Below are 140181 nucleotides of genomic sequence, written 5' to 3'. Positions count from 1 at the left end.
CCAGCTGGCGCACCCACTTGGACAGCCCTGTGGAGACGGAGCGTGGAGAGCTACTGCCATCTAGTGTCGGCGGAGGGGGGGCCGCAAGCCCTACCTGTGATGTACTTGTTGGGATTGTTCCGGTAGCGGTCGTCCACCAGAACCAGAGCTCCCCAGTCGTTCCGGTGGCGGATGCACCTGGAAAAGCAGCAGCTGGCTATGGAGGGCTGAAGCAGACGCGTTCAGGGAGGACAGGAGAGTCGTTCACCTTCCCAGCGCCTGGTTCAGAGCTCTGTAGGCCTGGATCTCGTACCAGCGGTGGCCGGAGAGGAGGCCTCTGGAGCTGCAGTGCTGGTCGTTGTACTTCATCTTTAATTCCACCTGGGAATGCAGACACAGCGCTCAGCAACATTTAGATTCTCTCATGGCTACAAACAGCTCAGCTCTGGCTTTCTCCCCATTTCTCCCAACCCAGCTGTGGTGTGCTGACGACACAACACATGCTGCTCCTGCTGGATCTGTAGACATCAAAGAAGAAAAGAGCGATACTTCCGCTTTGACCGTCCCAGAGAAGCACAAACACCACACTGAGAACCAGCGAGGACAGCCTCATCAGCCACACTGTGGAGGGTCGTCGTGTCCGAGGACCAGGTCAAGACTGTGGCAACATGTCTTACCCAGGAAATTTAGGAATGTATCTCATGAGCAGGTCTGTTGATGCCACAAATAGTGAAAAGTGTGATGAATGTCAGCTTGTCTTGGTTTCCTTAGTTTCCAATAACATTTTTGGGGACAATTTAGGTTTTACCTTTTTGTTAGAGTCGCTACAGAGGAGATATACAGACCTCCTCCTCCTCCACCTCTCTGCTCCTCCTGCCAGTCTCAGCACCACGGAGAGCAGCTCTGGAACGCTTTACAGTCTGACTTTGGAGTCAGGAACATATTTCTTCAAACTGTCAAATCATTATTTAAAGCATTACTATAACCCTGCCAGCCCATACACCAGGTTAATCCAGACGAGTGATCAGACAGACGACATCTTTGTGCGCTGCAGACTTCGTCAATGGGCTCACAATATAACTCTTCTCACGATTTCATCAACTACAAACAAAAATCAGCTGTAAAAACCAATAACCACAAGAGAGAGAGCGAGCGAGCGAGGGCGTCGTGTCTGTCACCGGACAACAAGCATTAGCCTGAGCGCTCAGGGGGGAAATCAGTGCAAAGCAGCCAGATGTGTGAGCCGCTACCTGACCAGACGGATGTGATGTGAAAAGGAAACGGAGGGGCTAAAGAGAGGTTGTGACAGAGCTGAGCGAGGAGCGAGGTGGTGAGGGGGCGGGGACAAGGTGGTCAAGGTGACGTGGAGCAGCCCTGCTCAGAAATGCCAGGGAGGCATCCATCCGTCTGCATCTGTCGCCGCCGATTCCGGCGCTAACCTTTCAGCATTGACAAGTGAAAAGTTCAGTTGGCGTCTGACGGGATGCGCCGTGCCGGGCAGGGCCGCCGGACGGGGCTCTAACCGCTTCTGACAGGTACCGTGTGCTCGCCCAGAGCCACCAGCACGGGGGGCCGCGGCAGGTACAGCCTGCTCCCTCCACGCAACGCGGCGGCGGCCCCGCCCGCGCCCGTAAACAAACCAGCACACACACGAGGATTCTTTAAATGTCGCCCCGAAAAGTTAGGCGATGACTAATCACACCTCAGCGAGGAGGCAGCAGACCGGCATGTGACATCTGCCACGGCGAGACGCCTCCGCGCCGAGGGACACGGCGCCGGGACGGGGCGGATCACCGGCAGTCTGGGAACGCCGCCGGCTTCACGGAGACAGGCTTGCCAAGGCATGAGACACCGGAGCAGTTGAAGAATCCAGTGGGAGAGCGGCGGCGGGCCGGGCGGCCCCGAGCCGGCCGTGTCATCTACATCCAATCACAGTCCATTTCAGTGTTCGAGCCCCGGCGCGCCCGCTCCGCGCCATGTCGGCGCCCGATCCGACATGACAGGTTGCATATGTGAAAAAGCCAATCCTGGCTGCTAGCAAATATCGCAAATGTGCAAGAAACCACAAGCTAGAAGGGATTAGCTAAAATGTCAAGAGATCACTCGCTCTGCTGTGGCCTCCGACTCCACGGCAACCTGTTCATCCCGAAAAACATATATTTGACTACTAGGCATGGTTCGCAGCTGAGCGCATCTGGCTGAGCTACATTTTCTGTGTGTGTGTGTGTGTGTGTGTGGCGCAGTGTCAGTGTGCACGCCCCTGGCAGTGCAGGACATCTTGTGCCTGTCACTGAGATTGCTGAGCGCCTCATCTGCCATATGTGGCGAGACTGACAGCTGAGTGACTCGTCTTCAAGACCGCGTGCGTGTGTGTGTGTGTGTGTGTGTGTGTGTGTGTGTGTGTAAGGGCAGCAGACTATCACTGCCTCCTGATGTGGTCATGGGTCAGCTCACACACTTCCACACCGTGTGGTGTGTGTGTGTCGAGCCCCACACAGGGAAACGCCGGTAATTAAAGCAGGAATGCTTCCTGGATGGACACACCTGCCAGGTGAGCCACGGGTTGAACATCGTTTCTGCTCTGTGGAGCCAGGAAAGCAGGTAGGTGCTCTTCAAACTTAGGTATGATCAGCCGAACAGCTCTGAGTGAGCTCCACCAGGGGGCGCCACTCCAGCGATGAGTAGAAGGCCTGTCACCCCTTTACCTGTCCCGACTCCACACTGCCCCCAGTGGCAGCAGGTGGCAGTGGGGTCCTGGAGCCCACACCCCAATTTCAAGTGAAAATGCAAAACTTTGGTTGTGTTTTGGGTTTCTGTTTACACTACAACACTGTTCAGAGCGTCTCAGAAGAACTTTCTGAAAACACCTCTGTCATATAGACTACAGAAGTAACGAGATATTTTATATAATCTTCACAGTAAAGTGAAATCTTTCATTCTGTTGACCGAGGCGTTTTAAGGTGCATCTGTTTAAGAAGTGTTCTGATCCTCCGTCTGCTCCATGGACAGTTAAAAGTAGAAAAGCATCCCTTCAGTAGCTGACAGGCTCCATGAGAGACGTCCTACATGTGGTGTTTCCATCATTTCCAAGCTCTCGAATTCCTCCTCCATCCCTTTTATTCCCCCTTTTACGTGCTGGCAGGCCTGAGAATTAAAACGCTGGTTGTCTTTAATAGAGAGCAGCCAGAAAGGTTGACTGAACCCGTCATTAAACTAAGAGGTGCCTTATCAGTCGAGAGCGTCTCTTTACTGCTTGTTAAAATGACTTATTGTTTGGCTTCCTCACGCAGGACGTGGCTGCTCGCCGCACAAACGAGCTGATGGAAAAAGTCGAACGTAACGCCACCTGAGGCGGGCTCTTCGCTGCAGGGCTGCACTTCCCAGGTTCAACCTTTGATGTCTGTCACAATAACACAACAGGCCAGTAAAATGCCATGCTCCGTGCTTCAGGTTGGAGCGTCTGAGTTGCCTGTCTGGGAATGCAGGTCTGCTTCAAACGGGGCGGCTCTGGGCCCGGACCTCTTACCCTATCCGTGGGGCGCTGCCGTGTGAGAGTGGCACACCGTGAAGCACTTCATATGTCTGAGTCCACATGTGGTCTCCGGGGACGGAGCACGCTCTGCCGCCAGCGGGGGGGAGCGGCGACGCAGCGACCCGTCACACGGAGCCATGTGGCGGGAATGCGATAACGTGCTGTCGCAAACCTGAAACTGGGTCAAACCTGAACAGAGAGGGTCTTTCAACTACAACGATTACTGGTCAGACTTAAAAAAATACCTGTCAAATTCATTTGGAGCTTTGTAATCAATTAATGGTATTTTGGTTACAATGGTATTAGCTGGTGGCTTCATGTTTAGCGTTAGCTGGCAACTGCATGTTCAGTAGCTAGCAGCTAGATGCTTAGCGTTAGCTGGTGGCTACATGTTTAATGTTAGCTGGTGGCTACATGTTTAATGTTTGCCGGTGGCTACATGTTTAGCATTAGCTGGCGCTATATGTTTAGCATTAGCTGGCAGCTACATGTTTAGCATTAGCTGGCAGCTACATGTTTAGCATTAGCTGGCAGCTACATGTTTAGCATTAGCTGGCAGCTACATGTTTAGTGTTAGCTGGTGGCTACATGCTTAGCGTTAGCTGGCGGCTATATGTTTAACATTAGCTGGCTGTTACATGTTTAGCGTTGGCTGGCGGCTACATGTTTAGCGTTAGGTGATTACGGCTCACTTCTTGTAACGAAAGAGTCCACCTGGAATATTCTCATTTTGTGGTATCAGGTTACTCTCTTTGGGTTCATCTACACTGGGGACCTAAATTAGATCATTTTTCATTAACAATGATGAAAACGAGGAAATTCTGAAGGTTCCACATACTTTTACCCCCACCACAGTTTATTTTAAATCTGACCCTCTCCTCACACAGTGAGATTCATCAATTAACCACATTTAAAAACTCGCTCCAACTTTGCCAGATGTGTGCTGACCTTTAGGAGAGACACCGACTGAACCACTCAGTCACCCACCAGACCCAACACACTGAACTGAACGCCAGTTCACCAGAACCAGCAGCAGTGCTGTCGGACCCGGCTCAGTCCTGCTGGCCTCATGTGGTTCCGTCAGACCCCATCAGACCCGGCTCAGTCCTTCAGAGCCTCTTATCTCTTTAGCACAGTGCCGCTGCAGCAGTCTGTGGGTTTGGCGAGCCGGGCGGCGTCACGGCCATTAGTGTCAGTGTCCTCGCCCTCTCAGAGGTGTAACGGGGTTAGCTCACAGTCCTTCACGGTCCCTCAGGGCTCTCTGGGGGCCTCGGCGCGAGGACGCCGAGCTGAAGGCGAGGACAAACTACATGAAAGGACAGAAGCTGGATATGAAGACGTGCCTGGTTTAGAAGCATAAACGAAGACACACCGCTTCCTTGAGACGGGATGGCGGGTGGAGTTCCCCTCTCCGCCACAGCTCTGACAGGAGATGCGAGCTCTCGGTGGACCTCAGCACAAACAAAGGCTGTTGATGTGGAGCGTGGAATATGTCATTAGCAATGCACAGCCTCTTCACGCTCGGTCAGCTCCGGCGAGCTGTGGCTTCCTCGGTCCTCCCCGTGGCGCTCCGACCGCTCAGCTCCTGTTTTCTCCCTCCGACGCCGCCTCATTTCTCTGGCTCCACGCAGGAAGCTCCCATGAAAACACCGCTCCACAGCGCCCGCTCCATTACCGTGAGAATGCAATCTGACAGGAAGACACGGTGAGGAAAAGATGTCTTTCCAACTCTACACAACACCTTTCAGGCAAAAAAAGTCTTTGGAAGGCCAATCCCTAACGTCTACCTCCACCTTCTGAAACATACCGGCACCAACCGGGACACGGAGAGACCTGAAGACCTTCACACCTAGCAAACGACAAACCTCAACACCTCAGGAGAAAACACAACCACCAACATCCATAATGGATGTTCCAGTTCCAAACATTTACCTTCATGCCAAAAGGACATATCTACATAATATATGTCTTCGTCTCAACCTGAGAGGAAACCAAGCTAACAGACATGAACCCGTCTGTACTCAGGACGCCGTACCACGTTCCTAAACCACCAGTATGAGCACGAAGCTTTCGCTATGTGCCGATGCTGAGTAGCAATACCTGAACTTATTAAATAATAAATGCCGTAAAGCCTGATTCGCACTGCTCACACAAACAAGAGGCGAAAACTGTGCAGCGCCGTGACCCAGTCTCCACATCGACGCTACTTCACCCCCAGCCTGACAGCCTGCAGTACACACCGCGCAGTGCACAGCATCTGGAGAAACAACTCTGTTCATATCTACCCAACTGTCTTAATATCTACTGGACTGTGTTCATATCTAGATAACTATGTCCAGGTTTTGACCAAACTAGCTGCTAATATGTAAACACTTTAACCAAGAACACATGAACCTTCTAACTACCTGTAGGTACAAATCCATACTAACATTAACCCCTCTGCTCTGGAAAATACAGTACGATGACCTTCAGGGGTGTTCTCTTCAGGAGGACCCTCTGCAAGTCAGTACCTGACTAACAACACGCAGATCAACCTTCACCCGTTAGAACATTAACCACCGTACGGAGAGTGTTCCCCGCTACAGTAAACCCTGCTGACTGATCCATCGACCTTCCCATCATTTAAGTTAAAACGCACCAATCTAACTCCCATCAACCTGTTCCTTCATCCTACCTTCAGATCTGCCAACGACCTGAACCGCTTCTTAACAAGCTAACCAGTTCATAACCAATTAACCAGTTCAGCTACCGATCAATCATAATGATCTGAGTCCAACAGAACCAATCCACCTGCCGATCAATCAGACCTTTAAAGACTTTCCCGTCACGCTGGAGCTTAAATCGAATAAAATAATAGAATAAAATAAAATAAATTTTGTGGATTTGAACCAGCAAATAAGAAACGGAGACATAAATTCTTTATGCTGACAAAATGTGTTAAAAACTAAAATCCACAACTTTCTCTTCTCTGATCTCCTTTGCTTCGCAGCGTTTTGAAGTGCTTCATTCTCAGACCTGGCTGCCATACAGGAAGAAAAGAGGAAGTCTGGCTTCACGCGGAACGGAAAGGGAAAACGGTGGTGGTGTTTTCTGTTTACACGACAACGGAAACAGAAAAGCAGAGATGTGTGGTGGGAACGGGGCCGAACCCTCCGGATCCCTCAGACGCCGTACAGCGTTTGGGTTCAGGGGTGGAGGTCGGCCTCCACCCACGGACTCTAGCAGCTGGAGGACGGCTGATGGGCTCAGCAGAAACTTCCTACGATGAAAAAAAAATATTCAGCTTAATGATGTTGTGGCACTCTTCAGTTCCTCCACCTGCTGACACAAAGACCGAGAAGGTAAAGAAAAGGCGGAGCGGCGGGCTGACGGAGGTGAAGCTGACAGCTGTGGCTGAGGTGAACGGCTCTGGGAAGCTTCAATCAGCCACACGTCCTGCTGCTCTGACAGAACAGGTTAGTGAAAGCTTCATCGTGCTCTGACAGGAGGAGGAGGAGGAGGAGGAGGAGGGGGGGAGGGGTGGGGGGGGGACTCAAACTTAAAGGTCAACTTTATTTGCTGAGGACGGGGGCACGCGCGGCAACATCGCTCTGGGATTTCTTTTCACGGATCACCAAAAAAGGGATGTTTGGCGTGTCCGTGCACGAGCGTGCACGTCTGCGAGGTCTGATTCCCTCTATTTATCTTTGAGCCTTCCAGACTGCCGCAGAAAACAGGGGCGAGGCGCCGTGAGGACATGGACGGCCGTCTCCGAGCATCGCCGCCCGGACCGAGGCGAGCAGCGAGACGGCACAGAAGCAGGCAAATGGCAGTGGGCTTCAGGTGGAGGAGGGTGGAGGAGGGCGGAGGAGGCCGGAGGGGGTCGCTCCACCTCAGAGCAAGGCTGAAACACAGGCCTCCTTCACACGGTGGAAGCACGACATCAGTGGTGGATGCTGGGGTCTGTTCACAGGACAACGCTGCTCACTGACGAGAGCTGGAGCGAAGACGCCCGCCACGTGCCGTCTCTGATCGGTTCAGACGCCTTCAGTCCTCCGCCTCCGGGTGAGGACAGAGCCGAGGAGAACCGCAGTGGCAGAACAAAACCCAGACAACCTCAATCCAGCCCGACAGCAGCTTTTCACTGAAGCACAGCTCTGCTCCTTCAGCATTACACCACCTGCTCGCTGTAAATAAAACTCATCTGCAGCCACAAACCTTGGGAGGTGATGCAGCTCAATACAAAAACTACACCTTATTTTCAGTTTATGAAAATCAACAAATCTAATTAGTTGGAGACTGTGAACCCATTTTCAGGTTTTATCTGTTTTAATAGTTTCCCGTTTCAGGCATCTTCAGGTGTTTCACCATATTCATACACTCCAATTCACATGTTTTGAACAATTTCATCTTTTGTGCTTTCCATTCCATTTTAGCTGGGTTTTTTTATGATTTTTTTTTTTTGTGATTTCAGACAGTTATAACGCGTTTGGTTCAGATGTGAGCTGCTCTAACTCCGGTTTCAGGAACAGGGTAGGAGGACTTGCCTGGAGATCCTTGATGTTGGGGAAGGGAATTCCAATGGTGACCACGGCTCTGGCATTGTCGTCAGTGAAGTCCAACCCTTCACTCACTTTACCCCTGCAGACGGCGATCAGCAGCGCCCCGTCTGCCACCAGCCAATCAGAGAGGAGAGGAGAGAGGACGCCACAGCAGAGAGACGCCATCATGTTGCAGTGATCAGCTCTGAGCCACAGTGACGGTCCATCCCGCTGTCTTCTCACCTCTGTCCTCGCAGTACTTGATGGCGTCGTAGTACACCTGGAGCAGGCCTTCGAAGTCGGCCTTGGGACCCCCGCGGGGTTCAGTGACCACCGCTTTGCAATGCTCCAGCTTCTCCCACAGCCCGGTGTTGGTCCAGCGGTCTCTCAGCTTGTCCAGCATCTGAAGGGATCACAGCAGGTTCAGTCAGTGAGCCGGATCAACGGCGGGACGGCAGGAACTCCGGGGTTCTGCAAGAGAACACACTGCTGGTGCACAAACTGGGAACAGCAGCCACTTTCACCGAGCTGTGCTCGTCACTTTCTGCCTCTCTGCAGCGTCACTGGATCCACAATAGGCCGGTGCTGACATTTCTGGAAACCTCTGTCCTAATAGTGGCTGTGAAGCTAAGCTAACACAAAGCTAAGCCATCAGGAAGCCACGTTAATGATAAGCTAAGCTATTAGGATGCTACATTAACAATAGGCTAAGCCATCAGGAAGCTAAGTTAACGATAAGTTAAGCTATCAAGAAGCTAAGTTAACAATCAGCTACCAGGAAGCTAAGCCATCAGGAGGCTAAGTTAACGATAAGCTATCAGGAAGATAAGTTAACAATAAGTGAAGCTTTTAGGAAGCTAACTTAACAATAAGCTAAGCTATCAAGAGGCCAAGCTACCAGGAAGTGAAAGCGTCTCTCCCATGGCCGCGGGAACGTATTGTCAACAGGGGGTGCTGCGCCTGAGACGCGCTTTCATCCAATGGGGGGCGGGACGGGGGGGCGGGGGGGCGGGACGGGGGGGCGTGGCACAGGCGCCCTCATCCAACGGGGATACCAGCGGCGCACCAGACAACTTTACCGGGATTTTTTTTTTTCATCGTGAGAAATACAATATGTGGCGTGACTGCGTGACAAAAGACCGGGTGCTGCAGCCCCACCAGCACCCCCACTTCCCGCAGTAATGGTCTCTCCTGAAGACAGTCCATGGTGCTAACGGTGAGGAGCTCATCTGCACCAAACACACAGTGTTAAATAACCAACCGTGACAGTAAATGATCATTCTGACTTTATATCTGCTTCTTTATTCAAATGTGAACTTTTACGGGATGATCTCAGGTGGATCCTCAGGGAAACGGGGACTTGAGCAGACTCCCCTGAAGCCTGTTCTTCAGATTGACAGAAAGTCCCCAGATGGAGAACATGCTTGGAAACATCGCCCGTCTTTTGTGCACACTGCTCATGAGAACCTTCCACGTCAGGAAGAGAGCAGCACTCATCTTCTCACGTTGAAGCGGTGGTGCTTTCCTTCACTTGCTGCCGTATTTAAACCCTCTGCAATGAAATCACTGTTGGTGTACTACTGGCAGTGCAAAAAGTCAGCGGCTCTCCGGGGAGGCACATTGATCTAAAAGCCCTCATCCTAGCATGGCCCCGCTCATGTCTGTGCTCTGCAGATTACATACTTGAATAAGCATGGCTTCACAATCAAAAAGAGGCTCCAGTGGCTCGGAAACGTGTCGGGAGGGTCAAACAGAAGTTCTTCTAGCAGTCAGCGGAAAACTTCCTAACAGGCTCATCGTGTCAAGCTGGAAGGCTTCAGTCCGATCGAGACAGGAGGAGGAGGAGCAGGAGCTGCAAACATCTCCTCTGTTTACCTGCATCAACAACCGGCTCGTGTGTTCCTCAAAAACTCTCACAAGGCTCTGCAGCGTTTGACTGGCTGGGCTCAGTGCAGCGTGGAGCCGAGGACGGGAAACAAGAGCAGAGTGCCGACGGTGTGCCGCATGCCAGGGAGCCTCGCTGTGGTGAAGTCAAGCATGGCTAAGATTTCATCAGGTTACTGCCTCCTAAAGCAAGTGAGGTCGGGACGTTAGCATCAATAAAACATGACACATTGGCTAAATATGCAGTGTTACATCGACGAGGACCCCCCCTAACGTGCATCTTCAACTCAACCGGCGCTCTGCCCTGCAATTGCTTTCCAGTGCAATCCTGAGCGAGGGCTGAATAATTCATGTTATGTACTTTAGGACGATCCACCACTAAACAAAACAGCCATTATCTGCCAGGCTGCACTCGGAAAGGAGGTGATTCCAGAAGGAGGCGAGCACGGAGGCAGGGAGTGACGTGACGGGCCGGGTCAGACACAACTTCACACAAAGAGCTGCACTTTCAGCACAGAATGACACACACTCTGAATGACACACACTCTGAAGCTGCAGTCCGGATCTATCAAGTCAACATGATCAGGATTATTCCAGCCACAGAAAACCGAAACACCACAGACGTCCTGAGGGGACGGCAGTCTGACAGAACTTCATCTAAACAAGACGGCAGCGATAAACTCCTCCTGTTTGACGGAAGGTGGCGTGAAGCTTCCTGTTAAGTCAGACAGGACCGATCAGCGCCGAGGCTTTCCTCATGATCACACACCGCTCCGCCACCTTTCACTGATCTGTCCATCAGTCCTCTTATTCAGGCTAGCAGGAGGCATCTGAATCCAACCTGAACCACCACGACATCATTAAACAGTCAATCAACATATCAAGACTCAAACTGAGTGTTAACGTGAAAGAGCACGTGGTCGACAAGCTCCTGGATCCAGTGGAACAAGAACAGTACAGATGACTATAATGCCAACATGTCTTTATTCTGGAAATGTCCTGTTTCCAGGATCTCTAGAGCGAAAATGGCTTTGTATCATTTAATGGACTGTGTGAGGACCATAATTTGTCAAAGTCTCATATTTTAGGTACCTTCCGGGTCAGAGTTTGGTCTCCAGACACTTCCCCTGGTACCACCTCCACCGTCTGAAGACTTACTGTATTCAGTCCTCCATGTATAATGTATGTCCTCAATCTGAATAGCTGTCCCCAAACATGGGATCAAACCAAGGAGACATGGCAGAAATGACACCTGGGTCAAGTCTGGGTATTAGACACAGCTGGAGCCCATTTAAACCAGTAATGAACAACTGCCCAGATTGCATCCAGACGTTACACCAACCCGTCCTCGGTGTCAGCAGACCCTTGTCTCCTTGGGACATATGTTTTGGTCCAACCTTGCATCATTTCTGGTCTTCAATCTTTCAATCACTTCGGCCATGCCCGACAAAGCACTGTATCCCGACCCGACCATGGCTAGCATACTTGAACCTGATTGGTTTGAGTCTTCATTGTGTGTAAAGAAATGGTATTGTTTTTTTGTGCATATTCATTTTCCTGTTTTTACACTTATATGCTGGGAAAGAGATGAACGGGGTGCGTATGCCTTTAGATAGACAGATACATACAAGTGCCTATTTGTTGTGTTTTAATATGTGTTTAGTTGAGTAGTTTATTATATTTGTAACAGAAGATTCTCTCCAGCAGTCTGGGGATTCACATCTCTGTGCTGGAGGTCACTGGTTCGGGGGGGTGGGGGTGGGGGGGGCTGCTTCTGGCCCGGCTCGGCCGGCCACGGGCCTGCACCTCACAGTCGGATGAACCCGGCTGCATGGCTGCAGGTGTGAAACGGAGCATTTTACCGAGCACTCAAACGCATCTCCAGCGCCTCCAGCAAAGCCTTTCAGCCACGAGGGTGTGAGACACTCCACACAGAGAATTACAGACGCAGAAATTACAGACATGAGCGGCTTCATGAATTATTCAGCAGCAGCATCTGACAAAGAGCTGGTGTGAAGCCTTCAGACGGGGCTGGAAGACGGCCATCCACTGCACCTGCAGCCGCTCCAGCCCGGACCCGGCAGAGCCCCGCTGAGGCCGACAGGGCGCGCGGGGGGGGGGGGGAGGTCACGCAAAACACCTGAAACCGGTGAAATGGTGAGGGGGAGCAGGTCTGTGAGGACTTTCAGCATCTGGAGGCGTCTCACAGCTTCATTCCTAAAGCGTCCACCATTCCCGCTCACTCCGCACTGCCCCCAGTGTCCCCCAGCGGCACTGCAGCAGCCCATCGCTCTGATGCTCCACACTGAGCCGAGACTCGGAACAGAGTTTCACCTACAGCTTTTCATTAGCTTCACTTCAAAGCTTTAACGCGTTTGCAGCTCTGAACTCATTTTATTTGGTGGAGAAAAGTCTCTTTTTGTCAGAAAGGTCGCACATCGCTAGTATTTACCGTACATCTTTCACCAGGAGTTTTCCAGTAGTTATGTTCTATCTATCATATCATAGACATTTTTTGTTTTAATATTATTTTTGTGAATGACGGCTCTCATCATGAAAATCAAATATGGACCTGCCACTTTTTAACCTTTAAACTGCAGTATGTTGAGCATCATAATAATACTGCGGATGGATAATCCACAACATGTTTTTCATTTTTTCACAATACTACATGAAATCTGATCATTGCCGATTATGTTCATTTACGGTAACATCGGTCATTGGCATGATTATTATAATCGTTGTGATAATTTCCCTCCCTGAAATGATGTGAAACACTCTCTTCTTACCCTGTGGGAATAAAACGCACATCTCTGAATCTGAAGAACTCTATCAGTTAATGTAAGGAGAACAAATGACGGCCCTTCTGTTTCCAGGTGGGCTCAGTCGGACCTTTAAACTGGAAGCATTTTAACTGAAGTGGAGAGTGTGAAGCCTCCCTGGCCTGACCTGCTTTATGTGCCCCGGCGGCTCAGGTTCTGGCTCCCCGGGGCTCCACGGGAGATCAGTGTGTGTCTGAAACGTAAGCCTGAAGAGAAACGACCGACGTGTCATTTTGAGGAGAATTCATTTGACTTGCAAAGAGGAGGCGATGTTCCAGCGGCGCAGGTATGACGGCCATGCAACATGGATGGGAATGAGAGCATTTAGCACATCAGAGGCCACAACAAGGACTGAATAATTGATGGCGCTTCCCCGGCACGGAGCGGGCCGGATCCTCCAGAGCCGGTCCACCCAACGCCTCCTCGCACTTCCACACTTCCTCGCACTACCTGGCCATCTTTCACCTCCTGAGCGTCGGGCGGCGCTCCGGGCCTCGCCGGCCGTGTCCCCGGTGTCACCGAGCCGTGTGGCGACACATCGCGGCTCCTCTGGCGCCTGCTGAATTATAGAGGCGGCGGCATTAATGAAACATGCGGCCGGGAGCCGCATTTCGCCGCGGCGAGGGAAGACGTGTTGTTGCCGTGTGAATTATTCAGCTCCAAAATATCACAGCGACCATCACGCCACCACCGGTGGCGAGAAGCCACCTGCCACCTCCCCCTGGTGTGTACACGCCCCGGATGCACGGCCGGTGACAACGCCACGCTGTAAAAATACCACGGCCGCCGCGACTTCACCCCCGACTGGAAACATCCGCCGCGCGCCGCCGCCGCAGGAAACTGGGACAGCGACAGCCCGGCCTGCCAGCGCTCGGACAACAGAGCGCTTTTGTGAGAGCGATGTGTGAGGGTCAGGCGCCACGGCGGAGCGCCTGGAGGGAGACGTCTTCCCCGCCCGTACAGGTGATGCTGCAGTAGATGGCAGGACGTCGTCTGAGGGCAGAGCGGCGGCGTTCAGAGGAGTTGGACTGAGTTCACGTTCAGAGACTCACAACGCTGTCGCCGTGTTTAAAAAAAGAAAAACCGCCCAGAAGTGTGTTGTCTTCACTTGAAAACACTTCCTGAGCAGGGCCTCCGTCTCCGGGCGGAGCCGCTGTTGGTTCCACTGAGCGAACATGTCGCTCGGCCGGAAAACAAACTCTGCACGTCTGCATCCACGCCGCCGCCGCGCTGCCGTCTCACGCCGGAGGAGACCGGCCGGGCGGGATTACTGGGCAGATTCCAGACTACAAGTCACACTTCCACAGCTCTGTAGCTGGCTGTGCGAGTTATAACATGAACCATGTGTGGCCACTAGATGTCCCCGTCTGCCCTCAGAGGGCTGCTACAGCACCACAGAACCGAAGGGAAGAACGGTCACAGCACAACATGAAACAGAAAGAGTTCAGAGAGTGTGAGAAACTTTAGGAGAGAAACTGTTACCGTCAGAGCTGCCGGCTACCAGCTCGCCTTAAAAATCAATGAGGAGTTCAGTAAAAGGGAAGGCTGCAGCGTCCCTGAGCTGTGGGAACGCGGGGTGAACATTATTAGTGAGAGCAGTGTTAACTGGGACGTTTGCAGCCTGACATTATGACGTCTATAATGCGAACAGTTTCCACTCAGGCACCGCTTCACTCCCGCTTTCAAGTCTGAAAATGTCAGCCTTGCTGAAAACACCCCGGCTTAGTCGAAGAGCAATAACCCCGAAGTTTCCACTGTAAAAACTCAAATAAAACATCGGCACTGATGCGCTGCGGCGGGCAGACGTTCCCCCGGACAGACAGAGAGGCTGATGGGAGCCGGGGACGCCGCCGCCGCCGCCCGCTCTGACTTTGATTTGACACGAGGCGGCCGAGCCCGGCGCCAGCCGGGAGCGTCCTCACACACAGACAGCCCGGCGACATCACCTAATGGCCCTTATCTTAGTCTGCTTTAAAAGCATCTTGTATTCCTCGCCATCTTTTCACCTCTGCACAGCCGCCTCTCTCTCTCTCTTTTTTTTTGTTTTTAATAAACCATCAGCGGCCCTCTCCTGCGGAGCGGCGGTCCCTCGCTCAGAGCAGCCGGCTGCCGCTTTAATGGGCTCTAACGGAGGGCCGGCAGGCTGAAGTGCTACGAAACCACAGCCTCTGTGTGTGTGTGTGTGTGTGTGTGTGTGTGTGTGTGTGTGTCACTACAGGCAGACTTCATGTCGCTCCGTGCTGCTGTCCAGGAACACACCTCCACCTGTTCGCTGCTGAGGACGGGCGCCTGGAGCCGCCTCCAGCTGGACGCTCCACAGTCGACCTGAGGACGGCGACCGCTTCAGGACCGCGGAGGACCGTCTTCAGCTCACAGAGATCATGGACCGTGGAGTGATTTTTCAGGGTTGTGGAGCAGAAACTTTGCTGAGATGAAAACGCTAACGGGACGAGTTTTCACCTGACACTCCGTCACGCTCGCAGGGCCTCAAACAGACACATCAAGGGGCAACAGCAGGAAACAGCCACATCCGTTCAAAATGCTGGGAAAAAACAGCAGCTAAAGCAGCTCAACGGTTGCTCCAACGGCTAAAACCAATCAAATCACTTAAAAACTGCTTGGATATAAATACTACACTAGCTGAGAAGTGTAGTGAAATACCGGTGACTCTCCTGTGTCGCTCTCACATTAAATAAATGCAACATGAACACACGCCTCTACGCTAAAGTTAACGGATCATCATTTTAAAGCTTTCCAGTGGATTATTTGGCGTAAAATGTTTAAAGTGTCTCTGATCTGATCTAGACCCTGGAAGAGCTACGCAGTGTACACACACACACACACACACACACACACACTGCAGGCGGGACTCAGTGGCACCAGCGATGCCTCCACGGGCTCCAATTAATACCCCGACCCTTCATATCCCCTCATCTGCTGGTCTTTAAGAGCTGCCTGCAGATTAAATATTAATGTCTGAGCTCAGAGTGAGAGAGAAGACTCCTGCCAGGCCATCAATAATAAAGAAACATCCCACGGCTCACCGTCGCTCCTCGGCTGCTCCTCGGCTGACCGAAGGGAGGCCAAACCCAGAAAACAAGGCCCGGGAATCAAACCAGGCGTCGCTGCACGGGGCGGGCCGCAGTGCGTCCCACATGAGCCCCGCACACACACCACGGGCAGAAAGGTGCTAAACCTGGCTGAGTGCAGAGTGTGTGAGGGGAGGCGGCGGAGACCACCGGGGCATCAGGACGGCTTCGCACTGCACCACATGTTGAGCACCGCTGGATGACAGACGTCTGTCTCGTGGGTGACACCGGCACCGTTTTCTAGGTGGTACAGCATGAGCGCCGCCACTGCCCAGCCGCTGGGTGTGGTCCTGGGCTCCGCAGGGGGTTCTCAGTGAGGGTGGTCTCTGGGATCCCTCCTGACTGAAGGCCTCAGTATGCTCCCCCGTCGCCGCCACGGCGTTCCTACGCCGCCACTGAACATATCTTGCTTCTGCGTCAAGGGAACACCCTCCTCTGCAATTTCACCGCCAAGCCGCTAGCAGTCTCAACAACAATGCGGCTTCCGTAGCTCCGGCTTTACCTAGACATAGATCTATACACATAGATTTCTGGACACGCTGCACTTACAGAACGTATATCTGCATATAAGACATATCTGGCGACACCAGGCTGTGGTGGAGGAGAGGCTGAGCGGACCGTGATGAAATATTGGTGAAACTTGTGAGCTTTTGGACGATTAAAGCCGTTTTAGGAGCGGCTCTACACATAGTCCTGTCTGCTAACAGTAACAGGGATGTGCGCCGCTCAATTTTGGATCTAAATTTCTCCCGAAGCACTGTTCGGATCAGAAAAGCATTCCGGATGAGTTCTACTTCATTCTATAAACAACGCGAAAGCGGACCAATCACAGCCCTCGACGTTCACGTTACCACGCGTCGCCTCGACGCGAAGTCACGATTTTTGGGAGGTGCACGTCAAGCCCTAGCGTAGCCCGACGTAGGGCTACGGCGTAGACGTCGTAGGAACGACGACGGGGAAACATCCTGAGGCCTTGAGTTGGGATCCGTCATTCAGTGCTTCCAGCACCGCCTTCTGGTGGTCAGTAGGGATGAACTACAACGAAAGTAATGTAACTATGGTTCAGTCCCGAATGAGGTTCTGGAACATTCCGTCACTCAGGGTCGTCGTGATCATGAGAGAAGATTCTGCAGGAACTGAACCTGGAGTTGTTCCTGGATCGCCAGTGACGCTGCTGGTACACATACCTGAACTGAGCATGTGTGAAGGGGAACATTCAGTGCTTCCAGCACCGCCTTGTGGCGGTCTGGCAGTTCATGGAGCTGTAGTTACAGTCGCAACCTTGGTTCAGATATATTTTTCTTCATGGGAAGATGAAGACACCACTGAACAGCTGGGTCATGTTCAGCGGTCACAAAGACGAAGTCATTTCCAGCAGCATGTGTGCTAACTGACCACGTGTGGTGTGTTTGTGTGTGAGATGAGTGGACGAACACACGCGTATCCACTCGGCCCTCCAAAACTTGATGTGACAACTGAGCTCCGGTCACGTGAATTATTCATGAGGCAAAACGCATCCCAAACAAAGAGGGACAAAGTGTGTATGAGTGCGCTCTCATTAGGTGAAAGAGGATCGGCCTGGTGAAGATGAACAACGACCTGACAAGCTGCTCTATTGATCAGCACTCCTCTATTGTGACATGTGACACCGCTGCTCTGCTCTGAGAGGACCAGCATGCAGAGTCAACCCTCAGAGTGCTGCTTCATCTGTGGTCTGCAGCTCCCCCCAGTGGCCAAACACGGAGACTGCAGCTCCTCCGCCCCCCTCCTGGGACTGCAGGGAGGCGGGGTGAGTCTGGGGGGGCAGATTACCTTGTATGAGGGCAGGAAGCAGAGCACTCCTTTGGACACGGCCTGGCAGACGTGGAGCAGCAGCGCCCCCACCTCGTCCTGGAAGGTGAAGGTCTCCGTGTGCTGGAAGGTGGCGCGCAGCTGCCGGCCCTGCGGCCCGCTGCCCACCGTGCCCACCCACACCTGCAGGGGGCAGGAGAGAGCGTCAGCATCAACACCACAGAGCGAAACCTCCCCCGGACCGGGGCTCATCACACGGTCACACGCTGACCCCTACTGGACAGGAGATGAACTGCAGGCCACTGTTTCTTTTTCTGCTTTAATGTCTGTTCTCTGAAAGAAGCATGACAACTTCAACCTGAATGCTTCAACTTACACATCAATTAAACATGCGAAGAGAAAATCGCCAAAACCCAACAATCCCCTCAACTTCCCCCATTACGATGTAATATAAATTTTAAAAAACTCTGGCTGTTTTACAGAGGCTTTCTGCTTTTAAACACTGCTTTCTAAATCAGCAGGTGTGGATCAGGCGAAGGCCCCGGTCCTCCTGCAGCCCCACATACCATGCCTCACTGTGCCTTTGTTTTCATGGTGTCTGGTATATTTAGGTTGTATTAGCATTTGTTTTGCAGCAGCCTTAATCTGGAGTTCATGGTTTGTTTGTGAGCTGTTGCACAGACCGGCTCACTCTTCCATCGACACATCCTTTCCTCAATCAATTCTCTTCACATTCAACCTCTCTGGGAACTTTCGGCTGATTTTAACAAAGAAATAATTTGTATATTTCTGAATACGAGGGTTGGGCGGTAATAAGGTAATAAGGTATACTGGCAGTGTCTTTCAAAAGCAACGGTATCAGTTTCAATACCGTCATTGAAAAAAATGCAATGCACAAGACAAGGATTAAATATAAAATATAATTTATTCAATGCCTAAAAGTGATTCTTTGTCCAGCAGCACTTATATGAATAATGCAATGTAAAGCGTCTTTGAGTGTCCTGAAAAGCGCTATATAAAACCAATGCATTATTATTAGTATTATTATTATTATTATTATTATATGTGGTTGAATTTTCAGTTTCACTTCCACAGTGGTTTAATTTTGGAGACTTTTGATGAAGTTTATGAACATGACGTCATCACGTGACGGCGAGAGAGCGAGAGACAGAGAGACAGAGCGAGAGACAGAGAAACAGAGAGAGAGACAGAGAGACAGAGAGAGAGACAGAGAGACAGAGAGAGAGACAGAGCGAGAGACAGAGAGACACAGAGAGAGAGACAGAGAGACACGGAGAGAGAAAGCGGGAGAAAGATGGCGAGTCACGCACTGAGTGACCTGGTCCCAAAGAAGACCAGGACTGCAGCGGACCGGCAGTATTTCGGGTTTGAGCTAACGAGAAGGGAGAGCGGTTTGACGAGGCAGTTTGTAAATTGTGCAGTACGAAGGTGATTGAGTTTAATTGACGTGTGCGCGGCGCATTCTGCGCAAAAACTGCTGTGGATGGTCAGGTTAGTTTAATTGTTTGACTGTTATATTTACACCTTTTTAAAAGCTGCTGTTTTTTGTTATTCAAAGTTGTTCAGGTTGTGATTTTAATTTAACTGATGTGTGCGCTGACCTGAGACCTCTTGATGACGTGGTTGGCCTCCAGCTGGATGGAGAACTTCACCCCCAGCTCAGAGGAGAAGGAGCCCATCGGAGAGAGAGTCCCCGAGGTCAGCACGATGCTGTGGACGGCCGTGCTCAGGTCAGAGAAGGCCTGAACACACACACGCACGCACACGCACACACACACACGTAACACCTTGTAACATTATTGACCACTTTGACATTTTGGATTTCATGTTTTTTAGAACCCAGGTTGTTTTCTCGTAGCCTGGCCCTCCAGACGGTCTGTCCATGCTCAGGGCTTCATGGGGAAACAGTCTGGTAAAGCGCCAATTGAATCTGACTTCTGCCCGGCAAACTTCTGCCGGGCCAATCACAGCCCACGAGAGGCGGAGTTAGCGATGCGTCATATTATCCCCCCTCGAAACAATCATGGTGGCGGCCGCAACACAGCGAGGCTTTATCACGGCTCTGTCTGAAGTTTTGAACGAACTGAATTTGGCGCTGAAACCACATCAAGTTTCTGGTCTGAAGGCTTTTCTTTAACCCCAAATTCCACCGGACGCCAAAGCGCCGCGCCGCGTCCCAGAAGCGCTGCTGTTACGACAGATCACCAGAACGGAGGCGCCACGGCGCTCGTGATTCGCTTCAGGTTGCCGCTTCTAAACGGCGCGGCGCGGCGCTCCCGGTGTGCGTTGAGTTCAGGAACAAGACGCGACGCGACGCTTCAGCGTCCGGTGGAATTTGGGGGTAAAACGGACGTAAAACTCCACGCCATGATCCCATGTTTTGGACTACAAAACTACTACAACGGAGCGCTGTGCACGTCGCATTGTCGTTGCGTCACAGCCTCGTTTCTTGGATTGGTTCTCTCCGCTCAATAGTCCCGCCTCTCGTCAGCCTGTTTGAAATGAAGCCCCAATGGCGCCGTACCAGACTGTCTCTGTGTGGAACACGTGAGGTCAGTCTGGCATGCCAGGCTAGTTTTTTCGGGATCGAACATGGCTCCACAGCAGGTGCCCCCCCCCCCCCCCGCCCCGTCCCGCCCTCTCACCACAGCAGGGTTGAGGCACCAGAAGCTCAGCGTCAGCACTTCCGTCTTGACCCGGACGCTCTGGCGCTGCCGGTGGCGCCGGACAGCCAGGAAGCCCTGCGCGTCCGGGACGTCCGGCGGGACCTGGGTGGTCCAGGTGTAGCTCCTCTGCAGCGCCACCCGGTAATCCTCAGCAAACCTACACACACACACACATCAGCACACACACTCTGACCGCTTGCGGAGCAGCGACGCGAGCGCACGACCTCTGACCTGCGGTTGTCCCTGTACAGGAAGTCCAGCACCATGAAGAGGTTCTTGAGGACGGTGGAGGTCAGAGAGGTGATGGTGGGGACCTGAACCATGTCCTCGGTGCCGTTCACCACGCCCACACGCTCCTCCTTCTCCAGCACCGCCGCCAGGTTTTCCTGACACACACACACACACACACACACACACAGTGAGAGGAGGTACTGACTCCACGGACAGAAGCTTCTGGAATGAGGATTCGAACCTTCAGCAGGTGGAACGTGTCCACAGTGATTCCCAGACCGTGGAAGATGTCCAGGATCTCCTTCCCGCTCCAGACTTTGCTGGCGCTCTCGAACCCGCGGTCCGACAGGAGGACCTGGCTCTCCTGGATCCAGCTGCGGAGGGAACAGGCGGTGAGAGTGTGGCGGGCGGAGCGCCGGTCTGAGCGCCGGGCGCAGCACTGACTTGATGAGGCTGTAGCAGAGGTTGCGGAGCGGCTCGTGCTGGGCGCGCCGGATGTTGCTGTGGACCATGCCGTCCAGCTCGTCCCGGGCCTGCAGCAGGCCGCCGTGGCTCAGCGAGCAGCTGGCGCTCTCCCGCGCGCAGTCCTCGATGTTGTGGGCCTCGTCCAGCACCAGGATCTGCTCCTTCAGGTCGATGTCCATCTAAACACGGACAGGGGGTTCCGTCAGCCCGCCGGGACCGGCGCTCCGGCGGGTCCTCGGCGGAACCGGACTCACGCTCTCCCGGATCATGGGGTCCAGCAGGTAGTTGTACGGGCAGAAGACGATGCAGGCCGAGGCCATCAGCTCCCGGGCGGCGAAGTAGGAGCAGGAGCGGATCCGCTTCCCCAGCGAGACCAGGTCCTCGATGTCCCAGGCCTGGTGCAGGCCGTGGACGTACTGCAGCGTGTGCTGCTCCCGCATCTTCTGCACGCCGTGGTAGTAGCGGCAGGAGAAGCCCTGCGGAGCACACGGCAGGGCGGCAAAACTAAGGATAGACTAATTATCGGCCTGGCCAATAACGGCCGATATTGGGCAGTTTTCTAATAATCAGCATCGGTCTTTTTTTCCACCAATAGCTGATAAAATAAACGTATTTAAAAACGTGCTCTTTGGATCATATATACAGCCGTCTCTCTCTCTCTGCCTGAAGTCAATACTCCGGGCTGTGTAACAATGTCCCACCCACAGCTACATTTTGACAGTAAAATGTTCATTTTTACTGCAAATGAAAATCGGTTCGACATATCGGTACGAATAATCGGCATCGGCCCTAAAAAAGCCATATCGGTCGATCCTTAGTCACACCCTGACAGGACGACTCGCTCGGCTGCAGCTGCTTCTGGACCGAACAGGTCCACCCAGCAGCAAGGACTGCAGGTCCCGACAGAGACAGAACCAGCAGGAACCAGCAGGAACCAGCAGGAACCAGCAGGAACCAGCAGGAACCAGCAGGAACCAGGTTCTTCTGAGAACTGACTGAACCCCACACATCATATGATTCACAACCATTTTCCTGATTGACCCTAATTTCTACCATTTAAGCCTCTGACACACTCAAAGACAGTGAGAACCATGAGGACACAGCCTCTCGTGGACTGAGATGTCCCACCCTGTCCCCCTCACAGGGACGATCTCGCTGGGTGGGGGGGTTCAGGAGCGCGCTATCATTGCCGTTAAAGCTGTTGTGACTGCAGACGGTGTGTGTACGGGTACAGGTGTGTGTGTTTGGGTACAGCGTGGCCACCTGACACCGAGAGGCCCGGACCCCGAGGCCGCGGGGTTACCGCTGGGACACTCATTTCAGGGGACAACGTGACACCAACACCTGCAGTGACAGCGTAATGGCGCTCATTACTGTAGGCGCCTCCACTTCAGAACAGTACAGGGAGTTACAAGTGTCTCATGTCTCGCTTCACGGTTCCTGACATTTCAGCGTCAGAAAGAATCAACTCCACCAATTATGGACATAGTAGCAGGATAATTACTGCTCGCATTGTGTGTTCCTGCGGCAGCTCGGTCTGGGTTTACAGTCCTCCAACGCCACAGCGGCAGCAGGACGGGCCGAGGCGTGAGATCAACCGGCTGGAGTTACACTCAGGACATCACCTCCTGTCACTGCGGCACCGACTCCAGCAGGGAGTCTGAAGTCCTCCAGGACAGAAGTGAAATCTCATGAGAGGAGATGGAACCAGCCCTGCTCCCTGAACATCTCCAGGTCCTGGAGGCCACCGGTCCTGGTTCTAACATCAGGGACCTGATGGCTGATGGACCTCCAGGACCTCCTCACCTCCTTGGCGTCCAGCAGCTCTTTGCAGCGCTCGTTGCGGTTGGGCTTGGACGTGACTTCGGGGTTGACGCAGCTGTGGTCCCTGCTGGATAAGATGGTCATGGGCACGCCGGAGTACATGGTGCGCTTCAGCTCGTGTGTGATCTGGGTGATCTGCTTGTGGGTGCGAGTGCCAAAGAAGATCTTTGGGATCCTGGGTCGGCCATCTTTGGCTTTGTCCTTCACGCCGTCTTTAGCTGTGGCGCACGGGCACAGGGAGCACAGTCCTGGAGCCTGCACACACACACACACACACACACACGCACACACACAGACGTTGAAACACAGGACACCCTGCAGGGTCAGTCCCACGTCTGTCACAGCAACTTTACTAGCAACTCTTCCAGAAAGTCCTCGCTCTGAAGCTGCATTTCCACCAAAACCACCACTGAGCTTCAGAGGCAGGTTCCAGTTCAAACGGGCCTGGAGCCTGGACTGCCACGTCCATCAGGCAACCAATGTCCATACACTGCACCTCCAGAGTGAAAGTCAGTGGTGCTGCTGGACCGGAGGAGACAGACTGAAAAGCCGCGTTCAGGCCGAACGCGTTTCTGCGTCAAAAAACGCGAAAACACGAGAAGTTCAACGCGTGTCAATTTTGAGGTCCGACACTGAACGCCCCCGAGGACACGGCGTTGACGCGTCGCGTCTGTGGCGGGAAGGCGGGGCTTCCGGCCTTATTTCCTGTGTTAGCTTAATATCATGGCTAACCCAGTTGAGCGAGGGGCTTGGCTTTATTTGCTTATTAAAGCCAGACAACGGCGCCGTCGGCGGACAGTACGCCGTGCCTGGGTGCATGACATTATCCAGAGACGGTCGGAGTTTGGCGAGTTTCACCGTTCGCTCCAGGAGCTGCGCTAGGATGAGTATCGCTTCCACCGGTGCCCGCTCCCTGACCTACGTCACCATCGAGACGCTCCCTGATTGGTTTGCCGCAAAAACGCGCCACCAACGCCAGAACAGCCCGACGCGCCGCAAAAACGCATGTGACGCGCCGTCTGGATTTTCGCCACCGGTGAGCGCGCGTTCCCCATTGTTTTTCAATCACGTTTGGACGCAAAAATGAGGAAATCATTTGCCGGTGTGAACGGGCCTTAAGCCCGGAGGAGGGTCAGCTGGTGTCTGATGGAGCTTCACTTTCAGGTTTACTGAGACAAACCTGGAAAGAGACCAGTCCTGGAAACAAGACGGATCCAAAACTGCAGAAGTTTTGGAGACAAATGAAGCTCAAGGACAAGGTCAGTATTCATCCAGATATCTTCAGTGGCCATGCACCGATACCAGCATAGGGTATCGCTCCGGTACTGCACAGAGGACGAGTGACAGTGCCATTTGGAGATTATTTAATATTAACGACAAGAAGACAAAGACAACGACAAAAGAAAGACAGACTGCAGATGAACTTCTGACAATATGAAGAGGAGAAAGAAAGAAACTCAATCAGTATCTTGACCAGCAGAGACATTTGGAGTTGGAGCTGCCCTGAGACATGCTACATGCTAAAGAGTTTCAGGGCTCACACTGCAGTGATGCTACATGCTACATGCTAATCATGGTTAAAGCGTGACTGATTCACTCATCACCAGCTCGGTCCCTCAGTCTAGTGTGTAGTTGGACGCTACACACTGCTCTGTGGACGGACAGTAAGGCTGATGGAGGCGACGCAGCATCGACACAGAATCACAGTGACACACACTTTACATTTACAGCATGAATTCAGCTTTAGGGAATTTAATAAGTACTCGTGCCAGTGCTCAGGATCAGGAAGTAGTTAAAGGTCAGTCCTCACACTCCTCTAAAGATTGGTGAATATACAAAAAAAATCATAAAGAGAAATCAACAACGACAAAAACGGCGTTAAAGAAGCCTTCATGATATGGGTGGTTTCTGTTACAGCTGTTGGTAAAAGGCAGGTCATGAAATCTGCTCTTCCAGTGTGGAGGATGTAATTAAGGACCCGGCCTCCCCCTCCACTATCAGGAGGACCCGGTGCTCCGGTGCTCCGGTGCAGCACTACCCAGCAGCCACTGGCGCCGTCATGTGTGGTGTGTGACGGACTCTGTAGCCTCTTTAGAACGAGCAGAAAGAATTAGTATCCATACACGAGGCGTCCTGTCACTCTGCACCGGCTGACCTTTCCCGGCTCTGAAAGATGAGAGCCACCATTGTGGAGGCTGAGAAAATCTAGCTGCTCCATAATTGGCTGTCCGCTGACGTGGTGGAGCCTTTCTTCTGCGGCGCTCGCAGGTGAAGTGTAGCCGGCGACGCGTATGAAACCGATCCTGCTTATGTGTTGAGCTCTTTTAAGTGGTGCACCCGGAGCCCATCCATCCTTTACTCCACGTAGACCCGTCCCCGGACCTGCTGTCACTCAGGAGACACTGCGGTCTCAAAGAGACGGGCGGAGGACAGCTCCTCTTCAGGAAATCAGAGCCTCGCTAAAAGCAGTCTCCTGATGGCGTTAACGGATTTCATCATGACAGAGGACGTGTTGGACGTCCTGGTCCTGGTCTATCACCAGAGGAGCTCTGCTGGGCTGAGATCTGACCCTGGAGTCCAGAGAGCTCATGGTCCAGGTCCTGTAGAGACCCCTCAGACCTCCTGCAGTTGAGCGCTGTTATCATGGAAACTGAGGTTTTTCACTCTGAGTTGTCAACAGGCCTGAAGACCAGTCAAGCCAGACTTCATGCCTTTGCTTTTTAAATTGTGCACATTTTGTTGTTGTGCAAACAGGGTTGACATATTCTCATTTCAATTAGTTTCTTCTTTGAAAAAAAAAAAAAACAGCAATTGAAAGAGAAAGGGGCAGAATAAAAAGTGACGAATGATCAAATCAAACGAGAAGACCTGTGGAGCCTCGTTTGCATTCGGGCATGTTGAAGAGCCGCCCGCCTCAGACAGGTTTAATTCCTGAATCATCCACCAATGGCTTGAATGATTCCCTGGAAGAATGAGCGGTATGCGATATGAGGCGGTGAAACTTATCGCGGGGATCAGAAGGTAGCACTTCTGCTGACAGACGGCCGGCTCCTCTTACCCGCCGGCTCAGATTTTCCAAGCATGTTCGCCCATCAAATATTACAATGTGCCGCGGAGCGCGGGCCGGGGAGCGCCTCGGAGGGCCGCCTCTCAGCGTTAAGAGGGATAACGAGCCCTGAGCCCCTGTGAAAAACAAACAGAGGTGCTGCGGGGCCCCAACACCGGCTCCGGTTACCTTTCTCCTCTGGAACAGTTACGCTCGGCGGCCCGGGCCCCGGGCCCGATCGCCTTACCTGCTGCTGCCACGCTAAAGAGAGCCGTCCAAATATCCTGCCCCGAGATGGCCGGTAATTACTTATTCATTGGCAGGTGGGAGGAGGTGGAGGGTGGAGGGTGGAGGGGGGCCGCGGCGGTGTAGAAGGGCTCGCTGATGAATAGGGGCCCTTGTCAGAAGCTGCAGCAGGAAACAGCTGACACAGGAGTATCCTTTTACGCGGCCGCCTCCCGAGATGCCAGGACAACACGGTCTGAAGCCTGGCCCCTCGGCCCGGACCAGACACCCCCGGACCGTCCGGACCCCAACGGACAGGAATGCAGGTGGCGGGAAGAAGGGGGGTCACCAGCCACAACACCACCACCCAACTCACAGCGTCACCCCCGCCACACAAACCAGGAAACAGCCCAGCATTCACAGCTCTGGACGGGGGACCCGGGAACCTCGGGTTCCTCCAGGTTCCTCCAGGCGGACCAGGTTTCCTGGCTTGTCCTGCTCTCCCAGGTGTAGGTGTGGATATATGTGTGGGTGTATATGGAGGTGTAGGTGTAGGTATGGGTGTAGCTCTAGGTGTAGAGGGAGGTGTAGCTATAGATGTAGGTATAAGTACAGCTGTAGGTTTTGTGTAGATATAGGTGTAGCTTTAGGTGTAGGAGCAGCTGTGGATGTAGGTGTAGGTGTAGCAGCAGGTGTAGCAGCAAGTGTAGCAGAAGGTGTAGCAGCGGCTGTAGTAGAAGGTGTAGCAGCAGGTGTAGCAGCGGGTGTAGTGCTCCAGCACGGACAGCACAGAGGTCAGCAGTGTTACTGAACACCTCCCAATATTCACAGGTAGGCTTCTGTTGCTACGCTCCCTGCCAACACCTGAGAGATGGAAATCTCACACCCCGGGGGCGGAGGGAGGGCGGAGGGAGGGGGGGTCGGAGGGCGCCCAGGGGCCGGGGCAGCGGATCACTTAGCTATCAGTGGCGCCTCTCACTGGACGCCAATTTGCTCCTCATTCCACAGCCTTCCAGAGCCTGGAATCCACTCCAATAAGGGGGGGGGGGGCTTCAATCGCTCATACCTGGGAAGACATGACACCCAACACCCCCCCACCCCCCACCCCCCGCGCTGCACAGGTAGGGGTGCTGGCACGGCGCTGCCCTCTGAAGCACCTGTTTATCCCCGGGGCGCAGTCACCAGCGGGTGAACCCCATCCAATATTTATCCCCGTGGCTTTCACAGATCAGCGGCCCGGCCCGGCCGCCCTCTTAATTAAAACTGGAGCTCGCTTCAAAGAGCGCCATTCAGGCCGTCCGTCAGCGCCGGCGGCACAAAGCGGCCCGGCTCGGGTGGCTGCGGGGGAAACCCGACCCCGGCTTCACTTTCCCTCCGCCCGTTTTTCCACCTCCCGCCGTCCGCCGCCCACCTGCAGCAGGCTGAGGCGCAGCTAGGACAGTTTGTGGGCCACGCCGCTCTCTGGACACACACACACGCACGCACGCACATGCACACACACTGCAGCATGTAGTCTGGTGAATAATCCGTGTGTGTGTGCGCTGGACTCCCACACACGGATCACTCGCCAGGCCGACTCACACACACCTCAACTAGTCCCCAACATCAGATCAAGAACAGGCCATGGCTGCAGCACCAGCTGCATTCTGGGAAAATTCAAGACGTGCCAACACTCCGCGCTGTGCAGAACTTTGCTAAACATCCTGAATCTGCGGTTGATAATGAAATCTCAGGAGTGAGAACATGAAATGAGAACCACTGGCAGCAGTCTCAGCTGGTTCATCCATTCCAAGAACAGGACTAGGGCCAAGACCAGGGCCAGGGCCAGCATCTCCACCGTCTACGAGGACATGGCGTTGGAGTGTCCTTTCCAGGGGCTCTGAGCTCCGTTGCCATGGTAACAGACACACTGAACTCTGGGAAAGTTGTGTGTTTTGACTTGACGTGGTTGTAAAGGGGTCTTCAGAGGAGCTCAGTCTCACAGCCTGCTGTGTGTGTGTGTGTGTGTGTGTGTGTGTGTGTGTGAGAGAGAGAGAGAGAGAGAGAGAGATGTGCACTCTGGACTCACACACACAAACTTCAGCAGGTGACACACCACTGTGTGTGTTTACAGAGAGGCCTCTGAAGGCGGTCAGGACACACACACCTCCATCAGTGAGTGTACACTGCCCCCCAGTGGTCTGACTCCACACCAACATGACCCCACAAATGATCTTTTCACCAATTAACACCAGCAGCTCCACTATTTTCCTCCACTTTAAGGCCAGAGGTATGTTTCACTCTGAAGGCTCCTCCATGATGTGGACCGCCACGTTTTCTCTCAAAGTCCAGAGGAAGAACAGAGACTGAAGGTTTCAGGACATTAGTCAGTCCTGATTGTTGGCGCTGAAAAAGCCTGATGGGACGCCGTCTTTAGGACATGCTCGTGTCTCTGCGTGGTACTCACACAGCTCGGGGGGGAATCGGTCCGGCCGCCCGTCCCGCCGCCGTGAGCCGGCGGCTGGTCGTCCACGTCGTCGATGAAGACCACTCCTCGCTCCAGCCGCTGCTTCTTCCGGCTCTGAGGGAAACAAGGCGGTTTAACCTCAACACATTTAAACTTTCTTTGTTGTGTGCAGAGTAGAAAACATCAATACTGTCACAAAACCAAACAAGTTCTACTGAACATGACGCCGATCCAAGCAGAAAACTACTTTTAATGAAACCTTCCGGTTTACAATCCTGTGAAAAGTTCCTCAGTGATGTGCCGTCTCGACTGTTATTAAGTAATTTGTTTAAAAAATCATCCGTTTTCTTTGAAATTTTTACCATTTGTTTGGTGGTTTAGCTGAACCGGACTGTCGCGCGGACCGGTTTTGGCCCATGGGCCTTATGTTTGTCACCCCTGAATAAAAGTTTGTCTGCTTGTCTTTTACTTTAGGAGTTTTTCAAATAATTTCAAACTGCAAGAATAAAAAATCTAAAGACTGGAATGATATCGACGTGACTCTTGTGAAACATGTTGTGGATGGCATCATCGATACCCTGACTTATCTCTCACAGCTGGCACATTTCCAAGTGAAATGAAGGTTGCTAAAGTTACCCCCTTGTACAAGACAGGAGACAAGCATCACTTCACCAATTACAGGCCAGTGTCTTTACTCTCCCAGTTTTCCAAAATTCTAGAAAAGCTTTTTGTTGCAAGACTGGACAATTTCATTGAAAAAAAAAAAGAACAAGTTGTTAATGGACAGTCAATATGGCTTCAGATCAAACAGATCAACAGCGATGGCATTAATGGACTTAACAGAGGAGATCGCAAGTGCAACTGACAGTAAGAAATGTGCTATAGGGGTGTTCATAGACTTAAAGAAAGCATTCGACACAATAGATCATGACATTCTGCTCAGAAAGATGGAACAATATGGTGTAAGAGGAGTTGTTTTAGACTGGTTAAGCAGTTATATCAAAAACAGACAGCAGTTTGTGCAGCTGAATGACTTCAAGTCACCTGAATTAAACATTACTTACGAAGTGCCACAGGGGTCAGTACTAGGCCCAAAACTGTCCATTATGTACATAAATGACATTGGTAAAGTATCAGACATTTTAAGACTTGTTTTTTGCAGATGACACAAATATTTCCTGTACCAGTGATGATTTGCAGCAACTGATGGTTCTAGTCAGGCAAGAACTCAGTAAATTGAAATCATGGTTCAACAGGAACAAACTATCACTGAATTTGGAAAAAACAAAATGTATATTTGGCAACCAGAAAAAGAATATGAGTACACCATATTACTATTACACAGAATTACTATTGCAACAACACATCATCAGTAGGGTGAAACTAACCTGTCTCACCACGGTCTAACCAGCTCACGTTCCCTATTAGTGGGTGAACAATCCAACGCTTGGTGAATTCTGCTTCACAGTGACAGGAAGAGCCGACATCCAAGGATCAAAACGCGACGTCGCTATGAACGCTTGGCCGCCACGAGCCAGTTCTCCCTGTAGGAACTTTTCTGACACCTCCTGCTTAAAACCCAAAAAGTCAGAAGGATCGTGAGGCCCCGCTTTCACAGTCTGTACTCAGACCATGGTGTTCTCACCATGACTTCACCATATGAATATTTAGGAATATTCATATGGTGTGTAATATTTACACACCATATGAATGACCCACTAGTCTGAAGCAACTTGTCTCGCTGTGTTTGTGCGCAGGTTGTGCGCAGTTCTAATCATGACTCCCTATTGGAACCGAGATTTGAACCGACGTATCTTTTTTTTTTTTAACCCCCCCCCCCAATTTCTGTCTCAGTTTCTTTAACTCCGTTTCCTTTTCAAGACGGAGCGCCGTGATTGGCTGCCTGGGCGTCTTTAAAACCCAGCAGTTTCGTTGTAACTTGTGACTTCAGTAACTTGTTGCGATGACAATGAAGACTATTCTGATTCTGATTCCGGTGCTAACATATCTAATGAATTGTGTGGAGGTGTGGGGAAACACCAACAGCACCCTACAGAAGATATGCACACTACAAAAAAGGTTTAACAATCGTGCACAAAGTGAGTTACAATGATCACACCAACCAGCTTTTTTTAAAGACAGATGTTAAAATTTATGGATCTAGCAAAACTAAAAACCATACAGACTGTTTATAAAGCTGAACATAAATTACTCCCTGGTAACTTAAATAAATGGTTCATGGAAAGGGAGGGAGGGTATGAATTGAAGGGGGGGGGGGTACAATTTTAAGCAACCGATTGTCCGCACTACCCTAAGAAGTATGTGCATTTCTGTCTGTGGGGTGAAATTGTGGAATGGTCTGGATGAACAAACAAAAATGAGTAAGAATGTCCATCAACTTCAGACAGTTTATAAAAAAGCTATTATTGAAAGGTATAGAGTTATGGAAACAAAATCAAGTAAGTTTTAGAGGCTATAAACTGAGAGAGTGTCTATCCAAACAGATTATTACCTTAGATAACGTCAGTGTATCCTCCTCCTCTACTGTGAGGAACCTCGGGGTCTTATTTGATCAGGATATCTCATTTAAAGCACACATCAACCTGGCTTGTAAAACAGCATATTTCCACTTGCGCAACATAGCTAAAATAAGAAACATTCTACCTAGAAGTGATGCAGAAAAACTCATCCATGCATTTGTTTCTGCGAGATTGGACTACTGCAACTCCCTTCTCGCAGCCTGCCCAAAAAGTGTATTAAAAAACTTTCAGTTGGTTCAAAATGCAGCCGCCAGATTATTAACTGGAACTAGAAGACGTGAACACATTACTCCCGTTCTAAAATCTCTTCACTGGCTTCCAGTCGAGTTCAGAGTTAGATTTAAAATCCTTCTCCTCACTTACAAAATCCTAAATGGGATGGCTCCAACCTATCTCCAAGATGCTTTAACGCCTTATCAACCAATCAGAGCACTTCGCTCTCAAAATGCAGGGTTACTGGTGACTCCTAGAGTCTCTAAATGGACACTAGGTGGAAGAGCCTTTAGCTATCAGGCACCATTTTTATGGAACCAGCTTCCAAGTGGTGTCAAAGAGGCAGACACAGTCTCCACATTTAAGGTGAGGCTCAAGACGTTTCTCTTCGATGCAGCCTATGATCAGGTCAGCTAGGGATTCTAAACTAAACTAAACTAAACTAAACTAAACTAAACTAAACTAAAACAAACCAAACCAAACTACAGTAAACCAAACTACAGTAAACCAAACTACAGTAAACCAAACTAAACTAAACTAAACTAAACTAAATTAAATTAAACTAAACCAAACCAAATTACACTAAACAAAATTAAACTAAACCAAACTAAATTAAACTAAACTAAACTATACTAACTAATACTAGTTTAAACAGTTAAGTATCCACAAAGCTGCCCCAGGAGCTAGAATGCTGTGGGAAGTACGGTGCACTAAGCCCTGTCCTCTAATGTCTGAATGTTATTCCCTTTAGTCCGTTCATTGCTTTTCACCTGCTGTCCCCCCCTTCGAGGGGGAGTCTTCTCCAGTTTCAGTTGCTGACTCCACTATTACGAAGGCCTATGAACAAGCTCCGTCCGGACCGGGAGGACACCCCTGTCGGTCCTGCCCGTGGACTGGCTTCGGTTCTACTGCTGGGATCCGCGGTTCTTGTGCTGGACCGTCCAACGGACTGTCCTCAACATAGTCCTAGGCTTTACTTCTTATTGTCTCATGCTAGCTGTTGCCAAAGCTGTCCGTCCCTGGGAGAGGGATCCCTCCATACTGTGGTTCTCCCCAAGATTTCTTCTTTTCCCACTGGGTTTTTGGAGTTTTTTCTTGCCGGATGTGAGGGTCTAAGGCGGTGGTTGCTTCGTTCTGTCTCGTTACTGTAAATATTGACATATTACCATTATGCTTATTCACTGTTTTTACTTTTACCGACAAATGTAACATCTTGAAGCCCTCTGAGGCAACTGTTGTTGTGATACTGGGCTATACAAAAATAAATTGATTGATTGATTGATATTGATTAATCCTTAAGTCAACGGCTTATTTTTGTCATGACTGTCAAACTATGCAGAATACAGGCAAGTTTGTGTATTTGTATGTGTGTGTCTATGTATGTGGGTATAATATGTGAATGCAGACAGGTATATGTGCTTATGAGTGTGATTTGTTTTGGAAGCGGAACTTCTAATAACCAGTCAGCATGTACTCCACACCTGTAATTTGCCATATCTATGAATGAATGGATGGGTGGATGAGTGGGGGGGGGGGGGGGGGGGGGGGGGGGGGGGGGGGCAGGACATGAAAACCTTTTGCTTCTTCCTACTCCTTTTCAGACATATTAAATGATTGATTTAGTACTTATGAGCAATTGTGGTACTATGTACACTTTAATTGACAGTTTTTTTCCCAACGGTTTTCTTTGTCCAAAATAAACTGAACTGAACTGAAAAGTGTCAGGAGTTGTAGTGGAGCTGCTGCCAGACGCTTCCTCGCCGCCCGACTGAGGAAATGAAAGCATGGAAGTGGAGGAAGAGGCGACAGCAGCGTGACGGCGGCTCACGCTTTAAAGGTCCTGCTAACGTCCTGATCAGTCTGGACACGCTCAGCTTGTTCAGTCACCGTGTTCTCTGCTGTCCGGATGCGTTTCCGGTCCGGCTGGAAGTCGTCGTCCGTCTGGCCGGCGGGGCTCCTGGAGGCCTGAAGCTTCTCAGACAGGCGAGACGCCAGGGACGGCGGTTTGGGCTGGGACTCCTCTGAACAAGGCCCTGACACACACACACACACACACACACACACAGACACACACAGACACACACAGACACACACAGACACACACAGACACACAATTCTAATAAGAAGCAATATTTCTGAAGTAAACCTTCAGTTCTTCTTTCCCGTTAGTGGGAAACAGAAGGTCCGCCGCCTGCAGTGACCAGGATGAGGATTAGATTATCACTGTATCACCGCTCTACCACCACAGTGTCTTCTACCGCCGTCTGATTTGTATTTCCACCAAAACAGTGAACAAAGGTGCTGAATACAGATGAAATGAGCAGGTTGAACCGGACTGATCCGGAAGCTTGACTCACTGCGATCTGCTGCGTCTCTGCAGGGGGACGCCGTGAGGTCCACCACCTCTGGGTCAGTCGCCGCGGTGAGGTCCACCACCTCTGGGCCAGCCGCCGCTCGGCTGTGACACACACACTGGCAGGAGGACGACGACTCGGGCTTGTTGCAGTCTCCGCAGGGTTTACTCCGCTGGCTCTTGTCCTCGGCCCCGGCCTCCTGAAGCTTGGCTGAAAGCAGGGAGAAGACAGACAGAGTGAGAACATGAAGAGAGCAGACGCCATGTCCTCCTGAACCAGTCCTCAACACTCATGACTGAAAAGGCCTTTTTAACCAAGCAGATCAGCTCAACCCAAGGACGTGTCCGGGGACCACTGCTGTTCCCTCTTCTTCTTCTGGGGTTAGCTTTCACTGTTTTCCTGATGACTGGCATTAAATGTCAGTTCAGAACCCATGTGGAGCCCCCGGAGCCCGCCGGGCTCAGACTCACCGGTCTGGGCCTGCTGCCAGCCCAGAGCCGAGCACAGCAGGGCCAGACTCTTCCCGCTCCCCGTGGGACTCTCCAGCAGACAGTGCTGCCCCGAGTTCAGGCCCCGCATGATCTGAGGAGGAATCACACACAACGTCAGAGACCACACACACTCTTCACACACCGCCTGCAGTGGGCACAGGCGAGGACGACCACCGCATTTCCACTGCATCACCCCAGTGTGACCCGGTCCAGGTCCAGGTCCTGGTCCAGGTCCTGGTCCAGGTACTCACCGAGTTCATCATGGCCAGCTGGGACGGGTAGGCCTTGCAGGGGAAGTGGACCTTCACCCCCCCGATGGTGTACTGCAGTGGGGAAGAAGCCATGGCCCCCCGGGGCGTCCGCGGGGCTGCTGAGGGGGGTAAAGACAGAAACCACCAGGACCAGGGATCAGTGTGCTGATCGGCTCCAGCTGACCGTGTGTCAACATGTTTCCTACCTGCAACTCACACACACGCTCACACACACACACACACTCACAAACACACACACAGCAGCTCCGGTCGCTCACACGCTTCACATGGGAACCGCAAAAGAGTGAAAAAATGCTTTTAAAATAAATATATATACATGAAAAAACTCCGTCCACTGTTAAGATTGAGTTAACTCTTCCCGCTCTACAAACTCACCGGACCGGATGCAACGTCATTTGTGTGCGCCCGATTTTCAAAATAAGGCATGAACCAATCTCCGCTGGAGACAAACCAACACAGAATGTCTTTATACGTGATAAAATGTCTCAGTGTGAAAGAAACTGTTCCGCATGACTAGTAAAATATGAATAAATGTATGTAAAGTCATCACATTCTATTATAATTCAAATCATACTGGGCGACGGCTTTTATTTTGGAAAGATGTTCCTGTAGCTACACATCCGCTCCGCCCACTTTCAATGAAGATGAATTGAATTGAAAACAAAAATGTAAATAATTACTATAAACATCATTTTCACAGTGAATGGATAACAACACAACACAAAGAAAGAAACTTTTTAAAAAAACTATACAAATAAATAAATAAATAGATGAATAAATAATAATATGGTGTGAACCAACTCAACCCATTCACAGCAGTTTTTAAAGCGTTATTACTGGCTGGAGATGGAACTAAAATTCTCTATAGTACACAACAGCTTGTAATTTGCACTTGTGAAAATGAAATTTTGCTAAGATGAGCAGTAAATGCTCGTCAATGAAGGCTTTCTCTTCATTCACCTTGCTGTATTTTGACTTTAAACTTCCAAAGAAGGATTGTAGGCTGGATTACAGCTGTCTCTGAAACAGTGAGCAGTTCTGGCCTGCAGGCCTCTCGCTCAACACGCTGCTTCATCGTGTCCCCAGTGGGAGTAGAGACACGCAGAAACATCCAGGACTGGCTCCCGGCTTCAGCTTTTTACTGAAATCAGTTTGTTCGCTGATACGTCTTCTTCACATTGACACTGTACACTGCTGTCAGCACAGTAAGCTGGTTCTGGTTCTGGTCCTGGACCTGGTCCTGGTTCTGGTCCTGGTCCTGGTTCTGGTCCTGGTCCTGGTCCTAGGCTCCACAGTCATAGTAAACACTTCTTCTGCACGTGCTCAGCAGATGGACAGTAAGAACAATCTCACACACATTCTCTACAGAGTGTGTGTGTGTGTGTGGTATCTTTACATGAACTGACAACAGCACCAACTAGTGGCTCCACCTGAGAACTACGTGGCCTTCAGCAGTTCTGCCATCGCCATGGAAACAGACATCATTTCCTGTAGAAAAGTCAAAGTTTTCTGAAACGAAGACGCAAAACCGCTGCTTTTCATCTGGAGCGCTGCTCAGCGACCGGAGCTGCAGAACATTCTGAGAAACCCTGACATACAGAGAGCTGAGAGCCTGACCCAGCGTGATGTGAGAGAAACCTTCACACCGACGGTATTCCCAGCATTCCCACAAACAGCTTCGCTTCCCAGAGCAGAGCGCTGTTCCTGTGAGGAAGAGGAGGGTGAGATGAAGAGCTTTGACTGAGGTTTAGTCAGAACACAGACGGGACAAATGTTTTATTTCACCATTATAGAAGCAAACAATCATCAGAATATTGAGTTTGTGCCACTGATGATTGTTTTGTTTTTTTTTTTAATATTATCTGACATCAAGAAGACATTTTTGCCAGCATAAGATAAATAAGTTATTAAAATGTGTGTGATGTGGTTCCACAACATGAGAATGAGCACAGGAGGTTCCCTTACACAGAGAACCCGGAGCTGACACACACTCACAGAACACACACCACGTCGTAGCTTCCTGGTCTGACTGTAGCAGCACCTTCACTTCCTGTCCAGACGCCCCCAGGGTGTGGGTGGGCGTGTGTGTGTGTGTGTGTGTGTGTGTGTGTGTGTGTGTTGGCAGGAATCCTCAGACTGTCTCTACTAGTACATTAAAAGAAGGTATAAAAATAGAGGTCTTGTTTTGCGGGAGCAGCTCCAGCTGCAGCAGCGGTCCGGGGAGCAGCGGCGCAGCGGTCCGGGGAGCGGCGGTCCGGGGAGCGGCGGCGCGGCGGTCCGGGGAGCGGCGGTCCGGGGAGCGGCGGTCCGGGGAGCGGCGGTCCGGGGAGCGGCGTCGGAGCGCCTGGCGCCTCAGCACACACACACGGTGTTCTTGTTGTGCTGCTGGAGGACGGGGGACACGCCGCTGGACTCCTTCTGCTTCTTCTCGGCGTTGTGCTGAGCCAGCGGCGGCCGGTCCGCAGTCCTCCGCCGAGCTTTCTTTGCGGGGTGCGACGGGCCGTCCGGCCCCCCCCGGCCCCCGAGTCCTTTTGCCCCGGGCCGTCCTGGTGGACGGGCCGGACTGCCCCGGCGGTTCGGGACCCTTGGACCGTGGGGACGGGTCGCCCTGCGGCAGGCCGCCGCCGCCGCCGCCCGATAATCCGTCTCTTCGCTCCAGAGCGGGGAGGACGTCAGTGAGGGAGGGGGGAGGAGTGAGACAGTCGTCCTCTGGGGGGCGCTGCGGAGCACACGGGAGGAGACAGCAGTGAGACGCGCACGGCGAGGCCACCGCAGACGGTCTGGACGGTCGGCTCCTCACCTGCAGCAGAGGGGTGTCTGCACGGGACAGCGAGGGGGGGGGACACTGGGACGCCTTGGACAGGTCCAGCAGCACCTCCTCCTGGTGCAGGGCGTCCTGGGGGGTCCCGCTCTCCTGCAGGGCGATCACGATGGCGCTGGTGTTGTCGGCCCGCAACATCCGCTGGCGCCACCGCAGCAGAGCGTGGCTGACCAGCTGCCGGGCGCTGGAAACACCGCAGGGGGCCTGGAGCAGGGGACAGGCTTTAATCTGAGCTCTGGACCTGGAGACGGGCTTTAATCTGAGCTCTGGACCTAGAGACGGGCTTTAATCTGAGCTCTGGACCTAGAGACGGGCTTTAATCTGAGCTCTGGACCTAGAGACGGGCTTTAATCTGAGCTCTGGACCTGGAGACGGGCTTTAATCTGAGCTCTGGACCTGGAGACGGGCTTTAATCTGAGCTCTGGACCTGGAGACGGGCTTTAATCTGAGCTCTGGACCTAGAGACGGGCTTTAATCTGAGCTCTGGACCTAGAGACGGGCTTTAATCTGAGCTCTGGACCTAGAGACGGGCTTTAATCTGAGCTCTGGACCTAGAGACGGGCTTTAATCTGAGCTCTGGACCTAGAGACGGGCTTTAATCTGAGCTCTGGACCTGGAGACGGTTTTTAATCTGAGCTCTGGACCTGGAGACGGGCTTTAATCTGAGCTCTGGACCTGGAGACAGGCTTTAATCTGAGCTCTGGACCTGAAGACGGGCTTTAATCTGAGCTCTGGACCTGAAGACGGGCTTTAATCTGAGCTCTGGACCTGGAGACAGGCTTTAATCTGAGCTCTGGACCTGGAGACGGGCTGGTGGGGGACCTGACGGAGCACTCACCACGTCCTCGTCGTTGTTCTGGCACATGGAGACGGCCTCCTGCGGGGGGGACCATGTTCCACAGGCCGTCGCTGCCCAGGATGATGTAGCGATGCTTCCTGGGGTCCAGGACCAGCACGCTGGTGTCGGGCTCCGGGGACACCACGAACTCCCCGCTGTAGAAGTCGTAGCTCCACAGATCGCCTGGCGACAGGGGAGACCGTCTGGGTTTCAGAAATGTTCCATGTTCACGGTCTGTGGTCCTCACAGCACATGGCCAGGTGTGTGTGTGCGTGCGTGTGTGTGTGTGCGTGCGTGTGTGTGTGTGTGTAGCCGGTGCTCCTCACCCAGCGCTCGGGCCACAGCCAGGAAGGGGATCTGGTCGATGACGGTGCTGCGGCGCACCGGGCCGTTGTGGCTCAGCCTCGGCCTCTTCCACACCACCCGGTTCACCCCAGACTTCTTGATCACACTGTGGGAGAGGGAGAGAAGGAGCAGCACACACACTTTACACACACACTCCCCAGATCAGGAAATATTAAACACTTCAAGTTTGGATCTGCCACAATCTGGACAATAATTCCACCATCAATCACTATTATTTATCACCACAGAGGAATCTTTCCCCTGTCTTCCTCCTGGACCTGGACCTGGACCAGGACCAGGACCAGTGTTTCTGCAGTCTTCCTGCACGCCTGACTCAGCCATAATGCTGTTGTGGCCCCGCCCCTTCCTGCACCTTGACCCACTGGCATGTAAACACAGCTGAGCTGCTGCCACGTGCAGGTTTCATCAGCTAGTCAATAAATATGCGGTGTTTTCAGAGGATATCACCTTGGAGAGGGTGAGATATGTTGGGTCCTGCAGAAGGTCAGCATCCAGAGCACGGAGCCTCACCTGCCTCCCAGACCCTCGATGCGCTCCCTCTCCCTGGGCAGCTCCGGCTTGTGGTCCTGCGTGACCTCCACGGCTCTGATGAACGGAACCGAGGCGTCATCCTGGATCCCCAGGACCACCGCGGAGTCCCCCACGTGGGCCAGGTACATGCGGTTCCCCCGGAGGACCACCACGCTGGCCGTGGTGCCCGACGTGCTGGGCAGGCCCATGAGGGTTTTGGGCCATTCAGCTGTTAAGAGAAGCGAAGCGATTACTGCCTGGAAGGAATGTTGTGGCTGATACGGCTCGGTGCAGAGGGCTGGAACCTGGACCGTGGAGCCACGTGGTCTGGTTTACAACCAGAACTCAGAGAGATGACCCCGAGAGCTCCATTAAAGCTCGTGTCCGGAGTTTCCATTCGTTTCCAATGTGTGTATCATTTTTTAACAGAGCTTAAATGTGTCAGTCTGGTTCATACTACAATATAATATTAGCATAAAGCAATATAAAAATGTATTTATGAGCCCCGCCTTCGTCTCATAGACCCCCATGTTATCTGAAAAAGCGCCTAAGCGTCAGCCAGTAGACTTCCAGCTTCTGCCTTGTCATGCTGTCAATCAACGTATGGCGCAGCCAGAGAGCACGGCCGCTCGCCCAGCAGAGGAGAGTTAGCTCCGCCGCGCTCACCTCGTATATATCCACTGTCTGCTGAACATCCACCGGAAACAGCTGAACATGGAGGATGCTGTAGGACTCAGAGGCTCTCATTTTCACCCGACGGATAATGCGCGTGCACAATTTAAGGGGCGTGGCTTGGTCGCTCATGAAAGCAGAGGGAGGGCGGAACCTCCAGACGTTGGATTAAAAAAAACTCTCATTCTTTCAAAACTCCGGACACGAGCTTTAAATGCCCCACCCTGATGTGGGTCACCTGTGTTTCTGTTTTTGGACTTTTTGCATTTTTGTTTAATGAGCAATAAAATGACTTGAGGTTTGAACTCCAGATGTCGTCCTGCCTGAACCCCCTCCAATGTCACATAAGGCTGTTGAAAACTGTTTCAGTTATGTCTGTTTCTATTCTGGTGACTGTCAACTCTAAAACTACCAGGTTCAGGACTGGCAGTCTTGTAAATGGACTACACTTATATAGCGCTTTTTACCCTGCACTGACAGAGCCTTACACTGCAATATCACATTCACCCTCACATTCACACCAGTGGAGACGGCTGCCGTGCAAGGCGCTCAGTGCAATGTAGGGTCCAGTGTCTTGCCCAAGGACACTTCGACATGCAGACAGGGGGAGACAGGAATCGAACTAACAACCTTCCGTTTGAGAGACGACTGCTCTCCCCACTGAAACACAGCCGCCCTTCTGCTTGTTCTCCATCTCTTGAGCTACAGTTGACCACAGCCATGATGTACATGCGCAGTAGCGAGGTCAAGCTCGATATGAAATGAAATCATCAGTTCTTCATGTTCTCGCTGTATCTCTGAAAGATAAAGAGGAGCTACTGCTTGTCAGGATCACTTTCAGTATCTGTTACAGTCAACCTGCTGCTCAGGACAGTAAAGACAATCCAGCAGTGATCACATCAGGAGGAAACATGGTGAAGATGGTGATTATGGAGAGCGCCTCCCGGTGGCGGGGCTCATGTTTCTCCTTCATGCCCTGCAGGCACACGGTGAGCCGGAGATCAGGTCATATCATATCTGTGTTGACCAACCCGCCCACTGTGTACCAAGCAGCAGAGTTCATCAGTGAGGCTGGTAAACAGCTGACATGTCCCAGCATGTCCAACCAGACACTGGAGCACCGCCGGTGTTTCTGCTCGACTGGTTACCGTGTTAACTGGTGTCCGGCTTCTTTTGGCTTCAGACAACAGTGGAGACAGCGGTGTAACGAGTCGTAATGCTTCCTGTGCGACCTGCTGCCAAGCAGGTCAACGACACACACACACACACACACACACACACACACACACACACACACACACACACACACACACACACACACACACACACACACACACACAGCTGGTTTCAGCATCAGCTGTTACCAGCAGCAACCACAGACGCCAGAGGAAGCAGTGGTTAGCAGGGACACCAGCTAATCCATAACACCAGCCGGCGCAGCAGCGATCGCGCACATTTCCAGGAGGCTTTCTCACCGGCAATGACTAAATAATAAGAATGTGAGAATATAAGCCCAGAACAGTGGTTCAGTCCCACTCGACAGCACCGGATCACTGGACCCTGACAGCAGCACACACGGTTCTGCGGGGTTCTTATTTCATGGTGCACCGGTCGCTAGCTTGTTTAGCTCCGCTGGTTCTGCCTGTTTAGCCGGTTAGGATTAACCCATCCAGCAGTTTGAGATAAGAGCCAACCGCTCTGTAGCTACATAACCAAAACTCTCCCCAGAATGGGCGATCTATGTGGTGGAAGCAGGTTTGGCTGAGCTGGCGGGGCGCTCCGGTAGGACCGTGAAGGCCACACGGGATGTTGTGTCCGCTCACAGGATGCTCTCACCCAGCCCGGGACGGTGTAACGCACGGCCCGGCGCGGTGTACGCACGGCCCGGGACGGTGTGGGTGAACTTACGGAGCTTCTTCCACATCGCGTGGTGACAGGCTACGAATCCTTTGCGGATGGCGGCGCAGACCTCCCGGTCACAGTGGGACCAGAAGCCCCGCTGCTTCTTGATGAACTCCCACAGAAAGTCCCGTGCAAACTGCGCAGCCTCGCGACCCCCGTGGCCGTCGAACACGGCGAAAAACGCCACGGAGCGGCGAGAGGAAGCCGGCTTGGCCGGCTGCGGGCTGTGACCCCGCCGCGGGCTCTGACCCCCGGGTGAAGCCGGCTCCTCCGTCCGGTCAGCCTCCAGGGCCGCGCGGGAGCCCGCCTCGGAGTGTCCCGGCTCCCCGGTCCCGTCGGGATGAGTGTCCCCAGCCGGAGGACTGGACGTCCCGTCTCGCCCTCCGCTCTCCTCCGGCTCGCCCGGCGTCGGCTCCTCTTCCTCCGGCTCGGGCTCTACTATGACCTCGGTCACATCCTCCATATACTTCCTGCCTCCCTGGTCGGTGAAGACGCTCACTCGCATCAGCAGCGCGGATTCCATGTCCCCAGAAACACTCTGTTTGTGTTATCATTAGAACAAAAAAAGAAAAAAAAGGAAACAAAAAAAAGGAGCAGAGTTTACAGCAGAGCGACGTCCTGCCTTTGTTTATGTTCAAGCGTAGTAGGCATGCTCCGACGTGTTGACGTCACAGCGTGCGTGCTGGTACGTGGACGACGGCGTAACGTCCATGGCGCGCGCCGTGACGTTCCGCGTCAGGTTCTTTGACAGTCGATGGTCAGATTATTGTGAACCTAAAGCTCATATTTTCTTTGAAATCTACGGTGGCCGACAGGTGCAAACGCGCTGCAAACACAGAAAACACATGCAAGAAAGAAACGCTTCAAGAAAAAAATGCTGCAAGAGAAAAAAACGCCGCAAACACAGAAAACACCTGCAAGAGAAAAATGCTGCAATCACAGAAAACACATGCAAGTAAAAAAACACTTGCAAGAAAAAAAACACTCGCAAGAAAAAAAACGCTTGCAAGAAAAAAAAACGCTGCAAGAGAAAAAACCGCTGCAAACACAGAAAACACTTGCAAGAGAAAAATGCTGCAAATTCAATCCACAACGGAAGTGCGCCAGCTCGCTCCAAGAAGAAGAAGAAGAAGAAAAAAGTACGGAAGCCCTACAAGGACATGGTTAAATACTTTTTTTTTTTTTTTAATTTCCTCCGCTTTGCCGTGATAACGAGTTAATTTCAGTGGTTTATCGAGAAGTCGACTTATTTTTCCACGTTGTCTCGACAAAACGACAATACGGTGAACCGGGAGTCCCAGTCTTTCACCAGACAGCGACGCTCCGCTGCCACGGACCACAGACAGAGGTGAGTTCAGCCTGTTTATGAGTTTTTTGTACTGTTACTCATTTCTGAATAACTTATATGATGCACGCAAATCAAACAGCTGTCTGTCCAGCATTTGCACAGTGGAACTGCGATATTTAGCCTCCTAATGCAGGACCTGTGTGTTTTCTAGTGTCTGACCCAGACTGTCTGTTCTGGAGCAGCTCGGAGAACTGCAACAACCTCACCAGATTCATCAGGTCAGCTTTCTGTACTTATGTAATAATCAAAAACTGCTGTTTCCCTGCTTCCCATCCTGACAACTGTACTGTTTTGGTGTTTTTTCAGTTATATACATATAGCAGAACAGCCACTTTGGCTATAGCCATATGTTCATTACAGAAAAAAAGTCGTTTCAAATGAGTCGATGTTGACAGAATAATCAGTCACAGGTAATGTTGAGTTACAAGAGCAAGGTGGCTGTAACTTACTTGATAAACTTTAGATGTATTTGGAAGTCTCAAACATCCAAATAAAATAGAATACATTTACTAATGTTTTGTCTGAATTCATAGTGAAGCAAAAACGGCAAACTTTTTTTGTTTGTTTGTTTTTTCACAAAATGAAATTAAAATGAATCAGTTATGGAACAGTAAATTAGAAATTGGGACTTGAAATGAACCAGAGTGAAATTTAAGTTTTTCCTGAATTGGGAAAAAAAACCGTATTGCACTGGATGCTGACTGCAGGAAGGTTCTGCTGTGTTCCAGCTTTACAGGCGTTATCCTATTGATGACAAGTAATGCAGCCAAGAATGCTTCCTGATTATATGTTTTTTTCTTTTGTAACTTCAGTTTTTGTTTTTACTGTGGCAGGTGGACAAAGATGCTGGTGGGATGAAGGATGAGGAAGCCCTGTCAAAGTCTCTTCCTCATCTGGAGCCGTGTGGAGGCCATCTTTACACTTTCTGCTCTTGCTCAGTTTCATGCCGTTTTATTTTCATGACAAAATCTTGTCAGATCCTGAATAATTTTATTGTAGAATATCATTGTCAACAAAGATTCTATTTTTGTATTAAACTGTTTGAAATTCAATCCAGTTTTTTGTAATGTCTTCGAGTCAAATTGTTTTGGTTCCTATCTATGATTTTATGAATCACAGCTGTGCTCCTGAGCCTACATGAGTGTCATGCATGAGGACATTGTCAAAAATGTTTGAGTACATCAGCCTCCATTTGAGGGTATAAATGCATACATATAGAACAATTAAACAGTCTTTTCAGGACAGTTTCATCTTTATAAAGAGATACTCTTCATAAAAACTGACTGACTCAACAAATTTATAGATCTTAACTGAAACGTGGCTGTGGTGTAAATTTGGCTGTACCATAAACTGAAATGCCTGGTTTTAGGTTTGAAGTTAACCATTTGTTCCATCACACTGTTGTCACACAGGTGTAAGATTCGGATAAACCAGCTGACATCAACCTTTATTAGGCTACATGTCTGACATCTTGGTTGCTTTGATGTGTAAATAAAAATATCTACAAAAATGATAAACATTCAAGCATCAAGCTGTCCTATAAAATTAAATTATTTAACATGACCTAATGATGGTTTGACCTTTCAAAATAAACAAGCACACATGGATCTTGAGTGTTACTTCAGTATTAAAGAATGCCACAGCTGAGCCCAGCAGTGTAAGTTAAGCATATACAATGGATTTTTTCTTTAAGAAAATGGATATTTGTGAAGCATAGTTGGACTTAGAGGACATGCAAACATCCCACATTAAAACTGAACACATTTATTTGTTTTAGTGCATCCATGATATGTTTCATACAAACTAACACTGTAAAAAAAGAAAAAAAATCAGAAAACAGGGGTGTATAAAACACTGGAAATGGAAGTGTGCTCAAAGCGGTAGGCTAAAGTTTTTAATATTGGCTGTTGTGGCAACAGTTTTGGTAGGTGGGGGTTAATCTGACTGACAGCTGTGTTCTCATTAAGTCTTCGGCTGTCTGTACAGTCTGGTTGCCTCAGCAGCATTATGACCTGCCTCAAGATTCAGTTTATTTATGACCACAAGGCAGAGCTGGTGAAGATCTGGATCACAGACAAAGTCAGTTTTCCAAAGACAGATGTCCTCTTCCAAGACAATGTTCCCTCTGTCCACTGGCTGGAGGTCGTCCTGTGCTCGGTAAAGTTCTGGTACATGATACAGAGGAAAGGTTTTCCATGGAACGGATCGTATCTTTTAGTGCCTGGCTGGATCCCGGTGTTCCACATTGTCATCACGACGTCCAGCTCCTTCTGTAAAATATAAAAGATACAAGACATCGGTCAGTAAAAGTGAATAAGTGAGTAAATGAAAGTGAGTTAGTGAGCATGTGAGTGAGTTAATGAAAAGAGATGTTACAGCAGAACTGGACATGACATTCAAACTACTACTATTTTCTTTCTCGCCATTATCAGTGTTCTGTGCATGCCACTTGGTTTTGTGTGTGTGTGTACATGTATGTGCATATATGAGTCATCTGGTGCAGGTCTACCAGGTGTGAATGGGTGTGTTTGTGTTTTGAGCTGTGTTCTTATGCTATCTTTTGTTTATCTTTCACTATAAAACTTGAAAATCAAAAGTATTGTGGGAAAAAATGAAACAAAGCAGAACTGAATGAGACCCTTATCAACCACATGCCCACTTAAGTTTTACACTGATTAGAACTCCTGCAACAGGTTTCTCCAGCAGTCTGCTTGCTGTCTTTGATTTTGTCGCCATCAGCTTTTAACTCACTGCTCCACTATTTTTCTTACAAGTCATATGTCTGTCTGCACGAAGCAGCATGGAAAAGCTGACCTGATGAATCTGGTGAGGTTGTTGCAGTTCTCCGAGCTGCTCCAGAACAGACAGTCTGGGTCAGACACTAGAAAACACACAGGTCCTGCATTAGGAGGCTAAATATCGCAGTTCCACTGTGCAAATGCTGGACAGACAGCTGTTTGATTTGCGTGCATCATATAAGTTATTCAGAAATGAGTAACAGTACAAAAAACTCATAAACAGGCTGAACTCACCTCTGTCTGTGGTCCGTGGCAGCGGAGCGTCGCTGTCTGGTGAAAGACTGGGACTCCCGGTTCACCGTATTGTCGTTTTGTCGAGACAACGTGGAAAAATAAGTCGACTTCTCGATAAACCACTGAAATTAACTCGTTATCACGGCAAAGCGGAGGAAATTAAAAAAAAAAAAAAAGTATTTAACCATGTCCTTGTAGGGCTTCCGTACTTTTTTCTTCTTCTTCTTCTTCTTGGAGCGAGCTGGCGCACTTCCGTTGTGGATTGAATTTGCAGCATTTTCTCTTGCAAGTGTTTTCTGTGTTTGCAGCGGTTTTTTCTCTTGCAGCGTTTTTTTTTTCTTGCAAGTGTTTTTTTTCTTGCAAGTGTTTTTTTTTTCTTGCATGTGTTTTCTGTGATTGCAGCATTTTTCTCTTGCAGGTGTTTTCTGTGTTTGCGGCGTTTTTTTCTCTTGCAGCATTTTTTTCTTGCAGCGTTTCTTTCTTGCATGTGTTTTCTGTGTTTGCAGCGCGTTTGCACCTGTCGGCCACCGTAGAAATCACTGAAAAAATGGATTCCTCATATTGATGGACCGTGTGAGGAAGAACAGAACGTTAGACAACGTCATAAAAAAGATGATGGCATTATGGTTTTCTATCCCAGTATTACTTTTCCAATTCATGAGGAATGTATTAATTAAAAGAAAGTTCTTACAACAATGAAACAAGGATGCAATAAGCTGAGCTGAGCTGAAGATCATTATTCTAACTCGATCAGGATCCGAGTCAGAACAACCCATGACAATATCAGAGCAGTTCTGGACCTGACTGATTACAGACATTTCACTGAACAAGATGGATTTATAAATTGTTTAGATCTGACACGATGGAGCACTTTCATTTTTGAAACATTCAGCCAGTTAACATTCAGAATAGGTTTGGAAAAAGAGAAAGCAAGTATAACTTAAAAGGAACAGAGATCTTTATAAAAAAAAAACAAGATTTAGGACAAAAATGATGGAACGTTGTGTGTCTGTAAAAGGAATCAGTTTATGGAACAATTTGGAGAAAGAAATCAAAGAATCTAAGTTAAGGACTACATTCAAAAGATTAATTAAAGCCAGTATGTTAGAGAAATATAATGAAATATACCAGTGATATTTGATTGTCTTTTTTGTTGTTGTTGTTGTGAAAAACACTAGGTTAATGGTAATTGAAGAATTAATGTTATATCACTGTCTGTGTTAGCCATCAGTTATTTTATTTTATTGTATAATAGGTGTGTGTGTGTGTGTGTGTGTGTGTGTGTGTGTGTGTGCGTGTGTGCGCGTGTGCTTTTGTGTATGTATGTATGTATATATTCTTATGTACTGTATATATTTTTATGTTTTTTGTTCTTAATTTTACTTTTTTGTAATTGATTTCTGGGGATAAGGGGCAGATATAATAAGACTTGTCTTTTTTCTGCTCCCTTTCATTCTTGGTTGGCGACTGTATTTACATGGAACCTTTTAATTTTACAACTGAATGAAATAAAACAAACAAACAAACAAACATTGAAACACTTTGGACTTGGTGATAGATTTGGACATTATATTCATGCAGCACTCTAATAAGCGGTGTCTCTCTTCCAGATGGCACTCGTCCCAGATTTAGAACAGGAAGAGGTATAAAACAGGGCTGCACCCTCTCACTTCTAATGTTTATCATGGTTTGTGAACTTTGGAATAAAATAAAAATAAAAAAAGAATTAAAGCCATCGCTGTTAGTGCTTCACTCCCTGCTATTGCCGTCGATGTCTCGCGCTCGCTAAACTGGCATTAACACCACACACTGTGGCCTCCAAAACATTACCACCGACTTTATTTGCTGTCAGTCAATCATGCACAAAATCACATGAATTTATGTAGTCATAATCTATCATGTCTGTCTGTGTGCTCCTGTAGGTGGCGCTGTAGCACCTACCATGGCTAGTCATATATTAATGTGATCAGTGTTATGTTGTGTGTAATTGATAGAATTTTCAGCTTGGTCATGTAAAGTATTTTTATGTATTTGTTGTTGGGTTATTTTTCACTTGTCTTCAGGCACAGAATTTTGTCTGGTATTTTTATTGCTTTTGCATTTTTTTTGTGGTCTTAATGGCTTCTGGCGCACTTTAAAAATGCTCCCATGTAAACCTTTATTCGGAATTACTGTTTGCATGTAAACTAGAGGAACAATATTTTAAATCCAATCTATTTAAATCCGACAAATTAGATCGGACTTAAAAAGCATCACGTAAACGGGGCCGAGTGAGTCTGTGTGTGATGTCATTCATTCATTTTCCACCGCTTTATCCCTTTCGGGGTCGCGGGTGGCTGGAGCCGATCCCAGCTGCTGTGGGCGAAGGCGGGGTACACCCTGGACAGTTCGCCAGTCTGTCGCAGGGCTGACATATATAGACAAACAACCATTCACTCACACATTCATACCTAGGGGCAATTTAGGGTGATCAATTAACCTACCATGCATGTTTTTGGACCGTGGGAGGAAGCCGGAGTACCCGGAGGGAACCCACGCACACACGGGGAGAACATGCAAACTCCACACAGAAAGGCCCCGAGCCCCGGCCGGTATTTGAACCCAGGACCTTCTTGCTGTGAGGCAAGAGCGCTAACCACCGCGCCACCGTGCGGCCCAATCATGTGTGATGTAACACTGCAATTTCCACGCTTTCTTATCTTATCTTATAAGGCAATTTGAAACTGAATAATTACACAATGACTGGGTTTTAAGAGAAATTTGTAGAAGCCAAAGCATATAAACTACAGGACAGAGCTGATTGACTTTTCTGATCAGGAGGCCACAAAGGAATTTTCTGTCAAATATGAAAAAGATTGGTAAAAGTAATTTTTTAAATTGCATTGTAATATTTGCACACTCCCATAGGTGGCGCTGTAGCATCTATCACAGTCATTCATACATCAATATAATCAGTATCATGTTGTGTACAACTGATCAAAATTTCAAGACAGTCTGACAAAGTATGTGCTTGTAAGAAATGTTTATGTATTTTTCAGGGGGGTCTTGGCGCCCCCCGCTGGCCAACGGTTATAAATGCATCAAAATGGTAATATAATGTTTGGTCTTCAGGCATAGAATTTTACTGCACAGTTTGGTTACTGTGGAAGAATGTTAATGGTTTAGGTCTATGGTAGGGGGCGCTATAGAGTTGAGTTGTATCAAACTTTATAATGCATTACATGAGGACCGTTATGGACATAACTGACTGTAATCTGAGTGTTCTGGGACAATGCCTGAGCTCGTGAGGGGCTGTCCAAATAGCAGGAAATGAAGGCGTTTTTCGACAGCGTGCTGCGAGGAGATCGAGCGACGTATCAAAAAAAGCTGGCTGATTATTGAAAGTCAATGTGTCCAGATGCAGCGTGCTGAGTTTGGGCTCATTTGGAAGAAAGGAAGTAAGAGTTCAGCTCATTTGAAAAATGAAAAGCGAAATAGCGGCGAATTTTGTATCCAAGATGGCCGCCTTCCTGTTGGTCCCACAGATTTGAGCCAAGAGAGTTTTCTGTTTGTCCCCTCATGCTCTGTCACTGCTGTGAATTTCGTGTTCCTACGTCAAAATATGCCCACTCTGTGGGCCACAGGGGTCTGACTGTAGGTGGCGCTGTTGAGCCAGTGTTGATCTGTCACTGTGGAGGTATATATTTTATCGAATTTTTCGCCGGGCCGGTCGCGTAGATACCAAAAAACGCCACAGGGGTCAAAATGCATTCTCGTGGGACAAAGAATAATCAGAAGAAACTGAGCAAGAACAATACCCATCGCCGTTACACTACGTGTTACGGCGATGGGTAATAATAAGATATTATTATTATTATTAAATACAATAAGAAAATCATCAATAAAACTAATTAATACATTCTTTCTTTAAAATATCAACATTTTTCTTGAGGGACTCAAATTTTTACCGTCAAGTTTACTTTATTTGGTGGTTCATTATGTCGATGAGTGTCCTCACAAGGATAGAAATACAAACCTAAGTGTGTGTGAGTGTGTGTGTGTGTGTGTGGAAGGTATTTGTCATAAGGTTTATATGGTATAATGATTCAGTTATTTTTCATGTCTTTTTCTTTGTGCAACATGCCTTTCATGACGTTGTCCTTCACTCTGTCCTTCACTGCTTCCATCTTGTTCTTTATTTGGATCCTTTCAGACCTGATTGCTGATTTACATCCACTGATCTGTCTTGTGGTGCAAATCAGAGAGTTAGACAAAAGAAAAAGCCTCTTTAGAAATCTGTATGAGGAGACATGAAGCATCCAGCTACATGTGAATGAGTGAATGTGTGAATGTGAGAACATGAACGAGGCTTCCAACTCTTTAGTCTGGTCTGGAGCTGTGAAATGACAGAGCTTCAATCAGCTGCTTCTGGACGAACAAGTTCCGCCGCCGTGTGTGTGTGTGTGTGTGTGTGTGTGTGTGTGTGTGTGTGTGTTATGGAACACTGGACAAACATTATACAGATGAAACCCCCTCAGCATTTCATGGGAGGTGGCAGTCGTCACACTAACTCATGGAGGAAACAAACCAAGCTGCATTTCTCTCAATTACAGTTGTAAAAAAAACTTTTACTATTTTATTTTATACATCAGTGGAAATTATTATTTATCAGCTGATTTTATATTACTGATAAAACTACGAGTTACATTCAACAAGTCAACATTTAATCAAACAGTTTCCAAACAGTCGGTGGCAGGTGTGTGTGTGTGTGTGTGTGTGTGTGTGTGTGTGTGTGTGTGTGTGTGTGTGTCTCAGCTCCTCTTCTTGGCCCGGGCCCGGCCGCCCCCTGCGGTGCAGTAGGTGGGGGACAGCAGCATGGTGAGCAGCAGCAGCAGGGGGACCAGCAGGTACGGGGCGTAGATGGAGACCAGCAGCCAGCGCTCCCGGGACGTCTGGGGCCCGGGGTGGGGCCCCGTGGGGAACGGGTACAGCAGGATGTGGGCCAGGATGGGCACCAGCGTGGTGGCCACGTGCACCGAGTACACGATGGCCGGAGTCCGGATCCACCTGCAGCCGCCTGGAGGGGGGAGAGAGGGCGGACCAGGTCAGACCAGGTTCTGCTGAACAGCGGTAGAAATGTGGATACTGTGCATAACTGAGTCGGAAGCAGCTCCGGATGATGATCACTTCAAGCAGAAAACTCAGAAATTCACATTAACACTTACATTCCAGTAAAGAAATTAAAAAGTAAATAAAACCCAATGATGACAACAACAATACTAATCCATATGCTCATTATCATGACCTCCTGACCTTTGAGGAAAGCATAGGCTGCCACAGGGAAGAACGGGCCCTGCAGCACGGCCTCACAGAAGATGAAGGACTTGAACCAGACCGGGGGGTCCAGCACCATGGGGTCCTTGAACGCCTCAGCGTACCACCTTAACAGGTCTTTAGCCTGGAGGGGAAACAAAACGTGCAGAAAACGTTATTGCAGCCACGGACTGTCAGGACGGGGAGCTGCAGAGCCCCGTGCGGTCCTGGACTCACCGGCTGAGGGTAAAGGTCTGCGGGCAGCAGCGCCTGCAGGTCGATGAACAGCGTGATGGGGATGTGAGAGAAGAAATACAGGAAAAAGATGATTTCCAACACGCGGAGAGCCATGGTCTCCTCTTTCCGGGAGTTTCACACAGTTCAAGCGGCGGAGTCCAAAAGTTCAGGGCAGCCGTGTGTCGTAAAAACGCATGTTTGTGCTGTCAATCCGATTGGCTGTGCAGAAAGACCGGGGCGTTCCTGAACGCACCACCCGTCCCGCTCCATAAAACACCGCCACGCCGCTTCACGGACCCTCGGAAATATCATACACAGCTTTCAGCTCATTTCACTTATGTCAGTGTGAGAGGTCAGGTGGAAAACACACACACACACACACACACACACACACACACACACACACACACACACACACACACACACACACACACACACACTGGATGGATTGTGTGTTTTTCATCACTTCATCTGTGATTTGTCTGTTGTGTTTGGAGAGAAACACAAACAGCAGAGGAAGACACGACATTTCCATCTATAGAATATATTTACTTCAGAAAGTGACAGCAGAACACCTGACATATACAATACTTTGATTTGAGTCTCCAGTAATGAAAGTAACTAAAAAGTGCAGAACAATCATGGTATGAAACGATGTTTCAGAGTCTCTTCCCTCTTCACTGAAACGCAGCCTGATTCTCCTCTTTCAGTGTGGCAGCGGGACTTCGGACACTTTTGTCCTCCTGATAATCATCCTCAGCTTTCACCACATTCAGAGGACTGCCCACGTCCACATAGTCCTGCAGGACAGACAGATCGGCTGGTTAGGGCGGAGCGGTCCCTGAACAAATCCAGAGGAGATATCAGACATTTATGGACGTCAGCTTTCTGACCTCTGACTTCAAATTCATCATATTTCAGTCAAGCTGAAAGTTTGATCATTCTGAACGGGGCTGCTACAGAGCTTGGGAGATGGATAGTTCAGATTCTAAAACACAGCAGGATTGATGGCTGCAATGCCAGCGTGGCGACAGAGGAGAACCTGAAGGACGGGAGTGGTTCAGGTTCTGTCAGGGACTCACGGAGTCGTTCTCCAGGATGTCCTCCAGCATGCACACGATGTTGGTGAAGGACGGCCTCAGGGTGTACGGCTCCTCCCAGCAGTCCCTCATGATGTGGAGCCTGAGGACGGCAGAGGACAACCAGGATCCAGACCCGATCCAGAACTAGACCAGGGACCAGAGCTAGAGCCCTGTTCTCCTCATTGCTGCTGCTCTCATTAGAACCAGCTGAATACTGAAGCAGGGGTCAGTTCGGGTTTGCCGGGTCGTGACTCACATTTCTGGTCTGCAGCCTTCAGGGTTGGTGTTCTTGTGGCCCAGACAGATGTGGTAGACCACCTCCTCTGAAGTCTCCAGGTTGGGGTACGGCAGCGTCCCTGAAGGCCGCACACAAGTTAACGTGTTAAAATAAGCAAACATGCTAAAACAAGCTAACACCTTAAAACAAGCTAACACATCAAGAAGTTATTACATTAAAAAACGTTAACAAGTCAAAAAGTTACCACATTAAAACACGTTAACACATTAACAAGTAAACGAGTTCAAAAATGAGGTTTTCATGGTTGAATCTGTCAGCCAATCAGAAGAGGAGGAGGCTGAGAGCATCACAGCTCAGGTTTCAGGGGAGGAGATCTGAGCTCAGTTTCAACAGGATGCTTCAGATATTCACACTCTCATTTATGAGACTGATGGAGCAGAATCATGTGAAAAACCCACTGAACCCTGAGGACTCCCGCTCCTCAGGACTCGAGTTGGTGAAGGTTGCAGAGTTTGGCCCCTGGATGATTAAATGAAAGAAGGAGGGATTTGAACCAACAGCCCCAGATCTGCAGCTGAACTGACCGAAGGTCTGCATCTCCCACAGCACGATGCCGAAGGCCCACACGTCCCCCATGAAGCTGTAGTAGTTGTTCTTGAAGTACTCAGGGGGGTACCAGCGCAGGGGCACCCGCTGCTGCAACACACACACACACACACACACACACACACACACACACACAAGTGAATATTTTTTAATTACAAACACGGAACGTGTGTGTGTGTGTGTGTGTGTGTGTGTGTGTGTGTGTGTGTGTGTGTGTGTGTGTGTGTGTGTGTGTGTGTCCTACCCGTGGGTTTCTCCAGCGGGTGCTGTGGCGACTGGTCATGCTGGTTAAGTCTCTGGCGAGGCCGAACTCTGCAACCTTCACCTCCCAGGGAAACTTGTTGACCATAATATTCCTCAGAGCCAGGTCACAGTGGATAATCTGCACACACACACACACACACACACACACACACACACACACACACACACACACACACACACAAGATCAAAGTGTGAATAGTGGATCAATAAAAGTGAGTAAAACAGTCTCAAGACCATCAACTTTTTGTAAAAATTAAAACAAGTGTTCTGTTTGGACAAAGTTCAAAGATTTGACAGAACGATAAAAACTGTAGAACCTGCCTGGTGCCTGGAATTCTGCCTTATATCTCATTGGACGGCACCAGAATGGCACCAAATGCTTTGTAGAGCGCCCCCCGTCACATAATTCATCGGAGATCAAAACCGAAGCAGAAATCACCCGGCTGCATTCACACCATGTTATCTCAGTCTTTCTGTTTTCTTTTGGAAAAATGTTCAGTTTTCTGTTTAACAGTCAGTTAAACGGTGTTTGACGCTCGCTTACACAACATTTCAAGTGACAATGTGTCACAGTAAACAGTGGAAACACTGAAGTCCATGGAGCTCTCATGGTGGTCCACTAGGTGGTGCTGTTGGTTGATTTAGTAATGAAACCACAGAGAGCAATACACTATAAGCATATTCATATGGACAGAACATCAAGTTGGACTGTTGTTACAGTGACTGTCAACTCTAAAACTATCAAGTCCAGGAGGATCTGGACTGGAACCAGGACCAGGACCTTCAGGTCCACTCCTGAAGCAGACCGTACCATTTTGGAGCGCAGGTGCTGCATGGCCAGAGCGATGTGGTAGGAGGCGATGGTGAGCAGGCTCTGCAGCTCGGGGTCTGCGCTCAGGTGGTCTCTGTTGGTCTGCAGGAAGGTCCGCAGTGTGCCGTAGCCCACGTACTCCATGATGAGAATGTAGGGCTCTGCAGGGAGGGACCACAGTCAAACACTGAGCTGCCCTGTCTGTCCGCCTGTCCGTCTGTCCGCCTGTCCGTCTGTCGGTCTCACCCTCGGAGGTGTTCCAGTCTAACAGCTGCAGGATGTTCTTATGGTGCACGAGTTTCCTCATGATTGAAACCTCGGCCTCCACGTGCTTCAAACGAACACCTGAGGAGGACAGGTGAGACCACAACTTCAGACTGACACTTCAGAGGTATCATAGCATCCATCCATCCATCCATCCATCATCCCTCCATCCATCCCTCCCTCCATATCGGGCTCTTGAGCTCTCAACTTTCCAGTAGCTCTGTGTCAACAGCCTGGATGTGACTGATCAGTCTTCATCCTGAGGCCTCACAGTCGTTATTTGTATCGCTCTTTCCACAGCCGTCACAAAGTGCTTCGCAGTAATGGAGAATCATATCAGATCAGAGGTACAGCGGCAGATCTAAGGTCAGTCCATGATACACGGCACAGCCCAGACAGCGCCGAGTCACTGTGGACTAGACGGCTTTCTGAAGCAAATGCTTTTGAAAGCATGCACTGAGTCCAGGGAGAAGGTCTGAAGGAGGTTTGTTCCAGAGGTGAGGCGCAGTGGATTTGAACCAGCGGTCACCTCTAGTTTTAAAGTGAGCCTGAGGACTCAGCAGGTTCTGCTCAGAGGAACTCAGGCTTCAGGCCAAGCTGTAGGGAGCTTGGCCATGCAGGGGTCGAAAGGTCAGCAGCAAGATTTTAAACTGGACTCACAGCAGGGGGCCAGAGGAGAGATTTTCAACAGGTGTGGTGTGGGACCTCCTGGTGCAGCTGGTCAGCAGCCTGGCAGCTGAGTTTTGGACACATTGGAGACGATCCAGCTCTTTGTGGCTGAGGCAGTGAACAGGCTGCTGCAGCAGTCTGGCTGTGAGGAGATGAACGCATGAATGATCATCTCAAGCTGGTTCTGAGAGCCTGAGCTGAGCGACACTGCCCAGCTGGAGGAAACAGGTTCTAACCAGCTGCCGAGAGTGGTGGTCCAGTGACATGGCTTCATCAAAGATCAGCCCAAGGTTCCTCAGTTCGGTTTGGTTGAGGGGCTCAGATCACCGAGGTGCTGCTTCAGAGAGGGGATGGTTCTCTCCGGGCCGATGATGAAAGTCTCTGTTTTTCACTGCTTGGTTTGTGACAAGCTGTTCGTTAAGGGGCTCAGTTTGTGGTTTCAGATGGCTTGAAGGAGCAGAACAGCTGAAGGTCGTCAGGAGACGTCACTGAACTGCTGGACTATCTGACCCAGAGGAAGAACATGCAGTAAGAACAGGAGGGGTCCCAGAACTGAGCCCTGAGGCACACCACAATGCAGGTGGACTGGCTCACTGAAGCTCCTACCAGCCAGATATGAGGAGAACCACTGGAGCACAGACCATCAGGTCCTGCAGCCTGTTTATCAGGATCTGGTGGTCAACTGGGTCAAAGGTCGAGGACAGGTCCACCAGGACCAGCACTGTGTGTCTCCCTGAGTCGGCAGACATCAGGATGTCTGGACACTTTCAATAGAGCAGTCTCTGTAGAGCGGTGTTAGATATCGGCCTGTCGTTCTTAAGTTCATGTTGGTCCAGATGAGGTTTTTTAAGTTTGGGTTCTGTGACTGACTGCATGCTTGAAGGTGGAAGGGAACACACCAGAAGAGAGCGACAGGTTGACACTCTGGTCCCCCATGGTCCAACTGTGTCAAAAACATTCAGAGCTTAGATGGAAACACATCTACAGGACTGGAGGAGGGTTTAGTTTTGGCCATCCGTGCTGAGACGTCTTCAAGACATACGGGAGTAAAAGAGGACCAGACATGTAACGACTGTTCAACAAGACCTGGACCACAAGGAAGGTTCTGGGATTTAGTCTTTAATGCCTCTGATCTTATCGACAGAGAAGGTCAGAAGGTCACTGCTGTCAGCCAGCGGAGCAGGGACACCACGGAGCTGACGGTGTATAATAACACTGTGGGATTTTGGTCTTTCGATGCTATCAGTGAAGCGGAACAGAGGAGAGGAGGCTCAGCCGGTACCAACCCTCCTTGCTGATCTTGCAGGTGAAGGTGCTGTGGCCTTTGCAGGTGCCGCGGGTCAGCCGGGCGTGGTAGAACACGCCCTCCTTCCCTGCTTTGATGAGCTGCAGCAGGTTCAGGTCAGACTTGGTGAATCGAGGAGCCTGGGAGAGGAGGAGAAGTCACGGTGACACACAGTAAGTGTGTGTGTGTGTGTGTGTGTGTGTGTGTGTGTGTGTGTGTGTGTGTGTGTGTGCCACTGTACTGGATGCAGGCCTTTCCACAGTCTCTTGGAGGGGGGTCTGACGGTGCTGCTGGGCTGCAGAGGAATGGCAGCAGGAGGAAGAGCAGGTCTTTCCTCCTCCTCCTCCTCCTTCTGCTGTGGGTCTGCTGACTCAGGCATGGAGTCAGCTCCCATCTGGGGTACCAGCCTGGTCCTGCTCAGCTGCCGGAGGGTCCGAGCCATGAGCCGGTACCTGCAGGACCACAGTGTGACCTCTCTGACCCAGACGTTTACCCCCCCTCCCCCACTCGTCTGGTGAACATACGACGTGTACGGAGGAGTGAAACGTGATGTGAGCCATGTCAAAGAGTTTAAAGCCAGGAGGAAACACAGCGACACACAAAAGACTTTAAATGACAAACCGTCAGAAACAAAGAGAGCCAGTCTTACTTTCTGAGACACATCGATCCCAGCAGGAGGAAGACCAGGACCAGGAGGCAGAGGACCCCGCTGAGAACATAGACCATCATCTCCAGAGACCGCTCTGAGGCAACAGGTCAGGATGAGGATGTGAGAGGCAGCAGAGCGGAGGCCGCTGTGGCGCCCCCCCATGTGCAGCCACAGTACTACAGTCCCCACGGTTTACAGACTATCAGATCAAAGAGTCCCAAAAAGACGGAAAACACAGTGGATGACAACATCTGCTGTCCAGATGTGAGTGAAGACCCTTCCCTGGCTCGTTCAGTCAAATCCAGCAGAGGTTTACTGTGGTACTGTGACACCTTTCGGTGGCCATACAGTGACCTCTAGTGGTCACAGATAGTATTACAGTTTTTCTCCAGTGGTTTGGCTCATTTCTTGAAACAGAAATTACATTCTCAAAACAACATGGACAAATCTCCAAACTGCCCTGTAACTGCTCACAACAGAACGGTATTTCTAATTCATTTCATCGTGTCGTAAATCCCTCAGTATGTCTCAATGCTCTCAGAAAATCTTTACAAATAATTAAGCACAGTAAGGATAGATTTAGCACCATTTCTAAGTGAATAGATCGTGTTGATCTACACGGATCTAAACTCAGTCGAATGGTTTTTCTCTCCAAAACATATAAGCATCATTTCATTATATCAGTCACCACCTGCAAAATCATCTGTTGAACGGTCAACATTCGTCAAGAACATACAATACCATGAAGACCAGACATGGATCTGTTTGGAAGAGGGTGAGGAGGACAGTCAGGAGGGTGAGGAGGGAGACCAGTGAAGAAGTGAGCTGTGAAACTCCAGCTTCATCTACAGCACACACTCTACATACAATTTTCCTTTTTTCTTCCCCCTTTCTTTGTGTTTATTTTGCAGTATATTGAGCTCTGATGGAAGCAAGTTACTTTGTGTGTAAATAAAAATTACAACAGTTTCCTTGGAGGTATGAAAGCAGTGTGTGAACCAGGACTTGAAGGTTCTTCTGACTGGAAAATGCTTTTATTTTTCTTCATCTTATACACAATATTTTCTGGTAGCTAAAAAACCCAAAGAAGAAAATAAAAACTCTCCCAGTCACCATTATGAATGAAGGACTGGGCTCAGGCAGACAGGCAGACGAGGGATATTTCAATGTTCCTCTGCCTTAATGACAAAACATCTGAACATTTTGCATGTCAGAGACACGATGCCCAAAGCACAAGGCATTTTAAAGACAGTGACCATTTTTTTGAGAAAGAAATGTAGTTTTTCCACCTGAGTGAACTGTTCTGGAAGAGATGGGATCTTAGACAGGTGAACCGTGTGGTTCTGCTGAACCGTCCAGGTGGTTTTTGACAAGAGAACCAAGAGAACCAAGAGACTGAGAACGTCCGGTCTGTTTTAAGAAACGAGCCAAAGCTGTTCAGAAGGATCTGACTGTTCATATGGGAAAGAAATGAAGCCTTGAAACATGAGAGAACAGCTCTGGGAGAGAGAAGAGCTTTTGCAAGTGAACTATGGTGCTGAGCTGAACTGTGAGACTGTTTTGCCAAATGATCTTTGAGTTTTGAAAAGGTAACTTAAATACCATCAACCTTAGGTTACATCATGGTACCTGTGATGTCTACCTGTGATGTCTCCCTGTGATGTTTACCTGTTATGTCTCCCTGTGATGTTTACCTGTGGGGTTTGAGGACTGGCCTGGATCTGGGTTTCCATAGGAGGAGTTGCTGGGCTCCATGGCGGCTGACTGAGTGCAGGCTGTGATGGTTTGTGGCGAAGCGGCTTGAAGCATCGTGTCGGAGTTTGAAGAAAGAAGAAAAGCTGAGATCGAGACTCCTTACAGGACAGAAGCTGTTTCACAAAGCCAAAGCAGCACAAACACTCTCAGACCAACGAGGGGTTTTTACCTGTTGCTGGAGAACGAGTCCGCTCTGGGACAGCTCTGCTCTGGCTCGTCTCTGAAGAAACGCTTGAGTGCTCAGCAGCAGAGGAAGTGCAGTGCGAGGGGCTGATGAGTGGAGAGCCCGTCTCTCTGCGGCTCATCATGTCAGACAGGAAGTGGGCCGCTGGCTGACTGCAGCAGGTCGAGGCCGCACGGCGCACAACCAGCAGAGCCTCAGGAATAAAGTCAAGAAAGAGCAGCAGAGTTAACTCCTCAGCCATACTCTGTGTTCCAGGAGCTTATTACTCCTATTTCAATTAGAATTTTTATCATTTTTAAAATTTGTTCTTTGCATTTCAGATTTAAGCTCAATATTTTAACCTCAATCTTCAATTGTACTTTTGTCTATTTTTTTTTTCCAACAACTTCATGACAATGATGGACAATGACCGGCCCGGTGTTGGAGGATCCTGGTCGGTCGGCGCTGCAAACCAGGGTCAACTGACTAAGCCGACGACCTGCTTTGTACTGGATTCAAAAGTGAGTCAGTGCGGCGTTGTATAAACCTGGGATCATTTTCCTTCGACTTCCCATTGCATTTGTCTCCCTCCTACAATCCAGAGCAATGCATTCGTGGTTGTAATGTGACAGGATGTGGAAAAGGTCAGGGGGGTTCAGGACTCTGCAGGCCTCGGAACCTTTAAAATGATGAATGGGTTTCACTCAATGTGGTTCTTCCACAGCCTGAGTTAAAGTGTTCTTTCTCCAGTCTTTCCCCGGTTCCAGGCGCTCAGTCCGTCCACTCGGAGCAGTTTGAGGTTCAGTGCCTTGCCCAAGGACACTTGGACATGTGGGCTTGGGGAGAGGAGGTGAATCAAGATGACTACTCTGGATACTTTTATGTTGATACATTATTTTGGAGCTAGTTGTAGAACCGACACAAATACTAAATGAAACAATAAAAATGAATATCATCAATACTGTTTGATCACAGATTCAGATCACTGTGGGCCTGAAGTGAACAAGAACAGGACTCAGCGCTGTCACACTGACCTACTGCACTAGAACCCCCCCCCCCCCCCCCCCCCCCCCCCCCCCCCCCCCCCCCCCCCCCCCCCCCACACACACACACACACACACACACACACACACACACCCCGGCTTCTCCGGCTGCAGAGCGGCTGCAGGTTGAGCCGAGTTTCGGTGTGAAGGAGGACCGGAGGAAACCACAGCGGATCAGCTGAGAGCAGCAGCCGCAGCACTTCCTGTCTGACTGCCTCAGTCCTGCTCAGCTGCACAGCCTGTCCCCCAGACCCCCAGTCTGTCCCCCAGTTTGTCCCTCCACAGCCTGTCCCCCAGACCCCCAGTCTGTCCCCCAGTCTGTCCCTCCACAGCCTGTCCCCCAGCCCCCCAGTCTGTCCCCCAGTCTGTCCCTCCACAGCCTGTCCCCCAGACCCCCAGTCTGTCCCCCAGTCTGTCTCCCTGTCTGTCCCTCCACAGCCTGTCCCCCAGACCCGCAGTCTGTCCCTCCACAGCCTGTCCCCCAGACCCCCAGTCTGTCCCCCAGTCTGTCCCTCCACAGCCTGTCCCCCAGACCCCCAGTCTGTCCCTCCACAGCCTGTCCCCCAGACCCCCAGTCTGTCCCCCAGTCTGTCCCCCAGTCTGTCCCTCCACAGCCTGTCCCCCAGACCCCCAGTCTGTCCCCCAGTCTGTCCCTCCACAGCCTGTCCCCCAGACCCCCAGTCTGTCCCCCAGTCTGTCCCTCCACAGCCTGTCCCCCAAACCCCCAGTCTGTCCCCCAGTCTGTCCCTCCACAGCCTGTCCCCCAGACCCCCAGTCTGTCCCCCAGTCTGTCTCCCTGTCTGTCCCTCCACAGCCTGTCCCCCAGACCCCCAGTCTGTCCCCCAGTCTGTCCCTCCACAGCCTGTCCCCCAGACCCCCAGTCTGTCCCCCAGTCTGTCCTTCCACAGCCTGTCCCCCAGACCCCCAGTCTGTCCCCCAGTCTGTCCCTCCACAGCCTGTCCCCCAGACCCCCAGTCTGTCCCTCCACAGCCTGTCCCCCAGACCCCCAGTCTGTCCCCCAGTCTGTCCCCCAGTCTGTCCCTCCACAGCCTGTCCCCCAGACCCGCAGCATGTCCCGAACGTAAAACTTTTTCTGCATTCTGGGTTCTGTTTACACGTCAACGCTGCTCAGAGTCACTGAAAACACAATTTTTTGCTAACGGCTCCCAAGGTGGAACCTTTTGCAAAGACCCAGACTCAGTCTCCATGTGGACAGGAGAACACGACCCTCGGTTTCCATGACGACAGGAGACCACGAACCTCGGCCTGCTTCATGTTCCCACCACTCGCCGTCACATGCTGGCCTTCGGTTCTCTGAGACGTTCTTGAACAGGAGACACTGTTACTGTAAAACAGTCGTGACGTTCAGTCAGCAGACCATCATGGACGCGGTGGTGTTCATATTGTGGCGCACAGGCCTCAGGTTGGGCACCCCGGGGTTCTTCGCAGCAGAGAAACAACCAGACTCCGTCTTCGTTTCCTCTGCAGAATTTAATTTGTTGCTTGAGTATTTTGTTACAGATCAACAGTTTCACTCCATATACAACTACAAGTACAGCAGTTTGTACAGTTCATAATCAAATACATTGTTTTCATTGGCTTATTTACAAAACACAGTTTTTTTATGTACATGTTTTCATGTCAGTGCAATGTGACTCTCAACAAACACTTTTACAAAAAAGTTCTTTAAATTAACACGTGTGGTTCAGATCCGACACAAAGAAACTTAAATAAAGGAAAAGAGCTACGACACTCGGACAGCTCAGTAGTAGATTGCACTGCCTGCCAACACCCCGACTCGTCCGGTGGGGGGGTGGGGTGGGGGCGGGGCTTCTGGGAGGGGGCGGGGTTTGTTCTTCACCACTCAGCTCTGATGTACTGAAAAACTCTTTTGGTTCCTGGATTCTGAAAATTGTGCTGCAGTGAAAACAAAAGATTACTGCGAGAGCTCCACACACGACGCCCCCACCGGGACTGGAGCTGCTATTGCACCTTTAAATAAGGCGTGACGGGGTGGGGACCGGGTGGGGACGGGGTGGGGGGGTCAGGAGCCTGAGCGCACTGATCTCTACAGTTCAGACACAGCAGCGTTCAGAAGCAGCACAAACACACAAGGGGCAGGTCCAATAGTAATCTGATTACACTGCGAGCCTTAAATTGACCGAATATCAGACATGCTCAGCAAGCAGACACGCCATGAGGCTGGCGTCAAATTACAAGCACTCACTGGCGGCCGCTGCTGGAGAGAGAGGGAGGGCTTCCAGCGAAGCCTCAACATAACAGTCTTTGGATTCCTCTGAAACGTTCTGGAGCTGAAACGTCAAACGGCGAAATGTCTGGACAGAAAGAGCGAAGACGAAATGGATCAACAACCACAGGGTGGCGCCGGCTTCACCCTGCGCTCTACAGACTGGAAATAAAGTGCCTTCTTGTTCCGCTGGCGGAGGGAGGACCGAGGAGGAACCGTCTCACGTGGCGTCCTGCAGCAGAACAGGCTCCGCCCCCAGCCCTGCCTGGAGCTCCGCCTGTCAGGCTCCGCCCCCAGCCCTGCCTGGAGCGCCGCCTGTCAGGCTCCGCCCCCAGCCCTGCCTGGAGCGCCGCCTGTCAGGCTCCGCCCCCAGCCCTGCCTGGAGCGCCGCCTGTCAGGCTCGCCAGCGCTGGGTTTGGTGGTGCAGCGATGAAATGTAGGAAATAAAGTCATTAAGTTTCAGGACATTTCTGAGGAGCTTCAGCGTGAATCTGTATTTTTGCCGTTATGTTTCGGGGATTATTTGGTTTGTCAGCAGCACTGAAGTCCGGACTTCCTCTGAATCCATTTTCTCTAACGATCTGTGCCGAGGCAGGCGCTGGAAGCTGAGCGCTGCTGAGCGGGTGACAGGGAGCTTCTGCTCTGCTTCATGGAGCCACTGCAGAGCTGCAGGCTGAAGTGGGGGCAGCTGCAGTGGATTATGGGTAATGCGGGCATGCTCGTGTTCTTGTGTGAATCACCACCTGAAGACTCACGGCTCTTCTCCGATCCGCCACGAGAACATCACAACATTAAAACGAAACGTATAAAACAGACTGCGGAAATCATGGCACCGTCTGAACACACCTGAGCTCCAGCTGGAGGTCAGCTGGAGGTCAGCTGGAGGTCAGCACCGCCCGGTCCATTGGGGACATTTGGCAGCTGATGGACTGAATACAGTTTTGGCAAAAAAAAAAAAATGAAATAAAATAAAAGAAAGAAAAAAAAAAGCCTGATTGAGTGGTCATGTGGAGAGCAGGTCCAGGGAGCGGGTGCAGGCAGCGGGTCTGGGGGGGTGGGGGGGCGGGGGGGTCCAGGTGGGGGTCCTGGAGGAGCGCGGCTGTGCAAGAGTTCTTGTGGCGGGCTGTTCCTGAAATGTGTGTTCCAGGTTTCCTCCACAGAAAGGAAGCATGTGGTTCTTAGTAATACTGTCTGAGTCTGGGGGGGGGGGCGGGGGGGGGGGGGGGGGGGGCTCAGAGGGGTGCTGGGGGGAGGGGGGGTTGGGGTGGGGAGGGTGAGGTAGCGCATGACTCGGATTTTTCCTACTTGCTCTCTGAATCGTCGTCGTTATAACTGATCACAGTGTCTTTGACCACCATGCTTTGCCTTGTTGGACTCGACCAATCAGATCGCGCCGTTCTCACCCGGACCTCCACAGGTGGGAACCGCCCACTTTTACACCTTCTGATGTCACCAGGGGAGAAACGGAGTCGAGGACATCACATCTTCGCGTCCAAGATGTCCTGGAGTACATTCAGACGAGTTGGTATGCAAGAGTGATGGGAGGAGGAAGAGGAGGAGGAAGACGAGGAGGAGGAGGAGGAGGAGGAATAGGAGAAGGAGGAGGAGGAGGAGGAAGAGGAGGAGGAGGAGGAGGGGAGGAGGAAGAGGAGGAAGAAGAGGAGGAGGAGGAGGAAGAGGAGGAAGAAGAGGAGGAGGAGGAGGAAGAGGAGGAAGAAGAGGAGGAGGAGGAGGAATAGGAGGAAGAAGAGGAGGAGGAGGAGGAGGGGAGGAGGAAGAGGAGGAAGAAGAGGAGGAGGAGGAGGAAGAGGAGGAAGAAGAGGAGGAGGAGGAGGAATAGGAGGAGGAGGAGGAGGAGGAGGAGGAGGAGGAGGAGGGGAGGAGGAAGAGGAGGAAGAAGAGGAGGAGGAGGAGGAAGAGGAGGAAGAAGAGGAGGAGGAGGAGGAATAGGAAGAGGAGGAAGAAGAGGAGGAGGAGGAGGAGGAGGAGGAGGAGGAGGAGGGGGAGGAGGAGGAGGAGGAGGAGGAGGAGGAGGGGGAGGATCAGGTGTGTTGTTCCTCGGGGCTCAGGCTGCAGGGTGGAGAGCTGGACAGGCGAGGCTGTAGCGAACGTTCCGCCGTGAACAAAGTGCTGCGATGCGTCTCTGAGCAGTCAGAGGGAGCGCCCCCCGCTGGCCGGCGCCGTCACTGCAGGACGCAGTACTTCTTGTAGTCGGACTCGAAGTCCTCGTCCATGCTACTGGTGTCGGCCATCTTTTTGCCGTCGATCTTTGGCAGGAACTGGGAGTAGTCGACGCCCTGCTGCTCGTAGAACAGGATGTAGGCGGAGTCAGTGTCGATCTCCTCAGAGTGCACCTCCTGTAGGACACACACACATTGAGAGAAGGTCACACACACACACACACACACACACACACCCATGGGAGGCGGGGCCGCAGACGCACCTTGCAGCTGCTGTCGTTGTAACAGTACCACTTGTGGTTGGGGTTTCTGGCGTAAGTGACGTAGTGGCCTCCTCCCATGATTCCTGAATGGCACTGAGGAGACAGAGGACCAACGTCAACCACTCCGTCACACACCGCCGCCAGTCAGCCAGTCAGTGTGTGTGTGTGTCGTACTGATATTGCATAGAGGTTGTAGATGGCGTCCAGAGCCGTGCTGTCCCTGTGGAGCGGCGGCGGCGGCCCGTCGGGCTCCACGCCGCTCTCCGTGCTGCAGTCTGAGCTCAGGCCGTTGGTCTCTCCGTTCAGCAGCGTCACGTCGCAGTGGCTGCTGGACGCCTCGGACGACCCGCACGACCACTCCGACGCCGCGGACTCCCCGGGCGCGCCGGGGGCCGCCGCGCCGCCCTCGCCCTCGCTGCCCTCTAGGCTCTCCTTGCTGTTGGAGAGGCGGTGCCGGCTGCCCAGCTGGGGCAGGCGCAGCCGGCCCGGCCGGCGGCCGCCGCCCCCCTTCGGACTGCCGGACGGGCTGCTGGTGCGACTCAGAGACGGAGCGGACTTCCTGCCGGAGGCCGGGGACGCTGCGGAGGAAACACGGCGTCAGACACGACGAGTTAGGACCAGGAGACGGAAACCAGAACTCCAGATCCACATTCCCCCAGTCCCGGGCCCGATCCCGGTCCCGGTGGTTCAGCTCACCTTTGGGGAGGTTGCAGAAGCCAGCGGGGGCGGAGACGGAGGACAGGTGGTCTTCCCCCGCCCTCAGCAGGTCCTCGCTCTCGCTGCGGGACTGCAGGCGGTACTGCTCCAGGTCGCGCGGCGCCAGGAAGGCGCTGGGGTCGAAGCTGCCCCGCGGGAACTTCACGATCTTCTGGGACTTGATCCAGCGGCCGTTCACGAACTGGAAGCGCTTCAGGTGGACGATCTGGGGGGAGAACAGCCGGTCAGCGGGCTGACCCCGGTCTGGGGTCACGCGGACCCTCTCCCGGGCCCCTGAGGGCTCGGCGGCGCTCACCAGGATGGGCGGCAGCCTCCACAGGTCCAGCTTCTTGGTGGCCAGCCGGTGGGTCTGGCACTTGGAGCAGTAGTAGAGCTCGTCCTCGCCCAGCTCCTCCTCGCCCGTGAAGGCCCGCAGGCAGCTGTCCAGGCTGATGGGCTCGGCCTGCGCCCGGCGGGACTGCTCCACGCTGCAGTGCTCCTCCACGATCTGCACACAAACACAGACACACACACGCGCACACACACACACACACACACACACACAGATCAACATTTGCGCCTAGAGCCACACCTGCAGTCCAGTTCTGGAGCTCCAGGACGTGGAGGTTGGGGTGATGTGTGTGTGTGTGTGTGTGTGTGTGTGTGTGTGTGTGTGTGTGTGTGTGTGTGTGTGTGTGTGTGTGTGTGTGTGTGTGTCGGACTCACCCTCTCCTGAGACGTCTGGTAGCGGAGGTGCAGGGCGGTGGGATCCCAGTCCACCGCGATGTAGGCGTTCCCCACAGAGGCCCTGTCCTCTGTACACTCTATGGTACAGCCTCTGCAGAACCTGGACACACACACACACACACACACACACACACACACACAGTTGTACTGTACTGTCTGGTTCTGATTGCTATGTGAATATTTCTGACGTCCTTTCAGCTGAACAGAACCCCCCCCCCCCTCACCTGTACCAGGGACACCAGGCGCAGGCGTTGCCGTCCTTGCCCACCACCCTCAGGGTGAAGGGGTACTGGTAGCCCATGCTGTCGTCACTGCGGAGTGAGAGCAGACGGGAGGAAGCGTGAGACGCCGTCTCGCCGTCCTCGGCATGCCGCCCGGGCGCCGCGCTCACACCGAGGCTCCCGTGGAAACACTGCTTTCATGTTTTCCTTTCACAAAGTTTCACACTGCGCTCTGAAAAAGAATCCCGTCGACACCGAGCGGCTGGAGACTGTGTAGTGAGCACACTGCTCCACTAGGGGGCGCAGTAGAGGTCGTGGTTAGTCAGGAAACCATCAGAACAGAGCAGAACTCAGACAGAACACCAGGTTGGACTGTTGCTACGGTGACCGTCAACTCTAAGGGTGTTTTCACACCTACCCACTTCACCTCGACCTAACAGTCTTTGGACCGAGCACGGCACGACTGGGTTGGTGTGAAAGCGCCACTCGCTCTAGTTGTCGCTCTAACTCGCCCGCTCCGAGAGCGGCTGAATGGGGGGGTCTGGGAGCGGCGGGGGTCGACCTGGGATGCGGCGCGGCAGATGTGTGAAAGCGCACCGGCTTTAGCTCGACCCACAGTCCAGATACTGCGCCTTTATGAACCTCACAGGCTCCCGTAGTCAGCTCAGTCCCGAGAAAAGTGATCACATGTCATGATGGCAGAAAGAAGAAAGTCTCTGCCGCTCACTCGTGATCACAATGCTTTTTTTCCACTGGTTGTTGCACGATGTTTGCCCCGCCCCTTTCCGTTGACAGGTAAGTGACAGGCTTGCACATGTGTTTGATTCTTTGCAGTTCCTTATCAGCGGCGCTCCAGACTAATTTACCAGTATATTTTTATTTTTAGCGAGAAAAATACAATGTGTGGCGTGAGGCGAGGCGAAAGACCGAAATGCGTGACTGTCACATAAGACTTGAGAGTCCTGAGCAAGGCTGCTGTTTTGGCTTTACACTAACTTCTGCCTGGTTGTCATGGATACCCACACTTCCCTTGTCTACAGCGGCTGCTCTGCGCGGTCATGAAAAGCTTGTGTGAGAAGAGACGTATTAGTGGAAAATTGAAACATTGCATCTTTTCTAATGGTGCGGCTCCTTTGGCCCGACCCACATATACGTGAAAACAGCCTAAAACTAGCAGGTCCAGCTGTCAGTACCAGTCCTGGGCGTGGTTGCTGGCCTCCTGGGGGGGCAGGGGGCTGGCCAGGCGGGACACCTGGATCCACACGGCGTCGTACAGGTCCTTCTTGCTGGTGTGGACGGTGCAGGGGACGATGAGGGGCATGCCGAACAGGCTGGGCCGGTTCTTCTGGGCGGACAGGAAGTACAGCTCCGTACGCATCTGGAGGAGACGGGGGGGTTAGAGTCCCACGGCAGGGGGCACGGGTTCATGCTCGCTTCTCTTTAGCCCTTCACAGACTCAATTAGGAGGCTGCGGGTTTGATTCCCCAGCCCCGGCGTGCTCACCATCTTGCGGTGCATGGCGATGATGTAGCCGATGAAGGGGCTGTCCTGCGGCGGCGTCACGTGGCCGTTGGCCACCCCGTTGGCGAGCGGCGCCTCCGGGCTGCCGGGCACCGCGGCGCCGGGCCCGCCGTTGGGGATGAGGGCCGGGGCGTTGCCCAGGTGACCGTTGGCAGCCGAGCCGTTGGCGACGGGAGTGATGTCTGAGGAGAGAGGGGAGGAGGTTCACGCCGGGAACGCACTGGACGCGGAGCGTAGCGGAGGCGCCGCGCGCCGCGAACGTCTCCGCGCCGGCGCTTGGCTGTTCGCACTGGAGGCGTATCTGCTGCCTGCGCTCTCCACGCTGGTCACACATCGACTGCAGGGGGCGCCGTCACCTGTCAGGGTGGGGGAGCTCAGCGAGGTGGGGGAGCCCGGCACCGGAACCTCGAACGCACACAGGAAGCCGTTGACCGACAGACGGACCTTCTGGTTGTCCTGAGGGAAGTTCTGAACACACACACACACACACACACACACACACACACACACACACACACACACACACACACACACACACTGTGTGTGAGTGGATGAACCACGATGGAGGATTCAGACATGCAAAACATGTCCACCATGGACCCCGCCCCCATCCTCCAGCACGGCGCCGCCCTGTGGCCAGTGTGGTACCTTGATGTTGGAGGCGTGGACCTCGGCCAGCAGGATCTGCTCCGGCTTCAGGCTGCACAGCTCGCTCAGCTGCTTCTTCAGCCCCGTGTACTTCTCGTCCATGTTGAGCCTCAGGCCGAAGCGCACCGGCGTGGAGCCGTCCAGCTTGATGACTGAAACACAGCGAGGACGTCAGGTCTGAGCTTCAGCCGCCGGGTCTGAGCTTCAGCCGCCGGGTCTGAGCTTCAGCCGCCGGGTCTGAGCTTCAGCCGCCGGGTCTGAGCTTCAGCCGCCGGGTCTGAGCTTCAGCCACCGGGTCTGAGCTTCAGCCTGGTTGACCGGTTCTCCTGGGGGGCTCACCGGTGATCTCCAGATGCATGGAGCTGTCCATGGGCAGGGGCAGGGACAGGAAGTTGAAGGGGTCGAAGCGGGCGCTGATGTGTCCGCAGGTCTTGCACTTCACCTGGGACTTGAGCTGGCCGTGGAACAGGTCCACCACGATGGACCGGTTCCTGCGCAGGTGGTTCTCCCAGGCCTGGAGGAGGAGAGCAGTGAGCGGATGGCTCCAAAGCTGAAAATCCCTCAGGATGAAAACACCAGATTAACTCAGATCTGCATCCATCTGGACCGAGTCCAGGGTCCAGGGACCAGGGTCCAGGGACCAGGGACCAGGGTCCAGGGACCAGAGTCCAGGGTCAGACTGGTTGAAACCTGACATTTATTCCTGCTCTGCCTCATCAGTAGTAGCTGAGAATCAGACTTCTGAGTGTTTTTCAGTTTTCATGAAATAGTGGAATTGATCTGAGGTTCAACTCTCTTCCACTGTCCTGTCATGAACAGAGACGTTGGACGTTGGACAGCACCACCGACAGTCTCTGGATCATTTGTCCTGAAGTGGGAATCAAAGCTTTCTGGTCTGTTTCATAGCGTTTCTCATTTTTCTGTGGGGTTTTGAGCAGAGGTGTTTTATTCAGCTGGGCTACAAGAGGGCAACAAGAACCAGACAGGCTGAAGTGATGGAGACAGATTCCAAAGCTTCAGAGTGACGACTGAAGCTGCAGATCTGAGCTGGTTATGGGCTGAGAGGATGAGGACTGAGCTGTGGGGGCAGCTGGGGAGACACTGAGGACAATGGAGGACTGCTGGACTCGCTTCACACTGCTGATGACATTAGGGGATTGAAAGCTAACCGCTATTAAAAACCACAACGAGCAGAAGCACCCAGCAGGAAGGTGGCAGTGAGGAGGACCCCGACTTTACTGCTTCCACATCATACTCCTTAGTCTCAGGACTTCTTCTCTTTTCTTTGAGATTCAGCATATATTAAAATCAGTCCTATTTCTTTCTATTTTTTTCAGATTAACACCTCTGATACCCTGATGATCTGAAGCTGAAACAGCTCGTATGAGTGACCAGCATCCTGACGTGAATAGAGTCATTAATATTTTTTAAAACTTGACATGATCTTTACCGTATTTTCCGCACTATAAGGCGCACGTAAAAGCCTGTAATTTTCTCAAAACCCAACAGAGCGCCTTATAATTCGATGCGCCTTTTTTGCAGGAATTACGGTAATCACCCTGATCACGTGAGCAAACAACCCCTGCTTGCTAAGCTAGCTAGTTTAAACAGAACGGCAAACATGAAGCTTCAGGCACATTCTCCACTCTCCCAACCGCGGAGCACGGCACGCGGCTGCACAGCCGGCCGACGTGGGAAGCGGCTGGACGCCGGGCGGCAGCCTGCACGCTGCGACTCCGAGAACGGCCGGCCCTCGCCCGGCAGCCCACCCGCCGGGACGCCGAGAGCAGCCGCCGGGACGCCGGGAGCAGCCGCCCCCGCCCGGCAGCCCACCCGCCGGGACGCCGAGAGCAGCCGCCGGGACGCCGGGAGCAGCCGCCCCCGCCCGGCAGCTCACCCGCTGGGACGCCGGGAGCGGCCGGCCGGCTGCGGCTCAGCTGTCGGTGGGACACTTCACTCAGGAGATCAGCTGGCTGAACCCCGGTGACCAAGCGAGTTCGACCAGTCGTGGCCGCTCTGAGCTGCACATCCGTGAAGAGGAGGGATCCTCAGTCAAACTCGCTCTGATATGTCGCTTTACTCACACATTTCAACCGAGAATGTAACCACCGAGACTGCCAATATGTATTTCTCTCATACTATTCTATACATCCTATGCGCCTTAAAATGCGGTGCGCCCCATGTATGAACTTTTTTTTAATAAAAGCCATTCGTTGACTGTGCGCCTATTAATCCAGTGAGCCTTATAGTGCCGAAAATACAGTAATCCATAAGGTGTGTTAAAGCAGGAGACGTCTGAAACTTCAAATGTTTTGAAGACAAGCTGATTTTGGATTTACTCCAGATGATCTTTGAAAACACATTAAGTTTGATACACGTGTGTGACCTCTGACCTCTGACGCCACCTCCCAGTCGGGCCGGCCGTCGCTGTCCTTCAGCTCTACGTAGGGCTTCTCGTGGACCCGGTTCAGGTCTTCGTGAAGACCGTCCAGGAGGAAGGCCAGAAGCTCCTGAGAGTCCTGCTGCTGGAAGCCGTTGAAGCGCGGGGCGTACTTTGCTATCGTCCACTAAAAAGAAGCCGACATGACAGAGGTCAACAGGTCAACAGAGCTGAATGAAGCAGGGATTAAAAAGAAATAAAAATCAACACGAGACAGCATCAAGAAGGAGAACCAAAAACATTCAGTCTGCTGGGATCCTGTGGCTTTCACACTTTCCTCTTTTATACCACACACTCTAAAACTCTGATAACCAACCAACCAAACATCAACCAAGCAACCAACCATCAACCAACCAACCAACCATCAACCATCAACCAAGCAACCAACCAACCATCAACCAACCAACCATCAACCACCAACCACACATCAACCAAGCAACCAACCATCAACCAACCAACCATCAACCAACCAACCAACCAACCATCAACCAACCAACCAACCATCAACCAACCAACCAACCAACCATCAACCAAGCAACCAACCATCAACCAACCAACCATCAACCAAGCAACCAACCATCAACCACCAACCAACCATCAACCAACCATCAACCAACCAACCAACCAACCAAGCAACCAACCATCAACCACCAACCATTAACCACCAACCAACCATCAACCAAGCAACCAACCATCAACCAACCACCAACCAACCAACCAAGCAACCAAACATCAACCAAGCAACCAACCATCAACCACCAACCATCAACCACCAACCAACCATCAACCAAGCAACCAACCATCAACCAACCAACCATCAACCACCAACCAACCATCAACCAAGCAACCAACCATCAACCAACCAACCAAACAACCAACCAACCAACCAACCAACCAACCAACCAATCAACCAGCCAACCACCAACAAACCAATCAACCGACCATCAACCAACTAGACAACCAACCACCATCAACCAATGAAGCAACCTACCATCAACAAACCAACCAAGCAACCAACCAACCCACACACCAACCAACCCACCACAATAAACCACTCAAACAATCAACACACCAACCAACCACCACCGACCAGCCAACCACCCATCAACCAACCAACCAACCAACCAAACAACCAACTCTGTGGTTACTCTGTCGCAGGGTTGTTTCTTTTGTAAAGAATGATGTGAACATTTGTAATAACTGTAATTCTCTCTCTCTCTCTCTCCCCTGAAGCCTCCTCTATTGATCCACCAGCTGCGAGCGGAGCAGCACTGAGCTGATTCAGGGAACCAATCAGTCTGTCCTCTCCTTTTCTCTGTTTCTGTCCCCTCACCCCAACCAGAATAGCAGAAAGCGTCCTCCTCTGAGCCTGGTGGAGCAGCCCGAGGACTGAAGCGTTAGCTTTGTGCTCGCTCCGTGTCTGTCCATCCAGCATCAGGCTGAGAAGCGTCTTGTGTTCTCACCCGGAGTTTGAGCGGAGCCACGTTCTTCTGCGTGCCGCTCCACAGCTCCATCACCAGGTCGCCGTAGCACTTGGCCATGTGGCCCCTCATCCCGATGGGGTTGGTTCTGAGGGGCAGTCAGGGGGGCAGTTACAGCACCGGTTCTGGCCCGGGGTGAAGAGGGGAGGCGAGTGTGAAGGCCCAGACCTGTTGAGCTCGTAGAGGTGTCTCCCTGAGATGAAGTAGTCGGTGAGGGGCTTGGTGTTGCTCACACACTGGATGCTGGAGTTCATGAAGCAGGTGTTGCCCAGGTTACTCAGACCGGTGGCTCCTTTCTCTGTAGGAACTGAGGTTAAAAAAACAAGGAACTGCGTCACACCTCGGACCCTGATCAGCAGCAGAAACATCTTCATTAAACCAGCTCTCAAACTGATATTCTGGTAACAGTGCTGAAAAGTTGCCCTATGTAAGACGCAAATCATTGTATTGAAACACAATGAAGCATCATTCATCACAGTTCAGCTGTGAGACACAGATACGTGTACATCATGCAGATGTTGCTATCACAGTAAAGTTCAGTTTGCTATACATGGTGCAGGACTGGTGGAAATCTGCTCCAGAAGCACAACTTCTCCTGACGGACGCAGACCTATCTCCACTGGAAGAGGTGGAAACGTGGAGCTATTTCCAGGTTAGGCTCTGTCAGGGTCTGTTTAGGGTCAGGGTCAGGGTCACTCTGTTGCTGTGTGGCTGTGTGTGTGTGTGAGACGCCATGTATGTGTGTGAGACGCCGTTGTGTGGTGTTTGAGGAGTGTCCTCCGCTCACCTTTGTGTCTGTCCATCTTGCTGCTGTTAGCGATGAAGGACATCTCCTCAGGCCAGCTCATGTCTTTGTTCCTCACTGCAGTCCAGGACACACAAACACACACAGACACACACACACACAGACACACAGACAGACAGACACAGACACACACACACACACACGCGTATCAGATGGGTTTCGTCCACAGTGAAACACTGGACGAGTGTGATCAGCCGGCTGTACCTTCGATGACGAGCTGCTGCTCGTCCAGGATCTTCAGGCCCTCCAGGGTGTGATCTTCATCATCCAGGAGTGTGAGGTAGTTCTGCACAGAACCAGAACCAGAACCAGAATCAGAACCAGACCCTCAACCGGGAGCTGAGACCTTCATCCCACTCTTTCAAGTCTTCATCAATAAAAACTGGTACGATAAGCCACATCAGCAGCCTGCCACACCCCTCCTGTCCGGACATGTGGATGACCTCCTGCATGTCCTGCTGCCGGGGGAGCGGCGCCGCTCGCCGTGACCTCGCCGCTCGCCCTGGCCTCACCTCGCTGTTGTACAGCCACAGCCTCATGTCCTCCTCCTTGATGCGCAGCCTCTGGGACAGGTACAGGTGGATGTCCTTGATGGTGGCCATGCGGCTGAAGCAGCCGGTGTAGGCCAGCATCCTCTTGAGGGGGGCGTTGGGCGACGGCACGTTCCCTGCTCCGGGGCGGAGGGAACCACAGCTCAGCTCGGCATTCACTCCACCACAGCCTCACCAAAAACACTCCGGCAGCGCGGCCATTAGTGTAAGGAAGCAGCAAGAAAGAAAGGGCTTTTTATATCAATCAGCGCAAACTTGATTGGTCAATCAGCTGGAGGATTCAACTCAGTGTGGATTAACTCAAATCAAACCAACCAGGATTAGTTCTGTTACTGATCACTGAGCGGCTCTTGATTTAGACATGATTGGTGAGTTTTTTTCATCTCCACGCATCGATCAGCCTAACCCGAACTGACGCACATCAGCAAAACCCAGCAGGAGTCCAACATGCGGCCAAGACGCATCCAGACAGAGTGAACTCCAGCTGCTGCTCTGAGGACAGAAATCAACCTGCAGCACATCGCCTGATCGACGCACGTGTTCCCCTCGAACACACCAGGAACCTCTGCTTCCAGACTTTAAGATCATTCGCTAGCTTTGCTAGATTTGCTTGCTCTAACCGATTTTCTTGGGTTTCTTATATTGGGTCTGAATCCGCAGAAAGTCTCCTCTGAACCTGGTTCTGGAGGTTTCTTCCTGTTGAAACAGTTTCTCCGTTCCTCTGTCTCCTCTGCTTGCTCAGGAGAAATTGTCTGTCTTTAAATGACGTGTTGTTTCTGGTGAAATGGAAATAAAACTGCAGAACAGAGGAAATATTCTACTGCTGGATGGGAAGTCCTTCCATTCTGGGCCTCGTCACACTGAAAGGCGCCACACTGTGACATTACTGGGTGCTACTGACCAGTTTCCTGAGCCGTTGAGCCAATTTATCTCAGAAATAAGAGCACTGTTTGGACATGTGGAGGGCGAGAAGACAGCTCCTGCAGGAAACCTAATTAGAGCTGAAGAATCTTCATCGTGTTGAAATAAAAGATGAAGTTTTCAGGTGTTGGGGTGAATAGAAGGAGTGTTTCCAGAGACGCCAGACTGAACCGGTTCTGCTCGCTCGTTTTCCCGCCGTGGAGATGAAAAAAAGCTCTGACTGATCCACTGCCAGAACCATTAGTGTTGGATGGGCCGCCGGTTCGATTCCACTGCCCACTCGTTAGAGGAGGCGGGTTGAGTGAAGCGCGGGGCGGCGGCGGGGGCTGCGGGGGTCGGGGGTCTTGCTGCAGGCTTACATTACCTCTGGACGGGGGTAAATGTGGAGGGAGCATTCGCAGGCTGGTCATACCCATATTGACCCAGATGTTGGACTGAGGCGAGCGCGAGGCCGGCTGCTGCCGCAGGAAGAGCAGGTAGCGGGGGAAGAGCTCCAGCTCCGCCTGCCCCGTCACACTGTCCACGATCACCTGGGGGGACGGGGGGGGCAATACAAACACCGTCTGACAGACTGTAGAGCGCTGCCTGTAATACGGCGGTCCCGCTCGGCGCCGCGCCGCGGAGCCGGCTCTCCACTCACCGGTCGAGGCAGGCTGAGGTTGGCGCCGTACCAGTGGTAGAGCGCCCGCCACACCGGCTCCGGCACCGTCTCGAAGTCTCTGCTGGACGCCGGCTGCAGCGAGCGCCTCAGCCGGCCGCCCTCCATGGTCAGCGTGGGGGCCTGCGGGGACAGACCGCAACGGTCAGGATACATCCGGGGCCGGGGAGGGTGCAAAGGATGCTGGGAGGTCCTAAAGATACACTGCAGCTCTGTGGAACTTGCTGAAACACACACACACACGCACGCACGCACGCACGCACGCACGCACGCACGCACGCTGGGTCTTACCTTCATGGGCTCGGTGTTGACCAGCGGCTGGTTGTCGATGGCGCCGGGCCTCTGAGCGGCCAGCTGCGACGGCAGGTGTCCGTTGGCTCCGGAGAAACACTGGTTGTTGTTGTCGGAGACGTTGTGCTGACGAGCAAAGCAGCTCTCTGTGGCCGAGGGGGCGGCCTGCGGGCTGACCGCTGGGGAGACAACACACAGCGTCAGGACACCGGAGACACACACCGGAGACACACACACCGAAGAGTCACACACACTGGAGACACACACACCAGAGACTCACACCGGAGACACACACACTGGAGAGTCTCAGACACACACACAGACCAAACAGACTGTTCCAGAAGTGTGCGGTGTGAACCGACCGGTCTCCGTGGCCTCGGAGGCGCTGGACACGGCGTCGGGCGACCTCTCCTCGGCCGGGCTGGAGGGGTCGAAGCCGCCCAGGACCCCCAGCCTGTCCGGGGGGGCCGGCTCCACAGCCGCCATGGGCGCCCTGAGCGAGCCCAGGATGGACGGCTGCTCCACCACGATGCCTTTATGCTCCTGGACGGTTACAGCAGAGGGGGCAAGGTGAGGGGCGCGGCTCCCCTGGGGGCCGCAGGAGGAACCGAGAGGGGCTGTCCATTAAAAACATTCTCATATAAACGACACGTTTTCAGTTCTCTGGATGGATATGAGGGAACAACAGCATGCGGTGTGTGTGTGTGTGTGTGTGTGTGTGTGTGTGTGTGTGTGTACGTACGTATTTGACGTAGTCCTTCCACTGCTGCCACCACAGCATGGAGATGAGGAACCAGTTCTGTCCCTGCTGCAGTCCATGTCTGCTCTCCCTCTCTAACCAGCCTCTGCTCAAACACACAACACACACACTGAACGGGAGGAGTCACACTAACACCACGTTTCAGACGCCGAGGAGCACCTCAGGGCTCCGTCCTGGGCCCCCTGCTGGTTTACACTTCATCAATGACTCGAAGGGTCTGGAAATATTTGTTTCCACGTCTGACTGTTTAGAGATGTTAAAATCATATTTCAATCCACTGATACTTAATAAAAAGGATTTTTACGGTTCAAACGTGACCAAAATCCAACTACATTCAGAGTTTAGAGCAGGAACACATTTCAGGAAGTTTGATGTGATGTGATCAACAGCTGGGACAGGAAACCTCTCCATGTTTCTTCATTTTCACTGAAGCTGCAGCTGCGCTGCGGTACCTGATGATCTGTCCCTCCTCCTCGGGGGTGGCAGGGCGGAGTCCCAGGACGATGTGGCACACCTGGTCCGGGACAAACACAGTGTGAATCCTGCACTGCACCGCGGACGCCTGAGAGCACTCACACACTCACACACACCTGGAAGAGCAGGTTGAGGAACTCGTTGGCCAAGGCGCTCTTCACGCTCCAGATCTGGTAGTCCTCCAGGGTCAGGTGACCCAGCTGGGGGGGAGCACAGGGGGTGTTTATCGTGAGTGAGGGTCCAGGTGGTGTGCTGTGTCTGGGAAGGAGAGGCTCACCTTGGTGGTGTCGTGCATCTTCAGGATTCCCTCCACGATGTCCGACACGCTGCAGTGCAGCTCCTGAGCCAAGAAGAGGCAGAGCAGCAGGGGTGAAAGACTCAGCTCACCTATTCACAGTTCATCTTCCAGCTGAGAGTTAATCTAGTGTGTGTGTGTGTGTGTGTGTGTGTGTGTGTGTGTGCGTGCACTCACAGGCAGTGTGTCTGTGCGATTGTCCTTCCACACCTCCAGCAGGGCCACCACCATCTCGTGCAGCTCGTCTCGGGACAGAACTCCATCTCGGTCCACGTCGAAGACCTTGAAGCAGACTGAGAGCGGAACACACACCTGAGTGAGGACACTACCCTCCCCACACACACACACACGCTCACACACGCGCGCACACACACGATCCTCACATTTCTGCCTCTCGGCCACCGGCCCCCGGCAGCAGGCCGACAGGCCGCAGGAGATCTCCTTGAAGTCGATGTGATTGTCCCGATTTTCATCGAAGGCGTGAAACAAGCCTGGAAGCCACCACAGAAGAAGAACTCGTGAAGGTGAGGTTAGAGAGGAGAGGAAGACGGAGCGGCGGTCGCCCGTCACCTTCGCTCAGAGAGGCGTGGATGGGAGGAGACACCAGCGGGACGAAGGTCTCGAGGTCGAAGCGTCCGGTTCTGGACTGAGCCTTCAGCAGCCAGTAGCGCTTCTCCAAGTCAATGATGTCAGACTCCTCCACTGCAACACAGACACACAGACACACACACACACACACACACACACACAGACACACACACACACACACACACACACACACACACAGACACACACACAGACACACACAGTTAGTTAATTAGTGTCGTCATGTTTTGGGGGAGTGTTTACACCATTGAAACGGGAGAAGAGGAGGCTGTGGAAACGCTGGCGCTCCGTCTCCGCCTCCAGGGCTCCACTAGTGGCCCAACGTGAAAACTACATCGTTTTCAGAGTTTGTGTCGTTGCGGAACCCTTTGGACTTGGACCTAAACGGGGTCTGGTGTCCTTCAAACTTCCAGAGAGTCAGAGACTCTGCAGAGTGAGTGAGGTGGTCGAGGCTGGAGTGAAGCACCAAGCCAGATGTAATCTGATTACTTTCCAGACAGCGCTGCAGGTGATGTAACCACCACAGAAGAAGAATGGAGCGGCGCCGTACGGATGGGCCCGATATAGAGCGGAGGCTGCGCCCGGGTCAGTCCCCCACTGTCAGCAGGATAATCCTGGGATTAGGCTAACAGGATGGAGCAGGGCCCTCTGGCGCCCGGCCGACACGTATGACGAGTGTCAAACCCCGAGCGGAGTCGAACAGGGCGCCGTGCCGACACCTGCACCGCAGCTGAGCCACTGCGGCCTCCGTCACGTCCAGGTCAGAGGTCGGACCGGCACAGCTGACCAGAGAGATAACAGCATCCAGCAGTCCTCCTCCTCTTCCTCCCGTTCTTTCCTTACAGCCGTTACTTTGGATTTTCCAGGAACAAATGCAACTTTTTTGTGCCATTTTTAAGACTTTTAGCCTGTTTTATAATTCTTGTTTTGTAGCTTTATCAGTTATATTAGATTTAACAATGTCCCTTGTTTGTTTCTTCCCATTTACCTTTAATAATCATTCAACTTGTCAGTTATTTTATAGCTATAATGGCATTTTAGCAGTTTCCCCCAATAAGGATAAAGAAAGAAAGAAATTCACCCATTTCATCTTTATAGCAGGAACTAACTGAGCTGATTGGTCAGTTTGTCACCGACTCTTTTTCACTGTTTCAGTTGTTTGAATAATTTTACTGGTTTATTCTTAATAGTTTCTTTTTCAACTTATTAAAGCAACATTCTCTGTGTTACTCATGTTTTTTCACTTTCCTTTAAAACTAAATGAATTTAAACACTTAACAGTTTGAGTTCTCCCATTTAACCTTTTCTTCCCATCCCAGTCAGGAGGTCAAGTTCATTTTTCTTTATTCAGGAGTCACATTTACCACTTCACAGTGAGAGATAAAGGTTACAAACTTTAAAGGGGCTGTATCATGCAAAATTCACTTTCTGTATGTTTTACCCTTGTTATATAGTTATGTTCTCACCAAAAACACCTCAAAGCATTTTTTTCCTTCGTGCCTGTGTGTTTGAGCTTTCTTCGTGTTTCTGCTGCTCAGAGAGGCAGCCCCTCCCGCACCCCTGAGCCCCCCTCCCGCAGGCCCTCGGCAATCAGTGTTGCCGCTTTTTTCTAACTCTGATTACGGAGATAAACTTTAACCATCGTCTGAAAGCAACAGTCAAGCAAGAGCAAGAGTCTGGAGGGTCTGAAGGGTCTGCGCTTGGTGAGTTTCTAACAGGAAAAGACATTTTCGCGTGTCTTTGCGTGTAGAGAAGCTAAAGCTAAAGAGCTAAAGCTAGCCAGCGTATTTGTTTTGAAGCGCTGATTGGTTGAAGTACGCTGTCAGTCAAAGTCCACAGGGGGAGAGGCGGGATTTTCAGTGAAACGGAGCGTTTTCTCTTCCGGGTTTCAGAATTAGCCCCAGAAAATCTTTTATTTCACACAAAATGACTTTTCCTTAGCGCCAAAAATAAACTATTACCATGTTAATGCCATTTCTAGAGTTTGGACGAGCTAAAAAAAGCAGGATACAGCCCCTTTTAAGCCCTGAAACAGAAACGATGCCTTTTCATTTTAAAGGTGGTGTAAACCTGATTAAAGGATAAGTTCGGTTTAAACAGTTTTCACGTTGTTTATAGAAGGATGTAGAACAATATACTCACTCATAAGGGTTTTCTGATCCGAAAAGTGGTCCGGGAGAAAGTTAGATCCATAGTGGAGCTGCAGACCTACATATGCTGCTATCCAATGGGGCATGTGTGGCGCCGGCTCCCCAAACGGCTTTAATCGTCCAAAAACTCAGTTTCACCAATATTTCCTCATGGTCCGCTCACGCCACTCCTCCACCACAGCCCGGTGTCGCAAAATACATGCTGTTGCGGTTTTACAGATCTCTGAAGTGAACACGGTGATCAGGAAGTAAACTGAAGTACATTCACCAGGAGACACTGTAGGGGGCGCTGTGCACCAAAGTTGTTGGTTGCCACCCGCTCCGAAGAAGAAGAAGAAGCACATCTCTGAACTGCAAACATCTGCTTCTTCTTCTTTGGAGCAGGTGGCAACCAACAACTTTGGTGCACAGCGCCCCCTACAGTGTCTCCTGGTGAATGTACTTCAGTTTACTTCCTGATCACCGTGTTCACTTCAGAGATCTGTAAAACCAACAGCATGTATTTTGCGACACCGGGCTGTGGTGGAGGAGAGGCTGAGCGGACCATGGGGAAATATTGGTGAAACTAATGAGTTTTTGGACGATTAAAGCCGTTTTGGGAGCCGGCGCCACACATGCCCCATTGGCTAACAGTATATGGAGGTCTGCAGCTCAGCTATGGATCTAACTTTCTCCCGGACCACTTTTCGGATCAGAAAACCCTTCTGAGTGAGTATATTGTTATATATCTTTCTATAAACAACGTGAAAACTGTTTAAACCGAACTGATCCTTTAAATAATCATTTCCATCTGCTGAAGTGAAATCTTCCACGTGTGAAGAAGAGCCCCGTGGAAGCAGACTGTGGTCCAACATGTGAGCTGCAGACCATTAATTCACATTTAATCAAAGTCAGAAGCACAAAGATTAATGACAACATCATGAAAACCAGCAACTGGCAGAACACAGACTGTCCAGAAAGAGAAAGAGCACTGTTAAAGCAGCGGCTGTCAACCAGGAGGGGGGCAAACAGGGGGCTCTCAAAGCCCTCTTCATTTTAAAACATGGATGTGAAACATAAGGCCTGTGGACCAAAACAGGCCGGAAGAGGCTCCAATCCAGGCTGACACATCAACGAGACAATCACACACATTTCAAATAAAACACCGATTCTTCTAAAGCAAATATCTTCAGAGTAGCAACATAACAGTAAAAGCCCAGTGGAGATACCAGTGAAAGCTAGCTACTGAACACTAGCCTGAGAGCCACGCTGCCATTAAAGCTAGCTACTGAACATTAGCCTCAGAACCATGAAAGTTAGCTACCTAGCCTTAACCTCAGAGCCATTAAAGCTAGCTACCTCCATTAGCCGCAGAGCCATGAAAGCTAACTACCTCCATCAGCCTCAGAGCCATGCTGTCGGGGTAAGTCGGGAGAACCATGCAGGATGAACCAGCTGGAGGAGAAGGTTAGAGACATTTACCTGGATTTTACACCAAAGGTTTCATTAAAATTGTTTTTATGTTTAGGTTTGAATCATTTTCAGGAGTAATAGTTTGTTTTTGTGAAGATCTAGACATTTTTTATCATGCCTGACGTGGTCTGCACTACAACAAAGAAAACCTTTAAAGTTGAAATGCAGTGGTTATTTTGACTCTATTTTCCTTGCCCGGCCAACTCAAAATGAGCTGAGGCTGAATGCGTGGACTCCTTTGATTTAAGGAATGGAACATTTTGAATCAGTAAGTTGTAACATGAATTAATTAAATGCTCAGTTCGTCTACAATCACTGCAGTATCAGCAGTAAGCAGTGGTTGTGAATCACCGTCTTCATCATCATCAATCACCAGGTGAATTCAGCAGTATCGTGTACTCAGTGCGGTTCAGATGGACAGTACACGACATGACAGCCTGATCTTCCTCATGAATAGCATAAACATCATTCCTAACGTCAGGAAGAGCAGCAGGAAGCCAGAGTGTGTGAGCTCCGGTCTGCTCCTGGTACCCACCTGAAGGTGCGACTCTCCCCGAGTGGCAGCAGAGATACCATACCATGATCCAAGGACATCCTGACAGCAGGGCCGGACCATCCTCCACCCCTGGGAACGGGCGCTCGCACTACGCCATGCTATCCAAACCCTGCTCCTGCCCCAAAACCCTGGTCCTACCCCTGCTCCTGCCCCGGTGGGGTCCCGACACGCCCAGCCAGCAGCGGCTTCACGGCGCTAAGCTCTGCCATGAGTCAGGCTTTACCTGCTGCTTCTGGAAGGAGTCATGAAGCACCGCCGTGACTGACACACACACACACACACACACACACACACACACACACACACACACACACACACACACACACACACACACACACACACACACACACACACACACACACACACACACACACACATCTAAGAGGATAAAGCTGGGAGCTTAAAGGCAGCGTCCAGCAGCATCTCTTTCCAGCCTTCTGACCTTAATTAGCAAAATAAAGCCCGGCTAAATTTACTTGGACAGCAACTTTCAATATGTGTGTGTGTGTGTGTGTGTGTTCGTTTCTTTTCTCACAAACTGAAGAATCGAGCCCATAAAGCCTGATCTCACTGGAAGGTCTCGTTTCAGTTCTTTTCCTGCCTCCTGTTCTCAGGTGAAGACGCCTCTATGCTGATGACATCCATGTGTGTTTCTATGTGGGACTGTGTGTCTCGCTCTTCAGCTCCCCGTCCACAGCTCGCCTCATGAGATCTACACTAAGCTGTTCGCATTCAGAAGCCACATTTCAACAAAAGACTCCTCAAAGCAGAGGACTAATCCCTCACAGCTTCAGGTGACTTCCTACAAGCCTGCTCCACCTGCTGCTGTAGTGCTGGACAACACCACCCACCCATCCACCCATCCAGCCTCTGCACTCACAGTATTTCCACTGGAAACACCGGAAATATGCACATCTTATTTTATCTATCGAGCAGTCTGCAGTTTATTAATCACCCAGCAGATACTGACACATGTCAATTATTCCTAATTCATTTTTTTAAAACGTGAGATTCACTAAATACAAAACAAATAACAAAAAAATTAAGAAAAAAGGAAGTTTCCTCAACTCTTTTTTCATAGATAAAATCCTCCTGGATCAGAAGTTCATGAGTTCTGGTGGCTCTAACGGTGGAAAGAACAAACTCATCAATAAAAATGATTGAAGTGGAGGAGTAGAGGGTCCTCATCATAGATGGCTGCCTCACTAATCGAATCTTCGTGGCTAAATATGCATGAAAGTGGAGAAAATGAAAGGGTTCCTTCCACTGTAATGTGATCTCACGAGAAGAGGAGGCGTTCAAAGACCAACTAAGTGTGTCGGTCACTCCGGCGCCAGAAAGACTCGATCTGTGTCCAGGTTCATTTTAAGAGAAAGGGTAAAAAAACCCCCAAAACTTTCATTTGTTTTGTACTGATATTAGATACTCTGGTGACGAGGTGTTCGGAAAAATTTCAATACAAGAAACCTAAACAAATGAGAAACTGAAACTATGACTGTTTTCTGGACCATTTCTAATTCAGGAAGTGAGGACCACATTAAAAACTTACCGCATCCACCACTAGAGGGAGCTCTCGTACTACAGTTTGAGGACTGTTCTGAGCGTCTGATTGTGAAAACCTTGCAGCTGTTGCAGGATAATGTGAAACACTGAAACGCTGTGCTGAGCACAGGTACGTCCCAGATCAGCTGACGGCCCGGCGGGGGTGTGTACTCACGGTGCGTGACTCCGGCCAGGGTCTGGTAGAAGGTGGGCGTGTCGCTGTCGTCCGTCAGCGTCACGCACACTCCTCCGGACAGGAGCCAGCGGGACAGCGTGAAGGCCTCCTTGTTCTGCAGCAGCCAGGTCCTGAAGCGCTCGTAGTTCACCTTGTCCCCCTGCAGGAGGGTCACACAGTCCAGGAACCGTCTCAGCTTACACTGACACTGTTCTCTATGTCGGAATATTCATTTTCAAGGAAAAAAAACAAACTTTTTATGGTTAAAATATGAGGCAGGTGTCAAATAATGAGCACTGGATGCTGGGAGAGATGAAGAGGGACTTCATGTTTGAACTGATAGTAATGTCAGATGTGAGGATGTAAATCCCGAAGCTGCCAATCAGGGGAGACAGGAGAGGGAGGAGCCTCCGGGGCCCGGCTGGACCTGAGCTGTGCTCTGTTACCGCTTTGTGTTGTTAAGAGACGCACAATGAGCGGCTGTGACGCCAGACAGGGTATCATCTCTGTGATCGGCTCTGTGTGGGCAAACAGCAACAATACCAGCCTGTGAGCCAGCCACACACACACACACACACACACACACACCCCTCGCTAACCATGGAGACAAAGGATCTGTCCAACTGATAGAGAGTGGGTGAGTGTGTGCTTTCAGAGTGTGTGTGAGTGTGTGCGCTGACCTCGGTGAAACACTTCTTGATGGAGACGGGGACTTCTCCGTCCAGGACCTGCAGGACGGCCTCGATGTCTTCCCTGGCAGCATATCCACCCAGATCACTGGCAAACAGGCTGAAGAGGTCTGTGAACACACACACACACACACACACACACACACTTTATCACAGGAGGCCCAGCAGCACTGACATTACAGTCAATAAAGTCCTGATGGATCAACTTCCTGCACCGCATCAGGCTCAGATGGAGAGACGAGGAGGAGGAGGGGGAGGGGGAGGAAGAGGAGGAAGAGGAGGAGGAGAAACCTACACTTGGCCTTCTCTTCATCGCGCCCTCTGGTCAGGAGCACCAGGCCCACGATCAGGTTGTTGAAGTGCAGGCCTTTGGAGGATCCTCCGAACGAGGAGTAGATCACCTGGAACACACAGGGCTGCATGTTATCCCCTCAACCGGCGCCAAGCAGGAACCTCATGAGGCCGGAGCCCCACACGCCTGCTTCTCCACACACAATCTCTCAAAGCTGATGAGGCTGGTGTTAAATTACTGATGTGGATTTTCTGTGAGGAATGTCTAACCGCCCGCTTTACACCACACTGTTGCGTCGTTTTTGCATTTCAGAAAAGTTTTGCGATTACACGGCGACGTTTTGAAAACCACGTGCTCTCCAGCCCTGTTCCTGCAGAAGTTCTACCCAGCATGCTTCTGTTATGGACGAGTTCAGGAACAGCGAGGAGCTGCAGACCACGCGCTCTGGATTCACTACGACTGCAACGTGGACATGAGGACCAGACGGTCAGAGACAGAGTCCTAAAGCTTCACTGTAAACCCAACGGTGTGTGTGTGTGTGTGTGTGTGTGCCTCATCTTCTCCCTGCTCATGTTTCTGCTTGTCTGCACATTGTGAAAGGCAGAGTGTGATTTCTGAGAGTGTGTGTGTTGGTGTGTGTGCTCCTGTTTTCCCCTGAGGTGTCGTTAGAGGTCCGAGCTGAGGAGAGCAGTGTGTGTGTGTGTGTGTGTGTGTGTGTGTGTGTGTGTGTGTGTGTGTGTGTGTGTGTGTGTGTAGGCGGTCCTCAGGAGAACGCCAGCCGTGGAGGAGAGGGTGAACACGCCGGTTCTCCACGGTTCCTCAGCAGTGACCTGGTTTGTCTCGTCTCAGCGTCCAGACGGAGGTAAATATAGACGAGGAGCAGACACAGAGACAGCCCCAACACACACACACACACACACACACACACACACACACACACACAGACACACACACACACAGACACACACACAACGCTTCAGTTCGCCGGAGGACGAGAGGAAAGACGTTGAAACGCTGACTCACTCAGAAGGTGAAGAATTGATCTCAGTAAAACTGCATTTAATAATCTCTCCAACTCTTTAATCCATACAGTAGAACCTTTTAATAAACTGAAAAAATCTACATTTTTTATTTTTTAAATCATACTGTAGAACTTTAAATCATACTGTAGAACTTTACATTATAAGTCCTGAAAATCTGAATTAAAATATTTCAGAGGCTACAAATTGAAAACATCAAAGAAAGCTTTCAGCTTAGAAATAGTTTAAAATTGTGTTCTAATGACATTTCTTTCATTTTCCCTCTGAGGTTCAAACTGTTCCTCTTGCAGTGTGCAGCGCTGAGCTGATCCACTGAACCACTGCTGAGGACAGGTCTGAGGTTTTTAATCCAGCGCATGAGGTCAGAGCAGGTGACGGTGTGTGTGTCAGACGCACTGCCTCCACAGAGATAAACACACTCCTGTGTTTTTCATTTCATTTCCGGGGCGTTCAGGGTGGGAACACCGGCTCCATGTGGTGCGATAAAGCATTACACTGATTGCTCTCGTCTATAAATACCCTGTGATCACACACGGGGTGGAACGCCGCCGCCGCCCTGAGACCTGAAGGCCGCGATGCTCGCCGGCCGGCGTCCTGAAATGCACCTCAGACAGATTCCCGTCACCCTGAACGACAGCCGAACAGCAGAACGAGGAGGAGAAAAAAGAGAGAATTCCAGCCGGTTGATCTGCCGCCCCCGAGGAGACGCTCGCCGGCCCGCCGCCCCCCGGCAGACATCAGCCCGGCGGCCAGAGCGCGGCTCAGTGGCTGATGGGAATCACACCGCGCTAATCCTGCGCGCAGCTGGAGCACAGCCAGGCGTCCTCAGGCCACCCAGAACGCAGCCGGGAAACCCCGACACCCCGGTCTGAGGTCTCCAGGACCCACAGAGGTCAGAGGTCAAACGACAGGCTGGATGGAGACCACAGAAAAACCACAGGAAGTCAAAGAACCTCTGGATCCAACCAGCAGAACATCTGGGAGCTCCTGCAACAGCTGCTGAAGACCATGAAGGAACTGAGGTCAAAAGGAGGTTTGTGGTTGGCTGGCCTGACCTGTGCATGGGCAAGCTTACACGCAGGGCAAGCAGGGGAAATCTTAAATATCGTTGATTTTGAGAAACTAATGTCTTGAATGTTCATATCCCGATATCGATATGATAACGATGTATCGTTCAGCCCTAGTCGTCGCTGTGAAAACACACTCAGAGGAGCAGCGACACACACTCCTGCTGACCAAACGGCGTCTGCGTGAGCGTCGCCTCGCGGTCTGAAGACACTCGCAGCAACCGTACATCTGGACCCCTGTCACCACTGTCGCCACGGCAACAGCAGCCATGGTGACAAAGGAGATGGAGGGGGAGAGGACGGAGGAGGAGGAGGAGGAGGAAGAGGAGGAGACATGGATACAGTGTGGCAAGCAGAAGTGACTAACACTGGCTTTATTGAGGAAGTGTGTGTGTGTGTGTGTGTGTGTGTGTGTGTGTGTGTGTGTGTGGACTGTATCCTGAGGGACTGAGCACTGCAGCCAGACCCCTGCATCCCTCCTCACTGAAAACACACTGCCAGACACAGAAACCAACAAAAAACACTTGAGCTAATGCTAACATGCTAACCTGCTAACACGCTAACGTGCAGCGAAGAATGATGCTGCAACATGAGGAAAATACTGGAGGGTGAGGGAGTGAGGGAGTGAGGGAGTGAGGGAGCGGTTCACCTCAGCTGGACACCTAAACCCCGTTCACACAGCGAGAGAAGAGAAAACCCATCGTTGCTGCTGTTTGATTGAATATTTAATTTAGATGTGGACGCGTCTCCAGATGCCCGCCTGCTCCGGCTCACCCCGTGCAGCGTCACCCGGGCCGCCTGGGCGGCTCCGACCCTGCAGACACTCACCTCCGCCACTTTGGGGGGAACGCCATCTCCCAGCACCTCCCTGAAGAAGCACTGCTGGGTCATGTAGCAGGACAGTCCGCTGGTCCTCTTGAAGGCATCTTTCAGCCGCTTCAGCTCCACATCAGTGACTGCAGAGAGGGCAGAGACAGAGGTCAGAGGTCAGGGTCAGCAAGTGGAGCCACATCAAGTAGAAATGCAGAACTTGGATTGTGTTTTCGGAGTGTGTTGACACGACAACAGAGCTGGGAGCCGCTGACAACACTACGTTCTATAAAAAGGACAATCGTAGGCACGTTTCCATAGCCCCCGACAATCCGCTTGTAGGCGGAGCGGACGGGAAATGCGTCATGTAAACGCCCGAGTGCATCCGCTTCACTTGGAGTGGATTGTATTTCGGAGTCGACTGTACGAGGTGGTGTACACTGATCGATAATCCGCTCCGTGTCTCATATAAACGCCGCCCGACAAGATCGGAATAAACGGGGGAGTATTTGTTCCGCGCATGCGTTCCCTCGTACGTAGTGACGTGCGCAGTAACGGGAAGCAGGAAAAGTCAAAAACCAGCAGAAGAACACGACGGTGGTGGAGAACAAACCCTGGAGAGGCGTGGTGGCCGCAAATCGCACAACAGCGAGTTGTTCGAAGAGCAGACTACAAGCGACCGCCTGGCCGGTGTTATGGATTAACTGGTTCCCATGTTAACAAGTGACGGCGGTCTGTGTAAACCAAGCGCCACCCTCCGCTCATAAAATATGAAGATAATGCAGAAGTGCAAAACAGCAGTAATTCCGGGAAATTCCAGCAGGGGGCGATGATGCTGGTTTCAAAAAGAGCCCCGGTCTCACTGGAACCATTCAAAAAGGCCCATTTTCAGAGTGAAAATAAACATACAAAGCGCCCGGTTTCAGAACAGGTTCTGGTCTCTGTCACTAGTTTCTACAACCTGCTGCTTCACCAGACTCTGATTTTCACTGAAATCATATGTTGATTTTATATTAAGAGTTAAAGTTTTGCATAAATCGCCCTGTCACAGCGCCTCCTCTGTCCAGGCGATGCGGTCACGTGACGGGCTGGACCAATCCCGTTTAAATCCGGTTTCAAATGTTCAATATGGAGACGTCCTGCTGGACTCGCTGGAGTCTTCAGAACAGGATTTGGGAACGCTATAGGTGACATCACGAAAGCTGTATCCACAGTATTTATGGTGTAAACACATGCTGGAAACAGCAGATGTTAAAATAAGACTCACAAAAGACTCTAAACGTATAAATTCACTGTAACTGTAGATAACCGACGTTCGCTAGAGCGACTTCAAGTTTCAGTCGGGTTCCGCGAGAGGTTTTGTGCGCATGTCACATGACGCTGTATAATCCGCTTCACAGGCCCTGGTAAACGACGATTCGTCGTGGATTGCTTTGTATGCCGTCCATGTATACACGTGTTTTTAACACTACTGTTTACAATGGGATTGAAAAGACACCATGTAAAGTGGACCAGTTTCTGGAAAAGCCTGGCTCTGAGCAGAAACCACAAACACAGTGTGTTTACAGGTCTGAACAAAAAACTCCTGATCCAGATCACTGCTGCCAGAGTAAACAAACACCCAGAACGTGGGCCACATCACAATACCTAGAACCTGGACCAGACCAGAACACCCAGAACCTGGACCAGACCAGAACACCCAGAACCCAGTCACACGGTAAAGAACACCAGCAGCAGTCGGAGCGCACAGCTGCAGCGTCAGCCTTCCACATCCCATTGTCCTGTCTCTGTGTGTGTGTGTGTGTGTGTGTGTGTGTGTGTGTGTGTGTGTGTGTGTTTAAATGATCCGTGCTGCAGCAGGGATCACATGTAATGTTCACATTTACATGACGACGTTCCAACTGAAAACAGCGTGTTTTTTTTTTTTTTTTAATTTTGGTTTCAGAAAAGTTAAGTTTCACGTTTAAACAGAAACGTTCTAAAAACCAAGTCGTTCGTGTAGGCCCACCAGGGGGCGCTGTCATGAAACCCCACACACTGCAGAGAACAGAGAACACTCTAAACCTGAACAGAGGATGCTGGTGGGCTTCAGACATCATTCCCTCCTGGATACCACTGCATGGGCTCAGGGACAATCCCACGTTCTGGAGGGTTCTGGTCCCCATCGGCCCAGTCAGACCCGCTGGCGCCCCCTGTGGCAGAGCGGAGCTAATGCCAGCCTTCATTCAGGGTCTGGGGCGGAAGGATTCATCCCGATCATCTATGACCGCCCTGCTTTTTTAACAAAACCATTTGACTGAAGTCTTTTGATTCCTTCTGAATCCATCCTGTCTTCCCTCATCAAGTCTGTTCCTGAGGAAGGTCCAGAGACCGACTGGAAGGCTCCAACAGAGGCAGGTTTACTCTTGTTTAAAATATCTTCCTCTTAAAAATCTAATAAATTCATTTTAAAACACGAATAACAAAATTAACTCTAAAGAAAATCAACAGTAAACCTCAGCAGACTTTCAGTTCGTCCACAGAAAGTCAAACTGCTGCCACGGCCCTGACCTGAACCCTCCTGAGGACGTCCAACGCGTAGCGATGCGGGACGACTACCACGGAGGGGAAGCTCGGAGCGGCTGTCCGTCCGCACGCCGTCCAGAAGCCTTCACAGGAAGTCCGATCAATACAGGAAGGGAGCTCCGCTGTGATGAGGAAACATTCTGCAAGGCCCACGCTTTCACATCTGCTTCCCCTCAGAGGCTCCAGACCAGCCCGTCAGGAGCCGCAGGGCCGGGCGCCAGCGCCAGGGGGGTCTGAGAGGAGACGGCCTGATCCGGGACCGGGTCTGGTGATAGCAGGTCCCGATCAGGACCGTCTGGTCATGTCTCTAGGGTCCGGACGGTTCACAACACCCCGATAACTCCATATAATACGTTTCATGTGTGTTTTCAGTGGCTCTGAGCCCCGCTGGCATTAAACAAAGCCCAAAAAGCAACAAAAGACGTTTCACTACAAATCACTGATGGCCTCAAAACTACAGTGAGCACGTGCACTAACGTGCACGCTGTGGCTGCAGAGGCGGTGTGCACAACATGCAAACGAAGAGTCAAAGCTGGTTCGGACACAAATGTGCCGGAAAAACAAGGAAGTAAACAGCAGCGACAGTTCCACACAGAACCTCCCCAGGAACCAGGAACCAGGAACCACCAGGAGGTCTGACATCCGGGCTACTGGAACTAGGAACCACCGGAAGACTGAGAGATTGAACACACACACACACTTTAACCTGTGCCTGTTTGAGAAGGAAGCACTGAGTTGAAATGTGCTGTGAGTAGATCTCAAGGTGAAGGAGGCTCATCAGCCCTCCTGTCTCAACCAGAGAAAACCCCTCCGAAAAATGAATAAAGGAAGGAGAATTCTCCAGAAGAGCCGTGGCCAGAAGCGTCACCAGGAAATACAGGCCAGTCTGGAATCAAACCTTATGGCACAGAGAGATTATCCATCACTGGGTGGGAAGTTACTCTGATTGATCATTTATCAGCGTTTAGAGCTCGCCCTGAGTTTAATGTTCACCTGAGTGTGTGTGTGTGTGTGTGTGTGTTTCTGAGGCACAGCTGAGCACAGTGACAGGACACACTGCAGACACGCCCCCTGCTGCTGGAGGCTCGCCATCCAGGAAGCGGCGCTCATGAGGTGTGTGTCGTCTGAATGACATAAGATCAATAATTCACACACAGTCAACAATCGGTACTGAAGAGGAAGGCTGGCTGAGAGTCTATGAGGAGACCCGACAGGATGAGACGGCCCACCTGCAGCCACAGGTTTGACTCATCCCACTTTCTGAGCTGCGTGGCTGTGATTTCCTGATGGTGTCCCACGTTGATGACATCATCAGCACGATGATCATCAGCCAAAAACAACTAGCGTGCTAACTTAGCCACGCTATGGCGACATTGTCACGTAAATTACCGCGTCGACCCGGGTCTGCCTTTCCCACCGCAGCCCATCAGAGTTCAGCTGATTTCTAGACACACACGCACGCACACACACACCAAACTTCCAGTATGAAGCTGCAGGTTAACGAGACCATAAAGAGGAGAGTGTAAACCATGAGGCTCTTCTCTCTGCAGCCAGTCGCCACTTCCTCTTCACACAGATGGAATCAATCGGAGAATCAAAGTAACTGCTGTTCTGAAAGAGTCCAGTCAGAGAAGGAAACACCGAGGCCTCGTTCACACCACAACAGATCGTCTGGAACGCTTCGCTCCGGGTTTCAGGAAAGCTTCACATTTAGACGGCAGCGTTCTGAAAACCAGGCAGTTTCCAGGCTGGTCCACTAGGTGGTGCAACGGAGCACAGAACAACACACTCCGAACATTAACCATGCAGAACTCAGACATTCATATAGACAGAACACTAGAGATGTTCCGATTCCGATACCAGTATCAGAAATGGCGCCGATACTGCCGAAAATGCTGCATCGGTATCGGCGAGTCCTGGAGTCCAGGCCCCGATCCGTTACCGCGTCATTAATTAAATTAGTAATCTATTCACTGGTCAGCTCCGTTAGCTCCGTTAGCTCCTTTAGCACTGACACTTCTTCTTCTGTAATGTTTTATGGCAGCTTGCATCCCGTTGGTTGCACTACCGCCACCTGCTGGTCGTTAGCTCTGACACAGTTCTTTGCCGCTGCTGCAGCTGCTGTTCTTGAGCAGAAGAAGAATGGATCACGTGACAGACGTACAGTGCTGTTAAAGAAGCCTATTTTTTTGTTTAGAGTGCAGCTTCTGCTCTTTGGATTTTTATTTTTTGAATGTAACTTCATAGGTTGGTTTGGACTGTAATATTTTGGAAAGTAATCTTTTAAAGGACCTATATCATGCAAAATCCACTTTTTTAAGGTTTTCAGCATGCCACAAAGTTGATTTCCATTAAAAACCACCCCCAAAAGGTTATTTGCCTTCATCCACGCATGTCTGAGTAATCTCTTTCAGTCTGCTGCTCTCTACAGCAGCCCCTCCCTTCAGGTAGAAAACAGCTCGTTTGAAACTCTTCAAACCTAAGTATGTCACAAAAGTTGAACTCCTCCCACCACTCTTCTCCCACCCCACCCCCGCAGACAACACCCCACTTTCCTCTGACCAGCAGCAGCTGATTCACATATAGATAAACTTTAACCATCGTCTGAAAGCAACAATCAAGAGTCTGAAGGGTCTGAAGGGTCTGCGCTTGGTGAGTTTCTAACAGGAAAAGACGTTTTCACGTGTCTTTGCATGTAGAGAAGCTAGAGCTAAAGAGCTAAAGCTAACCCTTAGAGAAGCTAACGCATGACGTATTTGTTTTGAAGCTCTGATTGGTTGAAGTTCGCTGTCAGTCAAAGTCCACAGAGGGAGAGGCGGGATTTTCAGTGAACCAGAGCGTTTTCTCTTCCGGGTTTCAGAATTAGCCCAAGAAAATATTTATTTAACACAAAATGACTTTTCCTTAGCGCCAAAAATAAACTATTACCATGTTAATGCCAATAATAGGGTTTGGACGAGCTAAAAAAGCAGGATACAGTCCCTTTAAGTTGCTGTTGAACTATTTTTTTACTGTTCTATTTAAATGCCTTGTTCATTTTACTATGTTATGTTTGCACCATAATTAAAAAAAACCTAGATTTGTTTATTAAGTTACTGTTGCACTGCTGTTATTTATACTGTTTTATCTAAATGACTTAATTTTACAATATTGTGTCTGCACTTCAATTTAAAAATGCAACAACATAGATTCCTAGATTCATTTAAGTTGTCGTTGCACTACTGTTTTATATTGTTCTATTTAAATTCCCTTTTAATTTAAAAATATCGGGGCTGCACTTTAAGTTATTGAAAATAATTATTCCTAGATTGATTTAGTTCAATTGTATTTGCACTGCTGTTTTTTATACTGTTCTATTTAAAAATAAATGGCTTGAATTTGCTGTATTGATTCATGTTAGAGGGTTTAACCTGAGCAAGGCCTCACCACCGTGATGATCACGTGACAGTCCTGCAGGTGAGGCATGGGATTATTTTATAATGTCCTGGTATCGGATCGGTGCTCGGTATCGGCTGATACCCACGGTAAAAGTATCGGAATCGGCATCAGGAGGCAAAAAATGGTATCGGAACACCTCTACAGAACACCGAGCTGGATTGTTGTTACGGTGACTGTCAACTCTGAAACTACCAGGTCCAGGAGAATCTGGACTGGAACCAGAACCAGGAGCAGGATTTAAGCAGGATTTAATATGGAGACAGAACCTGATCATTTATTTGTCCGATTCTTTTTGCCAGTGATGGAGTCGGAGAGTTTTCCCAGCGCAGCCTTGGTTTGCTGTCCGGACCGGAGCTACCTGTGCTGCTGCGTCTGAGTCTCTGCTTCCAGGAACTGATCGCTGCTCAAGCTGCTGCTTTCAGGACCAGAACAGACAGAACCCGTCCATTAGGTTTCATCAGTCGTATCCAGTCAAGGTGCAGAAACTTCTGGGCTTTCTTCTGGAAGTTATACCCCTGTTACCCCCAATACCCCTCCTTTAAGGTATTTTGGGTATCAAGTGTGTTTTCTTGTGTTTCTGTGCATGGCCACACACACTAACTCAGGTCCAACTCAGTCTGAATAAAGAGACAAGCTTTCATTCACCAAGTTGGAGAATAGTCAGTCAGAAAGGACTGCAGCAAGCGGAGCCGGCGGAATGTCAAGCAGAAGAGAGGTGGAGGTTCTCAGGACCGGCAGGCGTCCGCAGACCTGCCTGCTTCCCTCCCTTGCTGAGCAGAGCTCTCCCTCAGAGGTCAGATCGTCACACCAACACAGGACTGGCGGGAACTTAACAACTCGTCTCCAACAAAGTCACCATTTCCTCCCATCATCTGCATTGAAGGAACATTTCTTCAAACGTTCACCATTTCTCATAGTGACGTCACTACAGCGCCTCCCATGGCAAATAGAGGTACTGCAGCGGGCCAGAGAAAGACAGAGCAAGGACAAAGGTCTCCGTGAAGGTTTGTAATGAAAGTGAAGCGTGAAGAAGCTTTTCGAGACATTCTCTTTGGATTTAGCCAGTTGCTTGGTTTGACCTCAGCTGAACTGATGAGTGGCTCAGTCCTCAGAGCTCAGCAGCACTACGGCAGCACCAGTTCACCGGAGCTGAGCGGCTGTGCAGGTGAGTGAGGAGGACGGACAGGAAGCAGGGAGCAGGGAGCAGGAAGTGTTCCTCCTCTGCTGCAGTGTGCCAATCTGATTCCATGCCTCTTGACACACAGAGCAAGTGTGTCCAAAGTGCAGCCCGAGGACCAACCACGGCCCAAACACTGACTCCACATGGTCCTCATGTACCAATCACAGCCCTGGAACTCTGCGTCATGTACATCTCGCACAGGAAGAACTCACACAGGATAAACTCTGGAGACAGAGAGAGGCTCAGGAAGTGTCAGGTGAACGCCTCCATCAGTACAGTCAGAGCCGTGATCGGCTTGATTCAGATGAGACGGATTCAACCAGCAGGAAGGTTCAGAGCCCCGCTGAGCTGATGAAGATGATGCTGCTGAGAGCTGAGTGTGTGTGTGTGTGTGTGTGTGTGTGTGTGTCCTGATGAATGTGTAACCTGGAATCTGACCTGACAAAGTTCAGCTGAGACCATTCAGAGAGTAAAGTTCAGCCATGAGGGCCAAGCACACGCACGCACGCACGCACGCACACACACATTACATAACAGCTGCCGGCTTCAGTGCCGTTTCTCTCGTCCACAGCACACCACAGAGGTGCCCAACATAAGGCCCACGGGCTGAAACCGGACCAGGATCCGTTGTGTTCCCATACAGGAAATGCTGGAATTCCAAAAGAGTGATCAATAACACCACATCAACATCAGCTCCAAAACGGCTGCTCGTGATGAAGCAGGACTCATCTGATCTCAGCCACGGGGTCACCCCTCCACCTCCACCTCCACCTCCACCGGAGGGCTGCAGGAGCGGGGATGGGGGCGAGAGGAAGGGTGATGGAAGGGTGACGGAGGGGAAGTGCTGATACCATCTGTCAGTCTGCTCTTTTCTGTCCATCCAAAGTGAAGAGACAGCAGCCATGTTTCACCGACTCCCATCACACGACGACTCTGATGCTAATGCTACTGTTAGCATTCAAGGCAGCAGGTGGAAAAGGCTGAAGAGACGGTGCATGAAGAAGTGATTCAGAATTTTAATTCCCTTCTTTTTCACTAAGTTTTACTGACTGTGTTCCATTTTCCAGAGAAAGTCTGTGGGGGTTTCTGCACCACAGCTCTCAGCTCCTCCTCTAAAACTGTGCTTTACTGACTCAGTTACAAACAAACAACATGTACTGGTCATTTCCTGGGACTTTTCCAATTTCAAACAGGTTGCTGACAAAAAAAAAAAAAAAGACCATTTCTGTTGCCGGTGTTTTGGATTTCTTGGTTTCTGTGTTAAGTTGTGACTTCTCTTACAATCACATGCAGTGGCGTTTCAGTGAATTTATCCAGACTGTTAATCTGAGGCCCAGTTTACCAGATCATGTTCCAAGTGAAAACACACAGTTTCTGTGTTTTAGTGTCAGGAAAGTGACGCGCTGTCATGGCAACGTAATGAAAATAATGTCCATTTACCCAGAAACGGTTCTCCTGTCGTTCATGTTTAGTGTGTTGTTCTTTGCAGCGTGTGTGAGTGTGTGTGTGTGGTTTCATTACAAAAACAACAGCACCAACTAGTGCACAAACATGCTAAATAGACACATTATTATATCATTTTTATTGTCATTATTGTATAAGTACATGTCGTTGCTGTGTAAACGCAAAACCTTTCTGAAATGAAAAAAACATTACTTTAATCTGTAAGGCTGGGGCCGAAAAAATTAAGATGAGGACAATTGCTGCTATGGTGACCGCAGGAGGCCACACAGTTCATGAGGATGTTGTACATGTGAGGTGTGTACACACACACACACACACACACACACAACACTTTGTTAACATTTGTTATTCAACACTGCCCCCAAACACTTCCCTGTCAGAACTGTAGCTGTGATCTGTGAGTTTCACAAGGCAGGGAAACACACGACATGAATGTGTGCGTGTGCGTGTGTGTGTGTGTGTGTGTCACTGTCAAACAGAGCATGAATGACAGCAGAAGACTAGGCTCCTTTGACAGGTCGGCTCCGGTCCGCGGGCCTCATGTTGGAGCCCCCATCCACAGTGCGGGGATCCAGACGAGTTGACAGTAAAACATGCCCAGAGGTCAAAGGTGACATGCGGCAGCTACATGCTCAACACGCTCCAGAAAAGTTAGCACGCTATTATCAGAGCCTGCCACAGCCCGTCACACCAGGCTGCGTCCACAAACCGGCACATTTAACACAACCGCGTGTGTGAGCTCACACACACACTTCACAACACAAGAATCACCGTGGCCTCGGCGTGAGGAGGACCGACGGCTCCATTCGGCAAGGGCGGAATGAAGACAGACTCCCCGAGACGTGATTTCAGAGGGTGGACGTGAGGTGAAGCCGCTGTAACGGCGCTAATGCGGAACACGTTAGCCTGGATGGAGAGCGGAGCAGAGGAGGAAGAGGAGCGGCGGAGGAGGAAGAGGCGTCCGGAGCCCGCCGAGCAGCGGACCCTGACACGGACCCGGACCCGGAGCCGGTGCACCGGCCCCGCTAGCTGCGAGCCGCGGCTCTTTGTAGCGGCTAGCTGGAAGCTAAGCTCCCGCGGAGGAGGCGCTCTGTCCCCGCTACTCACCTCTCTTCACGGCCTCCTCGTACGACAGGAACCCGATCCGCGACTCCTTGGCCCCCATGATCCCCTCATTTCATGGCGACGGGAGGAGAGAAAGGTCGATCACCGGAGACAGGCCGTCTGTCCGTGTTGTTGTTGTGGAGCGGGCTGCTTGCGGTGTGTGTGTTGTGCGTGCGTGCGTGCGCGAGTGTGTGTGTGTGTGTGTGTGTGTGCAGTGAACGTTTTCAGGAACGCCTCCATTCTGTCACATGACCGGGTTCCACAGGTCAGTTGATCCTGTCAGGCTGAGCAACACACACACACACACACACACACACACACACACACACACACACACACACACACACACACACACACACACACACACACACACACATTCTATTCCACTCACTGCTCACAGTCTTTAAAACTACACAAAGAAAGTACACTTTCACTGTGTGCACAGTCATACCGGCTGTCATGACAGGGAGGTGTGTGTGTGCGTGTGCGTGTGTGTGTGTGTGTGTGTGTGTATACAGTTGTACAGTTGTAAAGCAGTAAACAGCCCCACCCTGTGACCACTGTGCTCCATAACATGACCCACACTCACCACAGTGCCCCCCAGTGGCCAAGAGTGGGAACTGCAGCTCGGGGGACCGGACTTTGTCCTCCTGAGGGGACCGGTCTCTGTCCTCCTGAGGGGACCAGAGTCTTTCTACACTGTGTCTCCAGACAGAATCTGTTACCATCGGGATTAGGAAGATGATAGCCTATTGATTACAGGTTTTCGGGTGTCCCTGCCAGGGCCGGCCCGGGTTTCGGAGGTGCCCTCGGGGAGCCCGAGACGAGCGCCCCTCCGAGAGGATGGGGGTGGGGGTGGGGGGAACGATGCCAAACGATGCAGAGCAGTGTGGTGCGTCGGAGCGTTGCAGAGCGGAGCTCACAGAGCGGGGCACACGGAGCGTCGGGACGCCCCTTGTACGGCCACGGCTCCCCTCCACCGGACGTATAGGCGGCCGCCTAGTTCGCCTATGCCTAGAGCCGGCCCTGGTCCCTGGATCAACCTTTTGGACCGCAGAACCAACACCGATGCTGTGAGCAGTAAAAGGAAGAGCAGAGTCTACTTTCTGAGGAAGATCAGATCTTTCCACATATCCAGTGAAATTCTGGAGACCTTCATCAGTCTTTCTTAGAGTGCCATCCCCCTGGTCTGCTGGGGGACAGTATCCATGCAGTTGGAGTCACTGTGTAAACACACTGATCCGCATCATGAACAGCACCCCGCATCTTCTCCCAGGACTGGCACGGAGGGGCTCACCCTCCAGCAAAACCATCAGAACAGTACCAGACTGCAAACACAGTAACAGTTCACAACAACGTTCCTCTGTCAGTGGGGACGGTCCACAGTCACTCCATGCAGATGCTAGTCTTCTGTACCTTCATGGTAAATATATGTTTATGCTCCTTATAGGCATATCATTATCGATTAATGTCAAGACATTACATCTCGCAATGCTGATATTTCATATGTCAATAGGCAGAATATAATATAGTTCTTTTTATTACAATAGAATAGAATAGAATAGAATAGAATAGAATAGAATAGAATAGAATAGAATACTGTATTGGTCTCACAATGGAGAAACTTACAGGTCCCCGAGGCTCATAGAACACACAGCAATGAAAGTAAATAAGAACAAGAAATAGTGCAAATCGAGGTAGCTAAAGACAGGATGATACTGTATGTACATAAGTCTTAAAAATGTAACAGGAAATATATAATGAATATATAATAAATACAATGTATACATTATAATAAATACAATTGTAAAATACAATATAATACAATAATATAATAATAAGAATAAATACAATGTTGTATTTGTATTGTAATATTGTCATTCTTTTTATTATTAGTATAAAGTTCTTACTGTTTATACCGCTATTTAGTGTTTGATTTTGTGTGTGTGTGTGTGTGTGTGTGTGTGTGTGTGTGCATGCTCATTGCACCTTCTATGTTATTGTCCTGCTGCAACACTATTTCCCACATGGAGTCAATAAAGGGTCTACTGACACACGTCTATGATTCTGCAGAGGTTTGAGGATGTATGTTTCTAGATGTGTCCGCTGTCCTCCAATGTGTTCTATGTCCAGTTCTGTTTGCATGAGCCCGTTTTAGTCTTTGATTCTACTCCTATACATCTATGAGCAGGTGTCCTCTGACACGTTGAGCTCGCGCGGCGGTGTCGTTGCGTCATCACGTCACGTCACGTCACGTCACCCCACCCCGAACGTCTGCTGTCAGGAAGATGAAAGAAGCCGCGAGGCGTCGGGTTTAAAGAGACAGAACCCGGGGAAGGCTGGGAGAGGACACACGAGGACACACACCGCGCGCGCGTGTGTGTGTGTGTGTGTGTGTGTCCTTCCTCGCTGAGTCAGTCCCACCTGAGCCGACATGGCGCCGAAAGTTCTGCTGTTCTTGCCCAACATCGTGGGTGAGTGTGTGTGTTTGAGTGTGTGTGCGCGTGCTGTGACTCGTGTCGGGGCAGGTGTGTGTACTTCGCCCTCTGCTGTGTCTCTCAGGGTATGTGAGGATCTGCCTGCTGTTTTCTGCCTGGACGGTCCGTCACGCCCCTGCAGCCTTCCTGCCTGTCTACCTGCTGTCCATCATCCTGGACGGTTAGACCCGGGGGGTCTTGGGGGTGGGGGGTTGGGGGGGGGGGGGGGGGGGGGGGGGGGGGGGGGGGGGGGGGGGGTCTGGGGGTCTGGGTGAGTCCGGGGGGGGACTGAAGGGGGGAGTCAGTGTTCCATCTCCTTCTGCTGACAGTAAAGTCCTCCGTGTGTTCAGAACCTCCAGAGCTCCTGATAGTCTCTACTTTAAACCAGGAAGTGATGCCTCCATCTGGGGAATGCCTGAGAGAAAGACTTCCCAGACATCCAGGACTGACTATCTGGAGACATGGCAGTGTCCTCAGTGTGTCCCTGAGATAGAGGACAGCTGGACCCTGAAGCTGGTTACCATAGCAGTACCTGGACTGACACACCCAGATGCCCATGAGCCTGAAGCAGGAGGTGCGTTCGACGTGAGAAAGCCAGAGGCAGACTTTTAAGACTTTTGAGCCGCCCCGCCCAGATTTGGCCCGGCGTCACTGATACGTAGGACCTACGTAGGGCATCGAAAACTGGTGAGACCCAAACCAGATCGGTCACAGAGGAGCCGCTGTGAGCTGCTGGAGAGCAACTCACCGCTACCTGGCCCACCTCTGTGGTTCACACAGGCAGGGGACTGGACCCGAGCCCACTCCTCATCAATGATAACATGCCTCATTTGCATAAATACACCCCCCACCCCCCCCGTTGGGAGTCATGAGAAACACAAACATGGAGAACATAGGGTTGTCCGAGTTGGAGGCAGACTGATAACTCCGCCCCACGGCTGCGCCGTCTACTTCGTCTAGCTCCGTCTACCTCTGGCTCAACTCTGGCTTTTCCAAAGGTGATCACACACTTGAAAAGGGGCGGAGCTTGTAGCTTCTGACCAATCACTAACCTTGCAGAGCAGCTTCCCTCCACATGGTTCTTCTCCTAAAATATGAAGAGTCTCAGAGTTGATCAGGAGTAAAGAACCCTGGAGGACTGGCAGTGTGAGGGTTCTGCACAGAACTCTGATCACTCGGCTGCTCCTGATTCCAGCAGAACGTCCTCGGCGTGGAGGACTCAAGAACAAGACGAGAACCAGAGGAGGATCTGATTGGGCAGGAGGCGGAGCTGAAATCCAACAGCTGTAATCTACATTTTTGTTCTTGTCTCCGGGGACACTTTCCCCAGTGAAGACACCTCTATTAGAAAGAACACAGCTGTGTGACCCTGGCCTCAGGCGTTTGTCCACCTGCTGAAGCTGTAGACAGCAAGTGTGTGTGTGTGTGTGTGTGTGTGTGCGCGCGCATGTGCGCTGAAGGTGTTTCCTGTGCAGCAGTGGACGGCTGGCTGGCCCGGAGACTGGGACAGACGTCCGGGTTCGGAGCGTGGCTGGATGTAGTGGTGGACAACCTGGGCAGGAGCATGCTGTGGAGCCTGGTGTCAGAGGTCTCTCTCTCTCTCTCTCTCTCTCACACACACACAGTTTATTATTTCAGCCTGTCACTCAGCAGAGAGGTTGAAGGTGTTGTAACTCCTTCGTTCGTGCGTGCGTGTGTGTGTGTGTGTGTGTGTCAGTGGGGCTGGCTGCTGTCCTCTCTGGAGTGGTGTGTGTTTGTGTGTAACCACAGTGAGGGAGGAGAGCGGTGGAAGAGCAGCTTCAGCAGCAGCCCCAGAGTCATCCAGGCCGTCATGGCGGACGGTAGGTCAGCACACTGTGTGTGTGTGTGTGTGTTAGTGTGAGTGTTAATGCAGTGGTGTGACACTGTGTCCAGGGTTCCGGACCCCGCTGGGGGTGTGGGTGGTGAGCGGCCTGCACGGCCTCCCGGTCTGGCTGTACCTGTGCGGCGGCGGCGGCGATGGCGGCGTGCTGGAGGTGTCCTGGTGGCTGCAGGCTGCAGGGATGCTGCTGCTGGCTGCAGGCCGCCTGCTGGCCCTCACTGCCGAGGTGCTGCTGCTGCTGCTCTTCCTCCTCCTCCTCCTCCTCCTCCTCCGCCGCCTCACTCCTCTCTCCTCTCTGCAGCTGTGGTGTTTGTGGACACACATCAAGCATCTGACCAGAGATCAGCCTGAAGACAAGAGGAGCTGAGCCGTCAGGACGGACTCAGGACCAGAGCAGGTCCCTGTGGGCCAGACGCCGAGGCTTCACTCCACCTTCCAACTGGAAACGTTGTTCTGGCTTTGACCCTCACATGATAACACTGGAACAATGTAGTGAGCATGAAGCCACACACCATACAGACTGGGAACGGGAGAACACGGAGAACACGGACAGAACGGCAAGATGGATTATTGTTACAGTGACGGTCAACTCCAAAACTACCAAGACCTGCATGATCTGGACTGGAACCAGGACCAGATCCAGGAGGATTTGCACGGGGAGTCATGACGCTCTTGCACATGCTCAGTAGAGACGATCAGAACTCCGATGTTCTCTGTCCACGGAGAACATGACCTGCAGCAGTTTCTCCTCTGGAGTGTTTTAAAGCAGCGGTTCTCAGATGGGGGTCCTGGTAAAGTGTTAAAACTAGCAAAATTAAAAACACCTACAAAGACTGGATGTTCATTTAAAATCAGTTCGTACACAAACACACACATACACACACACACACACACACAGACCGACCGCCCGACCGCCGGGAACACTCCACATCTTCATGCAAGTTTACATCGATGGTTCTGTGGAGAATTCCTTATTCATGATTGAATCACTTATTTTAGTCTTTAGTTGTCTTTATATATTTTTTCCAAATACTTCAGCATGTAATATATCTGACAGAGCAGCGTTTTGTGTCTTCATCTCTTATGCTTGGCCCGGGTCAGAGGGTTCTGGAATGAACCGTGGTTCCAGGGAGAACCACGGTTTCAAAAAGTTCCACGTTGGCAGCTGTTTCCAGTGAGGGAGGGGATCTCTCTTTACTGACGCCTGCTGTGATCTTCACACCAAAGAGCTTCTCAGAATAAACTATTTTTACACACAACCTTTTGCTCAAGTGTTGTTTTTAGGACGCTGCGTTGAGCAGCTGTTTACTCCGGGACTCAGTAACCGAAGAACCGAAGCGGATCTCATGCTGGTGACGTTGATGAACTAATATCAGGACCTGGAGACATTTTATTCATTTAGAACGTCGGAGCTTCATTTTGAGACGTGTTTGTATCGATGGCACAGAAAAGAATCATTAGTGTTTCTTCAGTGAGGTTCTCTCTGAGCAGCTGCTGCAGCAGGAACCATAGTCTCTCACACACTCTCTCTCACACACAATCTCTCTCACACACACACTCTCTCTCTCTCTCTCACACACACACACACACACAAACACACACACAAAAGCTCAACATCCATGTTTGCATATAAATTATTGGCATTTTAATTATGCTATGTCAGTACTACGCTGAAAAAAAACGAGATAAAATGAATTGAAAAGGAGCTGTGAAGCTTGTGTGTAACAACATCCCCACTGGTTCAACACATTCCACTGTTTACCCCCCCCTCCCCTCCCCTCCCCTCCCCACCCCGCCCCCCACAGTTCAACACCGTCCACGCCACCGCAAAGAAGGTGTACAATCTAATGTTACTGTACAACGTCACAGACACGAGGCCTCCGCCCCGCCCTCCACCCAGCAGGGGGGCTGAAGGAGTTCACAGATGTGTATATGTGTGTGTGTGTGTGTGTGTGTGTGGGGGGGGGGGGGGGGGGGGGTTGATCCACAGTGAGTCTCATGGCGTGCAGAGCAACGATTTGAATTAAAAAAAAAACAAAACAAAACAAAAAACCCAGTTCCTCTGATCCCAAACAGAAGATGAAGGCGAGTCGGAGGAGGAGGAGGAGGGAGGGAGGGGGAGGGAGGGGCTCACCCCCCCAGCCCTAACGCAGTGAGAGTGTGCTGATGAGGTGTCTTCTCTAGCAGTTTACTTCATGACTACGTGTGTGTGTGTGTGTGTGTGTGTGTGTGTGTGTGTGTGTGTGTGTGTCTGACGCTGTCCCTGTCAGCTCTGGGCTGTTCTCATGTCTTTGCCATGTTTACACCCACAGCTCTGTTTCTTCTTCTTCTTCTCCTTGTGGAGTTTCCCTCATGGATCAGCCCAGGCAGGGCCGGCTGGGGCCGAGGCTCTGGGCCAGCAGGAAGGCCTGCACCACCTCCTGGGTCTGCTGCGGCGTGGTGTTGACGTCCTCCAGGGCGTCGGCCACGGCGAACTGCCGGTCCCTCAGCCGGTTCCAGTTGGACAGCACGTTGTGGTACTCGAACACCTTCTCGTAGTTCCCCACCGAGTTGTAGAGCTTGATGAGGCCCCGGTAGTCGTACTCCAGGCCGCTGTAGCCCTCCCCGAACAGCTTCTTCCCTGTGGACACAGCCGGTCAGCGGACTGGACGGGTGTGTGTGTGTGTGTGTGTGTGTGTGTGTGTCTGTGTGTGCTCACCGATGGCGATGGAGCGCAGGTACAGCCTCTCTGCGTCTTCGTACTGGTTCATGTCGTAGTTGTAGAGGGAGGCCAGGTGGCCCACGGACAGGGCCACCTCGTAGTCCTCGTGGCCCAGCAGCTGCTCCTTGATCTGGATCGCTTTGACGTGCATCTCCTCCGCCTCCTGACACACACACACACACACACACACACACAGTGAAGTTTTCCTTCGCCGAGGCCGGTGAACCCTCCTCCCACGGATCAGTGTGGGCGTGCCGACCTTGAACTTCCTCATGGACTGGTAGAGCCGGCCCAGGTTGCCGTAGTGTTTGGCCGTCTGGACGTTGAACTCTCCGAAGGCCTTCTTGGCCAGCTGCAGCGAGGACAGGTGCAGGTCGTGAGCCTCCTGCAGGAGGCGCTCCTCCGTCTCCTTGTTGTGACAGTCGATGGCGATTTCCTCCAGGATCAGGGCTGAGGAAGCGACGGACAGCGTCAGAGAGCAGCGGCTGCCACTGAAGCTCAAGGTGAATTCAAGCAGAACGGCTTCACGTCAAAGGCAGAAAGAAAGAAAACCACAGATCTCATGTTGAGCCACTAGGTGGAGCTGTGTGCTTCTGTAATTCCTGAAGCCTTGGTGTGTCTCTGCTGTTTCCATGACAACAGAGGCAGAGCGTTTAGAGAAAGCCGTGCCTTCAGTGACTCTGAGGACCGTTGTCACGGGACGGAAGTTAGGAGTTCCTCACCTTTGACCCTCTTGGAGGAGGCCAGCAGCAGATGGTCCTCAGGCAGAATGTGAGTGATGATGTCTATGGCACGTTCTGCGTGGAACCTGAGGGACGGACAGCCGGCGTGAGCGCGGGAAACCGGTCCAGCGGCGAGACGGGGGGGAATCCGGTACTCACAGAGCGTTGTCAAACTTCCCGGAGCTGTACTGGTGCACGTATGAGGAGTACGCCAGGTCTTCGTGAGCCGTGGCCACGTGGATGTTCTTCCCCCCAAACACGGACTGCCGGATGTCCAGGGCCGTCTGAGAACCGAGAACCGAGCACACGGGGGTGAGCCGGAGCCACGCCGCCGCAGACGGGCCGCCCGCCGCCCCACTCACCTGGTAAATAGCAACTGACTGGCAAATGTTGTCTACGTTTAAAAGGTAAAACCCGTAATCTAGCAGCGTGTCCGAGTACTTGGGGTGTTTGTGTCCAAAATGTTCTCTGCAAGACACACAAGCTGACATGAGAATCCAGAACAACAGAGGCAGCGAGACGCCGCCGGAGACAGACGGCAGGTTACCTCGCTAGAAAGACGGCGTGTTTGATCAGCTGTTCAGCTTTCCGGAACTCCCGTTTCACCACACAGGCCTGCAGGGAGGACAATCGGTCAACAACAGCACGTTCCCCCGTCCCCGACTCAGCCGAGGCGACGGTACCTTGGAGGCTTGACGCAGGACGTCCACCACGACTTTGACAGGCAGCCCCGGAGTGATTTCCTTCATAGCTTCTATACACCACCGGTAAGCCTGCAGGCGGAGGAAACACCCGCCATCAGGACCTGTGTCCTCCGGCTGTACAGCTGCACACCGTCAGTCACTTCACACTCACCACACCCTCTCATCAGCTTCAAACAGGTTAATTTCATGTGACAGAGAGAGAACTGTGTCTGACTGTAGAGTGACCGGCTGTTAGCGACTGTAGAATAACCAGCTGTTAGTGAGCGACTGTAGAATAACCAGCTGTTAGCGAGCGACTGTAGAATAACCAGCTGTTAGTGAGCGACTGTAGAATAACCAGCTGTTAGTGAGCGACTGTAGAATAACCAGCTGTTAGCAATAGGGATGTGCATGGCTAATTGTTTAATCGTTTAACCGCCTACTCATTTATTAAACGTTTAGTATTTTACTAGTCGGTTAAACGCTGCATGGCCCGTCCATGCTTCACATGTCCGCGCGGGTGTGCGTTGCGTGTTGGTCACCGCGCTGCAACGCTCCACAACTCCACAACTCTCCCCCCGTCCGACACGGCATGCATATGGAAAGCCAAAGGAGTCACAATTCGCCACTAATCCAACGCGTCTGATCCTTAAGACGTCGTAAAAAAACGCCGCGCTGCACCGCTCCACAACTCTCCCCGCGTCCGACACCGCATGCAGGCACCACACTGCTCCACGCCGCTCCGTGCCTGCACAGCTCCGCTCACATTTTTAATTAAATATGGGTATTAAGTTGCAGGTTTTCTTGCTTATAGACTAGTCGACGAGTCGCAAATAAAATTTGCGACTAGTCGGCAGGGAAATTTGTCGAAATTCCCATCCCTAGTTAGCAGGCGACTGTAGAGTGACCGGCTGTCAGCAGCGACTGTAGAGTGACCGGCTGTCAGCAGCGACTGTAGAGTGACCGGCTGTCAGCAGCGACTGTAGAGTGACCGGCTGTCAGCAGCGACTGTACAGTGACCGGCTGTCAGCAGCGACTGTAGAGTGACCGGCTGTCAGTGACTGACTGTAGAGTGACCGGCTGTCAGTGACTGACTGTACAGTGACCGGCTGTCAGCAGCGACTGTACAGTGACCGGCTGTCAGTGACTGACTGTAGAGTGACCGGCTGTCAGCAGCGACTGTACAGTGACCGGCTGTCAGTGACTGACTGTAGAGTGACCGGCTGTCAGCAGCGACTGTAGAGTGACCGGCTGTCAGCAGCGACTGTAGAGTGACCGGCTGTCAGCAGCGACTGTAGAGTGACCGGCTGTCAGTGACTGACTGTAGAATAACCAGCTGTTAGTGAGCGACTGTAGAATGACTGGCTGTTAGGGAGCGACTGTAGAATGACTGGCTGTTAGGGAGCGACTGTAGAATTCACAATCAAACAGCAGCAACAGTGAAAGGTTGTAGCTGAAGACTCGTACCTCATCATAGTGGCTTTTGGCAAAGAGCAAGGCACAGAGCTCGCCGTACAGCGCCGCCTTGTTGGCCTGGTGGCCATGTTTGGCTAGTTTGTCCATGTAAGACTGAGCAAGCTTGAAGGTCTCCTCCCCCAGGTGGTATTTGCAGTTGCCGTTACGGACATGAAGCAGCCTGCGGAGACAGGAGAGGGGTGTGGGTGTGTGTGTGTGTGTGTGTGTGTGTGTGTGTGTGTGTGTGTGTGTGTGTGTGTGTGTGTGTGTGTGTGTGTGTGTGTGTGTGTGTGTGTGTGTGTGTGTGTGTGGGTGTGTGTGTGTGATGGAGCCAGTATTTACTGCTAGATTCCCATCAAACTGTAAAAGGCTGCAGGAAGACAAACTGCTGCACTGCTTTCAGAAGTCCAACAACATGAACCAAGAACCATGGCACAGTTGTATAAATCTGTGGTTTAAAATATAGTTTACGTCCTGAATGCTTCCCTCAAGCCCGTTTCTCTTGCTGTTCCTTCAGAAATAATGCTTTCCTTCTATAAACAGCTCACTGTCAGATAACAGCTTGCTTCCACAATCACAGGCATCTCTGTGCTTATCACTGAAACCTGGCATTTACTCCATCTCTGGGTCACTTGCATGCATTTGTGTCCGTTTCTGTGAAAAAATGGAGTATATGGGTTTCAAAAATTGGTCTCGACGAGGTCTTAGATATATGCACCAATTGTTCACTAAAGGGGACCTTAAATCCTTTGAACAGCTTAAACACGACTTTAAACTTCCACAAACGGACTTCTCTAGATACCTGCAACTGAGACATTTTCTGAAGACACATCAGAATATGAGAGGGTTAGGAATCCCTCCGAGTTTGAGGTGCATCTCCAGGACTTGCAATCGAAGGGTAATATTAAACGCGTGCTCTCTAAAGTACACACAATATTTTTGTCAGTGGATTCAAATAATACCTCACATATTAAAGACAAATGGGAGACTGAATTTGGGACCAATATTTCGACTGAAACTTGGACACGGGGTTGTGAGGAAGCACATTTAGTAACAAGTTCTAATATTTGGAGAGAATTTAGGTGGAAAATTATAACAAGGTATTTTCGAAACCCGCAAATAACTGTCAAATGGAATCAAAGAGGGTCAGACAAATGTTGGAGGCTTTGTGGTCAGCACATAGGTAACCATACTCATATACTGTGGTCATGCCCAAAATTAGAGGATTATTGGAAGGAGATCTTCGATGCTTTAAAGGAAATGTTTCATTGTGAAATAGCAAAGGAACCCACAGTGGTCCGTCTTGGTGGAATACCGGAGGGGATCACAGGTCGAGATAATGCATATTTGTTACAAATCCTACTGGCTGCAGCAATGAAGTGTTTTACATTTAGATGGTTGAAAACAGAATCCCCATCATAATAATGACTGGATCCGAAAAGTATGGGAGATCTATGAAATGGAAAAAATTACATATGCTGTTAGATTGCAAAAAGAACATTTTTTGAAGAGATGGAAGCCTGTGATGCCTCTGATATTGCAATGAAGTAGGATGAGCATCCCTAAGTCTTGACTTCTTGATACGCAAATGTGTGGGTCATTGAAGCTCCATCTGATTGTTGGATCCCCTTTCATTATCATCTATTTACGTGTTAATTTGTTTATTTATTTATTAATTTGTTTTTTATTGGTTGCTGTGAAGATGATATGCTTATCTATTCATTTATTCAGACCTTCTTTTTTATGTTATTTACTTTCCTACTTTCATTAAACAAGAAAAAAGAAAAAGATATTTCAATGAAGGAATTGTTGAGAGTGAACACGGTAATGACTGTGGCAAGTTGTTGATGTATGTACGTTGAATGTTCAAAATAAAAAATAAGTAAAAAAAAAAGTAGTATAGATTCGGCTTTCTGACGTTTAATAATGATATTCGTCAGTTATTGGCAAATATCTAAAGGGTTAATACTGGTCTTAAAAAAGTGGTTTTGCTGGATGCCTGATTGAAACACGCTTAGATAAGACTCTGCGGTGTGGTTATTAAACTCATTTCTGATACAGTGTGAAACATCTAAACCCTCCATGGTCCAGCAGTGAGCACAGAGCGATCCACTGACCTGACGCAGCACTCCACGGCGCGGAAGCAGTGCAGGATCTCACTGTGGAGCGTGCACAGCTGCAGGCACGACAGGAACACCTTCTCAGCATCTCCATACCAGCCCGCGTCCGACAAGAAGCCCCCTGCAACCGGAGAGGAGGCCCAGGCAGTCAGCATCGTGTAGCGCAGCGCAGGCCGTCACGTCAGTCCAACCCCCCCGGGGGCCGGGGGCGGCTGGCTGCTCTGCTCACCCAGCACAAAGCCAAACTGGATGGCCTTCTCCTTGACGTGGGCGTCCGACTCGGCGATGTAGGAACAGCGGCGGCTGAAGGAGTTTGCCAGAACCGAGGCCACCTTGACACCGTGGTCCATGAGGGCCTGGAAACAGTGGTGCAGGAGGTGTCTGCACGGGGGGGGGGGGGGGGGGGGGGGGGGGGGCACGTCATTATTCTGTTACTGACATGTGGAATATGCTCTCAACACTTGACATGACTCGAGTAAATATGAATGAAACAAGGAAGGAAGACCCAGTCAGCTGAGAGCGCCACCAGGCCCTGACTGAAACTCAGGTGAGAGTAGAATAATGTGTTGTTTGCTGAATGATCTGACAGAGCTGCACAGCCACCACAGCGCCACGGGAAACACACTCCAGGCACATCGCATTTCTTCACACACTGTCCGAGCGTCTGGCTGATCTCAGACATCTTTCCCCCAGTTTTAGCCTCACTGCGGCTCTTCCTCGCAGCTGTTCTCTGCCAAACATGGCTCTTGACGTCACCGACGCTTCTTGATATCCTGATAAAAACTGTTTCCACAGAAAATCTTGTCAACGGTCTGAAACTCAACGAGCTGAGCTCCCCGAGGCTGACTGGGCGTCAACTGAGACGGACATTCTCATTGGTCACAATCACAATCTGTGGCTGAGACAGCACTCACTGCCTGGTTGAGGGACAGGAGCACAACATTTTAATGCTAATCTAAACTCGACAACAGCGGTAAAATTCAGGTTCCTCACCCTCAAAACGTTTTTCAACACATTTAGATTTGAATTTCAAAATTGGGTTAATCCATGGATCAATGGAAAATCCCCACCGCTCTCAAGGCCAAGACCACATGACGAGGAGGAGGACTGGAATCTTCTGCTACTATTGTGAACATTGACAGTGACGGACTGCGAGTCCGGACTGAACCTGGAGCCAGGAGCCTCTGGAAGGAGCTGCTCCTGCTGAAATACATTGTTAACAAGTGTAATAAGTCTCCCGTTCAGGTGGCAACATCACAGCCACTGGCTCAGAGTGATGACTCAGTGGCGAGAAGTCAGGGGACAGGAAGTGCATGATGGGAAAAAGGACGGCTGAAGCCTCTATCTGGTCTATCAGATCAGATGTTTCAACAGAGAGATGATGATGATGATGATGACGATGATATTTACAGCTTTTCAGAGAACTGCAGAGGAACTCCACTGGCTCTGTGGGTGAAAGGTCAAACTTCTTCAAGAGCCTCGACCCGGGCTAGAGCCTCACATTCTCCCCACCAGTCAGACACACTGACGTGCATTGAGACAGTAAATCCATAAAATTTGCTCAATTCTTCTCATTGAACACGGGATGAGCCTCAGGAGGCGTGCTTGGTAAAGGCTTTTAAGTTCAGTGCAGTGTTTCCCAATCCCTGGTCCTCGGCCCCCTGCCCAGCACGTCTCAGACGTTTCCTCCTTCCAGCACGGCCGATTCACAAGCTGTGCTTGCCACAAGGCTCTGCAGAATGTCGACTCACCTTTTATCCGAGGCCCGCAGCACTTTAGCGAACACCTCCAGCTCGCAGAACTCGCCGCCCAGCTGGCAGAGCCGGCCCTGCTGGTAAAGCTGAAACACAGAGGCAGGGGAGAGCGTCAGCACGGACGAATCATTCTGCACGGTTCATCAGCACACTGGCAACAGCTGTAGGAGCAGCAGCAGCAGCCCCTGATTTAGACAAAGGAGTTAAGACAAACAAAGAAAGCACCGCAGCACAAGTGAAGCGGGTTTATGAGGAGGGCAACGAGACTGGTGTCAAACTACAAGATCTCTAACCAAGCAGAGTGCAGCAGGCCTGGGGTCGTCCCACTAAACCAGCCAGCGCCGGCAGAAATTTCACCCAAAGAATGAAAACAAGGCAGCGTGTTGTGGGCTGCGCCAGGACCAGAATCTTCTCACTCTGCTCAGATGAGATAACACGGCGGCCCGCCACACTGACCCTGGCAGATAAGCTCGCAGTTCACGAGGCTTCAGGGAGCTTGTGGAGGATGTTCGGTCTGAATACACACTGCAGGCTCGATGCTACATGACAGATGTTCACAAGGCTTTGTTTGCAAGTCCAAGTCAAGTCTCAAGTCTCTAAAAAAATCAATCTCTCATGTCTCTCCTCCAAATGTTGATAAACTAAAGGGAAAAAGGACGGCCTGCATGAAGCAACCCCTTGACTATCAGCCACTGCTTTATCAGTTTCATTGGTGTATTGCTACTCGTGTACAGCTTTACTGATTCAACATGGTTATTCATCCATTTTTCATTTGTTTGACATTTTTTCAGGGATCCTCAAGCTATGGCTCACGGACTCCTGGAGGTCCAGTTTGAGAACTGCTGCTGTAAACATGCTGCCATTGTGCAAACCTATGACTGCGGTTGTGTTGTATTTAAAAAATAAAGAAAAAATACTGAATGATTTCTCAGTGTTTGTTAGTTTGTGAGGTTTTGTGCTCATGTGCTTCGTTCGCTCACATCGTGTGCATCTCCTGGGGGCTGAGGCCCCCGTCCTTAAACCCCAGTGACGCCTCTGCTGAACTGTAACATTCAGCGTCCAATTGAAGTATGTTCATTCCAACAACAGACTACAGGAAGTGTCAATTATTGAAAAACAAAACAAAGAGAAGCATATACCAGGATAAAATAGTACAAAAACATTTTAATACCCCTTTCCCACTGGCCAAAAAACCCGTTTAAACCCGCTAAGTTGTGGCAGTAGGAAAAGGTTTGACCCGGGATTTCGACCCGGGTCGTTCACCCTGCAATCGACCCGGTAAATTCCCGGGTCAGCTTTCTACCGGCTTTTAGTGGGAGGGACTTACATGATGACGTCGACGCAGCGCGGCTAAGTTAGCGTGCTAGTTGTTGTTTGTGGACACAGCGTGAGATTTCCTTCGTCCAGACGACCCAGAAATGGCAAGATGGCGAGACCAGAGAGCTTCCCCTGATCCGTGGGGAAGAGGAGATTCGTCTACAGGTAACAGGGACTGTTTTCCGCTGCATTGTTTACTTTCGTTTTGCTCTGTCATGCTGATGATGTCATCAACGTGGGACACCATCAGTGCGGGAAAACGCAGCGATGCGGCTCGCCAGCAGGAGGTGAGACGCGTCAGCAGGCGGTGGGAAAGGCGTCTAAAAAGGCGATAGTTAGCGGGTCGCAGACACGGGACGACCCGCTAGTTGCAGTGGGAAAGGGGTATATAATATATCAGCGGGAATATACAAAATCCTCTTTACATTATGAAAAAAACCCCAATGTGCAACATGTTGCAGAAAATCACAATGAAGTAAAATGGGCATTTTCAGAATCTAAATTATCAAATATATCACAGAGACTGTATAATTGTTAAAAGTTGTCATAAAGCTAATTGTTTTAATGTCACAGTGACCTTGGAGTGATCTTGGAGTGGACTTTTTGTTTTAGAAACAACTGAAAGAGCGCATCCCCACAGCACTTTCCTAACTTTTTACACATATCGAACTGGTGCAGACCGGTGCTGGACCTCGGGACCGTTGGGCTTTAACGCCAAAAAAACAAAAACAAAAAAACATGAGTTCAAGTCAAGTCTGAAGTCTGAGTGCGACCGGAGTCCCCATCTCTGCTAACTGCTGGCCTCCAGACGACAGGCTTCAGATGACTCTGGATAAACGGTTTGTCAAACTGCTTTTCGTTTTCAGACAAGTTGTCTTCATATGAGGGTCAGAAGGACGCTGCCGGAGGTGTGAATGCACGGCTTCAGCAGTAACGGGCAAAACAGCACCACAAAGCAACCGTGGAGCACGGAGAGAGGCCGTGGACAGAAAGATGAAATCATCCTCAGCTTCCTGACCGCAGTCTGGAACGGAGAGGTAAAAGGTCAGGAGCAGTGGCGTCCCGCCGTCCAGCAGGGTTCACATCTCTCCCTGCTGCAAGTGACCCCGGTCAGGTCTACGCACCTTCATACATGGACAAAAAGACCCCGAGGCTGCCGGCAGCACTGCACGTCTCCGCTGTAGAGGCACTGTGCTGCACACTGTGGGTCAGTATTTATGTTTGCTTTTTCCATTTCCTACTTTTCTATCCTGTTGTTTTGGAGTAAATGCACAAGTGCACCGTGGGAGGACAAGTGAGAGGGAATTCCATTCTCCTGTGTGTCCTGCATCTGCAGCAGTACCGACAGCAACGCTCACTTCAACACACTTTAATCTGAGCACACCCATCAGCAAGCTCCTGAAAACCCATCAGTAAAGAACAGGAAGGGCTGAGGGCATGTTCACACCGAGCTGGGTGGAGCCAGGACCCCTTTTTGGAAGTGTGAATTTGTAAATCAGCCTCCTCATAAATAACTGAATCGTGTTCTCACCGTCGAACCAAAAGGGCGTCAAACCAATCCAGGCAAGTCGGGTGCCGGAAGGAAGCGCGATACTTGTTCCAAAATAAGCGATTTCAAAATAAAATATGTGTCGTGTATTTGCCTTAATATTCTATTTTTTTTTTTTTTTTGCTTCTTCTGGTCGAATACAGAACAAACAATGTGACGTAGTCATTATACGCATTAGAAGAATGAACACTTTTGTACATTGTTACTGCAGGAAAGTCGAACGACACCAAAATGGCACAAAACAGCTCTGTGACCGGAGCGGCTCTGTTCTGCCAGGTTGGGCGGGTTTCGGCCAAATCAAGCGTCTTTTTTGAACACGTCGGACGGGTCGATGAAATGATTATGTGTTTATGACGTGTTTTTATTATTATAAGAATACGGTTTTGACGTGCATTTTCAACCAAGATGGCGGTTTGGGCTGCTTTCTATTGAGTTAAACGGATTTCAAATTGTTTACGGGGAGAGCGATAGATCTGGCAACCTCCTCCAGCGGACTGCAGAGGGTGTGCGCTCAGAATAACACTTCGTGTCGTGCGTTACGGAAGCCTCACACGGACAAAAGTGAGGCAAACGAGGAACGCTGGCTCGACCCAGGGAGCGACCGTGTTCTCACCGCATCTAGATGGAGCCGGTACCGACCTCGGACCTCCTCCTCGATTCGGCCCCGGCTCCACCCAAAAGTAGGTCGACCCAACGTGAAAAACGTGTCACACTGTGGCTCCCGGCTCCACCACGTCAGTTTGGTCGAGCAGCCTCAGGCTCCGTTTCACACCACGCTCCCACTGAAGACACCGGCTGGGGGGGGGGGGGGGGGGGCTCTTCTTTTCCTGAAAACTTGTTACGGTGACTGTCAACTCAAACCACCAGGATCAGGAGAACCTGGACCAGGAGTCATGACTCTCTGGAGGAAAACACAGCTCCGATTGTCCATCTACTGAGCATGTGTAGAACCACCGTTTACTACGGCTGTGGAGCGCAGAACTAGGACCAGGACCAGAACCAGGACCAGTGTTTCAGCCATCTACACAGAGACGGGCTGCAACTCAACACAGGTAAATTTCTGCATTTTAAATTGAAATTGTCAACATGTTAACAGGCCCTGAGTTACTTCAGGCTTCCTCCTAACATCCTCCAGAGAATTAGAGGTTTCTTTGTCCTTGCATTTCCAAAACAAGCTGGATATAAAATGTTTCCACAGGACTGAACGGAGGCCAGAAGCAGCTGTGTGGTTTCTATAAAACATCAGAATGGGTGACGGGGGGGAGCAAGTGGTCGGAGGTCAAAGGTCGGAGGTGGCATTACAAGGAATTGTTTCCAAATATCGGACAAAAAAAGAAAAAAGATGGAAGAAATGTCTTTTCAAAGCACACCCTCTACCTCAGAACAGCGGGTGCAGGTACACGCCGTACTGTTACTGTATCGACACTCAACGTTCACAAATCAGTGTTCGTCACTTTCAGCGGCCTTTCCCCTGACGCTGCACGTCCACTTCTGAGAAGACAAGGACAGAGAGCTGCTTTATGCTGCCGGACAGCGGCAGCGGGTCGAGCACCGAGCTGTCTGCTGCGAGGAAAATTCCGAAAAACGTGCCGACAGAGCGACGACACACCCGAGGACATGCAGCCTGCAAAACATCACAAGTGTTCACGCTCTCCCACTCCGAGCAATCCATTCTCCACACCAGTCCTCCAGAGCTCACACATTTCACTGACTCTGTCCTGTGTCTTAATTAAATCAACGTCAGGGAGGGCGACGGGGAAAAATGATCTCAGCTGAAAGTTCTGTGGCTCTTAGTGTCAAAGGTCCCCCTGAAGCGTTTTAAGCAAATCCCACCTATTTTAAAGTCATTTTATCTACGTTTTAACACCCTGAGAGGAAGACCTGGAATAACGGTCACACACTGAAGGAAAATCAACTGAGTGTTTCTGATAAGCTCCTCAGCCAGGGAGAACCAGAGACTCTCACATGGCTACAGGACACACACAATGCTTTCCAGGCACTTTGCATCTCTTGTCTAATCTAATCCTATTCTCGATGACAGCAGCATCACCGCCCAACCCCCCAAAAGACTGAGGTTTCATAAAAATGACCAACTTGTATTTTTAAATCCAGAACATTGCTATCGCTGCAATCTGGAGTTCAGGTGGACACAAACGATTTGGAAATGAAGACCTCAGGAGATTCTGCAGTGTGACGGTTTGATGTGCACAAAACTGCAGCAAACTCCAAAAAGGTCCGACGATCATCTGGGTACAAGTTAATGAGACCGTGATGACTGATCCGACCCTGAAATGAAGCGGCACCTGTGTGCCTCCAACACACACTGGAAATGCTTCACACTGCAGTCGTACCGCGCCTAGTTTTCACACACTGCAGGACGTTACTGAACTCCTCTCCTTCTGTTTTCTTCAAAGAGCTTGCTGAAACAGGACAAAATGACTCATCTGCCTCTTCTTCATTTTAAAACTGAAACATGCTTTTCATTTGATGGAGAGTTTACTGAACAGCTGATTTTGTTCTAAAAGTTGCAGAGACCTCTATCAGCAGAGAAACTCCCCCAAAGCACAGCACCAACAGCTGTGACAGTGAGGGTGGTGTTTTTAGGGGGGTTCTCCATCATGCCCCTCGTCTGACCACCACTGCCTCTCCCAGTCCTCTGCGTCCGTCACGTCTTCACCTGAAAGCTTCTCGCTAGCCTGCAAACACCTTTGAGCGTAAAGAGAACATTTTCAGATCATTTCAAGTGGCAGCATTGATCTGTTGAAAAGCATGATGGGTAAACAGCAGTCTTTTCACTGGCGTTGCCTTCTGGAGTCCTCGGCTGTCAGGAAACGCTTCACCAGGGTTCTCACGCTGGAGCTGCATGCTCGTATTGCTGGTGTTCCCTTTAACGTACGGGAAATGCTTCAAGCAACATTTGCAGAGGGTTAAATTTCTGTTCTGTTCTTCTTTCACCCATTCATCAGTTTATTCAACAGTGAAACTGAAATGATCCCAAACCAGCGTGAAACCGGCTCAGGAACAGAAGAACCAACTTACAAACCATCTAAACTCAGCTGTCACAGAACCAAAACAAGGTCAGATTCAGCAACTGCACAACTTGTTTCTCTCCTCTAGTGTTTTCAGAAATACTTGTTGCTGAGCTGCTCTGGTAATAAAAGTGGCAGTTTGTGACAGAGGCACCATATGGGCTCGGTTTGAACTCCGGGAGCTGATGCACGGCGCCGCAGAGCACTCGCCAGGTCGTATCACTGAGGTTTTTTCCACCAGTAGAAGTGGTCTGTGCAGTATAGCACCCAATGCTAGTGTCAGTACTAGAGCCTTCCTGGTTAAAAACACATTAATCTCAGATTCAAGTAATGCAAAGTGATTGACAAAGACTCATGCTGTGACTTGAATAGTGAACATAACCAGAATGGTAGTTACACTCATAGTAAAGAGGGGAAGGGACTGTGATTAAACAGGGTTGAGGTCTTTGGGGTTGCTAAAGCAGTGGGAAAGCTCTATACAAGTTAAACCCATTTGAAATTATAAGAAATAAAGATGGAAAGAGGCATCTCCCTGATCCACATCCTCTCTGCTGCTGCAGTGAACTTTAGCTGAAGCTCTGAGGTGGGGTGAAGGTCCTGAGGAAGGTCTGATCTGCTCAACATGACCTTATTACGGTGTTTTTTTGTTTCACAAAAAGAAGAAGGAAAGGCAGTTGTGGGTTTCATACATGATCACGCTCAGCCTCTCCAAGAATAAGAACTGTGAAAACAGACATCTGTAGACAGTGACGGGTGCAGAGGTAAAGCAGCTGAGCATTTTACATTCCCTTTGTTCCTCTGATTGGGTCATAAGGTGATTTCAGGTTCCTTATCAAGACAGCTGGTGGCTGACCTGACGTGATCAAGCCTTACACAACCTGTAAACACACACTGGACAAGACTGACACACACCACACTGCAGGTGGGCTTGTTTTCATTTTCAACATAACAAGGCTGAACAGTACACAACTACACAACACTATGTGAAGACCGGGGACCTCGGGATGATCCCGATAAACACTGGAAACACAGGTGTAGTGAGAGGTAAGAACAGATGGTTTGCTCTCCGAGTGAATAAACTCATGACTTAGACTGATAGTAGTACACAAACAACTTGAATAGGCACTGTATGAGAGAAAAAGATGTCATGTTGTCAGAAGCCTGTGTGTGTGTGTGTTTCATCAAGAAAACTACCTGAGCTATAAATAACATTTTACTGGTGACACTGACCCTCACATCTGAAAGTTTCCAGAAAACCATCCAGATGCTGCCTGGTGTAATAAGCTGTAGGAACAATGTCATCATTAAACTGTAATTAACCAATAATTCATGGACTAGACAGCTGGAATATTCTGTAAAACGAGGCATGGCAGGGGGTTTCAGAGTGACTCTGCAGTAAAAAGCTGATTTTTCTCAGTGGATCAGCAGCCAGAAGCTGAGTTTTCCAGGTGAATTTTCAGTAAAACGTTGACTTTCCAGCGTTAGCATGCCGCTGTGGACGCTAGCGTTAGCCGCAGTGTTAGAAGCTGGGCACAGAAAGTGGAGCTGACTGGGCGATAACCTGCTCCCCCCGGGCCCCCTCACCTTATAGTACACGTCGAACTGGATGTTCTCCGGGAGCGAGCGGATGTCCCTCCTGGAGCGGCTGTAGTTGTCCACCACCGCGGAGATCGCGGTGTTGTACAGGCTCTCCGGGATCCATTCGAGCTCCGCCGCAGCCATGTTGTTTTCCCTCTCCGAAAACTGCTCCTCCCGAACTCTGCCTGCGATGAAACCACGACGTCCGCCGCTCCCCGCACCACATCCGCTTGGGAGGGAGGCCACGGAGCAGCGGTACTGTGAACGAGCCGAGCTCGGTGTCCTGGGGCCGGGCTCGGAGTCCTGGAGCCGCAGTTAAATGCCTGTCTCCGTCTCTGTCTTCATCTCCGACCAGTCCCCGACCCGACGCGACGCAGGTCCGGCCCGACGCGCTGACGTCACGGAGAGGACGTCACCGACAGCCCCGCCGCTCAGCCGACCGTCTTCCGAAAACGATCAATCTCGTTCATTGATCAGTTGATTGAAGTTTATTGTTAGTTTCTTGTCGTTCGGTGTCAGTTAATTAATATATTATTAGTCTATAAACTGAAATATAACCCTGTTATTGTTATTATAGAATGTAATAACGTTTTAATCCCACAGTGATCTTCTTATAAAGCATTGCTCCACACAGAATAGACCACAGAGCAAATACAAATTAAAGTGAAATATCAGTAAAAATAAAGTTAAATGTAATATTGAACGCTGCAAAATAAATAAATCAAAGTCCTCTATAATGCTTTTGAATTCTGAAGAGACGTCAAACCCACCTGAATGCACTTGTCCATTTAGAAATGTGAATAACTTCACTTATCTTGGAATTGAAACTACACCAAAACTGGAAGATGTAGTATCACGCAATTATAGCCCAATTATGGAAAGTGTTTCTAAAACAGTGGAAAGATAGTCAAATCTCCAAATCTCATTGATTGGCAGAATTAATATATTAAAAATGAATGTGGTCCCCAAATTTCTGTATCTATTTCATAATATCCCTCTGCCACCTCATCAGAGTTTTTCCCCAAAATTAAAAAAACTTTTTAATAAATTCCTATGGAACAATACCCAGACTCCGATTGTCCCTCTTATATTTGCCTTTTGACAGAGGAGGGCTTCAATGCCCTAACATGCTCTGGTATCACTGGGCAACCCAATTAAGAACAATAATGTTTTACTATGCTCCGGAAAATGCCCCCCGCATGGAAATCTATTGAAGCGTTGTCTCTTCAAATGCCCCTCCCCAATTACTTATACTCTGACAAATACAACAAACCTACAAAGATAACGTACAACCCAATAGTGAAGAATATGATACGTGTCTTGCATGCTACCCAAAGTTACCTAAGGGAAGCCTCAGCCTTCTCTATATTCAGCCCAATTTGGGGCAACAACTTTGTTCAAGGCAGAAACAAGGGAGGCTTTATGGGCAGACAGGGGTGTGGGATTAATGAGGGATGTCTGTGGAAGTGATGGAAGACTCCTAACTTTTGAACAACTGGTTTCTAAATATTCCCTGTAAACACTTTTACAAATATCTGCAATAGAGAAATTTTGTCAGATCCCATCTAAGTAATGGGCCATTTTCACAGCTCCACTACTTCCTGAAATTAACTGTGCACATTCATTTCCTGTCTTGCATTGTTGGCCAAAATGATTAATCCAGGTGTGTCTTGTTGCAGCAGTCTAAACCAGACACACCTGGATTAATCAGTTTGGCCAATAATGTAAGACAGGAAATGAATGTGCACAGCTATTTTCAGGAAGTAGTGAAGCTGTGAAAATACCCCATTTCACACATATTCCCTCTATGTCTGTCTTGGAAAATTTTCTAACTAAAAACCCTTACAACAAAGGCATAATATCTGAAGCATGTGACGTGCTGATGGCATCCTCCTCTGAATCCGCTGATGCGAAAGTTTTTGCTTGGAGAACTGACTTACAGGAGGAGGTAACCATGAACAGTGGAAGAAAGCCTGTAAGGTAGCTCAAACACAGATATGTAATACACGTCTTAAAATACTGCAATTTAGTTGACTAATGAGTCTTTATATTGCTCCAGAAAAACTGAACAAATTCAGCATGCACATCCCAGATCTCTGTAAGAGATGTGGAGAAGATAAAGGTACTTCACCACCGTCGTTTTCAAGGCAGTGGGGAAGACTGTCTATGGTTATGTCCAAAATTTAACGAATGCTGGAGAGAAGTCAGCAGTAAATGACAGGAGATTTTGTGTGTAAAACTAGTGTTGGAGCTTAAAACTTTTATTTTATGCATGTGCAGTGCTCCGCGGAAGGATATACCGGAGCACAGCAGTAGCGGCCGTAGACTCAGCCGCTGTGCGCCAGTATATCCTTCCGCGGAGCACTATGCTTATGCAGGTCCGTGTATCAAAATGTTATTTTAACGGATTGAAAAGAAAACACGTCTTTTAGAATGTTTTATAACCATTCAGATTTACTTCACGTGCTTTGTGGAATGTTTAGACAGGATCGGTCTTGGTCGGCACACAATGAACACACAAGACACTGATATGCTAGAATAAAAGCGTCAGTTTATTCCCCGCAACACAGCGTATCACAATCACACAGCAATATGCAGCATAACAACACATTGTTATAGTTCCTTACCGCGACGCACGATCCGGGGAGCCAACAGACCAGGCGGGAAACTCTTTACTGCATCGATCCGAGCGAGTGTACATCTCCACGGAAGACTCCAATTAGACTACGAGCGCGAGCCGTCTTTTATCCTGTCAGACCCTCCTTGTGGTGTCATCTCGAGATTGGCCAGATCTCACATGAACCAGGGAGGATGACCAGGCAAAAGAGTTCTCAAACGCCTTTTTCTCCACCTGTCCCTACTCCCATACGTTGTTATGAGAACCGGACGTAACAACCTGTGGGAAGAAAGAGTTCCCCCACATTTCGAACATGTTAGCGACCGATAACGATATGAGAACATGTCACCCTGACCCTGCTTCCCGGACCACAGCATAAAAACATGTTTATTCCAAAGCATAGGCGGACGTGCAAAACCGCACGAACACAGAAGATACATGCAGAACCGGAGGGGGCTGAGGACTTTCGTCAGGTTACGATAACTCCAGCTGAAAAGCAGCACTGTCACCACACGCCGTCCCCTGGACCACTGGAAGGAGGATTTTGTCCACTTTCGTCAGTCCGGCTCTGTCTCCTCTTCACCTCCAGCAGTTGAGCTAAGCTAGCTACGATGCTAACAGCTGGGAGCCAGCGGCTGGACAAACGGACACAAAAAAGGTATTTATGAGCTTATCTCACTTTGTAAATGATCGGGATAGGACGTGGGTCCAAAATCTTCGGAGTATTCTTTTAAGAATATAGCCAGAGTCGCCCGTTTCTCTCTCAGGCCAGTACAGAGGTGCTAATGCAGCTTTTATCTCCTGTAGATTAGATTACTGTAATGCTTTGCTCTCCGGTCTTCCCAAAAAGAACATTTCAAACCTACAACTACTACAAAACTCAGCTGCCATGCTGACGGGGACCAGGGGGCGGAGACACATTACACTGGCTTTCCAGTCGCTGCATTGGCTCCCTGTCCGCTTCAGGATGGATTTTAAAGTTCTCTTATTAGTTTTTAAATGTCTTAATGGCCTTGCGCCTTCTTATTTAGCTGATCTGTTTTTACCCTATCCACCCTCGGGGCCCTGAGGTCCTCTGGCAGCAGCTTATTGTGTGTTCCTAAAGCTAGAACCAAGACTCATGGTGAGGCGGCTTTTGGCCACTACAGCCCCGCCTGTGGAACAGCCTGCCGGAGAACCTCAGGACCGCAGAGACCGTTGATATTTTTAAAGGGAGGTTGAAAACACACCTTTTTAATCAGGCTTTTAATTGACCTTTTATAGTTCTTATCCATCATTTTATTTTTGGTCATTATTATTTTTAATCTACTTATCCGAATTTATTTATTCTATTTTTATTATGTTTTTCTAACTTATTTTACTTTTTTACTTTGTAATCTTATCTTACTTATTTTTTATTAGCTTTGTATTGTAGCGTTTGGAGCGGATGTAGGCAGCGAAATGACGACAATATTTGAGATTAACACAGGGCTTTTATTGTGACAAGTCACCAAGCACTCAGGACAGGAATCAAACAGTGGCACACACCCTACTTGGTCATTTCCCCCCGTGACCCTCTCACTCACGGTGAGACCAAAATGAAAAATAGAGGATGCCCCAAAACACACAAAATAAACACAGAACTGTGAAGCAGAACTAGATAACACAAATAAGCATGAACATAACACCAGTAACTCAAATAGCCCATAAAATAAGCCCCCAAATGTCCAGGATAACTCCCACCCACAATGCCTGGTGGCTCTCCGGAGCAGGCTGGCCCGTGTAGCCACACCCAGCGGTCCCCACGGCCGCTACAGTATCATGTCTTTTTATGTTTTTAGCTGCTTAACTGCAGTGTTTCCTGAGGGGGGTCCTTCACTCTGAGGGGGGTCTTTCACACCGGGAGTTGGTCCCAGTCCTCTGCTGGGGTCACTGTGCTCGAGTCCTGTGGTCCCGGCTGGCCTGGGGGTCTCCACACTTGGGTGTGTGGGTTCCCCGTGGTCTGACGGGGTCGGGGGTCGAGTGCTGGGGCCCCAGTATTAGTGACCTTCGCCTTCTCCTGGTGTGAACGGCCCCACTGGTAGTGTTTTCCCATGATGCTTAGTGCCATGCCATGTCTCCTCTGCTTTGCTGTGCAGAAAGAATTGGGAGTACGTCTGTTTGTGTGTGTGTGTGTGTGTGTGTGTGTGTGTGTGTGTGTATGTGGTGTATACTTATTGATGGTGCGGTTTTTATTCTTGTTTTTATTAATGTTTTTTCTTTTTTACTGTTCAGCACTTTGTGTTGTTTTTATTAATATGAAAAAGTGCTATACAAATAAAGTTTGATTTGATTTGATTTGATTTGATTTAGTGGATTTGGGTGGTCTGTGGTGGAATGTCATTACTACAATCAATCAATCAATCAATCAATGTGTTTTTGTATAGCCCAGTATCACAACAACAGTTGCCTCAGAGGCTTCAAGATGTTACATTGGTTGGTAAAAATAAAAACAGTGAATAAGCATAATATTAATATGTCAAATTCACAGTAACAAGACAAAACGAAGCAACCACCGCCTTAGACCCTCACATCCGGCAAGAAAAAACTCCAAAAACCCAGTGGGAAAAGAAGAAATCTTGGGGAGAACCACAGTATGGAGCGATCCCTCTCTCAGGGACGGACAGCTTTGGCAACAGCTAGCATGAGACAATAAGAAGTAAAGCCTAGGACTATGTTGAGTACAGTCCGTTGGACGGTCCAGCACAAGAACCGCGGATCCCAGAAGTAGAACTGAAGCCAGTCCGAGGGCAGCACCGACAGGAGTGTCCTCCCGGTCCGGCCGGAGCTTGTTCATAGGCCCTCGTAATAATGGAGTCAGCAACTGAAACTGGAGAAGACTCCCCCTCGAAGGGGGGACAGCAGGTGAAAAGCAATGAACGGACTGAAGGGAATAACATTCAGACATTAGAGGATCGGGCTGAGTGCACCGTACTTCCCACAGCATTCTAGCTCCTAGGGCAGCTTTGTGGATAGTTTAGTATTTAAAGGGGCACAGCGCAGTTTTTAAATATTAAATTATCAATTATTCACACCCACACACGTTTTCACCTTTGCCTGACAACTTTTTGCAAGATCGCAGTCGCTCCTATTTCCCTGTGCAGGGCACTGAAGGCACAGAAATATGAGAGATTCGTGTACGAATCGCTCTGAGCCTGACGTAATGCGCCTCCCGCTGGCCTGGTAATCCTAAGTTTCGATTTGTCCGCCATTACTCCGCCAGACGCTTAGCAGCAACAACTGAGCAGTACTGAGGATGGAGCTTCCAGAAAGTAAGAAAAGACCGGCTTCTAGCACTGCCTCAACTCCAGCACAGACTCCACCAGGTAAAAGAAACTTACATTTTACTCGAACGCTGCTAAAAGAGCGAGGAAGGAGTTCCCCTCTTCTCTGCACGTACATGGGCACAAGCCACAGACACGAGCTTTTCACTAAGCTACAGTTACGCCTAAGGCCTGCAGGGGGCGGTGTTTCGCATAAAACGAGCAAACTGCGCTGTGCTCCTTTAAACTAGTATTTAGTTAGTATAGTTTAGATAGTTTAGTTTGGTTTAGTTTAGTTTAGAATCCCTAGCTGACCTGATCATAGGCTGCATCGAAGAGAAACGTCTTGAGCCTAACCTTAAATGTGGAGACTGTGTCTGCCTCTTTGACACCACTTGGAAGCTGGTTCCATTAAAACGGTGCCTGATAGCGAAAGGCTCTTCCACCTAGTGTCCATTTAGAGACTCCAGGAGTCACCAGTAACCCTGCATTTTGAGAGCGGAGTGCTCTGATTGGTTGATAAGGCGTGAAAGCATCTTGGAGATAGGTCGGAGCCATCCCATTTAGGATTTTGTAAGTCACTAGAAGGATTTTAAATCTAACTCTAAACTCGACAGGAAGCCAATGAAGAGATTTTAGAATGGGAGTAATGTGTTCACGACGGGAGTAATGTGTTCACGACTACATTGGGCCATTCATTGAATTTACATTGATAACTCTTCATAAACTGAAATATAACCCAATTTTGAAGTTTTATATCAATACTGTTACTACATTGGCTCATGGACTGTAAATAATCATGAAATAAACACTTTTTACACTTATTCATGATCAGTTTCTAAACTTCAAGACAACCCAATTTATTGTTAATTATTTGTAGTTAATGATAATATAGACCATGAAAAACTAAACAGGCTCCATGGTGTATCCATGTAGCCCTCACGTCAAGGGCAAGGTCTCTATTGTTATTCGTCTGTTTATTGTCGTTCTATATTATTATACTAACGCCCAAATAAACGCGAATTTGACCCCCTAAACATGCACGAAAACTCACTAAATTTGGCACGCACATCCTGACCGGCGAAAAATTTTATAAAATACAAAAATGAAAACCATCGGCTCTCTAGCGCCACCTATATCCCAAAAAACGTCTAAAACAGTCGCTACGGCCCGCAGGAATGTCGTAGGGAGATCAAACCAACACTCACGCATTCGTCTCATCAAGATCTACATTCATTAAATTTGCCCCTCTCTTCTGGCCAGCGTTTCTCCATAATCCTTTGGCAGTTGCTGCAAGACAGTAGTTCTTGTGTGGATAGAGAGATTACACCTTTTCATAATGAGAAAGCGCCAAGAATGAATGACCTCCTCAAAAGTGGTGGACATTCAAGTCACATGCTGCAGATGCTGGTTCTGCTCTCTGTTCTCTGTTCAACAACCCAGCGTTCAATTTTATCCTCACTCTGTGGTTTTTACCGTTGTTTTCTCTCTTTTTTTCCTCTCTTTTTTCTATCTCAGTGCGTCTCATATAGGCCCATGTCTCTCCTAAATACAGATGGAAAGATTGGCACAGGTGATCCAAGTGGCTGACGTTATCCCTCTAGTAATAGCTGATGGCCAAAATAGGTTTATTAAAAATCACCACTCTTTGCCTAATGTTCGCCGCTTGCTCAATATCCTGTGTTTATCCCTGGGTGACACACCAGAATGTATTGTATCAATCAAGGACGAGAAGGCATTTGATTGGGTTGAGTGAATGTACTTATTTCTGGTTTTGGAGAAATTTGGACTGGGACCCTCATTGCATTAAATTGCTGTATTAATCTCCTGTTGCTAAATTTCAAACTAATAATAGTCTCACAACCATTGACTCTAAGCTTTTTAGACCCACCAGGGTTGCCGATTAAGCCCAATCCTCTTTAATCTAGCAATCAAACCGCTTGCAGTAGCCCTTCAAAGTAACCCAAACATCGCTGGTGTTTGGAGAGGTGGCACAGAATATAAGGTTTCATTATACGCAGAAGATCTGCTGCTCTACATTTCAAACCCAGGTGACTCTCTGCCAGTAGCGCTCTCCCTGCTCGAGCAGTTTGGATCATTATCAGGGTACAAGATTAATATGGACAAAAGTGAACTGTTTACAGAAAAATAAACCAACATTTGATTCTGGAATATTGTGACATGCTGCATGAAGCTGAGGAGAGACAGCTCACCTACCTGGGAGTGGTAATCACACGGCACTTCAAAAAGCCTAACTTCCCAGACCAGACAATGATGGAGCTCAAATCATGGACAAATGTCTACCTCCCAGCAGTCCTGGGGTCACCACTGAGTGGTCCACCACCAAAGCTATTGGTGGAAAGAAACCGGTTTAGTGACGTGCCTATGGCGTTTGTGAATCAGACAGTAGCCGTGCTCTTTCCCTTACCAAAGTCACAACTGGAGCCGTGCTACAATGGATCAAACCGTGTGGAAGGCTCCACTCCCAGCTAAATGTCACTACAACAAACAAGTATACATACGCCTGGTCCAGGTCCACCTGACACAAGGCTGGGTCCAGAGGAGGAACTTTAAAAAATGTCATAAGACTAAACATGACACAGTATATCATTGGAAAGGACTTGATCAGGAGAGTAAGATTATGCCAGTCTGGAAGTTTAAATATGCTCGTGCTCAGAGATAGCGACCTGTTTTTGATGCCACTTGTGATGCTTCTATTTTGACGATGAAATATGCTGGAATCATGGAACCAACTGTTATAGAAAACTCTTGAACTCCACTGTCTTCTAAGTTGTGGCTTGATATTATTACCAGCAGGGGGCATCAAGATATCTGGTAAAAAAATAAATTTCACCTATGTATATCAATTTCATTTGTAAACTCAATCCAGATGAGCGTATTCCTCATCAGTTTAAACCCTTAAATGTACTTATATTTTTATATTTCACTGTTGTTTTGAGGGAAAACCAATATTTTGAAGGACGAACTGGGTTTAATTAATGGCCTGAAAGAGTTCATAGTTTCGTACTAATTATGTGTTTTTATTACACCAGATGTGTCGGAGGACGTTTGCGGTCCTTGCTATGGCAGCCACGTCAGCTTCAGCACAGAGGCCTCGTGGCAGACCCAGGAGTGTGAGGACAGTCAAAACAGATCCGCTTATACATGCGTTTTGCCCCATAATGAAAGCACAAAAGTATCTGAATAATCACAAATAAATTAATTTATTTATGTGATTTTTGATGCGTGTAGCCGTGCTGGACATGGTGTGATATCCCACGACATGCTGCAGTTCCCACATGGTCTTGATCCCGCCAACCCAGTGCTCCTAAAAGAAGAGTTTTTTTGTCCATTGATAGTCTTTAAGGTGGTTTCGGCTCAGGGCCCCAGACAGACCTGGAAGCCCGGTTTATCTGGAACCTACACCTGCCGAACAGACGTACATCTGAGACGTACATCTGAGACGTACACAGCGGGTTATTATACAGAGGGGCTGGGTTGTCTTGACTACGGTTCCCATAATGCTTTGCGTCTTGGGTCAGCACATCTTTAAAATTACCTGGAAACAAGCACAATGATGACTCAGGTTCAGCTTTTACTGTAACGCCCACTCAAAACAGTTTCACTTTTTGAAATCATGCACAGACACACAGAGTGTAGAAAGCAGTGTTGATATAAGGCCACCAGAGGGTGCTGTGTTTCTGTAATGAAACAACTCAGTAGGATGAGAACCTGACAGCTCCTTTTCTCACTATATGGATGGAGGATTGTTTCTATACCAGCGCAACAAAGACTTCTCAACAGTTCCACAAGAGTAAGAAGAGGACACGGCGGAGAGGAAAGACTCCTTTTTAAAGGAAGACCCTGGCAGAACCAGACCCAAGGGAACAGACTGTCTGCAGAACCAGACAAAGAGGAGGAGACTGTCTATCAGGGGATACTGTGACCAAATTCAAGGAAATGATCCCATCCGGTTTTAACATGCATTTTCTACAGAGATGGAGGTTTGGATTGCTTTTGATTGTTGGATGGTTTTAACATTATATTTGGGGCAGATCTGGCAACCTCCATCAGCTGACAGCAGACACACCGAGGCTGTCAGTGACAGTGCTGCAGAGCTGGACCAAACACGCAAGGGCATCCAGTGTGAGGCCGGTGCAGGGCCGGCGATTAGGCTGGGCATACTGTGCTCTTGCCCAGGGTGCCGAGCAAGTGCACCGCTCTGCGCCGCTGTGATGGCTCGCATGAGGGCGCCTGAGAAGCCCGGGCCGGAGCTTTCCGACCTGGCGTCAGGAAGAAGCTCCAGAGTTTGGCTGTTTTCACACCAAAAGATGAAACTGGGACTACTTGCAGCTTGCAAAGTTTTTATGACATGGATGTGTTTTTCTTCTGTTCAGGATGCAGATATTAAAGAGTTAATGCGAACACCCCATTTGTATTGTTTCATTTCTCACTCAATGAGAATTGAAAAGGAATCGTACCGCTAAGCAGCATTAACAGTGGAATTGGAATCGCTAAATTCTTAACAATTCCCATCCCTAACACCCCCCCCCCCCCCCCCCCCCCCCCCAATGGTGTGAGTGAGCACCGGTTCTGCCCTCCCACCCGCCCTTTCAGCAAGTGGGGGGGGGGGGGACACTTCTTAGAGTGTTACAGGTCTCTGGAGAGTACAGGTGGGGGGGTAGAGAGTCAGAGGGTTGGATGATGCCATTGAGAACAGAAAAGAGTGTCTTGGTGTTGCATTAGAGCAGATGAGACCAGAATAATATTGTGATTTAGCACAAGAAATGGAGTCCTGATAAAGAGATAAATGAGCAGTATACATGTCTTTGTGAATATTGAGACCAGTTTTCCGAAAGAGTCTTTCAAGCTGACGATTTTTGGTTTTCAAGGCGCGGAGATCAGGAGTGAACCAGGGAGCAGACCGGGTGAAAAAAACAGAACAAGATTTTACAGGAGCGAGTGAGTTGAGGATCTGAGTGGGCCCATTATTGTACAGGGAGACAAGGTCATCGGGGGTGGAAGAAGAGTCAAAGGTCAGGGAGGAGATGCAGGAGGAGAGGGAGTCCATGTTAGTATCCTTTATGTGAATGAGATGGCACAAACAGAGAGATAGAGGGAGACATTACATGAGAGGAGGAAATGGTCCTATGGTAATATGAAGTTGAGCAGCAGTCCAGTCAGACGGGGTGAGACCGGAGCAGCAGATTCAGTCCAGGGTGTGTCCTTTGATGTGAGAGGGGAAATCTGCAAACTGAAGGAAGCCAAAACTGCTGAGTGATGAGCAGAAGTCCTTGGTAAGGGGGTGAGCAGGATTGTCTATGTGTATGTTGAAGTCACCCAGCAGAATTACATTGGGAAAGAGAGTGGCAAGGTGGGTGAGAAGGGCCGAAAATTCATTTAAAAAATCGGAATGGGGCTTGCAGGGATGGTAGACGGTGGCAATGATTGTGGGAGCGGGGCCGGAGATCTGACAGGCCTGGCATTCCAGTGACGAGAGAGCAGGCAGAGAGACGGGGAGGACCTTCCACTTGTAATACCGTGTAATATTGCGAGACCGCCTCCGTGACCCGAGCCTCGAGGTTTGCTAATGTAGACAAACCCCGGCGGAGTAGCATCGTTCAGCTGGGAAAAGTCACTAGGAAGTTGCCACATCTCATTCAAACAAAGAAAGTCAAGCTTACAGTCCTTAAGGAGATCCTGGATGTGGTGAACTTTGCCCGTGAGGGAGCGGATGTTCAGCAGACCGAAGCTGACGTTGGTGTTGTCACTGGAGTGGGGAGCGCTAGCCGGAGCATTAGCCGACCTAGCCGGGCAGGCTAACACGCTGTGGTTGACAGATCAGCCGGTTTCGGGAGGGATGGCGAGTGGACGACCAGATGGAAATAATCCCTTTGGAGCCGCCGAAGAGAAAGCTCCGCTGAGAGCCACGGTGGATGTACTTCGGGCGAATCTGGAAGCTGATGTCCGGGTGAAGCTTCAGAGCTGCTGGTGGAGGTCCGGACCATCGAGAGCGGAGTCTGAGCACCTCTGCCGCCAAGTACTGAAGGATTCCTTCTGCAAGTAGATGGAGGAGTGAGGAGACAGTCCAGGCCAATATGGACCACAAAAAAACCCACATCGTGGAATGCTTTAGAGAGGTGATGACGTGGAGCCAAGTGAGGAATCGAGAAGGAAGGCAGTTAGCTCAGAGTGAGCAGCGGCAGCAAAGCGCTCCTGCATTCACTCTGTCATTATAAACTTTGATACATTACCTGGCTGGCCATGTGTGAAGGTGTGAGATAGCGGTATGTCAGTCAAAAAGTTGGACATTGCTTCATTTAAAAGTACGTATCAAAAGCAGGATGGAAAATGTTAAACTCAAGTCAGTTTTATTTCAATAGTTCCAAATACAAGACAGTAATTTCTTGACTCGTTTACAAAGAAAAACCAGCAATTTCATGTGAGCGAACGTTGCTGACTGTGGAGTGATGTTGAGTGAACAGTGCAGTAGAAAGACTCATTCTGGCAGACTGCTGGTCCTTCTCATCAAACGGGCTATTCTGTTGGCCGGATAAAGGGATTAGGTGTGCCGGTTGAGTTATTAACGTGACTTGATTTACAACTTTATGAGCTGCCAGCTAATATGAGACCTCAAACACTATCAGTCCAGAGGACTGCTGGGTAGGAGACGCTTCAGTCCCAATTGGGCGTGGTCACCTCAGGCCAGGCCGGTCAGCTTCTCGCTGAGTTCCCACAGCCTCTTGGCAGCAACGTCATCCTTTGCTTTGGGGTAGACATCTCTCACGGTGCAGTTGTTGAAGTAACGGCCGCTGAGGTGTTCGATTCCCTGCTGGAGTGCGCAGTGCAGCGTGGTCTGGCTTCCCTGGACGGGGTTCTTGAAGAAGAAGGCCATCAGAGAAGCGATGGCCAGCTGCATCAGAGAGCTGGTGTTCCTCCAAATCTCAGTTTTGATAGCTCCTGGAAAAGGAAGAGAGAAAGTCCATTCTTCAATGACGGTCACATTTACTTGGTTGAAGAACCACTTTGGAGACAATTAGAGCAGATTCAAGAGTAAAAAAATAACAGTGTGACCTGAAGCTTCTCACTCTCTCAATCCCAGTTTGTGAAGTAGATAAAGTCAGTTTTACAGTAACTTGGAAATTCACATGGTCTGTTCTGCGTTGTGTGTCTGCAGCTGGCAGGACTCACCTGGATGGAGGGAGTAGCAGGTGACCTGGGTTCCCTGCAGCTTCTTGGCCAGCTCATAAGTGAAGAGCACATTGCACAGCTTGCTAGCAGTGTAGCACTGAAAGACTTCTTTCAATGAAGTCCCCAGCCCCAGGGCCTTGTGGGTGGTGAGACAGTCAAAATCAATGTTTCCAAAGTTATGTCCTATGGACGATACATTGACGATCCTGCTGGGCCCGCACTGTTTGAGCCGGTCCAGTAGCAGGTGGGTGAGCAGGAAGTGGCCGATGTGGTTGACACCGAATGTCAGCCCCAGTCCGTCCGACGTGCGACCCTGCATGAAAAGACCTGAGAAGAAAGATGAAGACCGTTCAAATCCCCTGGAAGAATCCACAACTAAACTGCTTCACATGTCAGGATCTTGTAAAAACATGAAACTGTTTAAAATCAGTCGGTGATCTTTCAGCAGACTAAAGAGTGTGAATATGCAGACAAGCAGCGCTCATATAGAAACATGTGACATGCAGCAGTCTCTCTGTCCTCTAGACTACATGCAGACAGAAGCTGTGGGTTACATCGTGCCAGCAGCTGCATGGTAACAAACTTCTGCCCACAGGAAGAGAGATGGAGAGACAGGTGTGTGACGGACCGAGCTCTGACCTGCGTTGTTGATGAGGATGTCCAGTCTGGATTCATTTTTCAGGAATGTTTCAGCAAAGCTGCGGACAGACTTCATACTCCCCAGGTCCAGCTGCATGAACACCACCTGGCTGCTTCCGGTCGCCTTTCACAAAACACACAGACAACAAGATCCGTCCACGGCTCTTTCCACCAAATCACCACAACATCTGGTCCCACAGCTGGCGGTCACTGACTACCTGATACTGGATCTACACCACAACATCTTTGCAAAGAATCAAGATCAGATTAAACTTTCACCCACCTTCTTGACTTCCTCCAGAGCCGACAGTCCTCTCTGCTCATTGCGACATGCTAGAATCACCCTGGCTCCTCTTTTGGCCAGATCTATGGCTGTGGTTTTACCAATGCCGGTATTACTGCCTAGAGGCAGAAAGCAGAAGATTCCATGGAATTCCGTGTGTGGGAAAATAATGTGGCATCAAAGCAGCCAGAGTGAGAGGAGGTACGAGTCTTCTCTTACCTGTCACGATCACTGTTTTCCCAGTGAGGTTTAGTTGGCTTTCGCATCGTTTTCCCTTCACAAAAATCTGGCGGAAGATGTAGGCAGCTCCAGCAAAGACCACCGCATAAAGGAGAAGGGTGCACATTGTTGTTGCCTCACAGCTGATTGGCCTATTCTGCAGCAGTCTGAGGAATCTGTGCCCGGAAACGTTTAAAAAGCACACCCACTTCCTGGCTGGGCGGGACCACGATGAGGCCAAGCCTCAGCAGGAGAGCCACAGACCCTGAGAAACAGATGCTGCATTCAGGCCCTGCCTGTGGCTGGATCTAAATGGATAATGTCACCATGAAGAGTTCTCTGGTTCGGATCTCCTAAAATGTTCACAGTTAAACTGAAGTTCAACAAATTGAACAAAGAAAAGAAAAACTAAAACCTTTGAAGTGATATTAATATCCAAACGGAACCTCTTCCACAGTCTGACTCGACATTAGAGAAACAACAGATGAGTTAGAATAACGTGCACGGCCCGAGACCAAAGTCCAGGGTCCTAAACCGCTTTTCAGAGCTGACAACAAGGATCACAAAGTCCACCTGTCAACAGCAGCTTTGGGTTTTGTCTCTCTGAAGACACACCTGAATGTCGAGACGCCACACACACACACACACACACACACACACACGCATGCACGCACTGACAGACAGAAGAAAGGAAAAGATGTTTTCATTGAGAAATGTCAGGGATCAGAGTTTTCTCCCTGTTTATCCATTAAATCCATTTTAAAATGGGATCTTCTGCAGTCTCAGTTCTGTTCAGAGTCTGAATGTCTGCTGAAGTCACTTCTACTGGTTTTGGTTTAAAGTCTCACAGCCTGAAAAAAAAAGATAAATGAATACAAATTCAATTTGATTTCACTGCCAGCAGTTTCGTGTCTGGGATGTGGAAGGGCGCTGATAATTGGATAAATGCTCCCAAAGCTCCAAAAATAACTGGAAATGGTTTTTAAAAATGAAATCAAAAAAATGAAATGGCTGACACAACTGAAACGCTTTACTATGCTGCTCACATGTTTAAAACCGCTTATGAATGGCATTTTGTGTTTTCCCCACAGCCTCGATGTGAGGACACTGAACTTTCCTCCAGTTCTCGTGCACCGCTGTAACGCTTGACCTCTGTTAGCCCTTATTGAGCAAGAGGTCAAACGTCACTGTCACACATTCAAATGGAGAGGTCCTCACAAACGGTGAATGTGCCCTTGAAATGTGGCGCTTCATTGACATTATCTTTATGAAGAGTCTGAACTGAATTTAAACTCTAAATAGCATCAAACTTCACTCAGCCAGCAGTTTCCAGACATGGTAAATATCACACCCCTTTCTTTGTTCCTGCACTCTTCACCTAAAGAGATAAAACACCAGCCAGACCTGCAGGACCAGTCAGGATGACCAAGCACATTACACACACACACACACACACACACACACACACACACACACACGCTCAGTCTTGTATTTCTATCCTTGTGGGGACCGTCCATTGACTCCCATTCATGTCTAGCCCCTAACCCTGACCCTTACCCTAACCCTAACCCACACCACAACAAAGCCTAACCCTAAAGAAATGTTTTTGCACTTTTACTTTTTTCAGTAACAACAACATGGTCAAGAAAACACTGTTTCTCCTACTTAGGACCGGAAAAAGGTCCCCACAAGGCACGTCGTTCCACGTTTTGCTATCCTTGTGGGGACATTTGGCCCCAACAAGGATAGAAATACAAGAACGCACATGCATGCATGCACTGACAGACAGAAGAAAGTAAAAGATCTTTTCATTGAGAAATGTCAGGGAGAAATGTCAGTCACTTCTACTGGTTTTGGTTTAAGTCTCACAGCCTGAAGAAAAAAGATAAATGAATACAAATTCAATTTGATGTCAGTGCCAGCAGTTTAATAATCACCTATGTACTGGGAAGAAACCCACATGGGGAGAACATGCTGCAATGAAGGTACTACATGCTACTACATGATACTATGACAATAAAGTGTATTTATGTATTTGTCTCTTGAGAAGCATTGTGTAAATTACAATACAGACATTTCTCCGCTTTATAGTTTTTATTGTGTTTGAGCCTTTGGTCTTTTTCAGAAACTATTTAATTTTGAGTTTTGAGAATAAACCTGAAGTCATTATTCAATGCAAAGAATCGTATCTGTGGTCAAATGTGACTACTTTTAAAGCAACTTGCTCATCTGAAAATAAATAAATAAATAAATAAATAAATAAATAAATAAATAAATAAATACCGGTAAATAAATAAATAAATAAAATAACATGTTGGCAGTCCATGACATTGTTTACATGGCCACCAGGAGGTACTTGATGTTAAAGTGTAAAGCTAGGTTTACACTTGCACGACTTTGGAGTCACGAACCGGCAGGTTCCCGCACAGTTCACGACTAGTTCACGGACAGTTCACGACCAGTTCACGGACAGTTGGCGCTAGGGATGGGTACAGAATTTCGGTAATTTTTTGGTACCGACCGAATTCCCGCTGAAGTACCGAGTATCGATTCACGGGAAATCCGTCGGTACCACATTTCGGTACCTGAACGCACCTTTTTTTTTTTTTTTGACCCTGAACGCACCTTGACATTATGCATCGGCAAGAGCGGAGGACACGGTGACGCGGTTACGTGGGTCCAAAATCTTCGGAGTATTTTGACTCGCAGACCGGGAGCAAATATATAATATACCGGGAGAGCGGACACGCACACGGGCCGTGAGAGCGGGGGGGGGGGGGGGGGGGGGGGGGGGTGCAGCCGCAATAGACCCCACCGGCCGGGAACACACCGGCCGTTCGGGAAACCTCCTGATGGCCACCCCGCCCCTGTTCGGAGTTGTTCGCGGGAGGAACAAGCCGCTTCTGCGATGGTCGCTCCCGCTGCATGTCACTTCCTAAACAATGCTCTGCGAATGCGCGGCTCGAAACAAGCGCGCGCATCGAGGCGGCGACTCGACATGATATGTCGTCACGCAAAAGCGGTCCCACGTGGCGTTTGATTGGCATTATGACTGCCCAATCACGAGTTGGAACCATACAATTCTGATCCTCCAGTATAGGCTCTATGCACAACTCAGCCACTTCCTGAACTTCAGGAGGTTCCTTGTTTCCTGTCTTTCGTGATAGGATGAGCTGATTAATGCAGGTGTGTCTGAAGCTGTTCCAGAGGCCAGACACACCTGCATTAATCAGCTCGTCCTATCATGAAAGACAGGAAACAAGGAGCCTCCTGAAGTTCAGGAAGTGGTGAAGTTGTGCATAGAGTCCCCTATATAGTGCACTATATAGGGAATACGCCATTTTGTAGGGGTGTCCGAATGCCTAGTGAGCATCGATGTTCCCTACATAGTGCACTCAATGTATCCCACAACTCACCGCGAAATGTAGTGGACATCCGATGGTCACTAGACGAAGCAATATATCCCACAATGCATTGCAGTCGTGACGTCACATTGTACAACAACATGGCGGAAGACGGACGAGTACAAGAGCCGCGACAGCAAAACAGCTATAAATGTGAGTAAAATCCCATTTCTAACAACTTTTACGCGTCATGTCACGGAGGAAGAAAAAACGTTGGACACTTTTCCGAAGTCGAAGGAGACCACTCGTTCACACCAGGCCAATGGAGGCGCGAGTTAGCACGTTGTTAGAGCAGCCTTCTGCGAGCCGCGATGGTAAAAATCGAATTAGCGGATTTAATCCAAAATGGTTAGCTGACCCTAAATTTAGCGGATGGCTCCACAAGTCCGAGTTTAGTAAGCATGTTTTGTATTATATTAGAATATTAACAATATTATGCTCGCTAATTTCATGCTGGTTTAGCAAATTTTGCTATTCCATTCAGCACTAGGTAAGTCACAGCTGGAGGTAATGCAGGAGCTGGCCTCAGACTGCGATGAGCTGAAGCTCCTGGACCCAAACCTGGCCTAGCTCTCTGCTACTGCACTGACAACTCTTGTGTCAAGTTACTTGTGATGTTTATTGTGGTGCTTATTTAACACTCGAGTGTAAGAGTGTCGCATAAGCAGTAAATGAACATTAATTGTGAATACGTGTAACGTAATCTCTTCAGGGACCGACGAGGATGTGGAACGGCTGATCAAACTGAGGACGCAAAGACATGATCTGTTCTCAGGCAGACGATTTGCTGCAGCTACAGGATGGGAGTGAGTTATGTCATCACAAAAGTGGAAATTATTCTTAATCCTTTTACTAAATGACCATATATGAATGTTGTTAACGGCCCTGATAAATACATTTCTTGTTTTCTGCTCACACATTACAATATGTTTTTTTATGTGTTTTTGTTTGTTTGTTTGTTTATGTTTCAGTGCTGTGCTGAAGGAGATGGGCTTGGCTGGGGTGGTGGGTCCTGCCTGAGCAGCCAAGAAATGGGAAAACCTGAAAAAAACCTATAAGGTATTCATTGCTTTCAACTGTCATTTCACATAGGGAAAGCACAGATATAAGATCAGTTACTACTGTCTTTAGAAGAGAGTATATCATACAAACTGTTGAAATGTGTGCAGGAGCTCCGGACACCCCCATCAGGGAGTGGCACTGAATCAGGGGAGGCCACAGCAGCATCATGGAAGTGGTTCTCCCTCATGGATGAGGCATTAGGCAGGAGGCCATCCATTGTGCCTCCTTGCCTAATTGCCTCAGCCTGGGGGGAGAACCCTCCAGTCTCAGCCTCTGCATCAGCCTCCCCTGATTCAGCGCCCACAGAGCCAGAGTCAACTGAAGAGGGTGCCTCTTCAGAGCCAGGGCCTTCTAAAAGGCAGAGGAGGGACCCAGACCCCATTTTGGAGCTGCTGGAGAGGGAGGAGAGGAGAGCAGAGGAGAGGGCGAGGAGAGATGAGGCCAGGGAGGAGAGACTGTTGAGCCTCTTGGAGAAGATTGTTGAGAAAATGTGAAAAAAAATAGAGAAGTTCAATAAATATCTTGCAGAACGATAGAGTTATGAGTGTTGATGTTTATACAAATTGGGAAACTTGAGAGATTTTCATTAAAGGTCCCACATTATGCAGTGGAAGGAGTTTCAGTTCCTCATAGCTAAAAAATCGTGAAGACAAGTGTCTGACGAGGATGGAATGGATTTACTTTTCTTTTTTTAAGGAACAATTACAACTAATAATTACAGTAACTAACAATATTTGCAGCAAACTGTGACCCTTCTGTAAAGTACAACAAGACATGTATCAACCATTCATGTAACATTTGGAACACATTTTACAAAATAGTGGTTCGTAGCATTCAGAAACACGGGAACTATTTACAGTGACACTTTTTTCTTTAATAATAGTCATGGTCACGAAGAGCAGGAGGAGCATCTGTCAGTGCAGAGAGAGCAGCAGCCATGCGGCCACGCAGCCGTTCTCCACACTGCATGTCTGCCTGAGGAGGACCATCTCCATCCTGTGGTTCCAGGGCCTCTTCCATCGGCTCAAGATTGTCCCCATTTTTCATGCAAATGTTGTGCAAAATTGCACAGCATGCAATGATCTTGATCTTTTGCAGGTTTGCTCCTTTAGAAACGGAGTTCTCATTCATAGCATTCGTTTCGATGTCTCACTATGGGATACGCCCCCAGCGTATGCCTTAGAAGTATTTATCTCATTATGCCAATCCTGATTGGCTGGTGATCGCGACGGCCACCAAGGGTGGAGCTACGTACCCTTTAAGTAGCCTGCGTCATCTACGCAGCGTCACTCAAGCACCTCTTCTCGCTTCATGTAGCGTATCTCTATCCTCAGTGACAGCTAGCTTAACTGTTCACAGACGGAGCTATTTCTGCTCCATCACCGAGCGCTAGCTGCCACACTTCGCGACCCTCCAGCCTTCATCATAGCCTGGAGAGTCCACTGCCTGACCACACCACGGGAAGGTTGACGCGATTTAGCACACCAGCTAACACCGTCCTGCTGAATTAGCAAAAGAGCTAATTTCGTGGCACCTCAGGTTAGCTTCCAGCTAACTACGATGCACGCCCATGCTTCTCACACCAGAGGAGATGGAGACTCCGGGGCCCGGCTTTGCGCCTGCTGCAGTAAGATATCAAGCCGCGACTCACACCAGGTCTGCTCGTTTTGCCCTGGGCTGCAACACGCCCGGCAGGCTATCGAGGCCCCAGGTTCATGCGAGCATTGCGCCCACTTCACCGCTAAAGCTACGTTCACACTGCAGGGCTTAATGCTCAATTCGGATTTTTTTGTGAAATCCGATTTTTTTTGCGAGTTCGTTCACATTTACAATAAAATGCAACTTGTATGTGATCTCCCGTCTGAATGGAATACCACCCAAAAGTGTCCCGCATGTGCAAGAAGAGGACATAACGACGTCACGCAGCAGCGCGCTTCAGTGTTTGCAGAACCCACAAACAACATACAGAATCTGTAGCTTTTCAAGCGTCGATGATTTATTTAAGAACTGATCAAACACGTATTCCTACAATCAGGGCCGGCTCTAGGCATAGGCGAACTAGGCGGCTGCCTAGGGCGCTACGTCCCGAGGGGGGCGCCGCGGTCGTACAAGGGGCGCCACGACGCTCTGTGTTCCGTGTGCCCCGCTGTGCAGCGCCCGACGCACTGCGCTCATCGTCCACGGCGCTGCCCGGCACTGATCGGTATCGTTCGGCTCCTCAGCATCCCCCCCCCCCCCCCCCCCGCTCAACAAATGTCGGGACCGCTCGAAAAACACGCTCCCAAGGGGCGCTCGTCTCGGGCTCGCCTAGGGCGCCTCTGAAGCCCGGGCCGGCCCTGCCTACAATTGAATAGTGAGCAATCATTTCAGTGCTGCGCTTCTAATCAGCCGCGCCGAGCTCCTTCTGTGTGTGTGTGTGAGAGAGAAAGAGATACAGGGAGCGAGAGAGAGGGAGAGAGATAGGGAGAGAGGGAGAGCGCGCGTGTGGATATTATTATTATTTTTCCTCCCCGTTGTCCTGGCGCTGCAGAATTTAGCGAATGAGAAGAAAGAGAGCCAAGTTTTTGGCCATGGCGTTTTGTGGGGCAGCGGCAGCAACAGAGAAACGCAGCCAGGAGTGGGGGGACAGTGATGTGAGGCTTTAATGATAC

At 50.1% G+C, this 140181-nt stretch overlaps 8 protein-coding genes across 13 annotated transcripts in view; 1 reads left to right on the top strand and 7 right to left on the bottom strand.

The window, feature by feature from the left end:
* Positions 1-34776, bottom strand: part of brip1 (BRCA1 interacting helicase 1) — a 37631-nt gene extending 2855 nt beyond the window's left edge. The window contains exons 1-19 of the mRNA XM_030109322.1: positions 34597-34776; positions 34391-34509; positions 34119-34230; positions 33652-33858; positions 33182-33327; positions 28542-28655; positions 22807-23079; positions 21255-21476; positions 20980-21179; positions 20777-20909; positions 20536-20690; positions 20284-20461; positions 19240-19380; positions 17639-17800; positions 8275-8434; positions 8038-8159; positions 248-360; positions 95-177; positions 1-27 (exon numbers count right to left, since the gene is read on the bottom strand). The exon at positions 1-27 is cut by the window's left edge and continues 294 nt beyond it. Coding sequence (XP_029965182.1) covers positions 1-27; positions 95-177; positions 248-360; positions 8038-8159; positions 8275-8434; positions 17639-17800; positions 19240-19380; positions 20284-20461; positions 20536-20690; positions 20777-20909; positions 20980-21179; positions 21255-21476; positions 22807-23079; positions 28542-28655; positions 33182-33327; positions 33652-33858; positions 34119-34230; positions 34391-34483 — 2641 coding nt within the window. The 5' untranslated portion in view covers positions 34484-34509; positions 34597-34776. The remainder of the gene's footprint in view (positions 28-94; positions 178-247; positions 361-8037; positions 8160-8274; positions 8435-17638; positions 17801-19239; positions 19381-20283; positions 20462-20535; positions 20691-20776; positions 20910-20979; positions 21180-21254; positions 21477-22806; positions 23080-28541; positions 28656-33181; positions 33328-33651; positions 33859-34118; positions 34231-34390; positions 34510-34596) is intronic.
* Positions 34777-36701: 1925 nt separating this feature from the next.
* LOC115401137 (protein phosphatase 1D) lies at positions 36702-42225 on the bottom strand. Its single transcript, XM_030109326.1, is given in 8 exon segments — positions 36702-36935; positions 36937-37130; positions 37212-37436; positions 38071-38118; positions 38120-38253; positions 38397-38521; positions 38947-39175; positions 41527-42225. Coding segments are annotated over 8 exon segments (1644 nt in total). The 5' UTR covers positions 42044-42225; the 3' UTR covers positions 36702-36763.
* Positions 42226-50018: 7793 nt separating this feature from the next.
* On the bottom strand, positions 50019-51603 carry tmem97 (transmembrane protein 97). The gene is made up of 3 exons (XM_030108951.1): positions 51430-51603; positions 51193-51337; positions 50019-50956 (listed from the first exon to the last, which is right to left on the bottom strand). The coding sequence occupies exons 1-3, from the start codon at positions 51541-51543 to the stop codon at positions 50691-50693; spliced, it is 525 nt and encodes a 174-aa protein (XP_029964811.1). The 5' UTR covers positions 51544-51603; the 3' UTR covers positions 50019-50690.
* A 426-nt stretch (positions 51604-52029) lies between these two features.
* On the bottom strand, positions 52030-59272 carry LOC115400930 (tyrosine kinase receptor Cad96Ca). 2 transcript variants are annotated; one of them, XM_030109010.1, is made up of 12 exons: positions 59222-59272; positions 58992-59096; positions 57298-57391; positions 56890-57100; positions 56650-56788; positions 54677-54775; positions 54431-54591; positions 53600-53737; positions 53334-53445; positions 52768-52867; positions 52512-52611; positions 52030-52229 (listed from the first exon to the last, which is right to left on the bottom strand). In XM_030109010.1, exons 2-12 carry the CDS (start codon positions 59050-59052, stop codon positions 52107-52109), a joined length of 1338 nt encoding a protein of 445 aa, XP_029964870.1. In that variant the 5' UTR covers positions 59053-59096; positions 59222-59272; the 3' UTR covers positions 52030-52106. The 2 variants fall into 2 exon arrangements, with proteins under 2 accessions (XP_029964870.1, XP_029964871.1); XM_030109011.1 differs by having other exon boundaries at positions 53334-53442.
* A 5188-nt stretch (positions 59273-64460) lies between these two features.
* On the bottom strand, positions 64461-97768 carry usp32 (ubiquitin specific peptidase 32). Of its 4 annotated transcripts, none has more exons than XM_030108033.1 (34): positions 97592-97768; positions 87856-87983; positions 84924-85029; positions 84620-84738; positions 83940-84099; positions 78029-78160; positions 77842-77949; positions 77636-77751; positions 77441-77503; positions 77280-77363; positions 77142-77203; positions 76672-76774; positions 76292-76472; positions 75930-76108; positions 75621-75761; positions 75345-75510; positions 74021-74178; positions 73713-73794; positions 73491-73565; positions 72872-73010; positions 72686-72791; positions 71176-71349; positions 69122-69296; positions 68783-68934; positions 68491-68602; positions 68117-68316; positions 67807-67991; positions 66617-66703; positions 66372-66492; positions 65962-66153; positions 65646-65871; positions 65124-65527; positions 64950-65042; positions 64461-64863 (listed from the first exon to the last, which is right to left on the bottom strand). In XM_030108033.1, the coding sequence occupies exons 1-34, from the start codon at positions 97647-97649 to the stop codon at positions 64690-64692; spliced, it is 4761 nt and encodes a 1586-aa protein (XP_029963893.1). In that variant the 5' UTR covers positions 97650-97768; the 3' UTR covers positions 64461-64689. The 4 variants fall into 4 exon arrangements, with proteins under 4 accessions (XP_029963893.1, XP_029963895.1, XP_029963896.1 ...); XM_030108035.1 differs by having other exon boundaries at positions 75393-75510; XM_030108036.1 differs by having other exon boundaries at positions 74021-74175; positions 75393-75510.
* Positions 97769-99884: 2116 nt separating this feature from the next.
* Positions 99885-103178, top strand: LOC115400274 (uncharacterized). Of its 2 annotated transcripts, none has more exons than XM_030108040.1 (6): positions 99885-100062; positions 100151-100246; positions 101544-101653; positions 101783-101906; positions 101980-102152; positions 102228-103178. In XM_030108040.1, exons 1-6 carry the CDS (start codon positions 100023-100025, stop codon positions 102291-102293), a joined length of 609 nt encoding a protein of 202 aa, XP_029963900.1. In that variant the 5' UTR covers positions 99885-100022; the 3' UTR covers positions 102294-103178. The 2 variants fall into 2 exon arrangements, with proteins under 2 accessions (XP_029963900.1, XP_029963898.1); XM_030108038.1 differs by having other exon boundaries at positions 101541-101653.
* Positions 103179-103546: 368 nt separating this feature from the next.
* appbp2 (amyloid beta precursor protein (cytoplasmic tail) binding protein 2) lies at positions 103547-119212 on the bottom strand. Its single transcript, XM_030108037.1, has 13 exons — positions 118841-119212; positions 111359-111447; positions 109837-109988; positions 109605-109728; positions 107500-107668; positions 106033-106122; positions 105897-105964; positions 105712-105817; positions 105509-105633; positions 105350-105435; positions 104887-105077; positions 104625-104790; positions 103547-104546 (listed from the first exon to the last, which is right to left on the bottom strand). The coding sequence occupies exons 1-13, from the start codon at positions 118976-118978 to the stop codon at positions 104284-104286; spliced, it is 1767 nt and encodes a 588-aa protein (XP_029963897.1). The 5' UTR covers positions 118979-119212; the 3' UTR covers positions 103547-104283.
* An 11874-nt stretch (positions 119213-131086) lies between these two features.
* On the bottom strand, positions 131087-133237 carry LOC115400611 (dehydrogenase/reductase SDR family member 13-like). Its single transcript, XM_030108607.1, has 5 exons — positions 133065-133237; positions 132846-132964; positions 132563-132686; positions 131924-132250; positions 131087-131692 (listed from the first exon to the last, which is right to left on the bottom strand). Exons 1-5 carry the CDS (start codon positions 133189-133191, stop codon positions 131433-131435), a joined length of 957 nt encoding a protein of 318 aa, XP_029964467.1. The 5' UTR covers positions 133192-133237; the 3' UTR covers positions 131087-131432.
* Between the last annotated feature and the right edge of the window lie 6944 nt (positions 133238-140181).

The sequence above is a fragment of the Salarias fasciatus genome, chromosome 14, assembly GCF_902148845.1.
Source record: "Salarias fasciatus chromosome 14, fSalaFa1.1, whole genome shotgun sequence".
Taxonomy (NCBI): Eukaryota; Metazoa; Chordata; class Actinopteri; order Blenniiformes; family Blenniidae; genus Salarias; species Salarias fasciatus.
The sequence above is the reverse complement of the archived record's forward strand: the minus strand, read 5'-3'. Positions and strand labels throughout refer to the sequence as shown.

Excerpts from the sequence above, each read along its gene's own strand:
- tmem97 (XM_030108951.1), bottom strand. The coding sequence starts at position 51,543 with ATGGCTCTCCGCGTGTTGGAAATCATCTTTTTCCTGTATTTCTTCTCT. Across the intron at positions 51,338-51,429 it reads CAGACCTTTACCCTCAGCCG|GCTAAAGACCTGTTAAGGTG; the intron begins GTGAGTCCAGGA and ends TTTCCCCTCCAG. Across the intron at positions 50,957-51,192 it reads AGCCTATGCTTTCCTCAAAG|GCGGCTGCAGGTGGATCCGG; the intron begins GTCAGGAGGTCA and ends TCCCCCCTCCAG.
- LOC115400930 (XM_030109010.1), bottom strand. The coding sequence starts at position 59,052 with ATGGAGCCCAGCAACTCCTCCTATGGAAACCCAGATCCAGGCCAGTCC. Across the intron at positions 57,101-57,297 it reads GGATCGATGTGTCTCAGAAA|GTACCGGCTCATGGCTCGGA; the intron begins GTAAGACTGGCT and ends GTGGTCCTGCAG. Across the intron at positions 53,738-54,430 it reads AGCACCTGCGCTCCAAAATG|ATTATCCACTGTGACCTGGC; the intron begins GTACGGTCTGCT and ends GTGTGTGTGCAG.
- usp32 (XM_030108033.1), bottom strand. The coding sequence starts at position 97,649 with ATGGGGGCCAAGGAGTCGCGGATCGGGTTCCTGTCGTACGAGGAGGCC. Across the intron at positions 84,739-84,923 it reads CGATGAAGAGAAGGCCAAGT|ACCTCTTCAGCCTGTTTGCC; the intron begins GTAGGTTTCTCC and ends GTGTGTTCACAG. Across the intron at positions 84,100-84,619 it reads TCAAGAAGTGTTTCACCGAG|GGGGACAAGGTGAACTACGA; the intron begins GTCAGCGCACAC and ends ACCCTCCTGCAG.
- LOC115400274 (XM_030108038.1), top strand. The coding sequence starts at position 100,023 with ATGGCGCCGAAAGTTCTGCTGTTCTTGCCCAACATCGTGG. Across the intron at positions 101,654-101,782 it reads TGTGGAGCCTGGTGTCAGAG|TGGGGCTGGCTGCTGTCCTC; the intron begins GTCTCTCTCTCT and ends TGTGTGTGTCAG. Across the intron at positions 102,153-102,227 it reads TGCTGGCCCTCACTGCCGAG|CTGTGGTGTTTGTGGACACA; the intron begins GTGCTGCTGCTG and ends TCCTCTCTGCAG.
- appbp2 (XM_030108037.1), bottom strand. The coding sequence starts at position 118,978 with ATGGCTGCGGCGGAGCTCGAATGGATCCCGGAGAGCCTGTACAACACC. Across the intron at positions 109,729-109,836 it reads CCAGTTTGGCTTTGTGCTGG|GGGGCTTCTTGTCGGACGCG; the intron begins GTGAGCAGAGCA and ends CTCCGGTTGCAG. Across the intron at positions 107,669-109,604 it reads GCCGTGGAGTGCTGCGTCAG|GCTGCTTCATGTCCGTAACG; the intron begins GTCAGTGGATCG and ends CTGTCTCCGCAG.
- LOC115400611 (XM_030108607.1), bottom strand. The coding sequence starts at position 133,191 with ATGTGCACCCTTCTCCTTTATGCGGTGGTCTTTGCTGGAGCTGCCTAC. Across the intron at positions 132,965-133,064 it reads GAAAACAGTGATCGTGACAG|GCAGTAATACCGGCATTGGT; the intron begins GTAAGAGAAGAC and ends TTCTGCCTCTAG. Across the intron at positions 132,251-132,562 it reads CATCCTCATCAACAACGCAG|GTCTTTTCATGCAGGGTCGC; the intron begins GTCAGAGCTCGG and ends CTTTCTTCTCAG.